The sequence below is a fragment of the Humulus lupulus genome, chromosome 8, assembly GCF_963169125.1.
Source record: "Humulus lupulus chromosome 8, drHumLupu1.1, whole genome shotgun sequence".
NCBI classification, from domain to species: Eukaryota; Viridiplantae; Streptophyta; class Magnoliopsida; order Rosales; family Cannabaceae; genus Humulus; species Humulus lupulus.
The window spans coordinates 3,274,627-3,398,137 of record NC_084800.1 but is presented as its reverse complement, the minus strand read 5'-3'; the positions used below and the strand labels follow the sequence as shown (position 1 = coordinate 3,398,137).

Genomic DNA, 123,511 nt, shown 5'->3' with positions numbered 1-123,511 from the left:
TTATTATAAGTATGAAAAGTAAAGCACGCAGAGTTGAACTTAATCATAATTATATATATATATATTTATATATATATATTTATATATATATATATATATTTATATATATATATATATATATTACATCTCCATGCAGATTCAGCTAAGAGCATCAACGTCATTGTTATTGTGTACGTAAATCCCCCTGGTCAATATTATATCTCAATATTTTTTATAGAGTTTCAAATTAGTGATGTATTGTTAAAATATAATTAATTTTACAAAAAATTTGCTCTAATATGTGTCAAATTTGGTACATTATTTATTTTATTATTATCTTATACTATCAACAAAAAATTTGGTACATTTTTTATTTATTTTTATATCATTTATATTATTTTAGTATTATTTTTATTTATTTGCATTAGATGTTATATTTTTTATTTTATTATTTTATTATTATCTTATACTATCAACAATAAAATATAAAGAAAAATGATGACTTCATTTTTTTTAATATTTTTAATAAATATCAAATTAACATTAATGAAATATTAAATTTTACAATTGTACATTGATACATAATGCTAAAAATTATATTAAATATATAATATATTAACTTTTTGTGTCAAATATAATACACTACTTACATCTCCCACCATAGATAATCTCAAATATTCAACAATTGTTTTGGCAACGTTGCCCACTATTAGCAACGTTGCTATGTATTTTTTTAAGAGAAATAGTTGAAAATTACTTCTTTTTTTAGGTGGTTTTGCACTTTGGCATACTTTTATTAATTTTTTGCAAAATGACATTTCTCTAAAATTTGACCAATTGTCTAAATTTTTCGGCCACCTGTCTAAATTTTCGATTACCTATCTAAATTATGAGAGATCATTTTGCAAAAAATTATTAAAACTAGGCTAGAGTGCAATGACTTTAAAAAATAGATCATTTTACCATAAATTTTTTTTTAAAATTATATTTGTACTAATTTAATAAAATATAACATTTTACATTTTTTCCAATACTGGCAACGTTGCCGCGTTGGAGATGGCCTAAGAAAAAATAACTACATATGATTAGTAAAGACTTGACTTGTAATACATTTTTATATAACAACCAGACTAAAGACTAGTCCATATGACTAATTAATTTAATTTGTTATTAATCAAGTCTACTTGTAATTCTACCACGTGATTCACATCCATATTGTTGTCCTTTGCCAATTCTTCCAAATAGAAGATTATTCCACAGTAAATATTAAATAATAATTTAAGTTATCAAAATCAGACTTCAACTGGGATATAATATTTGTAATTGTATTGTTTTATTAGGATATTATATATAAATTATTTATTAATGTATCTAAATCATTCTCTAATGATCTTTGCAGAGATTTAAAAAAAACTATAAATTAATTCTCTGTAGTGGGAAAACAAGACTGGGTCCCCGTAATAATTCCCAGGATACACATTTAATTATCAAAGCTGCCTATATAGTCTTTAAATTAATTTTATACAAAGAATAATAAACATAGTGCTAATAAAGTATTCTCCATATATATTAATTACTTGTTCAAGTACGTATGTTTATGTATAAACCCTCGTGCTCCTGAGATCCCGTAGAATAACGGTATTCAAACTTGATGTTCTTTCAATTTGTCTTTGATAAATACCCAATATTTTATACTTGTACAGTTAAATACTTTTTTTTTTTTACGGTAAAAATATGCAATATTCAATATATATTAAATATAAATACCTACTTTTTTTTCTTTGCGGCAAAAATACTTAAAAAAGTTGCTAAAACATTACTTTTGTCAGTAATTCTTGTGTTGGAACTGTTAAGTATATTGGTTGAGTGGATTTTTGTAATTCTGTAATCGATTCATTTCATATTTTTTTTTAAAATATTATAAATTAGAAAAACGAATTGTAAAGACATTTTAAATTAATACAAATTTAAAAAATATATATTTTGATAACAAAAATACCTAAATTACAGAATGATACATATCTGTTGAGTCAACACTTAACATCTCCAACATAAGAGGTATTAAAAAAGATAATGTTTTAAAAACCTTATGTATTTTTGCTCCAAAAAAAAATAATTTAACATATATTGAACATTAAATATTTTTACTGTAAAAATAAAATATTAAGTATTTAACTATAACAAGTCTATGCCGCAAATATCCCTTGAAATAATATAACTTTTTTTAACCTAACTCTTGTTTTATCTCTATCAATAAAATGGACTAATTAACACACATAGCAAAGAGAGAGCTGACCTAAGTGAAGGCTTGTGTTCTCTATCACTAATAATAAAATTAATTAATTACTGATTTTTCTTAATTGGAACTATAATAAATTTGTTAATATTAAAACTATATTTGGTAACATTTGTCTAAAAAACAATATTTGGTGGCATCTTTTTAATCCAATTAACGAAAAATGATGACGTACATTTTAAAAATCTTGATTTATTAATTATTTTATTTTAATAACAAATTATATATACAGTGACTAAAAATATATGGAACTTAAGATTTTTTTTTTAAAAAAAATACAAAAGTTGGAAAAAAATTGTAAAAAAGACAAGAGGCATAATCATAATTAAATATTTTTTTATAACTAAAGTTTACAAATTTGTAACTATATATGTGTTATAATTTTATAAACAACTTTTACTAATTAAATAGAAAATTATAATAAATAGCAATAAAACTGTTACGAACGGTAACAAAACTGTTACAAAGTGTCATTTGTATTTTTATAATTTTTGTAAAATTCATTATTTTTTATTTTTTTTTAAATTTACAATTATATGTATAATTTTTCCAATTATATCTCTTCTATATAATAAGTGTGTAGATAACGGAAATTCTTGGTTTTAATAGTTTTTTATCATTTTAATGTTAACTTTAACAGAATATTCTTATACTTAACGGTAGTTTGTAAACACTTAAGCCTAAATAAAATAAAATAAATAATTAAAAAAATTAAAATAAGATATTTTTGAGATATTTTACAATGATAATGATTTACAAATAATAAATAATTAAACAAATTACAATATGATATTTTAAAGATATTTTACAATGATAATTATTTAAAAATAATAAATAATTAAACAAATTAAAATATGATATTTTTGAGATATTTTACAATAATAATTATTTAAAAATAATAAAATCATACATTTTATAACTTATGTAAAATTTAATTAAACTTAAACTCACTTATTAAAATAATATCATATTAAATATATAATATAATTTACTATCAATTAGCAACAAATTACTTTTAAAAAAAAACTAGCAAGAAACTTAAATTTAAAATTAATGTATAATATTTAGTATTACATTAAACATATAATATATAATCTCTTGTTGTACTCCCAAATTAAAAAACTAGAACAAACTTAAACTTAAACAAAAGTAAATAACTTATTTAATTAAAATAAGATATTTATTTGAAATTTATATGACATTAATATAAATTTAATAAAAATAATTAATAAATCTATATCTATATATCTATATCTATATCTATATATATATAAAGGAGAGCTTCAAAGAGATGATGTGGCACTCTAAAATTACTCCAAACTATTTTTTCTATTTTCTCCTTTAATCTAATTTTTTTATTCATTTTTATTAATAAGGAGATGATGTGTCATTCTAAAATTACTCCAAACTTTTTTTTTTATTTTCTCCTTTAATCTAATTTTTTATTTTTTTTATTAATAATTATTTAAACTTTAGTTTTTTAGATATTTAAATAAGATATTTTTTTAATTAAATGCCTAATAAACTAACAAAAAATAAAATAAAACAAAAACTACATTAAACTTTATTTTTGTACATATTTAAATAAAATATTTTTTGAATTAAATACCTAATGAAGTAACCAAAAATAAAATAATAAAAAAAAACTACAAATATATACTAATAAAATAACATACATCTTTGAAGCGGTATATAAAAGATTATCCAAACGAGTAATCAACATTTTGATAAAACACAAGGTCCACGAGTTAATTTTAAAAAATAAAGGGTTCAAATGGGTAATCGGCTAAAATACAAAATTCAAAATGGTGTGAACCCTTAAGTAAAACATAAATTATATATATTACTTTCTTTAAAGAATTTTTAACACTTTGAATAAATACATAGTCCAAAGGTTAATTTTTAAAAATAATGAGTCAAAATAAGTAATCGGCCAAAGTATAGTGTTCAGATAACCAATCTATCTATTCCTATTTTTAACATCTTGACAAAACTTGAGGTCCACAAATTAATTTTTAAAAATAAAGACCTCAACGAGTAATCGGCTAAAATACAATGTTCAAAATGATGTAAACCCTTACAAAAAAACATAAATTATATATAATTTAATTTTTATAAAGAATTTTTAACAGTTTGAATAAATATATGGCCCAAATGTTAATTTATAAAAATAAAGGGTCAAAACGAGTAATCGGTCAAAATACAGTGTTCAAATAATCGATCTATCAAATCCTATATTTAACATTTTAACAAAACACGAGTTCTAAAAGTTAATTTTTAAAAATAAAAGGTTGACACGGGTAATCGCCTAAAATAAATCTTATACAAAACATAAATTTCCATATACATAATTTAGACTTTTTATAAAAAAAAATCACACGAAGCGTATAATAATGATAATAATAAAAAAAAAAAAATGCACACGTACAACAAATTTTTTGAACTTTGTTTTCGGTACTTCAATTATTCAGAATTTTTCAAAAACTTGCAAGAGATTTGATATACAATGGACACCATTATGAAAAAAAAAATTGTATTCAATACGCCCTCATGTGTTCATATAAAGAACATGTTGTACGAGTAGGGTGAAAAAGAATCCATGTCGTAGCATTCTCCTAAAAGTATTTTAAAATATGTATATTTTTTAAAAATTACAAAAGACTGCGCGAAACACGGTTATGTTTTCTAGTATATATATAAATGAGAGCTTCATGGAGATGATGTGTCACTCTAAAATTACTCCAAACTATTTTTTCTATTTTCTCCTTTAATCTAATTTTTTTATTTATTTTTATTAATAAGGAGATGATGTGTCATTCTAAAATTACTCAAAACTATTTTTTCTATTTTCTCCTTTAATCTAAGTTTTTATTTTTTTATTAATAATTATTTAAACTTTAGTTTTTTAGATATTTAAATAAGATATTTTTTTAATTAAATACCTAATAAACTAACAAAAAATAAAATAAAACAAAAACTACATTAAACGTTATTTTTTTTTACATATTTAAATAAGATATTTTTTGAATTAAATACCCAATGAACTAACAAAAAATAAAATAATAAAAAAAAAACTACAAATATATACTACATGATATACTAATAAAATAACATCTTTGAAGCGGTATATAAAAGGTTATCCAAACGAGTAATCAACATTTTGATAAAACACAAGGTCCACGAGTTAATTTTAAAAAATAAAGGGTCCAAACGGGTAATCGGCTAAAATACAAAGTTCAAAATGGTGTGAACCCTTAAGTAAAACATAAATTATATATATTTATATAATTTACTTTCTTTAAAGAATTTTTAACACTTTGAATAAATACATAGTCCAAAGGTTAATTTTTAAAAATAAAGAGTCAAAATAAGTAATCGGCCAAAGTATAGTGCTCAGATAACCAATCTATCTATTTCTATTTTGAACATCTTGACAAAACTTGAGGTCCACAAATTAATTTTAAAAAATAAAGACCTCAACGAGTAATCGGCTAAAATACAATGTTCAAAATGATGTGTACTCTTACAAAAAAACATAAATTATATATAATTTAATTTTTATAAAGAATTTTTAACTTTTTGAATAAATATATGGTCCAAATGTTAATTTATAAAAATAAAGGGTCAAAACGGGTAATCGGCCAAAATACAATGTTCAAATAATTGATCTATCCAATCCTATATTTAACTTTTTAACAAAGCACGAGTTCTAAAAGTTAATTTTTAAAAATAAAATGTTCAAACGGGTAATCGCCTAAAATAAATTTTACACAAAACATAAATTTCCATATATATAATTTAGACTTTTTATAAAAAAAAATCACACAAAGCATATAATAATAAAAAATAAATAAATGCACACGTACAACAAATTTTGTGAACTTTGTTTTCGGTACTTTAATTATTCAGAATTTTTCAAAAACTTGCAAGAGATTTGATATACAATGGACACCATTATGAAAAAAAAAATTGTATTCAATACGCCCTCATGTGTCCATATAAGGAACATGTTGTACGAATAGGGTGAAAAATAATCCATGTCGTAGCATTCTCCTAAAAGTATTTTAAAATATGTATATTTTTTAATAATTATAAAAGAATGCGCGAAGCACGGTTATGTTTTCTAGTTCTATAAATAAAACTAAGCAAATATGCATATTTCACGTTATTTGTATCTAGTGGATATCTATTATATATAAAAAGTGTGTAGATAACGGAAATTTTTTGTTTTAACGGTTTTTAATTTTTTTCAGTTAACTTTAACGGAATATTCTTATATTTAACAGAATATTATTATATTTAACAGTAGATTGTAAACATGAAATAAACATAAATAAATAAATAATTAAACAAATTAAAATAAGATATTTTTGAGATATTTTACAATGATAATTATTTAAAAATAATAAAACCATATATTTTATAACTTAAATAAATTTTAATCAAACTTGATATTATATTAAACATATTATATATATACTATCAAATTAAAAAACTAGAACAAACATAAACTTAAACAAAAATAAATTAATTAAAATAAGATATTTTTAAGATATTTTATGATAATTTAAATAATTAAATCATATTTATTTAAAAATAATAAAGACATGCATATTATTTTTTTTATCTTATAAATTTGTGTGATAGTTTGTTTTTATGAAGTTATTAGAGATTTTTTTCTTTATTAAATTCATCAAAGTACATTGCGAGATATATTAGTTTATGCATATATACTACTGTCTACACTATCACTTTTTCTATTCTTATTTTATTTCTATTATCAATTTATTTTTAAATATTATTCTATTTTATATATATATATATTTATATCAACGTTATGTTTAGATATCATATATGTAAAAATTATTAATATAAATATTTATATATAATGTAGAAATATAATTAATTTGATTATAAAAATATATATTTTCAAAAAAATAATGAACCCATTTTTATTAAAATTATATACAATATTTATAATTTTAAACCTAAATAAATCTGTCTTGGCCGTTATTTTTTACCAAGGATATATATATATATATATATGAATATCCTGATATACTCTAAACAAGAAAATTCTCACTATTGTAGATGGGCATTTCAATATATAACATTAAAGAACCAAAGAGGCTAGAGGCTTGGTTGGACCTTGGACAAATATAATCAATCATGAAAACAACTTGTAATTTGGTGTGCTAAAAATTAAGATTGATTTGACAGAAACAAGAAGATCTATATGATATTAGCAACCTCGTGTGTACTATAAATTAATAAATGTTATCGTTATATTTTCTTATTTTTCTAACCTAATCTTTCAACTATTTATTTGTTCCATATAAACATTACAACATATATATTTATTATAGTACTTGGTCTTAGTCATTCATTCGTAGATTCCATCTCTAATTAGAACGGCTGTTTTCTTCAATAGTGTGTGAACACATTCATGTTGACTCTCCTACCCAGTGTTACTATTTTTCAAACTTTGACTTGATAATATTTGTCATGGTCGATAATTTAATTACATTTTGCTAATTATATACATACTATTTTTGGCTCTATATTTAACTTGTAATGCAATTTGGAGGCATGTATTTGTTTGTGTTATATGGATTTTCATAGAATTATTCTTTTAATTAAAAACAAATGTATTTTTGGAATAATGCCAACTGTTTAAATAATTACATGAACATACCTATCATATTAAGTGTCCATTCTGAATTAAGGGAGAGTAAACTTAGAAAATATTTAAATCAATTCAAGGGATCACTACTACTAATTGGAATAATATTTATCCTATTTCTTTTTTTTTTTAAAATTATATTTCTAGTAGGACTGACAATTCATGTAAATGTATTGTCTTCGTATCGACACGATTATGACACGACTTGATTGAGGTAAAGACGAATATGACACGATTATTAAACGTGTAAAAAAACGTGAATGTGAACACGAACACAACACGATTATTTTAGCATGTCACATGATACGACTCGATAACACGATTAATGTGTTATGATAGACCACAATGTTGACATAATTAATCATACCTACATAAAAAATTATGAAACCTATTATAATTATTCGTGTTATCGTGTTGACACTGTAACGCCCCAAACTCCAGGGACCGTTACGGTGTGCCTTGTAAACAGTGCTAAACTCGCTAATCGAGTCATTTGGCCAAAATCGTGAACTAAGTATGATTAGCAGTTTAGGGATTAAAAACTTTGGATAAGATGTAACGTTTCACTAGAACGTTTACTATATACACTGGGATCCCGAAAATAAAGTTTCAGAGTTTATTACAGAAAATATTTACAATAGGCCGTTCTAAGCGGCAAAACAGGGTTCAACCCTAGTTCCACTTTAAACCTCGGCCGTGGCGGACTAGCAGCTGCATATGTACACATCATCACCTAAGCTCTCCAACTCAAGGATGGTCCAGCTTCCTCTTGCCTTTACCTGCACCACGTAGCACCCGTGAGCCGAAGCCCAGCAAGAAAACCCAATAAAGTATGCTATAATGTCAACAACGATCATAATAACCATTCAGGACTATCAGTCCAAGCAAATAGGTGACAATAGCCAAAAGTCACAATAATGAGCATCGCTCCTTCCAGCCATGTGACGATAGGGTCACCAGGGCTTAACTGGTAAGTGATCCTTTCATAAGATTAGTTAGGACAGGTGCATGGTGAATGGTCACCAACATAACCTTCCTCCCGACTCTAGAGTTGTGCAATGGACAGCGTCCCTTGGCCATGTGACAACAGTCACCGGGGTCATATACCTTGGCCACAAACATCTGGTCATAGACCAGGCAAGCGCTTATAGTTCTCATTGACCTTCCGGTCGGTCCAGCATTAATACCCCATATGAGTCATTCAATGCCAACCTCGATTAGATCTAATCTTTATTTGGCCCGGCGTTCACAACGCACTGCCACCTCTGACCCTTGGGTCGGTAAAGCACGACCAGTGCTCAGCCCGTGGTGAACTTAACTAATAAGTCACAGCTTCACAGACGGATCTGACACTATTGTCGATTCTGACTAATAAGCCAGCGCCATACACAAGTAAGCCATGCCACCAAACACATATCACATGTCCAATATCCATAAACAAGGTATTTAGCATGCTTACTAACAGATACCAGTACAAATAGGACCATGCGCAACCACAGAGGCTCAAGCTCTGAACAATATCATACCCAGTATATAAAGCATGTCCTAATCACATGTTTCTTATGCATCATGTGCAACATATTCAACAATCCAACATGCACCAACAACGACCATGCATGTCACGTTTAATAGCCAACCAACATGCATCAAGAAGAGCCATGCATGTCATACATAATAATCAACCGTCATGCATCTATAATAACCACGCATGTCATGCCCAGTAGACAATCAACATGCATCATAGTAGCCATGCATGTCACATATACACAGGGTGCAGTTTTCTTACCTCCGGTTCGAGTGAGAGTTAGAGTAAGAACGACTCCTGAGAACGATCGATCCTCAATCCTTTGACGGTCACCTAGTCATAACCAAAACAATCTCCAATTAATGAAAATCACCAAAGATAGGGTCTTAACCTAAACCCCACTCTCGGGACCTCGAAACATGCCCACATAGTGAGTAGATTCGATCCCGGGCCTTAAAGATTGAAACCCCAAGTCAAAAACCCTTAAAAACACCCAAAACAGGGTTCTGAAGGAACAGGGTAGCGCTACAGCGTGCCCTTCTAGCGCCCCAGCGCTCAAGACAGAAACACAACCGCCCTACTGAAACCCTGTGTAGCGCTATAGCGCCCTCTGATGGGCGCTGTAGCGCTACCCCCAGACAGCACCACCCCAGAAACTTCCTTCTTCGACTTCCTCAATTCTAACTCGATTCCAATGCTTCCAAATCCCATTTTTGGTGCCAAATGAACCCAAAAACCATCCCCACATGTCCTAAGGACCACAACCCCAAGAACCCTAGCCAAAACTCCAACCAATTCCCAAGTTTCCAACTCAAAAACCAGCAGAAACTTAACATAGAAAACAGAGCAAAACCAAGAGTTCTAGTGGCTAGAAACTCACCTCAATCTTGGCAACACACCCTCTTCAATGGTGGAGCACAACCCTAGCTTGGCTCAGCTTGGCTCCTTGGCTTAATTCCTCAAACTGAGCTTGAAAGTTCAAAGAGAAAAGAGGAAGAGAATCCATCGGGAGAGAAGGAAGAGAAGCTCTGTTTTTTTTCCCCTGAATTTCCACAGCTTTCTAACACTTAAGAGCTGATATATATCTCTTAGGGTAAAAAGACCTAAATACCCTTAGGTCTAAAATAAAACCTTAGCAACCACCAAGGGCAAAACCGTCCTTTCACACCTATTTCATTAATCACAAATAACACCCTCCAATTAACGCTATTCCCAATATTCTCAAACACCAATAAGCCATATCCCATTACCATTTAATTCCCGGTAATGCTCTAATCATTAAATTCACCCCGAGCCTCACCCCGAGCCCCGAACTTATACCTGTTATGACCAGACCGAACTCTCGCATCTCATGATCGTCTCATGTCGACTAGCTCGAACCAATCCACCTTATAATGTGGCTATATTAATTAATCACAATCATGCACCCAAAATATACAATTACGCCCACAGTGGCCAAATTACCAAATTACCCCCATAATTAACATATGAGCCCATATGCATGCATTCACCACCAAATAATAATATAATTTACGTAAACATGCATATAATCATTAAATACTATAATAAATCAATTATGGCTCTCCCAGCCTCCTAATCAAGGTCCTAAACCTTATTAGGAAATTTTGGACATTACAAACACAACACGATTAAAGTAAACGTGAGCACGACACGATTATTATACGTGTCAAATTCTCAAACACGAATACGACACAATTATTAAACGTGTCACACAAACTCATTTATTTTCGTGTCGTGTCATGATCCAAATTGGAACAGTGATTTCCAGCCCTATATATTATATATAGTAAATTAATATAAACCTTTTATTAATCATTTTTGTCATTTTCAAAGTCTATATATATATATATATATATATATATGGTAAATACTATATATCTGATTCTGGGTGCAAGGAAGCGGCCAGACTTGACTTGTTGCTTTATAATTTTTTATTAATACAACTTAAGTTTCAAATTCTTTCAAACATATATAGGCACGTGTTTTTTTTTTCTCTAATTAATAATTTACCTATTTTTCGGGTAGAGTGGAAAATATGAGGGAAGTTCTTTGTTATTTCCTTTAACCCTTGTTTGACCAAATTTGAAGTCTAGCCATGGTCGTACTTTCAGTGATATATGTGATCGAGAGTGTGTGTACGTACGAATATATTAATTGTATATGCATGAGTTTACTTGGTCTTCTAATTAAATCCAATAAAAAGGTGATATTTGCTTTTTAATTATATGTGATGTAACGTTATATAATATACATTTACTAAAGTCATATATATATGTGTGTGTTACGACTTTGGAAATAAATCAAATAAGCTCATAAAAAGCCATAATCATGGTGAAGAGTTGGTGCTGTGAGAAGACTCATCTAAAGAAAGGTGTATGGAGTCCCGAAGAAGATCTAAAGTTGAGATCTTACATTAAGAAATATGGAATTTGGAACTGGAGTGAGATGTCAAAAGCTGCTGGTACGTATATATATATATACATATAGATTATATATATATGCAGATAAAAGACTCAAAATTTTCCTTATGATGATGGCAAAAGATGAAGAAATTATGAACTGGGTGATTAATTATATAATTAATACTTTAAGAACAGTATAGTGAGCTGATACTATATATATATTATACAGGTTTGGTTAGGTCTGGAAAAAGTTGCAGACTCCGCTGGATGAACTACTTAAGGCCAGACATCAAGCATGGAAACTTTAGTCATGAAGAAAAGGAAACCATTGTCACATTGCATGAGACTCTAGGAAACAGGTTAGTATTGTACTGATAAATTCAATATATTAGGATATATATATATATATATAATTTCATGATTTATAAATTGTGTTATTTATGTTTAATCAGATGGTCTGCAATAGCAGCAAAACTACCTGGTAGAACAGACAACGAAGTGAAAAATTACTGGCACACCCACTTGAAGAAACGTTTCTACAAGCAGATGCAAGACTGTTCTAGTACTAGTGCCACTACTAGTACTGTTTTGGGGATGGAATCAGAACCAAATTTAAATGACGAAGCAGGCTCTGATGATCAGAACAAGATTATTAACAATCTTTCTGAATCGGCTACTGATCAACTTTCAGTTCCTCACGAGCCTTTAATATCTTCAAAATTGGAAAGCTCATCACAAGAAAATGAACTAATAATTTCTACACAAGATTTCCCTTCAGCAGTGCTTGTTACCTCAGCGCCTACAAATCATGAATTTGGTAACATTAGACGTGATATTGGCCAGAATGAAGTTATTAATACTGAAAGTAATAACAACGAGATTGCTATCAGTAATAATCAATCTCAAACATTTGAAGAAATTGATCATTGTTTATGGACTGCACAAGTACCTGTCGTAAATAATGGAGGCTTCGAAACCCAGGAAGATCATGCTGATCAAGGAATTTTTATAGATGATCATATGCATCCTAATTATGGTCAATTTATGGGACCAAGTAGTAGTATTTCTGAGACCATGTGGCCAGATGATTTATACGAATTTGAATATGTCTGCAATGATTGGGTGAATTATATGGATAACATATTCTGAAAGTGGTAGCTAGGAGTGTACTATATATAAATATATTTGTATATGTAATCTCATGATGTATGTCAAAAAAAACGTGTATATATGTATACATACGATACTGCTGTAATTTAGAGAATTAATGTTAGTATAAAAGTAATGTTATCAATGTTTTTTTCTTGTTTTGCTTTGTGCTAGTAAAGAATAATGCCAAAACTTAAAAAAGAAATTTGAAGATTGCTTTCATTGAGAGTTGAACTCAAGACCTCCCGCTTACTAAACGGGTGCTCTAACCAACTGAGCTATGAAAGCTTCTTGTTCTACACTTTTCACAAATATTATATAAGCAAACTTAAACCAGACAGTAACCTTCAAACGCCAAATCTCTGTATAAATATACATATAAATGAGGGAGTACAATAATGAATAACTGGATGATAATAATGAATAAAACAGAGCTATTTTTATTTATTAAAATTGATAAAAAGAGTACAAGTTTACATAGTTGAAGTTGTATTGGGTGAATCTTGGAGTTGTTTATGCATTAACTCACCCAATACTTTGGCCCTATAAGGAATCCCCCCACATTTTTGTAAAACATGTTGTTTCAACTCTTCTCTGTTCGAAGGATTGAAGGACAACCCATCTTTCTCCACCTCTTGCATGAATATAGCCCAGCACATATCAGCACCCCTGAGGGGTGGGTAAAATCGGTATAACAGTTCTGTCCTCATCCCCAAACATCTGTTTGGCCACTCTTTCGTTCCTGCTTGTGACTATCACTGTTCCTCCACAGCCTTTCGGAAACCCATGTTCCAAACACTCCCCTTTCTTTAGGTCAGCACTATCATCACTTGAACTCACATGTCCGTACCACTGGTCCAACACGATCAGGTACCTCTTCCTCGCCAATTCTTGGTGAAGAGCGCAAACGAGCCCTTTCAGGTCGTCGTTCTTTAGCATCAGCTCCTTCACCTCTTCTTCGACTCCAAGCGAGGCCAAGATCCGTGTCGCTATCGCTATTTCGGGGCTCTTTCTGTAATCTTCATCCGACGGTCTGGGCATTGTGACCCAAACCCTCAGTAAGAACCTCTTCTTCACCTCTTCGTCGTCGAAAACGATTGCGCAGAGTGACGTTTTCCTGATCCCTTCTGCTCCGACAATGGAGATCGCCTTGAATCCGTCTTCTTCGTCACTTTCTGGCCGGAGAACCAACCTCTTCAGCGTCGCCAAGTGTTCTTCGAACCCATGAATTTTTTTCGGGTAGACTGAGCGATACATAGTGGGAGAGGTTCGTCGCTGGGAAATATCATCTTTCCACGATGAATTTGCGTCCCCGTTGGATAGGGTATTCACTTTCTCGGGTTGAGATAGTGCAGAACGGAGTTCTGCCTTAATTTTGTTTAGCTTACTCCTGATGTTGATGTCGGGAAAGTGAAAGCTGCGTTTTTTCGTGGACATATTCTGGCATTCAGTCAACAAATCGTAAAGTGAAAGAGGTGAGGGTTGTGAGGCAGGTATCTTTCCAATGCACCCATACCGTATAGTGTGGTGGGGGTCGTTTGGGTTGTCACGCATCCTCTCAGAGGCACCCATTGTGCAGGATATGAGTGCGACTGCGGGAAAAGTTCCTCCCAGCCTTGGATTGCCAAACCAGTTGGTGTACATCGGTGGGGGATCCGAAGCATGACAGCAGATGGTTCTGCTGTGATAGTCAGGACAGATTAGACTGCAGGAGGTGGTCCTCTTATGCGGGTAAGAGGGTAGGGTTTGCAGTGCACCTCCGTTGGACGGCCAGATCAGTGTAGTCAGGGCAGATTAGACTGCAAAATGGCTGGCCGTAGTTTCGTGTGAGTTTAGTCAAGTCAGATTAGAATGCGGTATAAAACCCAGTGAAATGTGCATGCAGAAGCGGTAGGATCTTGCACGCAGACTGTGTGTAGTGGCCTCGTTGCCACGAACTGTTGAGATTCAGCCTGGTTCCAACGTGTGGGGTGTGATCCTCGCTATACTTTACCATTGCTCTTTGTTTATTGAATTGTAGGTGTATGTTTTGAGATCAAACACATACGGTGTATTGCCAGGGGGTGTTGGAAACTTCAAACATTAGATGATTGTTTATTTATAACCATTGTGGTAGGTGGTGTTTGAGTACACGTGAATAATGCTACAAAGTTAGGTGAGGATATTATTGAGGAACCCTTTCGAATAAAAAGTTAATTGTCACATGTCTGATTTGTTGAAATATGGTTGATAATAATGCCAAAGAATTGAGTACATAAGAGAAATTTAAAAGAATGTGAAAAAATGGAAAGTTGTTGTATTACTTTTGAATTGTACAGTACAACTATTAGCAATAATATTGCTTTAAAGACATTGAGTTCCAAGTACGGGGTACAATTTTCCCACTACGTACATTCTTTAGAGTGTAAGACCCTCTGCCTAATACTTTAATGATTTGGAAAGGCCCTTCCCAGTTAGGCTCTAGGTTCTTTTTATTGCCTGTAACCTTTCGCAGAACCCAATCTCCTTCTTGAAACGTGCGTAAATGGACCCTTTTGTTGTAGTAGCGTTCTGCTACCTTCTGATAATTTTCCAGTCGCAATTGTGCCATTGTACGTGTTTCTTCTAGAAGGTCTAGGTTGTGCAGTAATTGAATGGTCTTCGTTGTTGGGTCGGATGCGATCTCTGTCCGAAGTGTAGGCAGACCGACTTCTGTTGGGATGATAGCTTCTGTTCCATAAACCATGGCGTAGGGAGATTCCCCCGTGGAGGATCTTTTTGTTGTTCTATAAGCCCATAACACTTTCGGTAATTCTTCTACCCATGCTCCTTTCTTGTCTTCCAAATTCTTCTTAATGTTAGCAAATATGACTTTGTTGGAAGCCTCTGCTTGACCATTGCCCTGTGGGTAAGTGACAGAGGCGAAGCTTAGCTTGATCTTGTACGTGTCGCATAGCTCTTGTACCTTTGCATTTTGGAACGGAGTGCCGTTGTCGACGACTATCTCCCAGGGTATTCCAAATTAACATATAATATGCTTCCAGATGAAGGACATAGTGTCTGTTTTGCTGACCGTGACGTACGCCTCTGCCACAACCCATTTTGTGAAGTAGTCAGTGGCTACAAGAGCATACCGTCTTCCTCCAGCAGCCTTAGGTAGTTCACCTACCACATCCATACCCCATTTTGCAAATGGCCAAGGTGCAACGATGTAGTGTAGGGTTTGAGCAGGTTGATGGATGGTGGGTGCAAATCGTTGGCATTTGTCGCATTTTTTGGCATAATCCCGCGCTTCTGTCATCATGTATGGCCAGTAATACCCTGCTGTAAGTGCCTTGTGTGCCAAGCTCCGTCCCCCTGTGTGATTTCCACATGTCCCCTCATGTATTTCTTCTAACAATTTTTTAGCTTCTGATGGGCGCAAACATCGTAGGTATGGGCCATTGAAGGATTTTCTGTACAACGTCCCATGGATCATGGAATAGCGTTGTGCCCGAAGGCGCAGAAGTTTTGCATCTTTCGGATTAGGTGGGAGCTCGGAGGTGGTCAAGTACTTGATGATCGGGTCTATCCAGCATTCAGGTTCTGATGAGGTGGAATAGACTTCCATATCTTTGCTTGATCGGCTTATGGATATGGAGGACTGGCGTGTGCATCCTCCTGCAGAAGCTAATTTGGCAAGGGCGTCGGCCTTCTAATTTTGCTCCCTGGGTACTAGTATGAGTTCAAACTGGCGAAAATGCGATCGTAAGTCAGTTACCTTTTGTAGAAGGCTAGCCAGATAGGGTGCTTTGGTATCGAAATTTCCAGCCACTTGCTCTATCATAAGCTGCGAATCGCCTTTGACGTTCAGACGTTGGATTCCCATTTCTCGTGTGAGTTCCAAACCATAGATTAGTGCCTCATATTCTGCTTCATTATTCGTTGCGGATTGCTCTAAACAGATAGTTTCTTCGATTTTGAGTCCTGAGGGAGCTTCTAATACTACGCCAATACCAGCCCCTTGGGAATTGGAGCCAAAGGCCTAATCGAGCCCGTTTTCAAAAAGTGGAGGCCCAGCGCCGACAGCTGCAGAATGGAACCGTCCGTACGATTTGCCGTAATTATGCTCGCGGAAAGTGCTGCGTTCATCAAGTTTGACGCTAATAGAAACCCGATGGCGAATTTCTCTAGCTCCCACAGAGCTTGCCTGGTAAAATCTAATGACGGTTCTTGTGCTCGGGAGCTGGCGTACGGTTTTCGATTTAAACAAGAGAACGTACGGACGGTGTTCAATGTGAGTGAGCATCGTGTTGAGTTTAAACCAGCTTGGTTTTCGAAGATGAAGTATGTTCGGGTTCTTCAGCTGGGTAGGTGGGAGAGCTCTGCCAAGCATTTGATTGAAGTTGAGGACAGCGAGTTCTTAAAAGGGTTGAAGAAGTTGAAGTTTCTTAGGCACCTCAGTCTCAGAGGAGTCTCTAGGATTACAGAGATTCCTAATTCGATCTTCAAACTCGAGAATTTGAGGATCTTGAATCTTAATGGCTGTAATGAATTTTAGAAACTCCCTGACGGAATAGGCTCGCTTAAGAAGCTGACTCACCTAGACATGTACGAGTGTTACTTGATTAGCCTTATGCCCAAGGGACTAGCTTCTCTATCCGAACTCAGAGTCCTAAAAGGCTTCGTTATCGGTAAGCAAATACCCGGAGGCCAGTACTGTAAGCTGGAGGATTTGATCGAGTTAGAACATTTGGAGAAGTTGAGTATCCTTGTGGATAAAAATTCACCCACGGCCATGAGAGAGCTCAACTCTTTGGCAAACTTTGGAAAGCTCAAGTCTTTATCAATATCATGGTCAAGAATATATAATTCGGCCAACCCTCAAAGGGGTTTGCGTAGAAGGCTTAGCACTCTCAGCAAAGTGTGGAATTCACATTTTGAAGAGGCTGCAGCTTCGACTATTCCCAAAACAGTGGAGAAATTTAGCCTCCTTTATTTCCCCGTTTCTAATATATTTGAGTGGTTTTCACTTGGGGAACGGCAGAACTTAAGGAAGCTTTGTGTCAGGGGAGGAGAACTTTCTAATTTGAAGGATCAAAAATGTTGCTGGGAGACCGTTGAATATTTGCGTCTCAAGTTTTTGAGTAAACTGAAGATGGATTGGCGAGAAATGAAGCAAGTGTTTCCAAAACTAACTTACATGGAGAAAATCAAGTGTCCTCAACTCAGTTTCTTCCCTTGTGATGAGAATGGAATCTGGAAGAGTGAAGCATCACAACAGGACAATTGATCTTTGTTTATCTATTTCCTTTTTTAAGTTTTATTCTATCTCTCTCTTTTTGTACCATGCTCTGCTTGTAAAAGATCGTTATGAAATACATTGATAATTTAGTATCCTGATTATTGTGCCTCAAAGTCTCTTCTGGATGAACTACTTAAGGCCAGACATCAAGCGTGGAAACTTTAGCCATGAAGAAAAGGAAACCATTGTCACATTGCATGAGACTCTAGGAAACAGGTTAGTACTGTGAGAATGAATTAAAGCAGATTTGTATTTTGTAAAAACTCAGCTCAAAGAGAGGCTGGTGTAATGCATTGAATATATAGTAATTGTTACAAGAGTCTAGCCACTGTGATATCAACAGATGGCAGTACATAATAGGATGACCAATAATAGAATTGGTTATACAATTGCAATGATTACTACACAGAAAACTATGTAACATAATTGGGAATATTCCTGTAATGCCCCGGATTCCCTAATGCGGTTTAACGGCTGGATTAGTAGGCCGGGAGGGCCATAATTGCTTAATTATGCTGTTAAACGTGTTTATGTACGTTTATGAGAATTATATTATAATATAATGTTAATTGTATGCATGTCGGTGATATATGTTGAGACCACATTATGATGTGGGTTTGTTCGAGCTGTTCGACATGAGACGATCGTAGATTATTGATTAGCGGTTTAATCACAGCGGGTTTAAGTGTCGGGACTTGGTTTGAGTCTCGGGGTGGTTTTGATGATTAAAGCGTTACCGGGAGATAAAGGGTAACGGGATGTGAATTATTGGTGTTTGTGATTTTCGAGAATAACGGGAATTGGAGAGCGTTAATTATGATTAACGAGTTAGGAGTAAAGTACCAAAATGCCCTTAGGAGCCTTTAGAAAGTATTAAATGACCTAGGGGTAAAATGGTCATTTCACCCCTAGGATAGATATAACCTTATTTAGCTGAAAAGGTGATGGAAAAACAGAGCATCTTTGAGAGTTCTCCCGTACCTTCTTTTTCTCTCTGTTCTTTGTGGTTTTTGAGCCAACTTTGAGGATTCTAGCTTGGGAAGCAAGCCTTGGGAGTTTGGGAGTGTGTTCCATCATTGAAGAGCTTCATAAGCCAAGCTTTGGGTAAGTTTCTAACCATAGTTTCTCTGGTTTGCTCTGTTTTAGTTTTGTTTTGCAGCTGAGTTTTCTAGGGTGAATTTATGGGTTTTGTTGGGAGTTTTGGCTAGGGTTCCCATGCTTGGGATGTGTTGGGATGGTTTTTGGGTTCACTTGGCATCAAGAATAGGCTTTGGAAGCTTGGGTATTGAGTTAGAATCGAAGGAGATGAAGATGGTCGGTTCAGGGAAGTTTTGGGCTGGAGGTAGCGCTACAGCGCCCACCCTAGGGCGCTATAGCGCTCCTCAGGAGGGTTTCTGGCACTTGGGTGGTTCTGAGTATAGCGCTGTAGCGCTAGGGGTTGAGCGCTGTAGCGCTACCCTGTTCCTTCCAAACCCCGTTTTGAGTGTTTTTAAGGGTTTTTGACTTGGGGTTTCAATCCTTAAGGCCCGGGATCGATTCTACTCACCGTGTGGGCATGTTTCGAGGTCCCGAGGGTGGTGCTTAGGTTAAGACCCTATTATTGTGGATTCTCATTAATGGAGGTTATAATTGGTTGTGATTAGGTAACCGTTAAGGAGTTAAGAGACCGATCGCTCTCAGGGGTCGTCTTTATCATACTTCTCGCTCGAACTTGAGGTAAGAAAACAGTGTATGGACACAGTTGCACCCTGTACAGGTATATGACATGCATGGTTTGATATTGAGGCATGTTGTTTGTTATATGTGAACGTGGATTGCATATCAAATGCTAATGATTGCTAATCACCTGTTTAAGACACTGACTAGTCAGGGACCGACTCTAAAGTCGACGATCACGCATTGAGTGGCTCTATGGCATTAATGCGAGACCGACCTAAGGTCGAAGAAACTTACAAGTGCTTTCCTGGTCTACGACCAGATGACTATAGCCAAGGTATATGACCCCGGTGACCGTTTGTCACGTGGCTAAGGGACGCTGTCCATAGTTTCGGCTTTAGAGTCGTGAGGAAGGTTATGTTGGTGACCAATCACCATGCACCTGTCCTGAACAAACTTATGAATGAAACACTTATCGATTAAGCCCTAGTGACCCTATCGTCACATGGCTAGAGGGAGCGATGCTCATTACTGTGACTTTTGGCTATTGTCACCTATTTGTTGGACTGATAGTCCTGGATGATTATTATGATCGTTGTTGATATTATACCGTATCTTATTATGTTTTCTTGCTGGGCCTTGGCTCATGGGTGCTACGTGGTGCAGGTAAAGGAAAGGAAAAGCTTTGCCAGCCTTGAGTGGAGAGCTTGGGCGATGTGATGTACATACAGGGCCGCTTGACCGCCACGGTCGAGGAGTTCTCAGAGGGACTAGGGGTTTACCCTATTTTTGCCGCTTAGGCTGGCGGAGTTTGTAAAATTGAAACTGTAGCGACTCTTTTGTAATATGAACTACTTGTAAACATTTTAAAAGGCTCATGAGCAGTTTATTTACTTAATGAAATGTACCCTTTCCTTTTACTGGTTTTCCACCTTAACCTGATAATAACACTTAGATCACGTTTTTAGCCAAAGGACTCGGGTAGCGGGTCAAATTTCCGGTTCACCGTTCTCCGTAACTGTTCTGGGGTAGCCAGGGCGTTACAATTCCTATCCTCCTGAGGTGCACCTTTGCAAAAGGTTGCTGGTGTTCTCTGCACTGAGGTGCAGGGGAGCAATTGTGTAGACTTCATTTCTTAACACCACCCCTCAAATGAAGGGGTGAGCTGATTACACCGAGTTTGGATGTGAGAAATTGAAATCTGGAGTGTGACAAAGCCTTGGTCAAGCAGTCTGCAATTTTGATCTGCCGATGGAACATATCTAACTTCAAGTTCTTTTCTCAAAATTTTGTCTCTAACAAAGTGAATATCAAGCTCTATGTGCTTGGTCCGTGCGTGATATACCGGGTTGGATGCAAGTGCACTGGCACTAACATTGTCGCACCAAGTTATTGACGTTCCAGTTAATGGAAATTCCAGCTCTTTGAGTAGTGACTCTATCCAAGTGATTTCTGCAGTGACAAAAGCCAGGGCCCTATATTCCGATTCCATGCTTGATCTTGAAACAACAGCTTGCTTTTTAGAGGACCATGACACAAGAGTATCCCCCAAGTATACACAATATCCTCCAACCGATCGCCTATCATCAATGCAACATGCCCAATCGGCATCTGAAAAACCAATGATTTGAAGTTTGTCACTATAGAAAATATGAAGACCATGCTCAATTGTACCTTTAAGATAACGCAATATTCTCTTCGCTGCTCCCCAGTGAACATTAGTAGGTGCTTTGAGATATTGGCTCAACTTGTTCACAGCAAAACAAATGTCAGGTCTCGTGTTACATAGATACTGTAGTCCTCCAATTAAGCAACGATACACAGTCGGGTTGTCCATTTTTTCTCCATCATTAATTGACATAGTCTTCCCTGTGACAATCAATGTAGGGCATGGTTTGATATTGAGCATGTCATTCTTCTTTAACAGCTCTTCAATATACTTTCTCTGAGTTAGATAGATTCCTGTGTCATCCCGATAGACTTCAATTCCGAGAAAATAGTGGAGATGTCCAAGATCCTTAAGAGCAAACAAGTCATTAAGTTGCTTGATAAATTCTTGAAGTTTTGAGCTGTCATTGCCTGTAACAATAATGTCATCAACATATATGAGAACAATCACAATCAACTTCCCATGTTTGTAATAAAATAAGGACGTATCAGCTCTGGAATTTTTCACTCAATTAATGTATGTTTCAGCCTGTCAAACCAAGCTCTTGGAGCTTGTTTTAGTCCATAGAGAGACTTGAGTAACTTGCACACATGATTGGGTCTTTTGGAGTCTTCAAAACCAGCTGGTTGATGCATATATACATCCTCCTCAAGATGTCCATTCAAGAATGCATTGTTGATGTCCAGCTGACGAACTTGCCAATTGTTTGAGACATCAATTGTGAGAATAATCCGAATTGTAGATGCCTTAACAACTGGACTGAACGTCTCACTAAAATTGAGTCCTGGCCTTTGATGAAACCCCTTTGCGACAAGACGTGCCTTGTATCTTTGGAAAGAACCATATGCATTCTTTTTCACTTTGTAAACCCACTTGCATCCCACAATGTTAAAAGCGTCTGAACAAGGCACCAGAACCCACGTTTTGTTGTTTTTGAGAGCTTCAATTTCAGTATTCATCGCCTCTTTCCAGCCAAGATGATTGAGAGCTTCAGTGATGTTTGATGGTTCCTCTTCTACTGACTTCCACTGAGATTGACTGAGATACACCTTGGGCTTGAAAATACCATGAGTAGGTTGAGCCACAGGTTCAGTACTGATTCTAGCCGCTGGAATTGGTGATGTTTCTGTAGTATGACCATTGTTTGATTTGTTTGTTGGTCCACCTGGCGTATTGGCTTCAGACACAATATCAAAATGATCATGATTAGCACCAGCAGCACTTGAACCCGAGAGAGGAAGAGGACTTACTTGGCTTCCATTCGGTGAGGACAAAGCCGTGCGTGTAGGTGCTGCATCAGGGACAGTTTGGCTTTGAGGAATTCTATCTGTGATAGGTGTCTGGACAGAAGAGTTAGGAGAAAAATGAAGATTAGAAAGTTGTGACCAAGCATAGTTTCGAACAACAGCAGACTGTTCAGGGGAATAATTGTTGAGAAAACCATTTTTGAATGGGAATTCTTGCTCATTGAAAACAACATGTCTGGATATATATACTCTTTCTGTGGAACTCAAGCATTTATAGCCCTTGAATGATTCACTAAAGCCAAGATTTACACATTTAAGAGAGTGAAACTGGAATTTGTGTGATTGATATGGCCTAAGACACGGAAAGCATGCTGCTCCAAAGATTTTAAACATGCTATAATCGGGTTTCTTTCTATGAACAACTTCAAATGGTGACTTATCACAGAGGACAGGTGTTGGAAGTCTATTGATGAGATACACAGATGTTTGGAATGCATCTACCCAATATTTCAGAGGCATGTTTGCTTGAGCAAGCAATGTTAAGCCCATTTCCACTATGTGGCGGTGCTTCCTCTCAGCCCTTCCATTTTGGGCTGAGGTATGTGGACAAGAATGTTGAAACATAATACCATTTTCTTGAATTAAGTGTTCAAATGCTAGATATTCTCCCCCATAGTCGGCCCTAATTGCTTTAATTTTTGTTTCAAACTGATTTTTAGCAAGGTTTTTGAACTGAATAAAAGCATGTAATGCATCAGATTTGTGTTTTAGAGGGTATAGCCAAGTGAATCTGCTATGGTCATCAATAAAATGGATATAAAACTTAAAATTGGTGTTTGATGATATTGGGGCAGGACCCCATATATCGGTATGGACCAGTTCTAACATTTTGGTAGCTCTGCTGTTGGAAATTTTAAAAGGCAATGCATGAGACTTTCCATATTGATAGGCATCACAAAAGTTTGCTTTTGATTCAGAAGAAACATTTACATTGCTAGATTTTAGGACCAACTTAAGCACTCTAAGTGATGGATGCCCTAGGCATCTATGCCATATATCATTCTTGGAAAGTAAAGAAGAACTCGACTGAACAACATTAACAAAATTAACACTAGCATTTGGGTAGAGGAGTGACTGATTTTGTTGTCGAATGGATGATGAAGGTATGAGTTGGTAGAGACCATTCTTAAGTATCCCTCTGAGCAGCAACTTCTTTGTGGCTTTGTCCTTCACAAAACAAAAATTAGAGTCAAACTCAATGAGTATATTATTATCAGTTACAAGTTTAGAGACGCTTATGAGATTCTTTGCTATCTCTGGTACGAGCAAGACATCCTTTAAAACCAAGGATTTAAAGCAATCAGTAGTGGGTATTTGGCTTGAGCCAACGTGGGAGATGGGTATTTGATGACCATCACCTACAATTAATTTTTCCTTACCACCATAGTCCGATTTTTGACTCATGTTGCTTCCATCTGAGGTCACGTGGCAGCTAGCACCATTGTCAGCGTACCAAATATCACTGTCAACGATTTCTGGGGATGCTGTGAATGCCGATGGTGGGTTCTTCGGCTGAGATTGATTAACATGAGGATCTAAGCCCATATAGGTGTCATTGTACCTGTTAAAACATATAGCAGCTAAATGCCCAAATTTCCCACATACTTGACACGTGGGTCGTGAGCTGTTATTGCTATTGAAATTTCTGCCTCTTCCTCGATACCCAGAACCCCGACTGTTGCTGGGAAAGTGTGGTCGACTTTGATTGTGGGTATGAGATGCAAGTGAGCCACAGCCCCTACCAGTGTGTTCGGTTTTGCCTGCCAGATTTGCTGTTGGGGTAGCTGCGATTTTTGGGGTTTCATTCATGATTTGGAGTCTCTCAATCTTACTATCAAAGCTTAGTAGCAGTTCCTGCAATTCTTGCCAAGTGGTACTTGGCCTAGCCTCAATTTGTAAAACAACAGGCAAATAACTAGCATCAAGACCAGAGAGCACATTAGAAATCAAATGAGCTTCAGGGTATGGATCCCCTGCTAAAGTAAGAACATCAGACCAAGCTTTCTTTTGTCTAAGGTAATCAACCATAGATGTGTTACCTTTCCTTGTGGTCTGTATTGCTGTACGTGTATCATCCATTTTTGACTTGGAATGAGCTCCATAGAGATTTTCTAGAGCTTTCCAGAGACCTGCGGCAGTGGTGCATCCCATAACTTCTATTGTTATAGCTTCAGTCATTAAGCTATACAACCAACCCATGAGAAGTTGGTCACTCACAATCCAATGTTCATATTCTGGGTTGAGTTGGACACCAAAACCCACTTGACCATCAGCGGCTTCTGCAGGAACAAACTCAGGAAGGCAGGGCCGTGTGCCGTAGACAAATCCATCGAGTCGGTGGCCCCGTATTATGGTCGACACCATTGTCTTCCAGAGGGAATAGTTGTTTCGGTCAAGCTTGAGAGGAAATGGCTGATTCAAGGTATTGAATGGTTGTGTGAAGTTGGGAATATAGTTGGGCCTTGCTTGTGCAGTGTTGGAGGTGAGGGCAGCAGCTTGGCTAGATCCTGCAGCTGGGTTGTTGCTGGCAGCATTGTTGGCTGCGGTGGGAGTCTGAGGGAGGTCGGTTGACATTAGCGTTGGCCTAGCGTTGCTCTGATACCAAGAATGAATTAAAGCAGATTTGTATTTTGTAAAAACTCAGCTCAAAGAGAGGCTGGTGTAATGCATTGAATATATAGTAATTGTTACAAGAGTCTAGCCACTGTGATATCAACAGATGGCAGTACATACTAGGATGACCAATAATAGAATTGATTATACAATTGCAATGATTACTACACAGAAAACTATGTAACAGAATTGGGAATATTCCTATACTCCTGAGGTGCACGTTTGCAAAAGGTTGCTGGTGTTCTCTGTACTGAGGTGCAGGGGAGCAATTGTGTAGACTTCATTTCTTAACACTGTGTACTAATAAATTCAATATATATATTAGGATATATATATATAATTTCATGATATAGCAGCAAAACTACCTGGTAGAACAGACAACGAAGTGAAAAATTACTGGCACACCCACTTGAAGAAACGTTTCCACAAGCAGATGCAATTTCTACATAAGATTTCGAGATTACTATCAGTAATAATCAATCTCAAACATTTGAAGAAATTGATCTTTGTTTATGGACTGCATTGAGAGTTGTACTCAAGACCTTCCGCTCACTAAGCGGGTGCTCTAACCAACTGAGCTATGAAAGCTTCTTGTTCTATTCTTTTCACAAATATTATATAAGCAAACTTCAACTAAACAGTAGCCTTCAAACGCCAAATCTCTGTATAAATATACATATAAATGATTAGAGGGAGTACAATAGTGAATAACTGGATGATAATAATGAATAAAACAGAGCTATTTTTATTTATTAAAATTGATAAAAAGAGTACAAGAAGAAATTTTTAGGCTTATTGTTTACATAGTTGAATTTGTATTGCGTGAATCTAGGATTTGTTTATGCATTAACTCACCCAATACTTTGGCCCTATAAGGAATCCCCCCACATTTTTCTAAAACTTGTTGTTTCAATTCTTCTCCGTTTGGAGGATTGAAGGAGAGCTCATCTTTCTCCACCTCTTGCTTCTCCACCTCTTGCTTGAATATAGCCCAGCACATATCAGCACCCCTAAGGGGTAAAATCGGTATAACAGTTCTATCCTCATCCCCAAACATCTGTTTGGCCACTCGTTCGTTCCTGCTTGTGACTATCACTGTTCCTCCACAACCTTTCGGAAACCAATGTTCCAAACACTCCCCTTTCTTTAGGTCAGCACTATCATCACTCGAGCTCACATGTCCGTACCACTGGTCCAACACGATCAGGTACCTCTTGCTCGCCAATTCTTGGTGAAGAGCGCAGACGAGCTTATTCAGGTCGTCATTCCTTTGCATCAGCTCCCTCGCCTCTTCTTCGACTCCAAGCGAGGCCAAGATCCGTGTCGCTATCGCTATTTCGGGGCTCTTTCTGTAATCTTCATCCGACGGTCTGGGCATTGTGACCCAAACCCTCGGTAAGAACCTCTTCTTCACCTCTTCGTCGTCGAAAACGATTGCGCAGAGTGACGTTTTCCCGATCCCTTCTGCTCCGACAATGGCGATCGCCTTGAATCCGTCGTCTTCGTCACTTTTTTGCCGGAGAACCAACCTCTTCAGCGTCTCCAAGTGTTCTTCGAACCCATGAATTTTTTTCGGGTCGACTGAGCGATACATAGTGGGAGTGGTTCGTCGCTGGGAAATATCATCTTTCCGCCATGAATTTGCGTCCCCGTTAGATAGAGTATTCACTTTCTCGGGTTGAGGTAGTGCAGAACGGAGTTCTGCCTTAATTTTGTTTAGCTTGCTCTTGATGCTGATGTCGGGAAAGTGAAAGCTGCGTTTTTTGGTGGACATATTCTGGCATTCGGTCAACAAATCGTCGAGGCTGTAAAGCTTTTCCTTGAACGAAGGCTGACCCAATTGTTTCACCGGTTGGGCTGAGTTGGGGTCGAGAAGTTTTTCAAGCAAACTGTGTATTTCTCGGAATTTGGTGAGCATTGGGATTTTGGAACTGTTATTGCTCTCTTTCCCCTCGAGGCCTTTTTTGAGTTTATCCATCAGGTATTTTTCAATATCCCTTTCCATGGCAATAACAACACAAAACACACTTTTTAATACCTCTTCTTTGTCCAGAAATTCACTGAAAGTAGATTCAGTCTAAATAGCAGTAGTAGTAGAGGTGTTCAAGAAAGGCAACTCACTTTTTTTTGCTTATCACTCATCTTGTTTTATCAATTTTTTTTAATAAGGTAGAAATTGTGGCTGTTTGATTGTCACATCTCACTGTATAAAGCTAAACTTTCATTACTTATTCTGCCAGCAAAAAGTTAAAAAAAAATCTGTCCTTTTCCAAAGTCTGTCCCTATGTCATAAAGCCACCTCGGGGCTCATGCCCATCCTCCAATTTCCAGGCAATGAAAGGAGAAAAAACGCTGCAGTCCAAAAGAGAGGAAAATAATAAGTAATTACTATTTATTCGATACAAAAGAATTGTTCAACACATCGGATTAGAACTTTTATAATCAACTTTTCAACCCGTGTGTATTATACCTAAATGCACAAGATATCGATTATATTAACATGTGGACAATGGTTACTAGTTATTGTGGTTGGTGGTAGACTTTGAAGGATTGACTTGGGAAGACTTGGAAAAAAAGTACCTTGTTTTTGTCGGAAGAATGCTCTCGGTTGCCTTTGAATTTGGAAAGTTGGTGGTACAACTTTTTTTAGCTTTCATGTTCATCTTCACAGTGGCTTGAAGCTTTTCCTGCTCTGAGTGATAAACTTTTCCGACAACAACAAAAATATATTCCAAGGTTCTTTTGCATATGTTTCTTTCTCATTTTTTTCGTTCATTCCTTCTGGAATTCTGGTTTGTGCTAATTTACGAAATGTTGATTCCTGGATTGTATCATTTTAATTTAGGTTAATTCCAAATAGTTTTGTTCTATATAGCTTTGCGTCCACTAGGAACATGCTAGGAGACATTGTTTTTTCGCTTCATGTTTTCCAAAATATATATTTCATTTTTAAGATTACGTATGCCTGTTCTCAAATAACATGATCTTTTTTGTTTCCTTCAGTTCAAGAAATTATATGAAAATTTATATATTATGGGAAGTCAAGTAGAAATTTGAATGATCTGATGTCCATTTCTTTGCTCCTCTCATATGTAATCCGCACTAGAAAGAACATGATTTTTTTCTTTTAGATTTTTTCATTTTTATGGTGCTATTAAAATATTAATGAAGACAACTTTGTGCCAGAAAATCAACAATGGGCTTAGCGACAGTGGACAAAGTGAAAGAGGAAATACTTCAGCTGTTGAAGGATGGCGATGTGACAACAATCATTCTTGAAGGGAAACAAGGAGTGGGAAAGACGAGGATGGCAAGAGAGATACTCAATCAAACTGAGAGCATCTACGACTTTCTATGGGTATCTCTAAATAGAAAGTACAGTAAGCAAATTTTACACAAGAAAATTGCCCAAGCGCTGTCTCCTTCCCCTAATGACGAGGACTGGGAAGAAGATGCCGAGGAAGGGAAGCAAGAGAAGCAGAAAACTTTGAAACAGAGACTAACTATAAGGCTTAAGGAAAAAGCTCCTGAAGGGAAGAAATCGTTTCTATTAATTCTGGATGATGTTCCTCCTAAACAGGATGAAGAAGACATTATGACAGAACTTAACACCCTGCAGTCTAAATCTGAGCAAATGTTTAAGGTTCTTATAACTAGGCGAGAGAATGATGATGAGCTTACTGGTACGGACTTGAAGAAAAAGAGCTATAAGGTGTGCCAACTAAAGCCTCTGGAAGGGAAAGACTCCTTGATTTTATTCAAAGAAAATATCAATCATGCTCCGGGGATGGTCATTTCTGATTCAGATCTTACACAAGCTGTTATGCACATCAGCTCAGGTATCCCTGCAGCTATCATCACCATAGCAGAAGCCTTAAACTCTATTAGACAAGATCACTCTGAGATATGTATTCTAAGTGTTTTGAAAGAAGCAGCTTGTGATCAGGAATCAGCTTACCGCTTGACTCATCGTGTATTGAACTATTGGTGTAATATGTTGCCTGACAGCATAATGGTTAACTGCTTTCGGCATAGCATGCAATTTTTCTGCAGACATGGTGGGGTGCATTACAATGAGTTGATCAGCCATTGGATTCTAGAAGGATGTCTTGGAAATGTTGATCAAATTCAAAAAGCGTATGAGCAAGGACACAATGTTTTGATGGAGCTTATAGGTCGTAAAATGCTTACAAAGCAGGAGATTGATGTAGTTGTTATGGAGGGATCAGTTTTGTGCTCAAGTGGTTGCTGCCAATCATGTTGTAATCAGAATACAAGCCTTGGACTGGCTAATGTGTTTGAAGATGAAAAGTGGCAAGGATTTGGGAGGATCACACGGACAGTTGGTACGATCAAATCACTAAGCAGCTGGGAAGAGGTCTCCACTATATTGATGGATGGAAGTCATTTGTATAGCGAAGACACCAAAACATTATTTCAGTCCATGCAGGGACTTGAAGTATTTTCTGTATTTAATCCCTGGTTCAGAAATTTGTCCTGGTTTGACTCCAGCACGAGCAAACTTCTTATGCTTGTGCTCAGAGGTTGTCATTCATTGGAGAATATTGATGACATTGATAAACTTAGAAGCTTATGTGTTCTTGAGATATCTAGTGGTTCCTTGACAAGCATCCATGATGATGTATTTAGCAACATGGATAACCTCCGGAGTATTAACCTCTCCTTCACAAATATCAAATCACTGCCTAAATCTCTTTTCAAGCGAGGAGAACTGCGTTATCTCATCCTTAGAAGGTGTTCTCAATTGGAAAAATTGCAAAGCCTTGAAGCATTAAAAAACCTTGAGGTAATTGATCTTTCTGGTGCCACTTCTTTGACGGAAATCGAAGGCAATAACTTCTCATCATTGAAAAAACTTAACATGCTTAATCTTTCCGAATCCAAAATTAATTGCTTACCTTCTCTTCCCAATGTCGGTGATCTTACTCAGCTCCTATTAAGTGGTTGTTCATACTTGACAACACTTTCTAATCTGGAAACACTGTCTAGGCTTCAAGTTCTTGATCTTTCTGGTGCTAGAAGATTAGAGAAACTTGAAAAGTCGTCGTTAGAAAATATGAAAGAGTTAAAGATACTTAATTTATCTGGAACTGCTATTCGGCAACTCCCAAGCACAAGAAGAATGGAAAACCTCGAAGTATTAGATCTGTCTGGTGCCATTGATTTGGTTGAAATTGAAGATCAATCCCTTAATCATCTAAGGTTCCTTCGAATTCTCAACATCTCAAAAAGCAAACTTAAAGAGTTGCCACAGGTAAATGCTCTCGAGGAACTTGAGGTGCTTAATCTCTCAGGTTGCAGCTCCTTGAAAGTAATAAAAGATGAATCATTTGAGAAATTGTCTCGCCTTCAGATACTTGATCTTTCAGAGACTCAAGTAAAATTTCTTCCAACCCTTTGCAAACCCTGCAACCTCAGTCGCCTCTCACTTAGAAGTTGCACAAACTTGACAATGCTTACATCTCATTTCTTGGAGGGTATGACTCGCCTTGAAATTCTTGATTTATCTGGAACCCAACTTGAAGAATTACCATCCATGTCGCAATTCAGTCAGCTTAGGCAGCTTAAACTAAGAGAATGTTCACCCTTAAAGGATGTTCAATCTCTGGATTCTCTGAAACAGCTTGAGATTCTTGATATCTCTGGAACAGCAGTTGGGTGTTTGCCATCCTTGGAAACTTGTAGCAAGCTCCAACAACTGTTGCTGAAGGATTGTTCACAAATAGAAGGTCTCCTGGGTCTTGGATCATTAAGTCATCTAGAGGTTCTTAATTTATCAGGAACTAATATAAAAGGGTTCCCCTATGAGATCGCTGAGTTGTGCTGTTTAAAACATGTAGATCTGCCAGACTTAAAGGATGTGGATGAAATTGATTGGGGAAGAATAAAACATCTGCCAGAGGAGGTAAACTGGGATGGGTGTGGCATCATGAAGCCTGACAAAATTTCTAGGGAGAGCAACATCATTTCCATGTCTCTGAGTGGAACCAGCTTTTTCAACTTTTTGGAGAAAAACCCAATGTTATTGGAAATGGTTACTAAGAAATTTCATCTCTCTGTTGGTACTCCCAAGAAGCAAAGTAAAGATGGAAATATCAATTCCTTCGAAGGTGAAACTTTCTTCAAAGACGTCTATTTCCATATGAGACATATCCCTAAAGATGCAGACCAGTTTCTGGAGATCTGCGGATCATATTCTTTGCCTGATGGTTTCGAAATCATCCTCAAGCATACTCAATATTTGTCTTTGATTGATAATAACCTTATAAAATGCTTATCAGAACTTGGTGATGCTAATGTGCGGTCAATGATAGGTTGTTGGATAGAAAAATGCTCCCAAATGGAAAGCATTTTTTCTGGAAAAGAGGAAGGCAGCAGAATGTGGAAAAATTTGGAGATACTGTGGATCTCAAATGTTCCAAGCTTGAACCGTCTATACAGTGGGAGTCAGCAAACTATGGGCTTTGAGAACCTAAAGCACTTATATATTAACTGTTGTCCAGAGATAGAACATGTTTTTTACACTTCCCAGCTGCCAGAAAATCTTGAAACTATTCATGTTAAGTTTTGTGACAAGTTGAAAACTTTGTTTGAATGGAAAACAGAAGCAGGGTCATGTGAACTGCAGAAGCCACTAAAGGTGTGGCTATTCGAACTGCCTGAGTTTACGAGCCTTGGGATGCAGTTTCACCCGCTTCAACAACTGATTGTTCGCCATGAGAATTGTCCTAAGTTCAAGCTGGAATCATCCACTTCCGCCAATGGTGATCTGAGTTAAGCTTTTATCATGTAATAATTAGTTATTGAATAAAAATCCTTTTCCACATGTGAATTTCACTATTCTTAAAGAACAGAGCTGCTTTAGCTTTTCATCCTTGTAATTGGGAGATGTTTTTCTCGTCAGTCATCAACCCAAATGTACGAGGTTGATAAACGACATGCCACAAAGCATAGGTCTCTTTTGTCTGCCATTGTGCAACACTGCATCTGATTCATCCTTGTACTAAAATACGTCTGGACATACAAGTACAACAACACCATGCAAACGAAACAACAGATTTTTTTACTAAAATCACATCACCATTGTAACTGGTAAGGTTGTATTTAATATGGTAAATCTAGGAAGACATTGATGTGTATTTTTGGTAAAAATATGTGATCAAAGATTTCACTTTTAACTCTTGTCCCATCGGCAAAGTGTATAGTCGAATTGAACATTTTAAATGGAGTAGGTGAACGATTTCTTTTCTGAAACTAAAGAGGATTATAGTATTGTTACTACAAATCGCATCGCATCGGGACAAACTGATAATCCTCAATAGAAAATAAAATTGGAACGAAATTATCGATCAATTTTTTTGGCTGAGTTGCTGACTATGTCGCTCTCTTTAAGATATTTTGCGGCTCTACCCTAAGTGTGCACGGCAGTCTATCAACCACGGCGTCCCCAGGATAAAACAACCTCTGTATACGATTCCTCTCTGCACCGAAAGACTTCGCTCTCTTTACACCCTCAAGCTCAGAGAAAATTCGATTATAACTATGGTGATTTTTTTTCTTTCTATGTAAAAAATATTTTTCTGATCATCCTTATGTAAAGAAGACGATCGGTATAAAACGGTAAAAAAACGTTTTTCAAACGTGGGGAGGAAATATCGGATCACCTTTTACTACTTCCAAAAATCTATTTTTAAAATTAATTAATAAATAAATAATAAAAAATATTTATTTTATTAAATAATTTTTTTTCACAAAAAATAAAGTACAACACCACATCACCTCAATTCGATCAGGCGACAGTACGTGTGGTGGTCAAGTGTGTGATTCATCACCCATGCGCACAAAACTAGGTAGTCCTTGGGCCACACCCCAATGTATGACACTTACAACTTGTATACACTCCCAAAAAAGTATTTCAATTCTATATGAAACTTTTCTCATACCAGACACATCTATACATTTTCCAATACTAAATAATTCATTTAAAAAAGTTCCACCACAAACACATTATCCACCTTAGGGAAAAGATATATTCTCACGTGAAAAAGAAAAAAATAGAGAATCTAATAATTCTCTATTATTGAAGAGGAGGGGAAAGGACCAAACTTTATTGTGGACATTGACAGTGGACCCAAACGATGCTTCTGCTGTCTTGTTCAAATGATCAATGACTTTCTCAAGTATTTTGGATTAGAGATATGCATTGTGAATCAATTATTTTCTTAAACCCCACCACCAATGAGAGACCAGTTGGGCATATGTTGTGTGGATATTAGTTAGTTAATACAATATTTTTAAATAATGAAACTACACCGCTACATTTAGGCAGTTTTAACTTTCAGTTTAATAAATTTGGAATTATCAATGGTATTTCTAGTCTTAGTTCTTTGAAATTTCATATCAAATTCATTTTGTGTTTAGAACTGTGGACGCTCAATATTCCACGCCCATAAAAGAACCAAGACGTGCGCTAAGGTTCCTTAAAGGCCTAAATGCATGCTTGAGCCACGAGACGCTCGAGCCACAACCCTCTCGCAACAGCCTCGCATGCCTAGGACCGTGCCCCGCGAGATGATCTCGCGCGCCTAGGCTCGCGCCCCAGCAGGCCCTCGGCCTCGTGCAGCCACGCCCAAAGCACCCGTGGCCTCGCGCCCCAACAGGCACTCGGCCTCGCGCAACCACGCCCGAAGATCCCATGGCCTCGCGCCCTGAGCGAACCACACCATCATGTGGCCACGCAAGGGGGGGAGGGCCTCGTGAAGGGAACTCGTGAAAGGAATAGGGGCCGCACCTTTAGGTGGCCGTGCGGAGAAGGCCACACGAAGGAGTAGGAGCCACGCCATCAATAGGCCTTCCAAGGAGGCCCCGCGAAGGAGTAGAAGCCACGCTATGGCCATCAAAGTTTGAGTGGCATGGGAGCCACGCCGCCCGGTGGCCACACAAGGGAGTCGCGCCACCAAGGGGCTCGCGAGGAAGGCGTCTCGCCTCGCACCCTTATACATCTGTCGAGGCCACATGCCTATCACCTATGCTCGTGGGTGACCTCAGGGTGCTTTGGACATCTCATGCCAAGGACCCGAGAGCCTCGCCTCACGTCACGACCATTACATGCACCAAGTGTCCCATTCCCTATACCTTGAGACCCCAATGCTTAGAGGTTCGAGTACGAGTCAAATGGAACATACTTGTACGATCTAGTACTGGGTACGGCCCTTGAGACCCTGTATGTCGAAGTACGGACGCCCGTACCAGTGGGGGAGTGGGAATGCTGGGATAAGAGTTATGGTCCGTACGTCTACAGCCAGGAGTCAGAGTCGACACCACTACCACCTGCGCCACTATGCCTGTCACCACTCCTCAGACATGGGTACTGATGCGTGTCGTATTGCGTACCAAATTTAACAAATATTTTATTTACTCTCAAACCAATTATTTAGTATAACGGCAAATAGAGGTCGAACCCAAGGGAACTATATTCAGTTTATTATTCACAAAAGCTTAACAAAGTTAAATTGGAAAGGGGGGTTTTGGAAAGTAAAAGTAAAAGCAATAATTAAGAAAACAATTGGTAGCAAGAAGAGATTAACAACGAAGAGGGTTAAGAATTATTCTCCACCTCAGACAATCATGCATGAATATCAATAATGAATATTATTCCGATTCCCAATTAAACTATTAACCCTGTAGATAACGCTTAAGCAGTCAATTATCCCAATCTCCCTATCACAATCAATTACGGCTAAGCGCTCAATAATCAATTCTTTTTACCAAACAACAAACCTATTAAGCATATGATTCATTCAATTTGGGAAAAGCATTAACAACAGTGGAGATAGGTTAATCTAGGCAATAAATCAATGAAGCATTTAATTCATTTAACCTAGGTTCTATTCTTCATCACAATCAACAATGTTTTTGACCACATCATCAATTGCAATTTATCACAAACACTTAGAATCCTAAACTATTAGGTGAATAGAAATTCTAAGATGACAGTAAAATAATGCAAGCCCTAATTAGTTGTACACCCTAACAAGGAATCACAATATTTCATACAATAGGCATAGAAGAATAGAAGCAATTTAACATTATGGAAATCAAGAACAATATTCACATCTCAAATCAAACATTCATGTCTGGGTTTTGAATAACCCCTAACCTAAAAGAAACTTAGCCAACAATCATGATTAAAAACATAACCAGAATCAAAGAATAGAAGAGTTTAGAGAAGAAGAAAACTATTGAAAAAGTTGAATGCGATCCTCCTTCTTCTCCTCCGCTCTCTCTGTGTTCCTCTCTCTAAAATCGTGTATATAAACTCTTCTCACGAATATGACCTAATCCCCCTTTTATTTCCCGTCTAAAAATTAAGAAAAATCGAATTTGGATTTGAATTTTAACGCGTGCCGCGGCAGCCATATTTCCTTGCCGCGGCACGAGGCTTCAGATATGCGATATGGGCTTTTCGTGCCGCGGTATGCAACTTTCCTTGCCGCGGCACGAGACTCTCTGTTTCTCTTGTAGCGGCAGGGACTTTTCTCTGTAGCGGCAAGGACCTTTCTGATTTCCCTCGTAGCGGCAGGGACTTTTCCCTGTAGCGGCAAGCTCTCAGATTTCTGTACTTTTGTTCTTTTCTCGATTTTTCTCCTCTTTAACACTTTACTCCAATGGTTAGAATCCTACAAAATCATCATTCAACCAAAAATCATCAAAAATATACAATTATCCTTAAAAATAATAATTTAGATTAAATGAATCAAATTAACAAAACGATTCTAACTATCCCCAAACACACTACTTATGAACACAAAATCTGATAAGTAGAAAGGTAAACTTTATACAAAAATATACTTATCAGGTACGGACAAGTAGTGGAGACATCCTCCTAACGCCTGCCCCTGTACTGGATGCACGACCACAACCTCTGAAACCACTCTCCTGACAGAGTACTTGTGTACCACTTGGTCTCCTGGACCACCATGTACCCAGGGCCATTAGAGCCTACTATAAAATGAACTCTAACTCCACCTGAAGGGGGGTTGGAAAATTTACTGTAGCAAGTGCATGAGAGTGAATGAAATATTGATTTCTCCATTATTGTTCTGCTAGTGTTCTTGAGTTATTACTTAAATTTCTAAGGCTTTCTTATTGATAATCTTTACTTTGCAATTTTTTCCAACTTAACTTAGTTGACGAGTTCTTACCGTCAACAGTTTGGCGTCGTCTGTGGGAACGTCAGTTCCAAGCTATTGTTCTACCATTACTTCTGGCAAGAAGAAATGGCAAGACGTTCAAAGCGACTCAGGGAGCCATGAGAGGTAGAGGTCCACATGAACGGAGTCCAGCTGAAGGCCGCCATGAAGGACGCTCCTCTGCCCAGAGACGTGGAGCCCCCGAGGGACCCTGAGGTTCACGGAGGTGATAGAGAGGCCTCGTCACCAGCTGCTACACCTGGAGAAAGTCCTCCAAGAGCACCATCGGGAAATGCTAATGAGTTCCCTCTCCCAAAACCACCACAGGTACCGAACTCCGGCCGGCAGGACCCGGGCCCCTCTACCCGTAGGCATGATAAGCATCCCCGGGTCCATTCCGTGAGCTCGAGTTCGAAATCTCGATTCTATGAAGAGGAAATACGTGAGCTCCACCGTAAGAACCAAAGGTTGGAGACCACCCTGGAGAACATGCAAGAGGTCCTGAATGGCCTGTTGCAGGGTAAATCGAGCGTGACCTTGCCTAAGAGGAAGGAGAAAGGCCGGGAGGGGGTAGAGACCACCGTACCGGTAGATGATGGGAGAACCCGACACTCTACCAGTAACACCCACCGAGCGAAGCAACGCGAGCATCCTGAACCGCCTAAGCAGGCCATAAACTAGCGCCAAGGACCAACGCTGCCCCTCGCAATGAGGACGAGGTCACCTCTAAAAGAGCACCCTCGGATTTACGGGAGGAGCTCAATAAAAAGAGGGCGGGCAAAGGGACCACGCCCCCTATGGCGCCTTGAGAGGGCAAGGGAAAGGCGGACCTTAGCCCGTTCGTTTTGAGGGACTCTCTAAGCAAGAGGAGGCAGGACCTGGACACGGAAATGAGGAGCCTGCGAAGCAAGATCGTCACTGCATCAGGCGGCCAGGTTTTTGAGGAAGAATTCGACCACGAGTTGCCCTTTGTGATAGAGATTCAGGCCATCCAGCTCCCTGCCAACTTTAAAGAACCCAATATGACCCCCTACGAAGGAAACACGGATCCAAAGTACCACCTAGATGCATTTAACGACCTGATGAAACTGAGAGGGATTGGAAGTGGAGCCAAATGCCACTGCTTCGCCGTCACTTTGAAAGGACCCGCCTACAAATGGTTCAAAAGGTTAAGGCCGGGGTCCATCAGATCCTGGCAGCAATTTTCTGATGAATTCCTCCAACAGCACCATGCCGTGCGGGACTACACAATGCCAGGTACCAGCCTAGCCAACGTGAAGCAAGGGGAGAATGAGAGCCTGAAGAGCTACATTCACCAGTTCAATATGGAGGCCGCGAAAGTGGGGAGCCTAACCCGCCGAGAGTTAAAAATGGCAATTACAGCCGGAGTGCTCCCAGGAAGCAAGTTGTGGGACAACATGTTGAAGAAGGAAGTCACCGACTTAGATGACTTCTACGAGAGAGCGCAGAAGTACATTCGTGTGGAGGATGGCCACGCAAACCTAAAGGCAGGAAAGGAGGAGCCCCACGCGAAGCCCTCAGCTAACGACGGGTCGAATGTAACAAAGAAGAGAAGGGCATACGATGGGTCAAGAGATGACCAGCATAGGAAAACCAAACGGGGGAATGATCATAGGCAAGCAGCTTATACTTACTATACGAACCTCACAGATACCAGGGAGCACATTTACCTCACCAACGAAGATCGAGTTCCTTTCAAAAAGCCCCCACCAATGAGAAAGGACCGGTCCAAAAGGGATCACAGTAGATACTGCCAGTACCACAAGGATACCGGTCACACCACGGCAGAGTGTATCCATTTAAAGGAAGAAATTGAGGAACTCATTCGCAGAGGACATTTGGGCAGGTATGTGCGCAAGGATAACCAAAGGCCAGAAGAAGGAGTGTCCCCATCGCGGGCACGAGAGGTGGCCCCAGAAGTGCAAGGAGAGGTCAGGACCATCTTTGGAGGACCAGGATTCGGAGGCGATTCAAGGAAAGGGCGAGACAGGTATGCCAAGGAGGCCCGACGAAGTCCACCGCCTTGTGTTTTAAGTTTGGAGCAACGCCCCCCGAAGAGCTTCAAGGGAGAGAATGACTCAATAACTTTCACTAAAGAAGATGCGTAGGGGGTGCATTTCCCTCATAATGACCCCCTGGTGCTAACCGCCCAGCTTGCTAACATGAGGGTACATCGGGTCATGGTGGATAACGGGAGCTCTGTGGACATTTTGTATCAACCGACGTTGGAAAAGATGGGATTGAGCCTCCGTCACCTAAAGCCTTGCACTACGACTTTGTATGGGTTTACGGGAGATTCGATGCAACCCCTGGGAATAATCGAATTAGCCCTCACCATGGGGGAGCAACCCAGGAAAACCACCGTAATGGCTAACTTTGTCGTGGTGGATTGCACCTCAGCCTTCAATGCGGTATTAGGGAGACCCTCTCTGAGAGAATTGAAGGCGATAACTTCTGTGTATCACCTAGCTATGAAATTCCCAACCCCTGGGGGAGTAGCATGCGTGAAAGGGGAGCAGAAGGAAGCAAGGGAATGTTATAACATGTCCCTCCGCGCAGCCACCAAACCATCTATACCAATGACAATGGCTGTGTATGAAGGAGCGACCCACATAAGTTAGATCCGCACAAGATCGGACCCACGGGTTACGGAGCCTCTCGAGAAGTGCTACCAGCAAGGCTTCGGCTCTCAGTGCAAAAAGAACCTATGTTTAGTTTGTTCCTCGTTGTTTTAGCTTAAGTAAGTAAGAATCAAATAGGCTACCTAGGTAACCTCTTAATTAGATGTAACCCCCTTTTATTTACAAAGTTGGCTATAAACCGCGTGCTATGAATGAAACTGTTTGCTACTTCATGTGTTATTTTTCTTCGCTGCACGAGCATCAGCCAAAGTGACTGCCGAAATAAATTTCACCAAGCACTTGGGGGGCAGGACAGGAGGCAAAAACACGCAGCCAGCAAGGGGAACCTAAAAAGGGCTCCTAAAAAGGACCCTCTAACGGAGGCTCCTAAAAAGGATCCCTTGCCCCCCTAAAAAGGAGACTCCTAAAAGGGACCCTCTACCAAGAGGATCCTAAAAACAACCCTCCATCAGGAGGACCCAAAAGGGACCATGACCCTAAAAAGGACCCTTTAGCGGGGATCCCAAAGGGACCCCCTATATCAGGGCCTTAAGCGGAGTCCTTACAAGGCATCTCCTGAGATCACAAGGATTAGCTACCCTTGTGAACATCAAGGAGGCCATAGGGACTTACAAAAAAAAAAAATAGTAACGACAATAATAAGTCTAGAGCGGCCACCAAGCCATCTAGCCAATATATGGTAACGACAATAATAAGTCTAGAGTGGCCGCCAAGCCGTCTAGCCAAAAAGGGTCCCAAAAGAGACCCTTGCAAAAATAATACTATGCATAATGACGAGAAGGACGCTTCTCGCAACAAATGATAAGCGCACGCAAAAATATATAAGAGGATAGCTAGGACCCAAGGGGTCAAAATATCCTTATAAAAGTAATCAAAATGCGCCAGAAGAGGTCCCAATGAACCCTTTTAGATGGGCTCCTAAGGACCTCCAGCCTGGTAAATAAGTGAGGGGAACCAACCAAACCCCATCGTACAAGCTCAAAAGGGCCTTAAATGTAGTAAAATAAGAGATAAATAGCAACGCATGTATATATACAATGAAAAAGAAAGTTATGGAGACAGTACAAGAGTCACAAAAGAAAAAATAGTAAGAACGATAATATTACAACGACTCAAGCGAGCATACGTCTACTACGGGCTGGCAGAGGTGATGAAGCAACAACCTCAGGGCCTCCGGCCCCGGGCGCTCCACTCAGCCGCCCGGGTCACGGCATACTCGCCAAAAGAGGAAAAGTCGAAATTGGGGTCCTGCCTCCATACAACAAAGAGGGCGCGCTCTATAGACCTATGCTCAGTAGTCGCCCTCTCCTGCGACGTAGCAACCTCAGCTCTAGCAGCTTCAAGATCGGTCTCTAGGGAGGAGACCCTCGCCTGTGCAGCAGCTGCGGTAGCCTGGGCACCCTGGAGCTCTTTCTCTAGCCTGGTAACCGTGTCCTGCAGCCTCGAGGCCTTGGCAACCACTTTCTTCCTCCTTATTGACGAGTTGGCGAGTTTGGCCTGAACCCTTGACAATTTGTCCTTTGTTTCATTAAGATCTCTCTCAAGCTCATGAGCCCGTGCTACGGGGCGGTCTCTCTCGATGCATGACGCGGAGAGATTGCCAGCTGAGTCGGCAAACCGCATTGCCACAGTATAGGCCTGCGCAAAAAAGTTAACAATGGCAAATAATAAGTGACAAAAGCAAAAGATAGGTACATAAACACCTATACATAATAGGGCCGACGCGAGGTGGAGGAACTCACCCAAGTCATGGTACGCCTCAGGTTCTCCCCAAGGTCCATCTGAGCAACATTCCCAAGGCCATTCCAGTTAGATACAGGGAGGCTCGAGGCAAGTTGGGTGTATCACTACCCATAAGACATCGCCATCCGAGTCACCCAGGGCTCCCCATCCGCACCAGGGGCACTCGGCTGGATGAGGACGGACGACCCGCTCGCCGAAACGGGAGGGGGCGCTGTGAAGGTGGAAAACTGAGGCTCTGGCAGATCAGAGGGAGGCTCCGGAAGGTCGGCGAAAAAAGCCCCTGATGGACCAGGGTCGATAGGAGCTTGAATAAAGGCCTCGTAGCCCTTAGGGTCAGGGCAAACATAACATCCCTGGGCGACATGCTGGCTTCGTGATGGAAAGGCTATGTCCTGATCATAAGAGTTGAAAGGGGGGCATCCCTCGGGGGATGAGGATCGCTGGCGAGGTCCCCCGCGTTCAAGGGGGGCTTCCCCCGGCTCATCCTCAGCCTCACCTTTGTCTGGGAAAGGCTCTGCCAGCGTAGCTATTGTCTTATTTGACCCAGAAATTGGCCACAGGAACTTGGGGTCCGAAACCGGGGACAGCTAATGAAGGTTGAGATTTTCCATGGTGAATAAGAATGCCGCCTTCTTCATGGCGGAGTCAACATTAATGAGGTCATTCACGGCGTCCGCCTCCGACCCAACGACCACAGGAACAATAAATTGCTCTGCATGATCCACGCCATGGACAATACAAACGTAAGTACAAAATGGTAAGTTCTAACAAAAAGAAAAAGGAGGACCAAGGTACTTACTGGGTGTAACGCCCTGGCTACCCCAGAACAGTTACGGTGAACAATGAACCGGAAATTTGACCTGCTACCCGAGTCCTTTGGTTAAAAACGTGATCTAAGTGTTACTATTAGGTTAAGGTGAAAACCAGAAAAAAGAAAGGATACATTTCGTTAAGTAAATAAACTGCTCATGAGCCTTTCATAATGTTTACAAGCTGTTCAAAGTACAAAAGAGTTGCTACTGTTTCAAATTTACAGTCCCCGCCGGCCTAAGCGGCAAAAATAGGGTAAACCCCTAGTCCCTCTGAGAACTCCCTGACCGTGGTGGTCAAGCGGCCCAATATGTACACAACATCGCCCAAGCTCTCCACTCAGGGTTGGGTGAGCCTCTCTTTCCCTTTGCCTGCACCACATATCACCCATGAGCCAAGGCCCAGCAAGAAAACACAATAAAGCATGATATAATATCAACAACAATCATAATAATTGTTCAGGATCAACAGTCCAAGAAGATAGGTGACAATAGCCAAAAGTCACAATAATGGGTACAGCTCCCTCTTGGCCATGTGACGATAGGGTCACCAGGGCTTAGCCGATAGTGGTTCTTCCATAAGTTTGATCAGGACAGGAGCATGGTGATTGGTCACCAGCATAACCTTCCTCCCGACTCTAGAGTCGTAACTATGGACAGCGTCCCCTAGCCATGTGACAAACGGTCACCGAGGTCATATACCTTGGCTATGAACATCTGGTCTTAGACCAGGCAAGTGCTTATAAGTTCTTCGACCTTAGGGTCGGTCCCACATTAATGCCATAGAGCCATTCAATGCATGTTCATCGACTTTAGGGTCGGTCCCTGACTAGTCAGTGCCATAGACAAGTAATCAGCGTTCAATAGAATTTAATATGCAATCCATGTCCACATATATCAACCAACATGCCTCAATATCAAACCATGCATGTCATATACCTATACAGGGCGCAACTGTATTCACACACTGTTTTCTTACCTCTGGTTCGAGTGAGAATTGTTATATGAACGACTTTTGAGAACGATCAACCTTTAAATTCCTTGACGGTCACCTGGTCATAACCAAAATATAGGATTCATCAATAAAAATGATAACTGAGGGTTCCCAAACCGAAACCCAGCCTCTAAGACACCAAGCACTACCCAATCGAGTACTAGGTACAACCCCGAGGCCTAAGGTTTGAATCCCCAAGCTAAAAACATGATTCTGGCCAAAATGACCTTGAGGGCCGCAGCCCTCCCCGGCTGCGCCGCGGCGTGCCCTCCAGACAGAGAGGGCCTTCCCTGCCAAACGCCAAGGGCCGCGGCGCACCACAGCCGCGCCGCGGCACCTAGCTCAGACCAGCCATAAAGGCTGCACGCACCAGAAATTCTCCCCTGTGTTTTTCCTCTCAAACCAGCCCTTCAAACCAACTCAAAACCTCCTCCAAACACCCATTTTAATCTCTAAACACCTCCCATAACTCACCCTCATCAAACCCAAACTTATCATCAATTAAAACCTCTTCAAATCCAATCTTCCAACAAGAATCAAAACTGAAAAAAAACTAAAGAGAAAAGCAGAGCACAACCTAAATTAGTGACTAGAACTCACCTTGAAACCAGCTTTGAACCTTCCTCAATAGCTAAACCAAGTCCACTAACTCAGCCCTTGGATTTCCTAGCTTGAATCCCCACCTAGAGCTCAAGAACACCAAAGAAGAAATTGGAGAGGTGTGGTGTACGGAAAGGAGAAAATCTCTCTGTTTTACTCTGTTTAATCCACAAGCTTCTACAGCCAGCAGCCAACTTAAGTCATATATATCCAAACCTAAATGACCAAAATACCCTTAAGTCATCAAAAGCTTCTCAAACTATTCTAAGGGTAAAATTGGTACTTTCCACTTATCCCGTTAATCATAATTAACGCTTCCCAATTCCCACTAATCTCAATATTCTCAAATACCAATATTTCATATCCCGTTACCCCAAAATCCCCGGTAACGCTCTATCCATTTAAAATCACCCCGAGCCCTGAACTCAAACCAGTTATGACCAAACCGATAAATCATATTTAAAGATCGTCTCATGCCGAGATACTCAAACCAATCCACATTATAATGTGGTCTCACACCATATCATTTACATACAAACAAGTATACAATTATGCCCTCAGCGGGCCAAATTACCAAAACACCCCTGTAAGCAAATGTGGACTCACATGCATGCATTTAACATCATATTATAATATAATTCTCATAAACATGCATAAACACATTTAATAGCATAATTAAACAGTTATGGCCCTCCCGGCCTACTAATCCGGCCATAAAACCATATTAGGGAATCCGGGGTATTACATTGGGGGTGGCGCGAAAGCGCTCGCGGACTGAGAGAGGGCCCTCTACGAAGAAAAATTCTCGTTTCCAAGCCCCCGAATTGGACACTGAGTCATCTATCAATGGGAGCTCGTTATTGGCCTTTTGCAAATAGTAGAAGCCCTTGGACTTGGGAGAGGCCATGAGGTTGTATAGGAAGTGCACCTCTTGCGCCGTAGGAGCACGTTTAGCCAGTTGCTTGAACACCACAAAAAGGCAGCTCAAGGTCAACCAACTGTTGGGTGACAGCTGAAGGGGGGCTAGGTCGAAATAGTTAAGGACCGCTACGAAAAACGGGTGCAAGGGGATGGTGCCACCCGCCTTCAAAATGTGCTCGCTAAGAGCCACGAGGTCGGGCCTGGGGCGGTCGGCCCGGCATGTCTCCAGAGGAGCGTATAAGGCGTATTCTGGGGGAACACGATAGTACTTCACAATTTCTTTCAATTTATTCTCGGACACATGTGACACCAGCTCGGACGCCAGTAAAGGAGCATCGTCCTCTTCATGGACAGATACCTGTCGTCGTGCCCTCGGCATATCTGCAAAACCAAAAGAAAAATGTGAGGAAGGAACAGAACACTTGACCCTCCATTTTTTCTTCCTAGCAAGGGTCTTCCATCGAGGGAGCGATCGCGGGAGTGCTAAGCTAGGAAAAACCGAGACTAGGGGCTGAGGAGAAGCAGAGGCAGCCCCATGACAGTCGTTAGGCGAGGATGGGCTAGAAGGCTCAGGCGGAAGGTGTTCCTCCATAAACTCCAACTCCCTCTGCAACTCTAAGAGGGTCATCCTAAGGCTCGCTACATGGTTATTAAAGTCCAGGGGGACAGGTGCTCCGTCTCCTCTCAACACCGAGTCAATTTCGCTCTCCACCCCCCAAATTTTACGCCTAAGTTCAGCCATGTACTCAAGATGGCGGATACGGGCCTGCCTTAAGGAGTCATAGTCCTGGTAAGGGTTTCCCTCAGGGGACTCTGAGTCAGAGGACAAGTCAATAAACTCAACCCCTGGAGGTATGTCGGACGGGCCGTCACTGTCCATGAGACCTCGTCCCGAAAGCGAAAAGGGGTTCACATATAAATGAGGGGAAGGCTACAAAACACAATGGAGTATGCTTAATATCTCTAGATGCAAACGTCCTAAATGGCCCACTACAGGGTATAAAAAAGAGGGGCACGCCCGTGATCAAACGCACTACAAGCTCAGGCCAAGATATCCCATCCCGAGTAATGCTAATTTGGACCCGATAAATGTAAAAAAAAAAACGGGGAAATATACCTCTAGCAGATAAGATGGAGTGTTGTCAGGGTTGAAAGGAGGTTGAGGGCCAAAAAGCGCCAAAGGGTCGAAAGTACACGTCTGCAAGAATAGACCAAAAGGATGTGTTAGCCTCCAAATTGACATGCCAAAAATTAGCTTATATATAAAAAAAAAAGGTGAATGATGAAAATGAAATGAAAAAATAAAATAAAGGGAACTATGGCAAAAGTGAGGTTGTGGGGATTGAACCCCTTACCTCTTGAAAGAGGAAGGATTCTCCAAACCACTAAGCCAAGGAAGTAAGGTGAAAATAATAGGCCTTGCATGAAGGCCTATTTATAAGGATCAAGGAGAATAGTATACAAGAGCACCTAAAGGTACTCTCCTAGACTGGGGAGCAAGTGTGGATGCTCAATATTCCACGCCCATAAAAGAACCAAGACGTGCGCTAAGGTCCCTTAAAGGCCTAAATGCATGCTTGAGCCACGAGACGCTCGAGCCACAACCCTCTCACAACGGCCTCGCATGCCTAGGACCGTGCCCCGCGAGATGATCTCACGCGCCCAGGCTCGCGCCCCAGCGTCGTGGCCTCGTGCCCCAGCAGGCCCTCGGCCTCGCGCAGCCACGCCCGAAGCACCCGTGGCCTCACGCCCCAGCAGGCCCTCGGCCTCGCGCAGCCACGCCCGAAGCACCCGTGGCCTCGCGCCCCAGCAAGCCCTCGGCCTCGCGCAGCCACGCCCGAAGCACCCGTGGCCTCGCGCCCCAGCAGGCCCTCGGCCACGCGCAGCCACGCCCGAAGCACCCGTGGCCTCGCGCCCCAGCAAGCCCTCGGCCTCGCGCAGCCACGCCCGAAGCACCCGTGGCCTTGCGCCCCAGCAGGCACTCGGCCTCGCGCAGCCACGCCCGAAGCTCCCGTGGCCTTGCGCCCCAGCAGGCACTCGGCCTCGCGCCCTGAGCGAACCACACCATCATGTGGCCACGCGAGGGGGAGAGGGCCTCGTGAAAGGAATAGGGGTCGCGCCTTTAGGTGGCTACGGAGAAGGCCACGCGAAGGAGTAGGAGCCACGCCATCAATAGGCCTTCCAAGGAGGCCTCGCGAAGGAGTAGAAGCCACGCTATGGCCATCAAAGTTTGAGTGGCATGGGAGCCACGCCGCCCGGTGGCCACGCGTCAAGGGAGCCGCGCCACCAAGGGGCTCGCGAGGAAGGCGTCTCGCCTCGCACCCTTATACATCTGTCGAGGCCACATGCCTATCACCTATGCTCGTGGGTGAACTCAGGGTGCTTCGGACATCTCATGCCAAGGACCCGAGAGCCTCGCCTCACGTCACGACCATTACATGCACCAAGTGTCCCATTCCCCATACCTTGAGACCCCAATGATTAGAGGTTCGAGTACGAGTCAAATGGAACATACTTGTACGATCTAGTATTGGGTACGGCCCTTGAGACCCTGTATGTCGAAGTACGGACGCCCGTACCAGTGGGGGAGTGGGAATGCTGGGATAAGAGTTATGGCCCGTACGTCTACGGCCAGGAGTCAGAGTCGACACCACTACCACCTGCGCCACTATGCCTGTCACCACTCCTCAGACATGGGTACGGACAAGTAGTGGAGACATCCTCCTGACGCCTGCCCCTATACTGGATGCACGACCACAACCTCTGAAACCACTCTCCTGACAGAGTACTTGTGTACCACTTGGTCTCCTGGACCACCATGTACCCAGGGCCATTAGAGCCTACTATAAAATGAACTCTAACTCCACCTGAAGGAGGGTTGGAAAATTTACTGTAGCAAGTGCATGAGAGTGAATGAAATATTGATTTCTCCATTATTGTTCTGCTAGTGTTCTTGAGTTATTACTTAAATTTCTAAGGTTTTCTTATTGATAATCTTTACTTTGCAATTTTTTCCAACTTAACTTAGTTGACGAGTTCTTACCGTCAACAAGAACTAAAATAAAATTTAACCTCAATATATATGAATTCATTATTTTAAAATTACAATTAAAGACCCACCAGAGAGAGAGATTATATAAAAAATTTATTAAATATTTTTATTATGTTTTTATTATTGTAAAATTTAAATAAATAATGTTATATATAAAATAATGACATAAATATTGATAGAAGAGAAATATTATTATAATTTTTTATGTAGTCATATTATTTGTACATAAAGTGAGACACTCATATATATAAATAATGTATTTATAATATTTGTTGTTATTTAATATGAATATTTTCTTTTTAAAATATAAATGATAATTATTTTTAATAAAGTTAAGATTATGGATTATATATTATTATAATAATGATATTTTATAATATTTAAATTTATATTAATATAATTATTAAATATTTATTCTATCAAAATTTTATAAAAAATATAATTATATATTATTATAATGATAATATTAATATTATTAAAAAATATTTATTTTAATATAATTAAAAAATATTTATTTATAATATAATTAATAAATCTTTCTTAAGTTTATATTAATATAATTAAAAAATTATTTTTTAATTTCTTTTAAATGAATATTTTATTAAATATTTGTAATATTAATTAAAGTTAATAAAAAAACTATTAAAACAAAGAAAAATAGGGTTAAATACAAATATTTTTTTATATAGATTAGATATATATTTAATAAATTGATTAAATTATATTAGTAGTAATATTTAAACAATGCTACAATTAATTTTGGTATGTTTTGTAAATTAAAGAATTATTATTAGAATTTTCAAATTTAGTATTTAATTAAATATGCATCATAATAAAATGATATATTTTTTTTTTCAAAATTTAATGATTTGGATTTATCATTTTAGCACTTTATCAACATACTCTGACTTGCTACTAGAATTGTTTCATTAATCTCAACCTTTGAATTTAAATATTTTTTTATTCATTCGGATAATATACGAATTAATGAAAGAAAAAAAAACGATGACAATTCAAATTCTTCTGTACTCCTTCGAAAGAACGTTCTTTTGTCGTGTGTGTAAAATTTTATATGACTGGTTTATGGATGGAAAATTATGTTTTGAAAAGTTGTACTGAAATATATAATATAAAATTATGTATTAAAAATGCATTTTTTTAAAATTTGATTGGCTATATGTTTTTTTAATGATAAAATGATAAAATCATGATTTTCAAAGGGAAATTTCAATTTATATGCTTGATAAAAGTTATAATTACAAAAAAATACCAAGTATATTAAAAATTACAAAATAATGCTATATTTTGGCACTTTACCCAAAATGCCCTTTCCACTTCTTCGACCTTGCTCGATGGTGGTTCGATGATACTCGATGTCAGCTCGATGAGACCTTCAAAATCATGATTTTTCATGAAAAATGACTTTGCTCGATGGTGGTTCGATGGTAGTTCGATGGTGGTTCGATCGTGCTCGATACCAGCTCGATGAGACCTTCAAAATCATGATTTTTCATGAAAAAATGACTTTGCTCGATGGTGGTTCGATGGTAGTTCGATAGTGGCTCAATGGTGCTCGATGCCAGCTCGATGAGACCTTCAAAATCATGATTTTTCATGAAAAAATGACTTAGCTCGATGGTGGTTCGATGGTAGTTCGATAGTGGTTCGATGGTGCTTGATGCAATTCTTATAAGAGACATAATTTTCCACTCGGGTGTCCGTTTGGGGTGATTTTTTTTTTATTTTGGGTATTTTTTCAAGATCTACACGTTGGACATGTTAATATGCACATTTTTAAAGTGTAACACTTGTAAAAAATACAAAAGTACAAACATACCTCATGTTTAAGACATCTTTTGGTATATTTTTAAGTTTTAAACTTCCCAAATGTGCATATTAACATGCCAAACGTGTAGATCTTGAAAAAATACCCAAAATAAAAAAAAAATCACCCCAAACGGACATCCGAGTGAAAAATTATGTCTCTTACAAGAATTGCATCGAGCACCATCGAGCACTATTGAGCCACTATCGAGCTATCATCGAACCACCATCGAGCTAAGTCATTTTTTCATGAAAAATCATGATTTTGAAGGTCTCATCGAGCTGGCATCGAGCACCATCGAGCCACTATCGAACTACCATCGAACCACCATCGAGCAAAGTCATTTTTTCATGAAAAATCATGATTTTGAAGGTCTCATCGACCTGGTATCTAGCACCATCGAACCACCATCGAACCACTATCGAGCAAAGTCATTTTTCATGAAAAATCATAATTTTGAAGGTCTCATCGAGCTGGTATCGAGCACCATCGAACCAGGTCGAAGAAATGGAAAGGGCATTTTGGGTAAAGTGCCAAAATATAGTATTATTTTGTAATTTTTAATATGCCTAGTATTTTTTTGTAATTATAACGTTTATCAAGTATATAAATTGAAATTTCCCTTTACAAAATCCAATCAAGATTTTTAAGTGGGTCTCACTATTTTTAAATTCTAAAAACATAAAATTGATTCCAATATTCAGCCAATCAGGCACGGGAATGAAGTCAAGGTCACGGGAGTATTACAAAACCTATTGTTTACTACTTCTACTACTGATTAGTCAAGGTCAACTTTTTATCATAAAAATACCAAGAGATCGACGTCATTTTTGGAACTACATCGTACGTATGAATAATGAATATACAGATACTTAATATAATGATGATGATCAATTAGACTTAATTTTCTTAAGGCCAAGAAAATGGCAGAGCTACCGATCCCCGAGAAGGTGAAGAAGTTATGGGGTGTATGGAATCTCAGGGGAGGTATTCTACTAAGCCTCTTTATCCAAATTTTCTTGATGTTGTTTGCTTCTCGGCGCCAACGATCCAGAAGCTCATTGCTACGGATATTCATCTGGTTGGCCTACTTGCTAGCCGACTGGCTTGCCGCCGTCTGCATCGGACTAATCACCAAAACACAGATTGACTCTTGTAATGGCAAGGCAGATGATCACATTTTGGCCTTCTGGGCATCTTTCCTTCTCATCCATCTCGGTGGCCCAGATACCATTACTTCATTTGCTCTCGAGGATAATGAGTTCTGGGTCAGACACGTGATTGGACTCATTTTACAGGTTTTGGTTGCTGCTTACAGCTTGTTTCTGACTCTTCCGAATAACAAGTTATGGTTCCCAACACTCCTTATCTTCGTGGTTGGAACTATTAAGTTCGGAGAGAGAACTTTCGCTCTGTATTTGGCTAGTTCTGACCATTTTGCGGAGACCATTTTGCCGAAGCCGGAACCTGGACCGGATTACGAAGAGGCTATAGACGTTTACACTCAAAACAGGGCAGTCTCGGTCAGAACCCGTCCAGATCAGAAGAAAACGACGACACCAAATGTTGCAAATTTTCCCAAGGAAGATGAAGTACTCGAGGATGAGAAAGAGTACTCTTTAGATGAAAAGATTACACTCTTGGCAGAAGCACATGACAATTTCAAAAGCTTCAAAGGGCTCATCGTTGGCCTACTTCTAAGCTCCAAAGAACGAGAATCAAGCCGAAAATCTTTTCTCAAACGAAAACCTAAGGAAGCTTTTTTGTTGATAGAGTACGAGCTCAGCTTCATGTACCAAGTTCTCCACACCAAAGTGGTCGTAGTGCGTCGAAAAATCGGGTACATCCTCCGAATTTTAAGTCTTTTTTTCACAGTCGGTGCCTTAATGGTCTTCTTTATCGTGGAGAAACACAAGTTCGGTAGGTTTGATGTCGTTCTATCTTATGCCTTGCTATTTGGAGCCCTTGTTATCGATTTCTTTTCTGTTATTCATCTCATTTTCTCTGAGTGGACTCTTATTGCTCCTGACAAGAACTGGTGGAGAACAAGTGTTGCGAACATAGCCCTGAGAGGAAAAAGGTGGTCTGGGACGGTTTCCCAGTATGATATGATTAAGTATTGTCAAGATGAACGCACAGTACTAGTATCATGTGTCTACAAATTGGCTGTTTATCTTTGCATTATTAGGGGTATTCTAGACCGTGTCAAACTCTGGTTATATTCGACCACAGCAACTGTAGATACTAGTTTGAAGACGTTTATTTTTGAGGAGCTGAGAACAAAAGCTAATACTGCAAACTCTTTGAGGGGTGCCATGGAGGCGTGTTCACAAAGAGGTGATTGGGCTCTCTTGGAGACTTCTAACTACATTAAGCTTAAATGGAGTGTTGGGGAGTTTCAATATGCTGAAAGTCTTCTTTTATGGCATATAGCTACCGAACTCTGTTACAGTGAAAGTCCAAGTCTATGGGAAAATCAGAGTAAAAAACTTTGTAAACTACTTTCAGATTATATGTTTTCTCTTTCGGTCAAGCAAGGGTCTATGCTGGCTCCAGTTTTAGGAAACTGGCACATAGTGTTTCAAGATACTTGTGCGGAAGCCAAGAGATTTTTCCATAAGCACCAATTAGTGAGCCATTCGGAATCTTGTAAGAAAATTATTGACACGAAAACTAATTTAAGGCCTGCTGCTGTGAAAGGGAGCAAAAGCAAGTCTGTATTGTTTGATGCTTCTAAACTTGCGAAAGATCTTCAGAGCTTGGGCACAGGCCAATGGAGGCTAATGAGTCGAGTGTGGGTGGAATTGTTGTCGTACGCTGCCATAAATTGTAGACCAATTGTACATGCTCAGCAGCCTAGTAAAGGTGGTGAGCTTCTCACTTTTACTTGGTTACTTATGAATCATTTGGGTTTGGGAACTCAGTTCTATGAGCAGGAACTGCAAGATGGAACCAAACTGGTGGCAGTAAAGTAAGTTTTACTAATGTGTGACCAAGCAAGGGAATACCCATTTCACTCGAGGGAAAAAGAAGACTAGTAGAATCACAGAAATGATTTAGTCTTCTCTTAATTGCATTTTATGTTAAACAATGTACTTTGGCTATTAATGACAATAAACTCTTTAGTATGACTGGATGTGACTGGTGTGAGAAATTGTTTGTTTATTTAATTTCTTTCTTCCTTTGTGTTCATACCAAGACAAATTTTGGCTGGTAGGGGAAAATACAAGGAAAAGAAGGAAATGATTCCTTTGCCAATAAAATGGTAAAACTAACTTTTCAGACTTTCAGTCATATGGTGACCTAGTTTGTTCTTCTCATATGGGCTAGTTTAATAGAAGACTTTTCTTTTCATAGGTTGAACAATCTAATTTGGCTACTAAAATGACAATAAACTCTTTAGTATGACTGGATGTGACTGGTGTGAGAAATTGTTTGTTTATTTAATTTTTTTCTTCCTTTGTGCTCATTCCAAATTTTTTCAGCTTGGACTAGTTTAATAGAAGACCAAGATTCGTATTGTACCAACTCTGATAAAAAAAGAAACACATGGGTCCATAGGTACAACCACTTGGAATGACTTTATATTAAGAAAAGTAGCAGTTGGCCTTTTCTTTGCTGTAGCTGGTTAGAAAAATATTGGAATTTACTCCCTTTTTTTTTATATAATTTTGTCATTGCCATAAGAATGGTTTATGCTAAAAGATACACTGACCGTGCTAGTTGTTGAGTTGAATACTAGTAGAGTTTTGGCCGTAGTTTTCTCGTTTGATCAGTTACCGTCGTCGTCATGTCGTCGACCACGTCCAAAAGAACCATACCAATATCTTCATTCGAGACTTCTTATGTTTCTTTGGAACTTCTTTCCTACTTGAAATCTTCGCAAATTACTCATTTTCAGATATTCAACGAGGTTATCATCCCAGATTTTCTTCGCCACTTAGCCAAAGCAAAAAACATCTCTCCCCCAACTCTAACGGAAAACGACCCCAGCCAAAACGGCGACCTCCCTCAGGTCGAAGAAGCTTCTTCTTCTAATAATGATGATATCCATGCAATGTTTGAAGATATAAAAACCGACGTTGTTCGCATCCAAGAGATCTGTAGGAGACTGGAGCACTGGGAGAATGAGCTTAACGGCGCCATGAGAGACCTCGTTCTCCAGAGCTTGGACGACGCTTTTAAAGAAAGGACGGGGGAAGTAAAGACCGATTCTCTCCAAGATAAGCTTAGTAGGACTCGAGATACGGTTACCAAGTTGAAAGGTCTGATCTATTCAACTTTGAAGTACGATTTGAATAATTCTAACTTGAGCTTCAGAACGCCCACTTCTATCCACAGTAAGGTGACATGGTCGGTTGAGTTACCAATGGTCGACATTGGTAAAGAAATCGCGGTGAGGTCGACGTTTGAAGAAATCCGAGCCGTCTACGAAGACCTGGACTCGACGAAGAAGCTTTGCTTGCTCTGTTTCTCTGTATTTCCAGAAAATGTGGTGATAAAGAAGAAGGTTCTGGTTCATTGGTGGGTCGGAGAAGGTTTCATAGACTCGTCGGACTGCGGAAAAGACGAGTCCGTTGAGAAATTCGCGAGTGGGTTCTTTAAAGAGTTCATAGCCAAAGGCCTAATCGAGCCCGTTTTCAAAAAGCGGAGGCCCAGCGCCGACAGCTGCAGAATGGAACCGTCCGTACGATTTGCCGTAATTATGCTCGCGGAAAGGGCAGGGTTCATCAAGTTTGACGCTAATAAAAACCCGATAGCGAATTTCTCTAGCTCCCACAGAGCTTGCCTGGTAAAATCCGATGACGGTTCTTGTGTTCGGGAGCTGGCGTACGGTTTTCGTTCTAAACAAGAGAACGTACGGACGGTGTTCAATGTGAGTGAGCATCGTGTTGAGTTTAAACCAGCTTGGTTTTCGAAGATGAAGTATGTTCGGGTGCTTCAGCTGGGGAGGTGGGAGAGCTCTGCCAAGCATTTGATTGAAGTTGAGGACAGCGAGTTCTTAAAAGGGTTGAAGAAGTTGAAGTTTCTTAGGTACCTCAGTCTCAGAGGAGTCTCTAGGATTACAGAGCTTCCTAATTCGATCTCCAAACTCGAGAATTTGAGGATCTTGAATCTTAATGGCTGTAATGAATTTCAGAAACTCCCTGACGGAATAGGCTCGCTTAAGAAGCTGACTCACCTAGACATGTACGAGTGTTACTTGATTAGCCATATGCCCAAGGGACTAGCTTCTCTATCCGAACTCAGAGTCCTAAAAGGCTTCGTTATTGGTAAGCAAATACCCGGAGGCCAGTACTGCAAGCTGGAGGATTTGATCAAGTTGGAACATTTGGAGAAGTTGAGTATCCTTGTGGATAAAAATTCACACACGGTTATGAGAGAGCTCAACTCTTTGGCAAACTTTGGAAAGCTCAAGTCTTTATCAATATCATGGTCAAGAATCTATAATTCGCCCAAACCCCAAAGGAGTACGCTCAGAAGGCTTACCAATCTCAGCAGAGTGCGGACTTCACCGTTTGAAGGGCCTGCAGCTTCGACTATTCCCAAAACAGTGGAGAAATTTGGCCTCCATTATTTCCCCGTTTCTAATATATCTGAGTGGTTTTCACTTGGGGAACGGCAGAACTTAAGGAAGCTTTATGTCAGGGGAGGAGAACTTGCTAATTTGAAGGATCAAAAGTGTTGCTGGGAGACTGTTGAATATTTGCGTCTCAAGTTTTTGAGTAAACTGAAGATGGATTGGCGAGAAATGAAGCAAGTCTTTCCAAAACTAACTTACATGGAGAAAATCAAGTGTCCTCAACTCAGTCTCTTCCCTTGTGATGAGAATGGAATCTGGAAGAGTGAAGCATCACAACAGGACAATTGATCTTTGTTTATCTATTTCCTTTTTTAAGTTTTATTCTATCTCTCTTTTTGTACCATGCTCTGCTTGTAAAAGATCGTTATGAAATACATTGATAATTTAATATCCTGATTATTGTGCCTCAAAGTCTCTTCTGTGGTGCACCTAAGATCCATATTTTAGCACCCACTCTAATGCATGCATCTATAGGCAAGCGTATTTTATTACACTTTCGGAAAGTAATTTCGTTCTAACTTGGAATGCCTTCTATAGTAACTCCATTTTGATTAAAGTGTTTTTTTAGATTGTTATATCATGGGAGATTTTACACTTCAATTTAACATATATCTCTGTCTCTCGCTTCAATTTTATATAGAGTACATTACATTTCATAGTAAGTTTCTATTCGATTTTATTATGTATCCAAAATGTGAATTTGATTGAGCAAGAGTATTCCTGTGAGTAGAGTACTAGGAAGAAAAGATGGAAGGAATTTTGGGATTAGGTTCTATTTGAAGAGGCCTTACTAATGTGTTGTGTAAATTGGTATGGCCCTGGATTTTTCTGATATTAAATGCAGTTTAGTTATTGAAGCAGAGCTTCACATCTAAATGGTGTGCAGTCAGGCAAATACTGGTGGTGGGTGGAGTCATCAAGTAATTGTGACACAGTCATCGTACTTATTTCATCAAATTGGTCACTTTCATATGTTTTCTACGAGGTGCTTGATGTTATGTCTCATTTTAGTAGTTTTAATGTTTTTCTTTATCCCTCGATGCTCCTAGCATAGGCGGATTCGGTTGCTAAGCAGCCTAAGTCAACTAAGATCACTAGTTATTTTCATGTCAGGAACCTGCGAGTTGTTTTAGCTAATTAAAAAAATATATGCTAAAAAATTTGCAAAATGTTAGACAACTGGCCTTATCAAATTCAGAAGTTGCCGTTCGAACTCTTGCTATTGGAGAAGACTCTCGAGACTAGAGGTTTACAGCTGTGTTTCTTTGTGCACTTAAATTATGTTTTAGTTAGTCTGATCTGATGTTAAGTTTGTTGTTTTGTTCATCCTAATTAGTCAAATAACTTTAACTACCCAGTAAACCTAAGGTAATATAGCCAATGAATCAGTCACGTGACACACTCCCTAAACTCCGAGGTACCTACTAATCAAGGACTTGTAGTAAGTGAGCGACTCCACCATGAAAGCCAATCTCGCATCCAAACCGTCGATCTTCAACGGTGTGGATTGGTTGGGTCCAGCGGGGACTCGTGTTCCTTGTGTGGCCCTAGTTGCACGCGACATATTATGAAGTAGAAGTAAACCTAAATAAAAGCTTGGGTAGTTCTCCTCTCCGTGCAACCGATCTTCATTTTTTGGCTCCGAAATTATTTTCGGCTCAAATTTTTTTTAAAATCATATATGTTATAATTATTTAGAGTATTTTCTACAAATTTTAAGAAATTTTGAATAATTTATCTTACCAAAAATAATATTTAAATAAATTACTTTTTAGGCGCATAAAAAAACAATCAATCATTTAACAAACTATTTTAACTTTGTTTTTTCACAAATTATTCAGAATTTCTTAAAAATTTGCAGAATATTCAACATAACAATAATATACACGGTCATAACAAAATTACACCAAAAATTCTTTACGAGCCAAAAACTGGAACGAAAGTGCACTAGTGTGTCCTTTTTTTTGTTAGAGATGCAACTGAGATTTTCCCTAAAAGATTTACTAATTTTTCAAGTAGTGCATGTTTCTTCTTCTTCATTTTTCTTCCATTCGGGGTAAGCAGTCTTTCAAATTAGTGGCATAGAATACAAATTAAATAAAAATGTAAATTTTCTAAGAGCAATGAAGGATTATGTTAAATAGAAAACAACATGATATGACATTATTAAAAATATTAATACATATATTCTTTATTTTTCTAATTAAAAAGTAGTAGCACTTCAAGAGGACACAAACGGTGTATTCAACATTAAAGGTACTTAAATTATCAAAGTAAACAAATCCCTGTTTTTGTCACTACCACATCCTACTAAGCAAGATTTTATTTTCTTCTTAATAATTTTCAAGTACTTTACTCTTTTTAACAGGGTGTGGGAAAGAGAGAAAGAGCCAGAGGAAAGTGAAACAGACTTGAGCCTGACTCGTTACAACGTCTAACGCTTCAAATCAGAGCCCAAAAGCTCAACATCGCAGGAGACAATTGTCACTAGACATGGACCAGCTTCCTTGTTTGATTCTAATAATCAATACTCAGTAGTGATGAAACTGAGAAAGCTGAAACCTACTACTACTACTACTGCACAGACCATTCAATTTTCGTCTCTTGTTGTCGTCCTTGTCTACCATTGGTGAAGTGACACATATTTGAGCTGAGGAGGTAGTGGTGGCCATGGAGTTTTCACCTTCCGAGTTGGTGATTTCACGTTCGAGCACACTCATTGGTGTTCTTGTGCCTGATAACGTGTCTGAATTCGACACGTACCCTTGCATCGCCACCATTTCTTGCATCATATTAAAGCACTTCAACAAATTCTCCTGCATTGCAAACGGCTCTAACATAGTTAGAAACTAATAACAAAGAAAAAGATAACACAAATCAACGGTTTCCTCTATTGCTTTCTTACACTTTTAACGTATTGGCAAGCTAAGAGTGAAGCCTTGAAAGAAGCAAATTGCTGTATGAATAACTCATGAGATGCAGAGAGAAGCGCTGATGCCGCAATTATTGACGGTTTATACTCTAAGAACTTCATATCTTTCAAAAAGACAAAATCAAAATATATTATGAGTTCAAGACTACCTAAAGAGAAGGGGAAAAACAAATACTAATGTGAAAAAGCAGTACCATTTTGGGAGCAGAAGATAATGTCCGAAGCTCTGTCTTTGAGAGCTTGTGTCAATGGAGAGTCATTAATTTCAATAAAGGAGATAAAGAAGGAGAAAAATGAGAAAGGTGTTATGGATCTCATTCGCCAACTCAGAGTATCGAGAATCAAAAGCTCCATTTTGTGAACTGTTTGAGCGTCAAACACAAGACCCTCTTCTCTCTGTTTCATTTCATAGTATGTACAGTGATTAATTGTATGTAAAGTACTCTGAATTTTAAGCTCATGGTGAGTGTTGGACTCTGAGAAATTCAATATTTACTTACATGAATATCAGATACTGAGAATGGCGAGTTCTTCATCTTTGACGCTAGAGAGAGGCAACCGATTACCATTAGTCTCGAAATCCAGGGCTTTCCTTGCTACATAATACGAATGATCTATCATCAGGCACAGGGATTTAAACAAAAAATGGTCTGTTTGATTGCTGGGAAAATATAACTGGTGAGTGAGAGAAAAGAAAAAAACTTAATTACCGGTATTTCTTGCTTGGAGACATACCGATCCATGTAGTTAATAGCAAGGTAGGATATGAAGGGGTCTAAGTTACAGGAAAACTGCGCCTGATAAGTTAAAAAACAAGTTTATCTACCAAACCCTTGTACATTACAAGAAAATAAATGGAAAAATGCAGAGAAAGTAGGCAATAAACAATCTAATTACAAAGCCATTACCTGTGAAATGTGAGAAATGGCTTCACTTCGAAAAGGAGCATAGAAATCTCTGTTTTTCAAGCGAGAAAAAAAGCTTCTTGAAGGCATATGATCAGCTTCTGAGGCAAAGAGATCTGGGATAGTATCAGTATGGTGTTCTTGGGAACTTGTTAACGAGTCTCCAAGATCGAACTCCATTTTCTTCTCTCTCTCTCTTTCTTTCTTTCTTTAGCTTAGCTTTAGCTTAGTTTATGTGAATGTATTCCGTTATCCTCTGCTTATTAATTGTGTTAGATATAGTTGTGGAGCACTGGGGTGGTCAAGGAGAGAAGGCAAAAAAACATATAGTCGAAAAAGTTTGGAGAGAGTAATAATGAGGGAAAAGAGAAGGTTCGCTTTCTGTGCAGAAAAAGAAACTGTGGACTGTGTTGGTCTTCAACTTCAATTCTTTCTTATGACTTCTGTTTTCTTATCAGCTCCATTAACTTTGTATATATATATATGTATAATATATATGCTTTTATATATTTGTATGCATGTTACTTACTATATTTTGTCCTCACACTCCTCAAAAGATGATACTAGATATGAATAATATTCTTAATTAGTACATCTTTCTCAACCCCACAAGACACAAATATAGTCTAGTAATTAATTAAGATGTTGTTACTAACTAAAAACGATATGAGAGTAAATTTGTTTAATAATTATTTTGGCCATACGAATACTTTTTTGTCTCCCTCGAGGTTGGTTCGGGCTGGCCCTTGTTATTGTATTTTGTAATCATGTAAAGCTCTCTGTATCATTACTCCTAAAACATAAAAACAAAAAGCTATACCCTAGCTAGCCATCACCTCAAATTTTCTTTTACTTTTGATATTTTTCTAGAATCTACATGTTCAATGCGTTGCAGAGCTTTGAATAGATTAATATTTAATTATAGGAGAGAAGGACCAATAACAGTATAGGGTGTCCAACACTTTAGGGTCTCTCTTCATCATTTCTAACAAAATTTTATGTGATTAAATACTACCTTAAGTTACAACTAATATTTGTTGTGATTTAAAAGGTAATGTTTTATGATATATTGTCATCAGTTTTTATGTATAATAATCAATTGCCAGTGTTTTAACAAAATGGTTCGAACAGAATTCTAAACTTGATTTCGGTCAAAGATTTTTTAGCTAAAATTACAAATAATTCATCAAACTAAAAATTTAAAAAAAAAAAAAATTATTTTGCCTAACAACTGTGTTGTAATATTCAATTTATCATTGATCAAAATTGAATTTAGGGTTTTATTTGAACTATTTTACAAAATATATTGTCCAAAAAATATACAACGAAACAAAACATAGGGTAAAACAAATATAAACCCTAATCAATTTTATAAGACTATATATTTGTTAAATTTTATCTTCTCGGGTTGGGTGTTTAATTTATATGGTGGAGCATAAAAGTACCACACTCAGTCAGCTTTCTTGAACCATACACGTTAGTTTTTATCCTTAACCTCATGTCAGACACAATTTAATTAACTTTTACGTACTAAGCAACTGCCTCTGACTGAATACTACATATACGTACAAGTTCATAATGATCATGCCTCAGACTAAGAAATAACAAAAAAAAATAGAAAAAGACTTTGTAGTAAGCTGAGTCAACTAATTCTCCAAAGTCCAATTATAGCCCAGGAGGACTGGAGTATACATATACTATTAATATTATGATCCAACTCAAAATTATTTAATATTTTTTTGAAATATGTTCCTTAATTTTAGTGGTGTATATTTGGCATATCAAAGCGTTTCCAAAAGGACATAAATGCTGAATTATTGTTGTAATTACTCTTTAATCTCCAGCGTAGTAAAACATTTTAGATTTGACACAGTAAAGTTGAAAGGAACGCGCCTTTACCGTTACTATGTTTTTGTTCTCAACAATAACCACGTACGATTAACTGCTGTCATAATTATATACATGAGATCTTCGCATATTGAAGCAATTCACAAGCTAAAGCCATGGCTAAAAGAGCGAGAAAAGGTCAAAGCTAGAATGAACTGTTTATTGTAGGGGTGATCGTGGTGCGGGTATTGCGGTTTTTCTTTAAATTTTTGGACTGCACTGCATATACGGTTTGAACAATTTTTCAAACCACAATTCCCACCGCATAGACCTCAAACTGCATAAATCGCACTGCAAAAATACGGTGTGGTGTGGTGCAGTATGAGCAGTTTATACCTATCGCCAAATAATTTAACAATTAAATATTATAATTAAGAAAGATTCATAATAAATCTCATAACCATAAAGTATTTAACAAAATAATTAAATTTACAACAAGCTAATAAATTTTAAGCAAAACAATAAAAATATAACAAAGAAAAAATATAATATAAAAATAAATATTATTTTAATTAAAGATGAATATATTTTAATTAAAGTAGAATATGTGTTAGCATCCTATAAAATATTATATTTTTTTTAGATAATGTGTATATTATATTATATTATATAAATATTTATGTATTAACTTTAAATGTAGTAAAATTGAAAAAAAATAATATATAAAATGATACGTGTGGTTTGAACCGCATTTATAAAATTTAAAACCGCAAACCGCACCGCACCGTGCGGTTTGGCAAAAATACAAACCGCAACCGCACCGTGATGTTTCTAAACCGCAAATTGCGGTGCGGTGTGGTGCGGTATAAGCGGTTTGTGCGGTATGAGCAGTTTTATAAACACCCCTAGTTAATTGCAAAAGTTCATAAAAAAGATCTACACAAATAGACGTGTATAAACTAAGGCAAACTAATTAATTAGTAACAAGCCAAATGCAAGTATATATATAAATATAAAAGAAATAATTAAGTTACTAATAAAACTTCAATGAATTTAAATACTTTGTAATTAGTGTTGGAGTGTAAAAATTGCTAGGTGGCGATTTCTATAATTGGGTACGTACGTACGTAGATCCAATTGTAGAAATTTCGAGTAGATTCTGCTCATTGCCCTTTGATCACGCCTTGGATCGATTCCATTAATCATGCAATGTGTTCTTCCACGTAGAATAAGATAAAATTATTCTTGGGACCTACAAAAAAACTCTCTAATACTTAAATCAGTGAGTTTCCAAGCATCCTTCAAATGATAAATAATGGCATATTTATAATCAAGAATTGGTTTAGGTTGGTAAGATAGATCCCATTTGAATGGTCCACTGAATTTCCCTGTTCCATCTTCCGCTTCTTTTGACACTTTACTGTAAGGGTGCAGTTTTCGACATCTTCCGGACCAAATATTTTGGGCCCAATACAATTAGATCGAAAGCAAGAGTTGTTTAAACTATTTGTATAACAATATTGCTATATATAAGGAATTTTATGATATTTAACACCACTAAACTCACTGCATACTATAATTGGTATAATATTAGATCGAACTTTATATTAAATTAAACCAATAAATATATGTCACATAAAGCAATTTAAGATTCCCCTTAACCATAAAAATAAAGTATAATTAAAATTTAAACAAGCTATTGTAAGGGTAGGTGTGATAGTCAGAATCCTGCAATCCGTAAGGGGAAAGACGGAGTAAAACTGTGCAATCCTACACTGCCCGGGGAATTCAAGTGTGATGATTCTAAGATTGTGTAGGTATAGGATTACACAGTTGAAGAATGCTTAAATAGATTGATAGGTACTACCTATGCCAACAAGATGTATCTTCTTTTCGGTAGTCCATCATTTGAGAACTCCAAAGTTAAGCGTACTTGACTGGAACAATCTAGTGATGCCATAAGGTTTATTGGGCCTAGGCAAAAATATAAAATTTGGGACCCTTTTAATAATAAAGTATTATAAAAGTTAGTATTTTATACAACATTTTTTTAAAATGGGGTCTTTTGGCTAAGGGGTCCTAAGCGTGGGCCCAGCCCGCCTTAACCTAGGATCGGCCCGGCTAGTCCTAGCTAGCTAGCTTTCTTTTCTCTTTTTTTTTTTTCTTCACTTTTTGAAAGCATGCACTGCAGCTGCAATTTTCTTTAACCCATACACAAATAAGAGATTAAGGTGAAGTTAGGGAGAGGCAGTTGTGGTATACATTATCCCTTTGGTCCGAGATAAGCGCCGGTCGAATTTAGCAATAGCGATATCGCTAAATCCATACATATTGCTAACATCAATAACAATATCCACTACTACTGCTGCTGCAGCAGCTAGCTGTCACACACCCTCTTTACTTATTTATTTATTGTATTCATTCATATCACGCTTTGTTTTTTTCTTCTCAACAGATTATACATACATATTCACACACCCACTCCATTCCATATAGTGGACTATATACATAGACTAGGTTTTGAGTGCATGTCCAGCAATAATTTGGATCTTCTATATTTTTTACTAGTGTCTTTATTGTGTCTAAAATTTAAGCAACAAAATAAGTGCCAGCATTACTATACCCACCAATTATAGCTATATCTATATTTAACAATATTTTTCTACTAATTGTCAATAGATTAACACAAGCACGTATAACTTAAGCAATTTTTAGTTGTGACTTGTGAGAGGTCCACCAGTTACATGCCATTTTTTTTTTTTTTATCAAGACTCGAATGAGGGTCAATTTTTTATTGGCTGTTTATGTGATTTTCATGTATCCATAACATTTGGCACGTAGTTTAACATTTTGAAAAGGGATCTTGGAAATGAAAGCGACTTGTCAAAAGCGCCATTTTATTTAATTTTCAAGAAATTGAAAATCTTTCTGTGCCAAATTAATTCAAAGCTACGTACGTTACTGCTGGGGACATTTCGGCCTCTTACCACACGAGATTATTAAGAATATATCTACATGCATGTGACTCACGTTTAGGCACTACATGCCAACACAGACAGATATACTAATAGAGTAAATACTATTCTTTTATTTGCAGTTTGCCGTTACAGTTTTAGTGGTTAATTATATAATTAATGAAGACACAAAATCTATCTTTTTATTTCTGGAGTTGATCCTTCTTGGTCACTTGACTCACCAATCTTCTCCGATCAAGTCTTGGATCTCTAATGGTTACTAAGTTTTATGGGTTTCCTAGAAAAAAGTCACTCCGATATTTAAGTCAAATCGGCCTTTAATGAATCGATCTTATCTAATGCTATTTATGGGAAAAAATCATAATAAAGTATGGGAAAGACTCTTTCCAGCTGTTGAATAATAGAATTTCCGGCCTGAAATACCTTCTTACTGTTTTTTTCTGCAGTGGCCAGTTAGAGGATCCGCCTTTGTTATGTGAACCTCACCATTTTTCACTTATCTGAAGAAAAAAAAAGTTTTTGAATCAAATATTTTGGCCTAACGATAATATATAAATAAATATAATAATTAGTCATTAATCTTAGTTTCTTTCACAGGTTAATTCATAGAAATTTCTGGCATCCCCATGCTGAACCCCACCACTAAATTGTGTCTGTTGATCAGAATGGCTCCTAGAAATTTCTCAATTAACAAAGGCAATGACTGTTCATCGGATTGTGTTCGTTTAAAGGAGCTTTCTTTGAGTAAGTGCCTAGTACACTACACAGTTACTCTCATATCATAAATGAAGACGAAGAAGTACTATCTGAAATGTTTCCCTTTTCCCAATTCATCACCATGTGTGTGATTTTATTAATACTATAGACCCCAGTTGATTAGACGTCAAACTTCAAAACAAAAACAAAATCTTATCTTTGAAAAATCAGATCGTTCTAATATTCTAAATTCCAAGATTATTGAAATAATAAGTACACATGCATGTAGATGCAAGATATATTCAAAATGTAAGACTTTTATTTTGGGTTTACATTACCATTATAATTGTTTTATTAAAATATGAACCGGATAGTTTTTTGCTCTATTAGCCCACAAAGTTAGTGATTTATAGTTAATTGGCATAGAATTTGTGTTATTTGTAACAGGAGTATGAACTTTCTAGTTGACCGAAACATTTAAGGAGGGTTCAATTTTGCCCTAAGGGTGTGTTTGTTTTAAGTAGTTTAGTTGTTTTGGAAAATGTAGAGAGACTTAGGATTGAGGTAATATTAAACTCTTCTATACAAAATGATTCATTTTGTCCTTAAAATACATGCAGGACTCACACAAATTATTAACTTTACCCCTTAAAACTTAAACCAAACATAAGAAGAGATTTAGATTTTCATTCACACATTTACTAAACATAGGAAGAGATTTAGATTTCTATTCACACATTTATTTTTCCTCATACCAAACACGCCCTTAGTTGGTTAGTAATGCACTATTTTTATGAAACAATCAGGTGTGTATTCTTAATTATTATTTAATTTCTAATTGTGTTCTAAACTATACACAATATTGAATCATCTTGCGTTATGAATTTATAACACAAAATTGTTAGCAAAACTTTTCCTCTTGAGTTATTCCTATACTCTTTTTATTACCACATATTTAGTAAACGTGTGCCTTCCTTGTATGGTTATATATGTAATATATATATATATATAGTACGTGTTCACATGGTCCAATATACACACATGTATATATACACGTATACAACCAAAGATTGTGGAATATCGGTACTGACTCTGGTAGATCGATCCGATGATGATGTGTACAAATTTATGTAAAGTGCTAGCTAGCTCTGCGGCTGTACGGACTTGAATTTTGTCTCCATATTTTCGATGTATTAGTGTATGAAATTTAGTGTCCGTGTGAAGAATATTGCTGAAAAAAACCAGGCAAAGATGCCCGCGCAGCTGTGCATGAATCCAAAGAACAATTACCTACTCACAACGCAACTTACAATATATAAAACGGAACTCATAATTACTTATGTCTTCATATGTCGTTAGGATTCAGAAAGATAAGAAGTGTTTGAAATTCAAATATTATGATTGATAGGTGAATAGAAACAACCCGGATTATTGTTTATTCTTTCAAATTTAAATCATCATATAGATTAATATTTATCGACAAATAAATTAAGGGAAATTTAAAAAAATATATTAAAAATACAGAAGACTGAAAAAAAATTATAAAAATACAAAAGAGTATATTTATAAATAAAATTTTTAAATTTGTAATAATATAATTTTTTTATAACCATATATTATAATTTTGTAAACCGACTAAATAAAAAATTATAAACAATATATATATATAAGGAACGACTATAACGCATCTTTTTTTTTTGCAAAACCAGTACATCCTTTTTCTATTTCGACACCTGAATAGTTATAATCCCAAAAAAAATTATATGATGGTGTACATTATAGCTATCTAGAACACCTTACAAATTTTCAAGAAATTATGGTACCGAAACAGGGTCTAAACTGTCTGTTGTACGCGTGTAAAATTTGACAGTTTAAACCCTCTTTTCGGCTTCATAAACTATTCATAATTTTTTGAAATTTTTTGTAGGATATTCTAAATAGCTACAATGTACACCGTCATATAAAAAAAATTAAAATTATATCTATTTAGGTGCCGAAATAGAAAAATAATACACCGATGTTGTACCGTCAGTAGCAGTGTCTGATTTTATTATAGGAAGATTGTAATTAAAATTATGCAGCGTGGGGGCTCTTAATTAATAATTGAATTTGAATGGTCGTCACCGCTAGCTATATATATGTAGCTTTGGTCGTTCCCTACTGATACTAGCTACCCTCTCTTACGTGATACGCAGCTCACCTCTCACTATATATGTATGTGTTAATAAAAGAACAGTGAAATTAATTCTCATTCATACATACATATAGATATTATTCAATAATTTAAAAATATTATAAGTTATTATTAAATTCACGTGTTATAAACAATTGGTGAAGAGGTTTTTGTTCTTTTACACTTATTATTATAAATTAATGTATCGTGGCTTCGAGTATATATATGGCTGGTGTGTTTTTTTCGAAGGCCATTAATATATGGATGAGTCAGATGTGATATATTTCACAATTCACCAATTCACACACAAATAAGGTGAAAATATTAAAAGTGGATTCTTTGTGGGCCATTACATGTCCAATATCAGGAGCTGAAGTCTACGCTCTCGCTTTTTTACGTCCATATATGATTGAGTGTTTCTATTTCGCAGATTAAGCTGTTTAATACGGTGGTTCAATATATTTTACAAACAGCTCAAACTAAATAACCTAACCAAATAGAATAAATCAGTAAAAACACTCAACTCTAATAATTTAACAAAAATTTAAACCACCTATTCTAACAATTAGGCGAATTGGAAAATATTTCAACCCACCCAAATAACTCAAAAAATCAAATAAGTGTTTTTTTATACATATATATTCTTGACGCAATTTTTCGCCAACAGATAATTATATGAATAAACATGATAGATTAGTACTAAATAGTAAACCGTAATATGAAGATAACTTAATTCTAAACTGGCGAATGGGAAGGTTATCACTCATTTCCTTTTAGGTGGTTCGAAGGTTAAAATCTCTCTAATCCACCAGTCAATATTATTGATATCTTTCGAGTATTCCTTACAGAGTGTTTCTTTACAACAAAAACATCAATCCCTTGCAACACCCAAGGTCTTGGTATTTATAGGGAGATGATACCTGGGTGTTGGTTAAGGGGGGCATCCCGTGACTCTCTTACCCATCATGTCATCTCCGTGTCACTGACGATTAATTCCTAAAACCTGACAGTGAGGTGTCGTCTAATCAATAGGTAAGGGAAGATAATGGGCCGCATGGCCCAAGACAGTCGTGGGGTGCCTGAACACGCACGTTTATACTGCATGTCCGAGAATTCAGGAATGGAATAGACATGTGATATCTAATATGTGCACGTTTGCATTGCGTGGTTGACTTCACAAATAGTCGGGGATGTCAGATCTATGCCGCACCTCGAGCTTGATGTAGCGTCAGCTCGTGATATCCATATTGCTGACTCGTTGCCTTCGAGTAGACTGCTAACTCTTTGACTAGCTCGGGCTAAAGAGGTGGAGACTCGTAACAGCAGCTCCGGGTCGACGATTTACACGTGGCGGATTGAATTATGTCATTTTCCAGCTCGCTAATAAATCGTGGATATTTAGGGCATACATATATATTATATAATGAGACTTTATATTTTTAAGCTTGAAATATATATACTATATTTTTAGTTTATTGAATTTAATTATTTCAAAAATAAAAATAAATATTGAAGATCAATTTAAATTGGTTAACCCAATCAAATTGTCAAATTCATTGGACAAATTTTTTTTCTTTTTCTTATTTGGGCGGATTACAATTGGATGTTTGTAACTCAATATTTACATTTAGTTACTTAAAATATGTGATAACTCGACCGACCAACCAATGTATAGCCCAATACCTAATATGTCATTTTATATAGTTAGTTAGACATACTTAATGATATTTATTAAATTAAAATATGTGAAATATAATATTAAATTACACCAACTGGTATGTCGCTTATTTGTGGCGCTGTACACCACTAGTCATGTCCCACCTCCATGTATATGTAAACCTACGTACGGTCATCATATTTGTATTTGTTCTGAGGTTAAAATTTGCAGAAACATATTAATTTCGTTTTGTCCCAGTCCCATGCCATACCATTCCATATGTATTTGCATACATACACAATTCTTTTCTTTATTCAAACTTTTTGTCCCTTTGATATTGAGGATCTTAACTTGGCCTTGCCTGCATATTATTACATCATCTTTCGTACGTTTATAAATGTTTTTGTTCTTGTGAAAGTTACTGATGCCTGGTCAGCCTGCTCATTATCTATTAATCATCAACCTTCATATAATTTTGGGGCTTTATGGTTGTACGTCCAATCCCAAATATATATTGCTAATATACTTCCATTTGTACTATTTAATTTGAGATAATAAACCCTTTTTCCCTCTCTTTGTGGTTTTTACCGAAAGAATTTTTAACTAACATTTATGTGTTCTTATGTATTTTTCTTATCCATTAACAAGTGGTATCTTCTATCTTAAAGGGGGTTTAATATTTTTCATTATAAAATAAGGGGCAAAATTGGCATTTTTGAATATTTTTTATGGGGCTAAAAAAAATTCAAATCTAAATAAGGAAAAAAAGAAGGATAGGTTTGAGTATATATAGTTATAGCTGGCTACGTGTCTGCATGTCTTTATATATTTAGTGTGTGATGATCTTACTAATTACATGTAAACAAACATTTTGGTCAAGATTTAGAATTGCATGAAAATATGTACACATCAATGGATCGATCGATCAATGCGTGCAGTCAGATTGGTAATTAATAAGCTTAGTTCTTGTAATATTGATATAATTATAGAACAAAGACCTGACATTATGATTGAGGATATATATATATATATATATAAAAGGAATATAAATTAATTAACTAATTAAGCATTATTTTTCTTGTCACTTTGTCCGTTTATGGATCCCCAAATTTTTACTTTTGCACTCTAATTCTGTATTGAATATTCAAATGGGGGCCAGAAGAACAATCACCACCTATAAAGCAGTACAGTTAGTAGTTGCTTTTATTAATTGCGAACATGCATCATTAATCATCAACGTGTAACACGCATCACATATGTATATGTACAATCAAATTATATATAGGGTTTATATTTTTTTTTTGTAATATATAGTTTGTTTCATTACATATTTTGACTATGTGTTTTGATAAAAAAAAATTTGGACCATGTGTTTTGTGAAATTGCTCAAATTGACTCTTACACTCAATTTTGATGAAGAAAAAATTAGATATAACAACACAGTTGTTAGGCAAAATGATTTTGGTTTTATTTTAAATTGTTAGTTTGGTGAATTATTTGTAATTTTAGCTCAGAAAACTTTGATCAAAATCGAGTTTAGGGTTCTATTTGAACCATTTTACAAAACACGTGGTCCAAAAAATCATTTGTTAAAACACATGGTCCAAACAGGTAATTGAACAAAACACACAATCCAAAAATGTATAAACCCTTATATATATAGGAGTTTTCTTAGATAGGAGATCACTTTTGCCCCTATCGTAGGAATATTTTCTATTTTCGACATGTGGAGAAATTATAACTCAATTTTTTTTTGCATGATGGTGTACATTATAGTTATAACAGACATCCCGCCAATTTTTTAAAAATTCCGAATAATTTATAGTGTTGAAATCAAAGTTCAAACAGTCAGTTACATGCGTGCCTAATTTTTTTTATACACGTGGAAAACAAACTATTTGAACTCTCATTTCGATACTGAAAATTATTCGTAATTTTCTGAAAAATAATCGGATGCATACTAAAACTATCATCTATGCAGTCATACAAAAAAAAAAACTCGGGTTATAATTTCTTCAAGCTTCGAAAATAGAAAACGCTCCTGTTGGAAAAAAAAAAAAAATACTCCTAAATATCAATTAATTAAACATAGATGCTTGGGGCAACAAATGAACATTTTATTTACATGTGGATTGGAAGAAAAATAAGAAGTACGTAGATTGAACATGGTTAGAATGTGGTTATTAATTAAGTAAATCCAGATATATTTTTTAGCTTGAGAATGTTCCTATTGAATACATCAATCAATATCATGGAAGGATAATCCTCTTTATTTGTTCTTTCTTTATTATTACTTTGGTATGGTAGTGAGTGTCATCGTCTTGATTCTTGGTGGGCATTGGTGCAAGAGAAAGTTCCAACAGATAATTATATATGATCTGGAAATCAATATATGTTTCTGTCAGCCCAACTTAACTTTTTCTTTTTCTTTTTCTTTTCCTTTGTTCAATATTCTCCAATATATTATATACAACCCAAGTCGCTAATCTATAGGTGGGCCAGTTTCAGATCGATGCATATATGAGCCTGTATAACATAGATCACGTTCTTCATGAATCACGATTAATACTGAGAAAAATGGTTTATAACTTAAGAATTAATTTGGACTTGGTTACGATATCTATTGGTAGACCCAAGCCAAATGTTTTTTTCTTTTTTATAACAAGTTTTAAGTAGTAAACATTCATTAAGGGTGTTTTTGGAAAGACACCCTGTATAATTAGAATTAGGTGTAATTCAGAGTAATTATTCGATTTGATGTATTTGTAATTATGTAATTTGAGGTAATTGAGGGGTTCCAATTAAACTCTCTAATTCTCATAGTTCCATAAGAATTTGGTGCAATTATATCGTGTAATTATTAATTTTTTTTTTTTAATTACTAACTGTTTTGTCAAACATGACAATAAGAATTCATAAGTAATATTACCACTTGATATCTAAATACATTTTGTATTTTAAAATATAGTGTAATTACTCAGATATGTATTTACTACCCTAGTTCTTTCTAAACACGCTCTAAAAAGTGAATAATGATAAAGACACACATTTATTTTACACATTCAAAATACACACAACGATGTGTCATTTATCTTAATCCATTCAAAAAAAAAAAATTAGGTGGGACCCATTATTGTTGTGCTTCATTTGAGTTCATACTAAGTTGTAATTACAGGGATTTTTGTAATTGCTAAAAGTGGGCTTAAAGTTTGGAAATAATGAGTATTGTAATGTTATTGCTTTCGTATTTCTCTCTCTTTTTTTTTTCTTCTTCAATAAATTATCGTCATGAGGTATTCGCTTTATAGGGAAAGAAGAAGAAAAAAAAATCACACAATATATAATAAATGCAAACTTTGTTATTTAATGATGGTCATGAGGTTCAAAGACTAATGGGTATTTAAAAAATCATATGCAAATATGTGTCATATGAAAATAGGGAGAACACAAGTCAAGTGGTGTATTTTATTACGAGTGCACAATATGCATGCTTTAACTCATGAATCATTAATTATAGTCTTTGTGAAACAAGTTATTAATGAAATGGGACCTACTCGACTAACTTAATAATAAATTTTATATATATATTACAAAAATGTGGTCATATGTACTATAAAAATCAGTAACATTTAATAGATGTGTCAACTTTAATTTAATTTGTTGACTAGCTAGCTATACATATCTAATTCCATTGTACTCTAGAATTGAAACATGTAATATTAATATAGGCTATAATAATTGAGATAATTTATTTGAGTTTTTAAAAAATTTACAAAATTGTCCTTTCAATTTTTATTTTTTGAAAACCCAAAAAAAAACATTGTCAAAATTAGAATATAACATCATACTATACCTGGATAATATTAAATCTCGAGTAGAAAGTTTGGATTATAACATTGGAAAATTAATATTTTAAAAATTCTGTTAGGTGAGAATAGAATAATAAATAAATTCACACAATTCATTTTTTACTTTTAAATATTTATTTCAATTTATTTTTTATTATAATTTAGTGATAATTATATGTTATATGAGATTTTGAATAGATTATGCAAAAATATGGCTTTGTTTAAAAAAAAAAAGTTAATCTATTGCTTTTTTTTTTTAATTTCACTTTTATGGGTTTAGTTTCCCATATTTTTGTATAAAAATTTGTTTATGTCATAGTTTTACTCTTAATCAAGTTTATTAATTTGGAAGGGTATGTTTATAATTTGATTATTTTTTTTAGCTTATTTGATTTTTTTATATTACTTGTATATAACTATTTTTATATTAAATTTTTTCATAGTTGTTTTGTACAAATTTTTTTTTGTAATATGAATTATGTTTATTATTATTTTTTTTTATTATAAACATTTTTTTTCCTTTTTTTTAGGTTTTACAGTTTTTTTTCAAAGCCTAGGTAAGGTAACTAGTTACTTAATTGATTTTTCAAAGTTATGTAAAAAAAAAATCCTACAGCTAGGTTAAATAACATTTATCTAGAAGGGTAACCAGTTACTTGTTTGATTTTTCACAGTTATATAAAAAATAGTCTTAGATGTTAAATAACATGTATGAGGAGAGGTAACCAGTTACAGTGAGATGAGTAACCTATTGCCATAAAATGGGTAACCAGTTACCATAAGAGTAGTGACGAGTCACTCATATTAGAAATGAAAAGAAACATCACATTTGAAGGGAAAAAAAAAAAGAGTAAGTATGATTTAGTAATTACCATACAGAATCCAGAAATATACACACACATCAAAATGTGAAGGTAACTGATTACCTCCTGAAATATATACACAAAGAACGGGAAAGTAACCAGTTACCATAGATCTGATGATAGAAAAAAAAAAACATATTTGACCACGAACCAACCTCCTCCCTCGCCTCTAACCACCATCAGAACCCTCGTCTTCTGCACGCAAAACCCCGTCACAACCCCAACTATCCCCGTCATTTTACGCATCTCCAAGCACCATGAATCGCACTCAGCCCAGGCGCCACGCTTCTCCCTCGCCTCCGACCACCATCATCACATCCCTCACTTCAGTCTATCCCCATCGTTTTGGATTTAGGGGCCCGCGAATGGAATCGCGCAGAGATGCACGGACTGAGACTATGTTCGTTGATGGTGATGGTGATGAATCGTTTACTTTTTTGCGATATTTTTACACTATATATTATTATGTTTAGATTTTATTTTATTCGAACCCCTATTTATCCCATTTCCACAAAATTCCGAAATGAGGAAATAAAAAAAAAATCCATACCCGATTAGTATATACTGTACATTAACCAAAAGTATTTTTTTTCTTTATAAAAAGTGTATAGTAAAAGCAAAAAAGCAAAAGGCACAAATTATAGTTTTTAAAATTGTTATCTGTATGTAACAATATAAAAAATCCAAAAAAAAATAATACGAACCGTAACATAAATTTTATTTTTTTGGAAAGGTAGTAACATAAATACTTGAAAATAATAAAAAGAAGAAAATGAAATTAATTGAGGATTCTTCCGCCTTTTTAAAATGCAATAAGTTATTTTGCAATGGTCTTATACAATTTTATTTTATTTTTGTTAAAAAAATGACTACATTTTCTTTTTTGTGAGCCGTTGAATAGATTTTTTTTTGGGCCGAATAGGCTATTGCATAGATTATTAGTGGATATATTTGCGAAGGAATTTTTTTGAATGAAAAATTTGATTCTACCTTCTAAGAACTTCTGCGAAATGTAAAAACAAAAAAAAAAAATTCTTTAAGAATTCTACAGGAAAAAAGAGAGTAATTACAAAAATATATATAAATTTGAAAACAATGGAAGAAAAAAACCCACGATATTGTTTTTAAAAAAAACACATAAAATGTTATGTATTTTTAAATAATTATTTAAAAAACGATGGCATTTTTTAGAATAACATAGACAAAACAATATTTTCAAAACAAACTCAAACATTGTGGTATTTTTGAAATGGTAGTATTTTTAACAGTATTAAAATAAACATTTTATAAAAATACTTTTAATAATTCATTATACAAATAACCAAATTGTGAAACTGGCTACTAGATTTTGTGAAACTAATTAGTAATATTATGGAAATTCTTTTACTACGTTTTAAAAAATTGGCTACCAATTAATTTTAAAGAAATGCCTCCTTTTTTTTTTTTGGTTTACGGTTGTCAAATGGCTTATTGGCCTTTTGTGACTCAGGTTATTAATTTGAGTGATTAGTTACATTTTTTTTTAAAATGTTAACATATTTTTTTGAAACTATCCTGAATTCTCTATTAGCTAGCAATGATGATTTATAAGAAAATTTTACATTTCATGTGAGTTTTATATTTTAACTCACATACAACTTTTTATTTGCAAAAATATCTTGTCACATTGTAAAAAAAATATCAAATTTCAAAAATAATATTCCTGAAATGAAAAATTTATGGAATCTCAAATTTTTCATTATTCTGAGGTTCCAAAAATAACATCTTGGTTACTTACGATGCTGATAAGATATCAATTAGTTATTTTTTCATAATATTTTTTTATGGAATTAATGAGTTACAATAAAATATAACAAGTTACCATATAGTTTCTTAGTAAAATTTACTTTTAATAAACTATATAGTAACTTTTTAATGAAAATTTTTAATACATTTTTTGATCACTTATGTAATTTACATATGAGAAATAATAATTTTATATTCATCAAATAGAAGAAAAATTAGAAGTTACTTTCATATTATAATAAAAAAATATACATATTTGGTCTCTTAGCATTAACTTTTGCTAACCAAATTAAAAATATTTGTTATATTTTAGTGTAATTCATTAGTTTCTTAAATAACTTTGAAAGTAACATAAATGTATCTTAAATAATAAGACATCATAATAACTTAAAAATAACTTAACGATATCTTAAAAAAATAGTCTATAAATAAGCTTTGGAGGTAACCAACAAGTATATGAAATAATATGGTTTAAGAATTAAATAATATGAAATAATTTTAGGTTATATGTATATAAATAAAAAATTCCTTTTAAATTTGTTTCAACTTTTTTAGTACACTACTATGCCCAACACTATAAGGGCCCGTTTAGAATAAGGAATTTATATTTTTGAAAAAGTTGAAATGGATAATCGAATAGTTTGGAACTTTTGCATCAGTATGTTTGGTTGTGCACTAGAATCTAATCTATGCTTCTTGAGAAAATCACTTTATGTGTTTGGTTGTTCATAAAAATTTGTGAAGTTTTTATATTTTCATAAAATTAATATAATAATATATTTTATCAAAATAATAAATAATATAATTATAAATAGCAAATGACATTTTAAGTAATTTTTTCTTTAGATTATAATTTATAGGGTGCTCATTTGGTACACATAAATAAAAAAATATTATTTGGTACTAATTTATAAACAATTTTACTTATAAAATATTTTTTTCACGGAACAAAACAAATCCACTAAATGAGTTTGTAATAATATTCAAACACCAATTGAGTTCCACATTTATGTATACATACTTAAAATGACTAATTATGCAATTTGTAATAATACCATATTTTCCAAGAGGATTTTTTTTATTTCTTAAAATAAATTAAAAAAAATCTCATATTTTATACATTTCATTTATTTTAATTATAAATATTATATGGGTAGGTAATTATTTGGTATCCTGTATTTTTCTAAAGTATTGTTTTTGTATTACGTGTTTATAATAATGTTATTATGGTATCATGTATTTTTAAATCGTATATATTTGATATCTTGTATTTTAAAATCGTACATATTTAGTATCATAAACTTAAATTTAATTAATAAAATTTAATCAACTGCTCTTAATATATAAGTTCTAAATTCAAATTAAATTATTTAATTACATATACCTGATGACAGTTTAATCATATTTATCAAATTTAAATTTAAAGTATCAAATATATTTGATTTTAAAACACAGATTACTATATATATATATATATATAGATACTTTAAAAAAAATAGAAATTACTAAATGAGTAAATTCTCATATTATATTAAAGTTAATTTGTATATATCTTCGATGGATCAAATCCTTGGACATTGTATTCCTTTTAATTGGCCTGAACAAGATTGAAATGAACGTGACATAGCAACTTAATTAATTATTTATTTATTATTACTATATTAGAATAATTACTGCTACAAGGCATTGTACTGTATCATCCTATTCCTATGTGCTATTATTATATTTAACAACTAATATGTTACCATCAAACACTAACGGACCCAAAAATTCTGTTTATAGGGGCCAAAGTTAAAAAAAAAAGTATTTAAAAGGAATAAAAATATTAAAATATACATAGAAAAAGTTAGAAGGCATAATTGTCAATATTTACATAAAAATAGCTAAATTATAAAACTTATAAGGCATAGATATCAAATTTTATATAAAAAATCATTAAATTGTAAAAATTAAGTGTGGGCAATAACCCACTCTAGACTCCATCTAGATCAGCCTATGTCATCAAATATAAAATACATATCTTGTAGGAGTGGCGGAACCAGCGACAAAGTACAATGGAGGCAAAAAAAATATTGAATGTTATAAAAAATATTGAGAAATTTCCCTGTAAAAGGAGCTACTAGTGTACCATTTGTGCTTTTAGTATGTCGCCAGTTAGAATTTTAATTGTTTTTATATGATTGTATATATTGTAGTCATAATATACATCACACAAATTTTCAAGAAATTATGAATCATTTAAGGTACCGAAAACAAGTTTCAAACATTTATGTTAACACGCGTGTTTATTTTTTTATACACGAGTGCAACAAAATATTTGAACCTGTAATTTCGACACCATAAATAATTCAAAAATTCCAAAAAAAGAATATATAAATTTAAATAGGAGTATAATTATATTCTAAAAAAATAAGTCATTAGAAATTAAATGTAAATAAATATTAAAAATGAAGAAACACTAAATAAGAACGGTGATATTTTTTTTTATTTTGAACGGTCTTATAATTCAATTTTATAACAACATATAATAAAATATATAATAATATTGATTGATCAAAACTTTTGTTTTTAAATATTTATATATATTTATTTATTTTGTATATAAGTTAAAAAAATATATTATATGTGTATGTTTCAAGAGGGTTCAAATTCTACTTTAAAAAAAATTGTAAAAATTGAGTGCTTGTAGGTATCAACACTTTATACCAGTACATCAAACTTTTTTATTTTATTTTGACAATATAAAAATTTATATTTTTATATACTTGACTTTTTACAAAAAGATGAGTAGAGGAAAAAAAAAAAGGATAAACTCATCTTGACATTACTATTATGCACGTATTATCTCATAATTATATTGACCTTCCACAGCCCCTTTATTCTTGATTCTATATATTATTAAAATTAAAATGTTTACTATATAAATAACAAATAAAAGAAAAACCATAAAACCTTCCGACCCATAATAAGCGAATGAATGATTATATAATAGTAAATGAGAATTCAGAACCTTTATGACTATTGACTAGACTTTGAAAGAAAATTTCATTACCCACTTGTTTGGTCAATTTTATGCTTTCAAAAACTTAAAAATTAATTTCCTTATGCTTTCAAAAACTTAAAAATTAATTTCCAATTCAAAATCAATTTTATGCTTTCAAAAACTTAAAAGTTATGAGAATTACAAAAGGTATGTGATGGGTTATTTGTTTTTTCAAATAATAAAAGCTTAATTTTAATACATATTCCAATTTTGTGTACAATACTAAAAAAAAAATATTTATATATTTATTCAATATATATTTTTCTTTTTTCTTTATTAGTCTACTAGTACTAATGCTACAGTCCACACCATATTCGTAGTAATTTTTTAAGAATGTGTTTAGAAGTAACTGTGTAATTATTATGCCGTTTAATTATATATTCTAACAATTATATTATATTTTAAAATACAAGATTTATTTAGATGTTAAGTGATAATTACTTATAAATTTTTATTTTGATATTTGACAAAACAGTTAATAATTAAATAGTAAAATTATATTATGTAATAATTACTATTTAAAATTGATAGTATTTAGTAATTACATATAATGTGTAACTCAATTTTTATATGATTATAAAAATTGGAGAATATAATTAGAATATGCTAAATTGAATAATTATCCCAAATTACACCTAAACCCAAAAGGGAGTTTCTAATGCACCATAAAGATTTTGAATTTATTCCAAAGTCTAACAATGATTTCACGCAATTGCCTCTTATTTAATTAATTAATATCAATTACTCCTAGAATTTATTTACAACTAAACCTACTCAATGTGAAATTGTATCATTAGAACCAATTAACAAATAATATGGATAATTGCGTCCATTAAATTTAGGGATAATTACATATCCTACGGTAAAATAAAAAAAAATTTGTTTTATACGGTACCTTTAATAAATTACAAAAATACGGCTCTCCCCACCCATAAATTACAAAAATAAGGCTCTTCCCACCCACTTATGTATATATATATATTTACCTTTGTTTTATTTTTTTGTCTTAAATTTTAATAAGAATTTAAGCCTATCAATTAATATAATAATAAAAGTAATAATAATTATAGTTACCATCTTCAATAAAATAAAGTAGATTAGTTTATTTTTATTTAAAATAAATATATTTATTAATATTAAAGTTAATATTTATACAATTACTCAAAAAATAAATAAATATATATACAAATTACAATATGCTGTTAATTAAAATTAATATTAATAACTATATGTTATAATATATGGTTAAAGATAATCACAATATTATTATTCTTTATAAAAATATTATATATCTATATTTTAAATCATAGTTAGTCAAGTCTCAACACTCAATGTTAAACCCAAATCATAATCTAATCCAAGTTTCAAGTTTTGTTACAAAAATATATTTAAAGTTAAAAAATTAGTTTTGTAAATCTTTGTAATAATCATGTTAAATAAATTTATAAATATTTATGTAAATGTGAGTTACAAAAATAAATTTTTTAGTTGTGAAATTAGTTTTGTAAATTGTTGTTACAAAAATGTAAAACTTGTTTTTAAAAAAATATTGTATTTCACAATTATATTTAATAAAATGTTTTATAAATAATGAATATCTTAGATTTATATTTTTAAGTTGTATAGCATAAATATGATGGTTCATGTAATTTTTTGGTACAATATATGTAACAATATGAAAAAGTATAATAATTTTATGTATATTTTGTTTATGATTTCTTAACTATAAAATATTTTCGTAAATATTAGTTACAAAAATATCTTTCTTAGTTGTAAAACTAGACTTGTAAACTATTGTTACAAAAATAAAAATTTTAGTTACGAATTTGTTTGTAAGTTTTATCTACAAAAAAAAAAAAAATCTACAATTCTATAACTGATTTTGTAAATATTATTTACAAACACGTAACAAGTATTTATAAGTTCGTAACATATATTTACTAGTTTGTAAACGTTGATCACAAGAAATTGTATTTTATAGCTTTTATTTATGATTTTGCCACTCCGTATTTACAATTTTGCCATTTCGTGTTTTTATCCAAAAATTCCATATTTTTGTAATGTACCATATTTTTAAGATTTTTTTTAACTTTTAATGCATTTTTGTAGATTTCCCTTACATTTATCCACAGAGGCTCCCAGAGATATAATACCGAAAGCACTTGGTGTCAATGGTTACAAAAAAGACGGTAACTATAATTTTACTGCAGGGCTACAGTAGCAAACGACACGTGTAATTAGAAAATGACAAAACCACTTTATGCTTTTATTTTTTTATAAAAAAAAAATAGAGAGAGAAGTCTGTCGTAAGAAAGAGAATCAAGGTGGACGAACTATTTATAGATAACGATAATACTGTATTCTTCTGTATTTGCTTGAAGATTAATTTTTTTTAATTCTTAATTTGCATTAAAATTTATTTTAATCTTGTTTGGCATTATTTACTACAATTGTTCTGGGAATATTATTATTATTATTATTATTAAACTTTAGTAATAACACAATAAATAATTGTCAAATAGGAAAAGCTGCATAGAACCAGAAGTTGAAAATAATCCAGAAAAATATACAAAAGGGAGCCACTTTTTCTCACCTAATTTAGAAAACATGACTTTAGGATAATTTTTTTTCTTTTTTTTTTATAATAACAAAACAAATCAGATAACATTCAGTTTCATCACACTACAAACAAAAAAAACAATCCAAAAAACTAATTACAGTTGAACAGTTCAATCATCGATCCCTCAACCAAAAAAGTTTATACAAATAAGGCTAGCAGAAAATTATATACCAAACAATCAATCATTAGTCAACGATTCCCATTGACCTTTATTATAACTATCATTCCCTTTTCTTTTTAACTCGTCAAGATGAATAATTGACCTTACTTATCTTTCCATCGAGTCCAAGGCCGGGTCCTCGCAAGTCTTCCCCTTGGGCTTGGGCTTGGGCGGGTACTGCCATACCCGGATACACCGGAACTTGACTTCTGACACCATACAACATCTGCTGCTGCTGCTGGTTCAATCCATCTGGAACCAATCTAGCGCCCGAAAGATCACGTGGATCCAATGACGTGGCAGGCCTCAGACCTCCCACACCACCGTACACCTGTTCCACACCTTGAACCGGGTAATGGTACCCGACTGGAATCTGACCCGTCACAACTGGGTATTGCTGGACCGGAACATAAGGCGCCCGTATTGGAACTGGAATATGTTGGATTGGGACATTTCCGGGTGGCGCCATCGAAGTTGGGACGTAGTAAACGGGCATTTGGTGTATGGGTTGAGCCGAATAACGAGTATCCGTTGTGGGGACGTAATGGAGCGTGGAATTTCCTGTGTATTCACCCGGTTGTGATATGGGTGGCTCGCTCGCTTCCGTGCTGCTCACCATGATCGGAACTTGACTTTCTGATTTGGTCCGCACGGGTGGGAGGTTCGGGATCAAATGGACGGAAGGAACAGACGAAGTGGAGCAAAACGGGGAAGAAACAGTTGGAGCGGGGGATCCAGGATCCGAACCCGAAACGCAGTCGTGCAAAGCGGGTCGAATTTTATACTTGGGATCGCCGCCACGGTTCTGGGGATCTTCTGGATTATCAAGCCCGAATAGATAATCCGGCACTTCGGATACTATTGAAGAAACTTCGGAGCGGCCTCTCTGGAGATCGGTCGACGCGCCACCGCTATTGAGCGCGTCGATGAACCAATTGTCCCGGTTGGTGGAGCCGTGGAGGATCGAAGTAATACTACTGGTCGTCGAATATTCCTCGTCTTTGGAAAAGAGGAAAATCCGGAGGCGCGTGGATTTCGGGTTTTGATTCTGTACCAATCGATCGTACTCGTCCACCATGTTCTCCACGTCCTCGTCGGTCGTCACAGAGATCAGAGCATCCAAATCCTCATTCGGAAGCTGATACTTGACGATCACGTCGCTGGTGCCTTCAGCCAACAAAACCCCCAAAATACGATCAACAAACAGTACAGATAAAATCAAATTACATCAAATTCATCCGATCGGATTTGAATTAGAAATTAATAAATTAAATAGAAACCAGAGAGTTTGGAGAGCTTGGTGAGTAAGCCGGAGAAGTTGGTGGCTCTGTGAACGGCGACAATGCGAGTATCACCGCCGACGTATCGGAGCTGATTGTCGTGTGGTCGAGGGACGATCTTGCCACCGAAACTGCACATGAAGCGCACACGTGTGTGAACGTCGTGAGGCTGGTGATCGGAGCGTGGGGAAGAGGCGACGGAGTCGGTGGCGTAAGAGTCGAGCTCCGAATGGTGGTGAGAGGAGGCCATTTTAAATAACAAAAAAAAAAAAAGAGAGAGAGAGAGAGAGAGAGAGAGAAGAGCGATAATGGTATTAAAGGAATGTTTTGTGAGTTAGATTCGAGTGTACTGTGAAGAAGAGATGAGATTGAGGCTCGCACGCTCACACAAGTCACACACAAACTAAAAGCATCATATTTCTTTTTTCTTGATTTTTAGTTTAACGGTGAAATAAATATGGGACCCACCTTTTAAATTTTTATATATTATTTATTTATGTTTAAATTTGTAAAGTGGAGTATAATATTAGCTAACAAGTGGTTGAGTTGATTTGTTTTGTGTTTTTTGAGTGCTGACTATGACTCCGACTGTGATGTTAGCATGCTCTCATATTATTCCGCAAAATTTACTAAATATTATTATATTTTAACTAGACAAATAAAATTTTATAATTTCATGAAAAATTAATACTTCTTCGTGTATACTTTATATATTTATGTCGTTTTTGGCGTTATTTTTGTATGATTGTATTTATTGTAGTTATTTATACTATCTTACAAATTTATTTTTAGAAAATTATGAATAATTTATTATGTAGAAAATTAAGTTCAAACATATTATTATATGTGTGATTATTTTTTTTAATCGCGTGCAAAACAATTCATTTTTCATCCACCTAAAGATCATGCATATATTGACACAGTTTTGATTCAACAAAATTATTTTGTGTTACCAAACAGGCCCTATATGAATACTCGAAAGAATTGTGCATGCACTCGAGGCAAGAAATAGGTAATAAGTAAATAATACCATAATTATAGTGATATAGTCAATTCAGCCTCACTAGAAAAAGGAGACTAAAATGATGTATATGTTAGGAAATTTTGCCACAAAATCTTAGTTTTTATTTGAAAAATTGGATGGAAAAGTGAAGAAGATGACTAATAATGGTGTTGTTTGGTAACACTTAAAAAAAATAGTTTTTTATTTGATTAATTAAAAATTAGACAATTAAACATAAAATGTGTTTAGTAATTCTATTTTTATTTATTATTTTTAAATTTTTAATTAAAATTTATTAAATTTTGAAAATAAAATTTTTTCACTCTCAAAACTTTTTTAAACAGTTTTCAATTTTTCAATTTTTTTTCTTCTCTTCTTCAAATTAACATCAATAAAAAATAAAAATAAAAGTTATCCAACCCGTTTATTATTTTTTGTTTTTTTTATTAAAAATAGTTACCAAACATATTTTTATTTTTAAAAAATAAATAAACAAAAATAAAATAATATTTCTATTTTTGTGTTTAAAAAATTCAAAAACAAAATTTTTACCAAACAGACCCAATGTTAATTGTTTCAGAAGTTGTGAATTAGGGATCTAAGTGAGAAAATATGGGTTAGGTTAAGGAGTTTAGTTACAAATAAGTCTAAAAAAATATTTAAAAATAAAATCCGCGAAATAAAAGAAAAACTTAAAGGATAAGAACAGAGGGTACTTACCTCCCGTTATAAATCAATGTAAAATCAAAAGTAATTTTAAAAAATCTAGTCTTAACCATATAATGGGTAAGAATCTAATGTAAACCTTAAAAAATATAGCAATAAATTTACATTCTAACTACCAAGTTAGGATAAAATTTGAATAGTAAAATAAACACAGAAAGGAAAAGAATACCGATAAGAGAGTTTTAGTCACCCACGATAACATTTTGTTTTTTATCAATTAGAATTTCAAATAATGGTTCAATACTAACAGTTTGTGTATTCTCATCTATTAAAATATCAACATTTAACTTATATTAAACTTTAGGTGACGAAGACCAAATGTAAAAATTATTTTAGGTACCTGATGAGAGATTCGTATTTGGTCATATACTCATATTCTCCCAACAATATTCTAATTTTGTAGAGCAATATTATTTTCTAAATTAGCAGCACGTTCATGAGTTATATTATTCATTTTTACCCAAATTAACCAATTACCAGGAAAAGTTTGAAGGAAAAAAAATTGAGAAGTTTAATTTAGTGGAAGAATATGTTTGGGGAAATTTGTATGGTAGGAGTTTTAAAAAGAGTCTTATCGGTGGGACTCTCTTGTGTTCTCAATCCGTGAACAGTTTTCGGCGCGATTTTTTATATGATCGTATATATTGTAGTTATTTAGATCTTCTTATAAATTTTCAGAAAATTTCAAATAATTTACCATGCTAAAAACTAGTTTAAAAGCAGGTTGTTGCACGTGTGACTAATTTTTTTATACGCGTAGAAAATAGCATGTTTGAACCTAATTTTCGGCACTGTAAATTATTAAGAATTTTCTGAAAATTTATATGATACTCTAAATAACAATAATATACACTATCATAAAAAAAATAATCACACTTGAAAATTATTCACAAATCAAAAATACAAAATAGTCATGCTGCTGAGACTCTTTTTGAAGCCCCACCAATGCTGTTCAGACTCTTTTTGAAGCCCCGCCCGTGTAATACTCCTATGTTTGGATAAGATTTACAAATAAGACCGCATGATACAGTGTTTGTTTGTTTGTTTACTTAAAGTAATGCACATTATATTATTGTCCTTTTATTATTAGCTTTTTTTACATAGAAAAAATATATAAAAGGTTATACGCATGCATGCATGATCGCAATTAAAAATTATTATTCTTATTTAAATGATATGATTTTTTCGGCTATATATATTTATAGTAAAAGATAAAGCAAAGTCAGCTAGCGCTATAATATAAACAAAAATTGAATATAGACTTACTATAATTTATTTCCACTAGTAGTTTCTTTAATTTCTTAAATAATAATATGGTCGGCAACGGTAACCCTTAACTTTTTTTTAACAAAATTCTAGTTTATTTTTTAATGAAAAAAATTCATAATAAAGTAATAATAATAATATCAACGTCGTTTTTCGTCAACTTAAATAAAAATAGAACTACACACTGAATTAAGTAAACTAATAAAAAAATATACGAGATTTTACGCGGTTCAGTAGCTAAAATCTGACTAGTCTACGAGTCAATATTATTGGGTGGTGGAATTCTCTTAAAGCTTTCAGAAAACAATTTTCGCAGAGTATCATCAGTACCAAATTGTCTTCGTCTACAAATGAAATTCTCCAGTCTATTTATAGACTAGTTTACAAAATATATTCCCTCTTATTTCGGGAAGTTACAATTCTAATTTGAAATAAATACAAATAAATGCATTAATTACATAATATCCTATGATATTCGGATTTATTATCAGATATCAACAAATCCCTAAGAAGTCGAGATTTCCAAACAGCCACCGCGTTCAAACTAGGTTACCGACCTCGAATATATAGTTTACACACTTTCGAGATCGACCAACATCGCGACCTCGTCATTCTGGTTAGCCTCATCCTTAGCCAGTAATATCATCGAGCTTAACCCTGGGAGATCAACCTTTTCGAGCTTGCAATGATGGATCGAATTGCTCTCATATACTTCGGAGAAAATTCATCATTTCGAGCTTGATGCTTAAGCTCGAACCTTCTTAACTGGTACTCGGTCGCCAATAGGAACAAATCAGGAAACATGTTAATTTATACAAGTGTTGAGCCCTTACTTGACATTTTTGAGCTTACACTTTATGAGCCTATATTTCAAGACTCATTTATGACGATTTTGAAATTTGAATGTAACAAATAATAATAATAATAATAATAATAATAATAATAATAATGATGATAATGATGATGATAAATTGTAATACAATCACCAACTTTTATTGTAGATGACTCAACATATAATACACAATTAAATTTGATATAAACTATTACACACTAATTGAAAGAAATCAAACTAAAATAACATATATTTACTTTTAAGTCCGACTATTTAAAGTGTTATTATTTATTTAAGTACATACATACCTAAATAAAATAAAACTTAAATATATGTATGTAGTTAAATAAATAATAGCAATTTAAGTTTATTTAAGTTAAAATCAAATGTTAAATAATAATAAATTATTTCTCATTATTTATTTATTTATTTTGTTCTCATCTTTTTATTTTAGGGAAATAATAATATATACTACTTTTTACATGATTTTTCCATGTTCACTGTAATGACCCAAATTTTCTAATAAGGCTTAGGATCTTGATTAGGAGGCCAAGAGGACCATAATTAATTTATTATGTCATTAAATGATTATATGCATAATTATGTGAGTTATATTATTATATGATGATAAATGCATGCATATGAGTCCACTTTTCATTATAAAGGCATTTTGGTAATTTGGCCCGTTGATGGCATATTTGTTCATGCGTGTTGGTGAATTATGAATGAGGCCACATTATAATGTGGATTTGTTCGAGCTATTCGGCATGAGACGATTTTTGAATGCAAGTTAACAGTTTGGTCATAACAGGGTTATTTCCGGGCTTGGGGTGAGTCTCGGGGTAATTTGATGATTAGTACATTACTGAGAATTATAGGGCAATGGGATATGATTTATTAGTATCTGAGAATATTGGGAATAATGGGAATTGGAGGATGTTAATTATAATTAACGAGATAGAGGGAAAAAGACAATTTTGTCCTTGGTGGCTTAAAAATGAAATAAATAGGCTTGGGGGCATTTAGGTCATTTGAACATAGGATATGTTTAAAATTAGAAAGTTGCAGAAGGAATTGGATAGCAAAATAGAGACTATTTATCTTCTCTCTCCCGATTCTTTCTTCTTCTTCTTTTTGGCTTGAATTTTGAAGTGAGCTTGAGGGTTCAAGTTTGGGAATCAAAGCTTTTGAGCTTAGGGTATTGGTTCAGCCATTGGAAGGGGTTTAATTCAAGTTTGAGGTAAGAATTGTTGGGTTTTATGCCCTTATAAAACCATGTCGGACATGTAGCACGATTTCATATTATCAATAAAAGTAGTAAAAATCATTTAGTTTGACAACTGTGTTGCTTGCTTGTTTTATTACATGATTATTGAAATAATACAAACATTTATAAAATCCTGAACATATGGATAGTTACAATTATAGTGACTAGGTCACAGTGGATTATAGTTATAATTATATGTTCAAAAGAACGAGTCCTAAGATTAGATCAGTGCATTGGATTTTCACTGATTAGGCAATCTACAATATGATCAACTTACACATTCAGGGTGTGATGTCTTGTCCAAGGCATTGGATTTTCACTGATCGGATGTATTTAGTTACATCGGACTAGGACCGATATTGATTATTGATTGATAAATAAGTATCGTTGTTATCAAATCTAATCAATGTCACAACGTTGACCATATATTAAGTCGATCTTAATTCTGAGTGATAATATTCTACTAATTATATTATTTAAATCTTTTGACTTGTTCGTTACCAGCTTACCCTACGGTCTAGCCCATACTTACATCTTAGAGATTTATTAGTGTAATTGAGTGGGAGTATTATTCATAGATACGAAATCTATAACTTCTGTATGGAAGTGAAAAGATGATTTCCTTAATTGCTTTGTTCAAAAGGTTAAATGATTGAGATCTCATTTCTGTGATTAAGTTCACGGAAATATCATTTATAAGGAACTTAGCGGGAGTTAAGGATAAAATACTGATGAGGGGTAAAACGGTAAAACGGTAATTCGCACCCAGCTCGTTAGTAAGTCATCGATAGAGGATTGACTGATTGTAATGGTTATAACAATGGATAACGTATTTATGGTTTTGAAAATACGTTCTATGAATTCAAGAGTTCAATTCCGAGTCTATAGTGGAGTCACGAGGAATTAATAAGGTAGTGAAATTATTCGTAAATAAATTCACGGTAACTTGTTGGAGCTTGATTTCATGGATCCATGGTCCCCGCATCACCTTTGAGTAAATCATCTAGAATGTCTCAATTAATTAATTTAATTATCAATTAGGATTTTTAAAAGTTGACTAGGTCAATTTTGGAAAATTTACAGAGATATGAGATTTAGAGAATAAAAGAGAATCTTTGGGTAAATTTATTAATATTGATAAATTGGTATCAATATAAATAAATAATATTAAATCAAGTTTCAAATTATAATTAGTTAATTTGAATAAGGATTTAATTAATTAATTAAAAATAAATAAATAAAAGGTTTTGAATTTAGGCCCAGTTGGGATTTAAATTCAAAACAAAGAGATTGGGCCCAAGTCCATTTATGGCAGCCCAAGACTTTTATTTTTGTTTATTATTTTTAATTAATTTAAATTTAAATAAATCTCATTAAGTTTCCTATATAAGGAATATGATATCTAGGGTTTTTAGGAGCAAGTCAGTCTCAGTTGATTTGGGTAAGTGAAAACCTAGACACTCTAATCCTTTCTTAGCCACTCTCTCTTCTTCTTCTCTGCAAGATCTCTATCTCATGTGTTGAGAACCAGCCCACACTAGTTCTAGGTTGATCAAAGGCTTGGTGAGGAAGACTGTGTTGCTGATCTTGTTCAATCTCTTGATAATACTCTGCTACAGAAAGGAATCAAGGGTTAGAGAGATTGAAGGATGGAGTTGTTCCAGTTCCACTCCGTAATGTAAGTTTTTACTTTACTTTGTATTTGTATCAATTTCATAGGAGCATGTTCTAGGAATTTGCATGTTTGTTTGATAATATGTAAATTGCATGAAAATAAATAAAGATCCTGCAATAAGTATTTCCTACAAGAATTTCAGTTCAAGTTTATGGATTGTTGCTCTGTTTTTGAGTTAGTTCTTAGCTTGAAGTTTGATTGTGGATTTGGGTATGTGTTGGTGTTTTGATTGTGTTTGGACTTGGGTTTTGATGAGGTTGAGGTGTTGTTGAGGTTTTAGGATTAAATTATAGGTTTGTATGATGTTTGGGTTGATTTTGAAGCTTGGTATTAAAGGGAAATAGCAGAGGAGAAAAACCAGAATTTTCTGGTCTGTCAGCTGGCGCCCCAACGCTAAGCAGAGGAGAGAATGGGGTTCTCTCTGACGTGGGGCAGCACCCCAGCAGCGCCCCAGCGCTAGGTCATTTTCAGCAAGATCTATTTTTAGGGTTCGGGATGACTGTAGGGGCTCGAGGGATGGTTCCACTACCCCGTTTGGGTGGATTGGAAGTCCTGAGAGCACGGGATTGGTTCCGGGAGCAAGGTTTTAGATTATAAACCTTTTATTGATTTATTTTATTAATGAGATTTCATATTTGGTTATGACTAGGTGACCGCTAAGGGACCAAAGGATTGATCATTCTCAAAGGGTCGTTCTTTTATTATTTCACGCTCGAAAAAGAGGTAAGAAAACAGCACCCAATATGTGATGCATGTGATGCATAATATACATGTGATTAGGGCATGACATAAATGTTGAATATGAGATTGATCAGAGCTTAAGTCTTTGTAATTGTGCATGATTATAATTATGCTTGTGATTATTAATTAAGCATGTTGAATGCCCTATATCTGGATATTTGACATATGATGTATGTATGTTTGCATTACCTCATTGAGGAAGCACTGACTTATCAGTCAGAGAACGAAAATGGTGTCAGTATTGATTGTGAAGTTGTGACTTATCAGTCAAGATCGGCAGGAGTACTGAGCACTGGTCGTATGGTATTGGCTTATTAGTCAAGAACGGTATTAGCGTGTTTAACACAAGCCAAAAAGATTAGATCTAATCGACATAAGCATTATCATCATAAGCATGAAATGCTTGACCGACCATAAGTTTGACGAAAACTAAAAGCGTTTGTCTAGTCTAAAGGCTAGTTACATAGAGCCAGGGCTATAAGCTCAGGTGACTGTAACGTCACATGGCTAGGATGGCATGGGACCTCAAAGATAGACTTATCAGTCATCTACACAGAGATAGATTTATCAATCATCTATATAGAGATGGACTTATCAGTCATCTATTTAGAGAATACCTTATTAGTCACCTATCCAGAGTGTGACTCATTAGTCACCTATACAGAGTGTGACTCATTAGCCACCTATTAAGAGTGTGACTCATTAGTCACCTATCTTAGAGAGTGACTTATTAGTCAACTATTCAGAGATGGACTTATTAGTCATCTATACAGAGATAGACTTATGAGTCATCTACATAAGGGTAGACTTATTAGCCATCTATACAGAGAGACTTATTAGTCATCTACCTTAGAGATAGACTTATCAGTCATCTAACAGAGATAGACTCATTAGTCATCTATACAGAGTGTGACTCATTAGTCACCTATACAGGATGCGACTCATTAGTCACCCACACAGAGATTGACTCATTAGTCATCTATTCAGACGCAGGACCCCATAATTATTTATTTGGACTTGCTTTCATGCATGAGTAGGGTTGTTACTACTAGGCATGCCTATTATGATTTAGTAACATGTTATTACCTGTTCATGAGCATATTGAGTTTTCTTGCTGAGCTTCGGCTCACGGGTGCTATGTGGTGCAGGTAAAGGCAAAAGAAAACTGGACCATCCTTGAGTTGTAGAGCTTAGGTGACGATGTGTACATATGCGGCTGCTCGACCACCACGGCCGAGGAATTGAAGAAGAACTAGGGTTAAACCCTAATTTGCCGCTTTGGTCGACTAGTTATAAATATTTTATTGTAATTAACCTTTAAAATATATTTTCGGGATCCCAATGTATATAGTAAACGTTTTAATGAAACGTTATATCTTTGAACAAAATTTTTAACCTTAAATCGTTAATCACATTTAGTTACACAATTATGGCCAAATGGCTCGGTTAGCGAGTTTATCACTGTTTAAAATGCACAATGTAACAGTCATTGGGTAGTAGGGTGTTACATTTACGATATTAATTAAGTTTTTATACTTTTATATATGCAATAATTCATTCATACGGTAATCAACTTTTTCATATTCCATAATTACAGTTATTTAGTCCTCACCTCCATTTCTTTACCCGATCTCCCACAGTCAAATATTTGTACTGGTTTACCAATTATATAGGAACTAGAACATGACAATATTCTTTTAGAGAATATATTTTTTTATTTGTTGACTTCATTTATTTATGCACTTCTATTAAATAAGAAAAAAGAATAAGATAAATTCAATATCCTTCTAGTGGTGTTTTCCTTGCTCACCAAAATAAAGTTAATATATATTTGTGGTGTGGGGGATTTAAAGTAGAAAAGGCAATGGCGCTCTAAACACGTATGTATAATTGAATCAAGTGGGTGGGTGTAGAAATTATATTCTTCCAAAAAAAAAAAACATATAGCTTTGGTTTTATAATATTGTTTGTTGCATCAAGTGGCTGTGTTTGAGAGTCACTATCTTATTACGATATAAAATTTACACATTAAACTTATGTGTTCTTTTAACTATATCATAAGTTTCCCCTTTGTTTGTTGTGTTTCATGTGTTTGGGGTGTGTCATTTAGTTTAATGCTTTGTTTTGCTAGTTTGGTCAGCTGTGTTAGTGGTTACCAAAGAGGTTGCACTTAAAGTTTTCAAGATTGCATATGTTGCAAAATAGGTGGCACTTCATGTTCGAAGGGTTGCAAAAAAAGTTGCACCTCAAGTTCCAAAGGTTGCATATGTTGCAACAGAGCTTGTAGAAGTTGCAAAAAAATGTTGCAGCTTAGGTTGCAAAGGTTGCCAAAGAAGTTGCATAGGTTGCCAAATTATAGCAAGTTAAGCAACTAATACAAACTGCAATACACAAACAACTATATTTTTATGAAATAGATTAGTGTTGCAACGAACAAGTTTGTTAGTTCTTAACTCAGTCATGGCAATCAAGTGCTCACAGTTGTGGCTACAATCCAGGTACGAGCATCGCTCTTTCATGTGGCTCATCAACACGTGATCAAGAATTGGCTAGGCGGTGATGATGATGATGATCATGAACAACAACTGATGGAGTTGAAAAAGATCAGAAATTGCAAATGACTATGTCTCCATGTCGACTTGTGATATATCGGTGACTATAGATATCGTTGGTTCCTAAACAGAGGCATATAGAGCTAGCTTTTAGGTAAACGTAGAAATTTTAGTTGGCTATATATGTTTTACGTGGGTTCAACGACACTACCAAATTTATGACAAGAATACTTCTTTCGGAGAATTCGGAGCACGAAAATAAGTTTTCCTTTTTTTCAATCTTGCTCTTTCTTCTTTTTGTGATATATGTATTTTAATTATATTTTGTAACGCCCTACTTCCTTAGAGTCGTTACTAAGTGAGTTTAGAATGTGCAAATAACTTGCTAATCGAGATTTTAAGACAAAAATGTAGCTAAACCATAAACAAAATTCATACAATTTGAAAATGTAACCATCCATTGAAAATTATAAAGCATTAAACATTTGGGATTCCAAAATACTGTTTTAGAAATATTTACAACTCAAAATATAATTAAATTAGACTAAACGATAAAATTAGGTTTAATACAAACATCTCCCAAAAATACCCCTGGCCGTGGCAGCCAGGCAAGCCAAACATGTACGTGTCGCTTAGCGCTCTCCGCTTCGCGCTCTCCGTACTTGTAACTTCTCAAATTTCCTAATGTGGCTTAGTCCCTGGATTAGGGGGCCTGGAGGCAATAACTGTGTTATTATGTGAATTATATTATCATATAACTATGCTTGCATGTTAGAAATATTAAATATGTGTATGTGAGCCCGTTTCTTATAAGAAGGGTATTTTAGTGATTTGACCCGTTCAGGGTATAAATGCAAATTTGTATTTGTGTGATTGAGACCACATTATTATGTAGATACATTTGGGTTACTCAACGCGAGGCGATCCCGATGAGCAAGTTAGCGAAAAAGTCACAACGGAGTTTTATACCCAGCTCGGGGTGAGCTTGGGGGTATTTTAGTAATTTAGTATATTACCGGGAATTAGTGGGTAATGGGAAATTATTGGTAATCATGTGAGAAAATTGGAATAAACAAGATTTATAGGATATAAGTTGTGAATATCCGGATATGAGGCAAAGGACAAAATTGCCCTTGAGAGCATATGATGAATAGGCTAAGGGCAAGGGGCAATTTAGTCATTTCTGTCCAAGTATAGGACTTGGAGGGCTGGGAACGTATCAGAAGGGTTAGGAAATTCAAAAGGAATTCTCAGCAACTCACTAATTTTCTCTCTATCTCTTGAAGTTTTGGAAGAAGTTTGGGGAAATTGAAGAACAGAGCTTAGGAATTAAGGTATTAAGCTTGGGGAACTAGTGGATTAGCTCAAGAGGATCAACATAGCAGAGGTAGGGTCTTTAATTCAAAATTCATCTATGAAATTTCTGTGGTTTTGATTGAAGTTTAAAGTTTTTTTGCATGTTTGGTAGTTGAGGAAAGAATTTTGGGTTATTGATGGGTTTTTGATCTAGTATTCAGTTGGGTTTGTTGCTGGGAAGGGTTGTGTTAATTATGGAAATTGAGTTGGAAGATTAGGATAGAATTGGGTGGTTTTTAGTTGGGATCGGCTAAGGGAAAAACCCATAAATTCTGGGTTCGAAGGGCTGGGCCGCGGCCTTGTTCTTGGCATGCCGCGGCCCTATGGAGCAAGCAGGAGCCAAGAGGGCTCGGAGGCAGAGGTGGGCCGCGGCGCCTCAGGGGAGCGTCGTGATGCATGTTGGTTTTCCAGGGGGTCGAGCCTCTGACTTAGAGGCAGGCCGCGGCATAGTTCCCTGGGGTCGCGACCCTTAAGGGGATATTTGGCTCTAATGAGGATTTTAGGTCGGGAACTTAACCTCTTGGGCTCGGGGTCGATTCTACTTCCTTGTTGAGTGGAATTCGACGAACCGGAAGCTAGGATTTGGTCTGGAAGCTTTTATTCTCCCACTATTGATGGAATTCCTTATTATGGTTGTGACTAGGTCTACGCTAAGGGCTCAAATCGGGGATCGTACTCAAAGGGCGTCGCTAGTAACTTGCATTCAGATCGAAGGTAAGAAAACTGCACCCGTTATGTGAATGTGTGATTAGAGCTTAGTCAATGTTGAATATAGATATGATTAAGGCTTTGGCTCTGTTAATGAACATGATTATAATTATGTTTGTGAATATCTGATTAGGTACAATGGAATGCGCATAATTATGATTATGCTTATGACTGTTGTTTAATTATATTTTAATTCATTGTAATTATTGTTATGCATGCTATATGAGATATGTGATTGTCTGTTGTGACAGGGAAGCTCGGTTTATAAACCAGAGGGTTATTATGATTTTAAATGGGGATTGACTTATTAGTCGAGGGCATATTGGACTTCAATAGACTCGTCTTATAAGTCGAGGGTCCTAATGCTTCGACTTACAAGTCGGGGGCATGTGAGGCTTGACTTATAAGTCAAGGACTTAAAGGACTCGGTTTATAAGCTGAGATTGGCATTGTGCACATGGAGTGCAAGCCACCATGGTTGGGCCACCCTGGGAGTGCCACATGCGCTTGACTGGCTCGGATGCCAAAAAATTGAAAGGAAGTGTGACACGCACTTGCGTGACCCTATGGTTGCTGATTTGAATAATAACTTCATCAAACTCAGTTATTACTGTTTGACAGAAGTATTACTCTGTGAACTGTTTAATGTGTTTTCTAGCTGAGTCTTTTGGCTCATAGGTACTTTGTGGTGCAGGTAAAGGCAAGGAGAAGCTCAACCAGCCATGAGTCGGAGGGCGATAGCAGTGACATGTACATATGCGGTTCGCTCGACCGCCACGGTCGAGATGCTCAAGGGAACTAGGGTTAAACCCAACTTTTTCCGCCTAGGTCGGCTTATTATGTAACTTGAGTGTTGTAACTAGCTTTTAAACTGTTTTTTTTTTTTTGGATCCCGTGTAAAGAACATGCTTTTAATTTAATGAAAATGCTTATGAGTTGACCAAAAGTTTTAATACCTAAACCTTTAGTGGCTTAATCACACGTTTAGTTCAAATGACTTGTTTAGCAAGTCCAGCACTGATTTTTAAACACACTTGGTGACGGACCCTAATTAACAGGGCGTTACAGTACTCATGGCGGTCGACTTTCCCCTTGCCCTTACCTGCACCATAGAGCACCCGTGAGCCGAAGCCCAGCAAGAAAACTCCGCATAAGCAAATAACATATGCATATCAATCAACCAGCATATAATAAAACCACCAACAGGCTAAACACATACGACCATGCCGTCCCATGTGCTTTACCATGCCCTGGGTTCACGGTCTACACCGTGAGGATATCCCAGGTATCCTATAGGGTCTCACCATGGCAACTTGCATTCCGCGTGCTTAACGCTGCTCCCCGGCCCCATGCCGTACTCAGCCTTGCTGTTCTCGGCCCTCGCCATTCCCAGTCCTCGCCGTTCCTGTCTCTTACCATTCATTCACACATATATGCACAAATAGCATAATTAAACAAATACTTAATCATGTATAAACATAGTCAATGGGGGCTATGCCCTGCAACATAATCATATAGGGTCGTGCCCTGCAACACAAACTACAGGGCCTGCCTTGTTCTATGGGTACAACAGTTTTCTTACCTGTGTCCTGAGCTTTCTAAGCACCGATGTCTCGAGCACCCCTAGTCCGAGCCTCGCTGAAAACCTAGTCACAACGTATCAACATCATCCACCCATCAAGTTCTAATCCATTAAATAACTTTAGATCATAATTCTAGTCTTCGGGACCTTGAATTCTATCAATCCGGATGATAAAATTTATCCCGTGCCCTCCTATCTGAACTGGGAGGAACAAAGGAATCTGGGGCCTTCCTCCTATGCTCACTAAATCCACCACCAGATGCGGGCATCCTCTCTAAACATGTAGCTAGCACAAGCTACGCTCTCATTCCCCTGAACTCTCATAAAATCCAGAATTAAGGAAGTCATATTCATCCACTGCTCTGCCCGCAGTGGGTCTAATCCACCCTCGAAGGTGGGAGGATGCTGTTTCCTGAACCTCCCTGAACCTCTCATACAAAGGTTCCCACTTATTCTCCATAGCAGACTGCATTGGCACTGGCACTGCAACCTGCTGCACTGGCAGCCCAGTAACCTGAGGTGGGGCCTGCTGCCTCAACTGTCGCAACTCTTCCTCTGTTCGCTGCAGTCTTGCTTCCATCTCGGCAAACATCTCTTGCCAATTCTATGGGGCAGGTGGAGGGTCCTGACCCTAGTTGTCATCCTCGGCCCTACTGCTGCGGAGTCTAGCTGATTGCCGAGGCATCTCAACAAATATGCCTGCAACCAACGACACCGCTCATCAGGCATGATAACAACATCCAAGAACCACCTCCCAAACACATTAGCCATCCACAAGCAATAACTCATATAGCATATAACACACAACGGGCCATGCCTTAGCATCATGCATATGTTAACTTATTCATCATGCTCTATATAAGATAAGCAGGCAAACAGGGCATTCAAACACATATTCAAACATATTAGTCAATCATACTAACCAACCCTGAGTCGAGCTTTTCACTGACAGTAAGTGTACATGTTCGGTCAATCTCCAGAACCAATAACCTTGGCTCGCTCTGATACCAAGTTGTAACACCCTACTTCCTTAGAGCCATTACTAAGTGAGTTTAAAAACGTGCACTCAACTCGCTAATTGAGGTTTTAGATCAATTAGTGTAACTAAGCCATAAACAGAGGAAAAAACTTTAGAAATAATTCCATTTTATTGAAAATCATAAAATTTTAACACTTGGGATCCCAAAATAATGTTTAGAAATATTTACAACATATAAACTGAACCAAGTCGACCAAACGACAAAATCTAGGTTCATTTACAAACGTCTCCCAAAATCCACTAGCTGTGGCAACCAGGCTGGCCAAACATGTACACGCCGCTTCATGCCTGCTACACTCATGGTTGGATGGCTTTCTCCTTACCCTTACCTGCACCACAGAGCATCTGTGAGCCGAAGCCCAGCCGTGACTGTTATGTCACATGGCTATGTGTAGATCTCAAGAAAATACCCAAATTCGAAAAAAAATCATCTCAAACGGACACTCGAGTGAAAAGTTATGCATTTTCTATTAATTGTATTGATTTCCATCGAGACCTATCGAGGCAAGTGGTTCTTTTCATGGAAATCATGATTTTTAAGGGCCCATCAAGCTGGGCGTCGAAGTACATCGAAGTCTATCGAGGTATATCTTAAAAATCATGATTTTCATGAAACAAATCATTTGTCTTGATACCATATCGATAAGCCTCGACATACCTTGATACAATTCATAGAAAGTGCATAATTTTTTACTAGGGTGTCCGATTAAGATGATTTTTTTTTTAATTTGGGTATTTTCTTGAGATCTACACATTTAAGATGTGTACACACACATTTGGGAAGTTGAAAGCTTGAAAACACACCAAAGTTCAAATATAATACCTTTATATTTTCAAAGTTGGGTATGTTTTTAAACTTTAAACTTCCCAAATGTGTGTGTACACATCCCAGACATGTAGATCTCAAGAAAATACCCAAATTAAAAAAAATCACATCAAATGAACACCCGAGTGAAAAGTTATGCACTTTTTATTAATTGCAATTATTTGCATCGAGACCTATCGAGGCAGATGTTTTTTGTTCTTGAAAATCATGATTTTTAAAGGCCCATCGAGCTGGGCATCGAGGTCTATCGAAGTTGATCGAGTTTTCTGCAAATTTTTACATTTCAGTTCTAAAAAATTATGAAAAAAATTAAAAAAAAAAACCAAAAAATCATGCACAGATCTATTCGAAATGCACAAATTAGTATCTTAATTGATAAGGGATGGAATGATAGTGTCTAAAGAATAAATGTAACCCGAGAGAGAAGACAGATGGAGGCTAAAAAAATAATAAGGATATTTTTGGAAACCAAATAAATACTAGCATTATTTTGGAATGATGTTAAAACGATATTTTTTTTATATATGCACTTATAATATCTATAAATACCCAAATTTCCCATAGTATATTCCCAACACAATAAATATATATATGTGTATATATATATATTTTATACACCCAAACAACATCAAATACTGTGAGAGAGGAATGGGAATTTTTCTTGAATATATAGAAACGTTGTCAGACTTTGTGTAAAATCAAATACTGATAACCTTCTCTTCTGTAGAGAAGATAGGTCACATTTAATGGGCTGAACTACTATAATCTCATTATTGTATATAAAAAATAAATGTTATTAGAATATGTAAACATATAACAAAAATAATAAAATATAAATTATAAATGAAGACTTTATAAATGTCTCGATCTCGCATTAAAGATGGAAAATATGCCCCCATTGCCACCTAATTTTCCATTTAGGCATGATATCCTCACCTTATTAGGGGGGTGGGTCCCAAGAGGCTCCTTGTGAGAAAAAATTATATTGGTATTTAGCAATTATTGCCAAGTGACCTTTAATTTTCTAATTCAATAAACACCATCTAGGATTGGAACTTGGAAAATATTTTCCCATAGTAATCATTAAAATAAGATATATGAGTAAAAGTGATATATTTTTTTAAATAATTATGTGATCTAGCATATTTTTTATAATTTTTTACAAAATGACTTCCATCTAAAATTCGACTAGTCGTCTAAATTTTTCGATTAGTTCTCTAAAATTTTCGACTGACTGTTTGAATTTTTCAACCAACTGTCTAAATTTTTTACTAGCTGTCTAAATTATAAGATGTCGTTTTGCAAAAAATTATTAAAATTATGTTAGAATATAAAATAATTTTAAAAAATAAATTATTTTGCTGTAAAATTTTTAGGGGTGTTTGGTATGGGGGTTTGGTTTGGTTAGAATAAAAATGTTAAATCTAACTCATGTTTGGTAAATTTATTTTGAATGACTTGAGAGTTTTTAAACTTAATTAACCCCGCTTTTTAAATTTGTTGCGCTAGGAAACCCAATGCTATTTCCGTTTTAGTATTCAAATGCATTGTTTTAGTTTAGTTTAGTTATTTTTAATAGGTTGTGCAACTTGTTGAATAAACCATGATCTGCTGCAATCTGCGTGATAATTATTTCTAGCTGTCTTTTTGCGAAAAGATTTAAAAGAATCATATTATTTCCAAACGCGATCGTGACGTGTACATTTAGTTGCAACTTGCAAACAACTTCATTAGTCTACTTTTTTATTAATTCTCCAACCCAGGGCGGTGGTCGTGATTGAGACCTTTCGTCCACAAAATAAGACCCTCCAATTTCAAATATAATAACAAAAAGAATCGACCTCTCTGCGAATCATATACACCCAAAATATATTTGAATTGAAAACTGAGATATGGTTGCTACTTGCTACTTCAAAATATCGACCCAAAATAGAGTTAACCAATTACTCTCATTTGGTGGACAACATAAAATGCTATATCTATTATCTATACCTTGTATATATTCAGTCCCAGCTGAGCTGAAATTACTGGTAGAATGTGAAAAATAGTCTCGAAAATATAAAATTGTGCATGGTAAAAAATATAAGATTTTATCTCAAAATTATTTAGTAATAAATGATGATCTCACATTCTTTGTATGTGAGATTTTGTTCTTTAACAAGTACTACTCAAATTCGATAAAGGAATATTTATTATAGATTGTAAAACAAAAAACATAAATATATGTGGGAAATTGATCAAATAATGGAGGGCCCATGGTACTTAGTTGTGGGTGTGGGTCTATTATTAGAACTGATCTGTCTTCAAACTCATTTTCTTGTTCTAAGATCGATTGAACAGCAATTCTAAGCCATAAAAATTATAAGGTTGTATATAAATAATAAAAATCAATTGGTAATTGTTTAGTAATAACACGTGTTTTACCATTATTTCAATTGATATGGTTGATCTGGATTGGGGAGCCAATCCAGATCACAGAATAGAATTATTATTGCCCAACTTTCGAAACTGTGGCTTTTGTCTTTGGTATGAGGTGAGCACAATGATTTGTTTGTTTTCACTTTTATTTATTATGAGTCTATCTATCTAGGGTGATAAAACAGATGACCCACTCATCGTGGTCTCTTCTACAGACTACAATTGATCCATTTGTGAACCCTTTTTTTTAATTCACATCACTACTTGGCCAAGTACAGTACTATTCATTTTTCACGTGACATAAACTTCATGTAGCAGTGTGCTTTTAATTTTTTTATTGTTTTCTTTTTACACACATTTTCCATTCTTAGACCATTCCCTATTACATTACTAAAACCTTATTTTTATTTTTTATATATTTTGTTACATAATTTAAATGTTAAAAAATTGGGAACTATTGGAATGCTCTTTTCAAATTAATTATGAACGACCCTGCTTTACTACGAAAATCTCTAATGGATGAACAAACATTATGGCTATCAAATCAATTTTATAGTTATGGTAGTTCATCAAAAGTAAAATAATAGTTATGGTTAATTTAAAACATTATTTTAAATATCAAAAGTAGTGTCCCTTCTTTTTCTTTATTCGTCGAGTCCATAACATTACTACAGCCATTATTAGTATTTTAATTTGAACTTGTTCAACAACTCATCATATATAAGGCATAATATAATATGAGATTTTTTTTTTTAAAAATGCATATTTTTATGTTTTCATAATTTTTTTTTATCATTTTGAATGTTTTTTTTTTTCAAGAATACAATTTTTTTTTACAAAAATTTGACTTTTTATTATAAAACTAATAATTTCTCAAAAATATATTTTACATATACCCAATACCTACTGAAAAATTTAATAATAAAAACATAAAAAAAAGAGTTTTTTTAACAAGAACAGAAAAAATATTATTTTTTTAGAGAACACAGTAATGGATGTAGATTTCACAATATAATATATATAATAAGCTATTGGGAAATTTTAGAATGCACATTCTATTTTTGGGTATATAGTACCTCGATAATTTTTCGGACATAATTTTTTTAGTGTATAGTTTAGTTATTTAAAGAATTTTGTAAATTTTTATGAAATTTTAAATAATTTACAATAGCGAAAATAATGTTAAAATAATATTTTGTTTTTTTATGCGTGTAGAAAATATCTTATTTGAACTTCTTTTTCAGTATTATAAATTATTAATCTTTTAAAAATTTACAGATGCTCTAAATAACTATAATATACAAAATTATAAAAAGAATTAGGCTAAAAATCATCCGAAAACATTAAAGATATCGATATCGAATATTTAACACAATTATTCAAATTTAGTTCAATAATGCAAACAATTAATATTTACGTTTACAATATTAATAATTTTATTATTTTTGTATGTTATTTATAGATTGAAGTATTGATGTAAATTCATTGGTTTTTCAATTTCTTTTAATCTGTTTGAAATTGATATAAAAATTACACATTACTTTTAAGAACAAAGTTTGTGGGGCTGACACAATTGTAATCCATCGGTGTGACCATTTGGGCCGTTTACATGCAATGGACTAAAAGTTAAAAAAAAATATGAAAAATACAGTGGATTACAAAAATACAAATTTTTTTGATAAAAACACATAATGGTAAAAGCGTAAATACAGAGTGACTTTTAAATCGTAAATAAAAGTGATAAAATACAATTTTTTGTGATCAACATTTACAAACTTGTAAATATCAGTTACAAAATTGTAAATATATGTTACATATTTGTAAATACTATTTACAAAAATTAGTTTTAGAATTGTAGTTTTTCGTACATAAAACTTACGAACAAATTCATAACTAATTTTTTATTTTTGTAACAATAGTTTACAAAATTAGATACATAACTAAAAAAGATATTTTTGTAACTAACATTTACAAAAATAATTTATAGTTAAGATATTATAATCAAAATTTACTTAAAAATATTATATTTTTCCATATGTTACAATATTGTACCAAAAAAATTACAGGAACTATCAAATTTATATTATACAACTTAAAAATATAAATTTAAGATATTCATTATTTATAAAACACTTTATTATATATATATTTATATAAAAATGCAGTTAGTGAATTACAATAATTTTGTAAACAAGTTTTATATTTTTGTAACTAACATTTACATAAATATTTATAAATTTATTTAACATGATTGTTACAAAAATTTACAAAACTAATTTTTTAACTTTAAAATATATTTTTGCAACAAAGCTTAAACTTTGACTAGATTAAGATTTTAGTTTAACATTGAGTGTTCAGGTTTGACTAGCTATGATTTTCAAAACAATATAATTTTCTTTTATCACTATCTTTCTTACTACCATTAATATATGTTACAAAAATTTATGAATATATATATATAATAAAATTGAAAGATCATTTATATCAATTTAAATAAAAATAGGATAAACAAATTAATTATAAAATGTAATATTAATGAAGAGAAAAAAAAAAGTGAAAACCCCATATTTAATTATTATTATTAGCATAAAAAAATATGGAAATGAACTAAAATTACTAACGAAAAAAAGACAAAAGAAAAAAAAAACGAAAAGTGTACATAATGGAAAAAGAAAAATGAGATAAATAAGATATTATCATATATATATATATATATGTATAAATATATATATATATTTAATTTAAAGTTTATAAGTGGTCAGTATTATATAAATATATATATCTATTTAGATATAAATAATATATTAGTTTGATAATTGATCAAATAAATTTTAAGGGGAAGAGAAGTATTATACGGGAAGTAAGAATAAATTTTAAAATAAATATGTAATTATTTTAATTTACCGTAAAAAACGATATTTTTTTAACATTACCGTAAATATTGTAATTTTTCTTTTATTCTTGCCTGGCCACTGACATTAAAAGCCCAAGTTTTGTCCTGAAAAGAAACGAGGAAAGAAAGAAAGAAAAGCCCAAATCCTGAAAACTGTTTGGCACTGGAATTTACTCGATCGAAACTAATGCATAAAGTTGCCAAACACTACCATTTTAAGAATCTTGTTTATACCTAGTCATTTTAAGTAAAAAGAAATTCCAATCAACCTATGGCCACAGGATTGTATTCTGCTCATCCAAAATCGCTTGCTTAGAAAATAAGAAGAAGAAATATTGCTTAGAGTTATTAAAGACAAACAATAGAATGTGTTCTCAATTCTTTTATCAAACTTTTGAATGTGTTCTCATTAAAAAATTCGTAATGACAATTACGCAGTTCACACATCACATCAATTAGTGTTAAAAAGGTTGTTGTGATAAGATCCCTGGCATTATTCATTTGTAGCGTGTGATAGATATGATTAACACAAATATTGGTATGAAATAGTGTTTTCATATCAAAATAATATATGAAAATAAGAACAACGAGTAAAATAGCCCTTAAATCAACTATTATTTAGATAAATATCATAGTTTTAAAAAAAATTAATAAATGGTCTAATACAATAAAATAGTATAGTAAAATTCTACATTTACTTTTATCATATTTAACCTTATATAAACCATAATATTCACTTGGGGCTTGATGCAAAATGATAATTTAGGTAATCAACAATATAAAATTGTCATTTCTCTACAATTTTAAAAATGAGGATATTAGTTTTCTCATACTATTATTTTGATTCATTTACTATAATTTCTCATGAAAATACAACACTAAGACGAAATTGATTCTCTACTTCTCCCTTATCATTACATGTAGTTTAACTATAATTTTCACCCTAAGAGATATTTGTATACTAATGAGTTAGGATATTTGTTAGAAGATATAACAAATTTATTATCAAATTTTTCTAAGACATCTCTAATTCATGCTCATAGTTCGACTAATAAAATTACTCATAAATTAGCTGCGCATACACTTAGGGTGAAAGGTGAACTTGCACGATTGAATGATTTTTCATCATTCTTATCTAAAGTATTTCACTCTGATTATTTTCAATGAAATGTTTGATTGTAAAAAAAAAGTTGATTAAAGTTTGGGGTATAAAGATGTATGCATATCAAACTTAATATGCTTAGTTTCAGAAGTTAGAGGCGACCTTTAATTTTGAGTTGAATATGTCCACCAAATATTTTCTTGATTTCGACTGATTGAATATTTTTGCATAAGTTATCGACATCACAAAAAGAAAAGTCCCATACACAAACAATCTGAAAGATTCCCTGCCACTTCACTTTGTCCGCTACAAACGGATTGGTTTATTCTTCGTAGTGCCTTATTATCAATAAACCATAAATAATCACATCAACTAGCTACTTGACCTATTCAAAGTAGTAAGTAATTTTTAGCAAAATTTCTTAATACTCAAAATATTCCACAAATTTAGTAAGAAATTTTTTAAAATATATATATTTTTTTTGTATGTATTTATAATTATTGTAAATTTTTAAAAATTATATTATATTTTAAATTTAATTTTTATAAAAAAAAATTCTTAATTTATTGATTCAATCCAAACATAAAAAATAAAATCTTTTCAATTTTATTTTTTTCTCTTAAAGTTCAAGTCCCAAACAAAACATTTAATTATTCTTATGCCCTTTAATCATTATATAAAATTTACCGAACAGCCCCTTTGTTTTAGGGAATTTATTATATTGTTGCATGGAGTAAGATAATTTATTATACTATATAGGAGTGCGCACCATACACGTTGTGATAAACAATTCAAAGAACGATTTATGAATCTAGTAGGTGTATTAATTATTATTATACTAAACATATCTTTCACTAGAGGTTCCTAATTCTTATTAAAAGTATTACTTTAGTCCTTAATTTTATTTTGTATCACTTAGCTTTCTAAACTTACTAAATATGTATCATATAGCTTTTTTTAATTGAAAAATTATTTACAAAATATGTAGCAAAAAATAATTTATGACTTAGAAAAAAATAATTTATAACTTAGTTAATTTTTTTTTTTTGTAATTAATTGGATCATAAATCAATTTTTATTGCATATTCTGTAAACTATTTTCTAAGTAAAAGAATTCATGCAATAAACATTTAATAAGTTTGGTACGATACAAAATCAAGTTTAAAGAACTAAGCAATATATTTTAGAAAAATTAGGACTACCCATATAAACCCTAAAAAAAAAATACATCAAAACCAATAGGCCTACCAAATTTGGAAAAGCTAGATTTGATTCCCACTTCTTTACTTACCAATATATTTTGAAACATGGTTTCATTTCCACTGAAACTAAAATAAAATAAAAAAAGGGTGGAATGATATAAATGTTGATAAAATAATCAAATATAAAAAAGAAGTAAAACGAACACGTTTTGTACATAACGTGAATCTGAATCAAGAGAACAATAATATACAAGTATAATATTATGAATCTTCTTCAATTGGAACAGAATTCTAAATTCACGGATCTGATCTCTAACAAGTTTACTTGTCACTCACAGCCACATTATATAAGGAATAATAAGTCTACTCTCACTCTCTTCGTGTCCCAGTCCCTCTTTGGCAGCAAAATAAACCAGTGGACGACTGGAAAAAATGGCATAATTCCGGGCCGGAGTAAGTATCGTAATTGTATTTTTCTCTTTTCTTTCATTTAATTCATCTTAGCCTATTCTGCTCAAAATTCCCATTAATGTGATATCATTTTTGAGAAGATAGCGAAAGCGTTGACAATTTATTTGGTTTTTGTTGATTTGTCATATTGAGCTGTTTCTTCCGTGTGAATGCCGCTTTTAGAAATATATAGCTATGTAGCTTTGTTAGCTTAAATTTAATGATGAGAGATTACATAATAGAATACTATGTATATATACTATTAATATTCATTCAATGATTCAAAAAGATTCTCTGGTCTGGGCTACACTTGGCTTTTCAAAAGGTTGGGTCATGTTCAACTTTTAGCCACCGGTCTTTTTTCATCGACCACACCTAAAAAATGATGATTTTTTTTTCTTCTTCTGTTTCTTTGGCTTGGAATTTCTCAACCCACACTTGCTGTTTTTCTTTGCAGCTCACCCTATCCTAAAAAGAGGCACATAAAATTCATCATAATATATATAAATGTTGTATTTGTACTTTTTGGGCATAAAGTACGGCGCTTCTGTTAATATTCAATGAAATAGTTTCACTGCATTTTTTTTAGCTTTCAGATTTCAAAGTGGCTTCAACAGATGTATAATTTTTGTTTTCTTTTTGCTCTATTAATAGTTTGGAGGTTCGTATAAAGTGAAGCAGTGTCCTGTGACTAATATAGCTTGGGAGCAGAAGAGTCATGACAATTGCTGATGAATCTGGGGTTGCTGTGAACGTGAGGCATGAGGTTGGTGTTTGAATTTGAATTTGAATTTGAATTTCTACTGTAAGGTAATGAAATCATTCTCTTAATTTTATATAAACTTGGTCATTTTTGGATGAGCAGGGGAAGAGTATAGCGATTCTAGTTTGTTGGGTTCTGGGATTGGGTTCCCTTGTTTCTTGGAATAGTATGCTCACCATTGCAGACTACTATTATGCATTATTTCCAGTAAGTGTTATGTTCATAGCTAAATTCAACTTTAATGCTCTCTTTATAATATACTATTGTTGAAAATCAATCTCACAGTTTTGACCTCTGAAAAATAGGGCAAAAAACTGCTCTTTGTATCTATTTCAATCTTTTCAAACTTATTTGTTGTTGTCGGCATATTGGGTTCTGTTTTGTTTAGACTGCAGTAAACACATCTGAGTTTATAATGTGGTTTTCTTAGTTTAAAAGGTTGACTTTTACAATAATTTACTTGCAAGGACTACCATCCTTCTCGGGTACTTACCCTTGTTTATCAACCCTTCGCTGTTGGGACAATGGCAATACTAGCATACAATGAGGCCAAAATCAATACCAGAAAGAGGAATTTGTTTGGTTACACCCTCTTCTTCACAAGTACCTTCCTCCTCATAGTTGTAAGTACTCAACTCTTTACTTGGCGCATGTTGGAAAGGAGACCCTTCTCATGGTTTCTATTACAGTGAATTTGAGCTTAGTTTGACTTTTACATAACAGGTTGACTTGGCCACAAGCGGGAGGGGAGGAGTTGGGCCTTATGTAGGAATATGTGTACTCGTTGCTGCCTTTGGGATTGCAGATGCACATGTTCAAGGTGGAATGGTGGGAGACCTGGCTTTCATGCTACCCGAATTCATGCAGGTTATTCTTTGAGTCAAACTACTTGTGCTCCTTAATTGTTTCTGTTTAGCCTTCTTATTTTGATGATCTTAGTGCAGTCATTTTTTGCTGGATTGGCTGGATCAGGTGTTCTGACCTCTGTCTTGAGGTTAGTCACTAAAGCAGCCATGGAAAAAACTGAGCATGGCCTTCGCAAAGGAACTTGTAAGTAAACTCAATTCATGAATATGCGACTCTAAGACAATGACAATGAGATACATGTTATGTTATGTTATGTTATGTTTATTCTGAGTCAAAATCTCAATTCATAAGCCTTTTTAATTTTGCAGTGTTATTTTTAGCAATCGCCAGCTTCTTCGAGTTCCTGTGCATTCTTTTATACGCATTTGTGTTCCCTAAACTGCCAATTGTGAGGTACTTCCGCAAGAAAGCAGCCTCAGAAGGATCAAAAACTGTGGCAGCTGATCTCGCAGCTGCTGGAGATGACCAGGAAGTATGTATTGTTCTATCTATTGCTTCTTTACTGAGTATCTTTCGAATTTTCTCAAACAAATCCTTTAAAACTCATCATAGAGTCCTAATTTATAAACCTGTACAGATTGATCGAGATGAATCCAAATTCTCACAACGTTTGAGCAATAAGCAACTAATCTTACAGAACATCGATTACGCGCTGGACTTGTTCCTAATTTATGTGTTGACTTTGTCCATTTTTCCTGGTTTCTTGTATGAAAATACCGGAACACACAACTTGGGATCATGGTAACAGCTCATGACATTTTATTTTATTTATAATTCTGCTAGTATTATTTATTGAAAATTCAACTTGGTTGGAATTTGGTAATGGTCCAGGTATCCACTTGTACTAGTGGCAATGTACAACTTGTTGGACTTCATATCGAGATACATTCCTCTTGTGAAGTGTTTGAAAATGGAATCGAGGAAGGGAATTTTGATTGCTGTTGTTAGTCGATTCTTGTTCGTTCCTGCGTTTTATTTCACTGCAAAATATGGTGACCAGGGATGGATGATAATGCTCATCTCTTTGTTGGGGTTAACCAATGGTTACCTCACTGTTTGTGTTCTTACTGCAGCACCTAAAGGTTACAAGGTTGGTACTCAAACATTTTTTAGTTTACTACTTGTGTTGGTTGAGTAAGTTTATCTTTTTAGGGTAGGTAACTATTTGTTACTCTGAGTTTTTGCAAAAGTATCATTTTGGTACCCTCTGTTTTCAATAATGCTCATATAGTACCTGTATTTTAAAATCGTACATATTTGGTACCATAAACTCAAATTTAGTTAATAAAATTTTACCAATTTAATCAAACTACTGTCAATTATGTAAGTTCCAAATTTAAACTTAATTACTTAATTACATATAACTAATGACAGTTTGATCATATTGACAAAATTTTATCTATCAAATCTGAATCTAGGGTATCAAATATGTATAATTTTAAAATACAGAGTATCATATGAGCATTATTGAAAACAGAGAGTACCAAAATGATACTTTGCAAAAACATAGGGTACCAAATGAGTAAATTCTCATCTTTATATAATATAAGCACTAAATAATGATTTTTTTTAATTGGGTTTCTTGATTGAATTTTACAGGGACCTGAGCAAAATGCTTTGGGAAATATTCTTGTGGTGTTTCTTCTTGGAGGAATATTTTCAGGTGTTGCGCTTGATTGGTTATGGATCATTGGCAATGGCTCATTCTAAGGAGAGCATAATTAAGTGTTTTCTAGACAAAATTGTACATGATCTAGCATAAACTGGGAAACACTTGGTGGGTAGTAGTAGTCGAAGTTTCAAGTTTTAGTTAAGGCATCTATTGTTTGTGGTATGTTTTTCATTAATCTTACAAGGAATGTAGTGATTTCAATAATTTCAAGCTTGATTACCATAGCTATTTGCGTTAAATGAAATATGAATTGAACCACATAAGTCAAAAATTTGATGCACTTAATACGCTGTAGTTAATTGACCAGTGTACCTTCTTATATGTATTTATATATTTTAAAGGGTAGTAATGACTTGTACAAAAGATTTATTTCGGCTCAAAATAATTCTCTTATGTTCATATTGTTGTTAGAAATATTGTGAGCACCACATCACTAGTCAAATTTATGATCGTCAACAATTATGCTTAATAAATTTACAGTTATATCTTCTTATTAAGGCATCAAGATTAGTTTAAGTGAATACAATTACCTCGTAATCTTGGTTATGAATCCTCATCAGTAGTTATTTTGTGTTATTCCATTCTTTGAACCTACAAACACGTAGAAACAAGAGCAAGACAAGAGTTCTCGGGAAGACTACCTCTCCAATTTTTAGTACACGCATAGTGAAACCCAATAACAATATATGGAAAATAACAAATAAGTTGAGAACCAAGAATAAAGAGATAAGAACCAAAAATTACAAAATGTGAAGACGTCACACCAAGATTCTTATGAAATACACTTTATAATCTAAATAATAAGTCTAGTTGCTAAATCAACAAATAATCTTGATAAGTTCAAAATTTTCCCAAGAACAAAGAATCACACAAAATAACTAACTAAAAAATTCTCTTAATTTAATTAATTGATTCAAATATGCAATACTGGCCATATTTATAGGAAAATTTGTGCACCCCTTACACAAAGTAATAAATGACAATTAAAACCCAAATTAAGATTCACACACGAATTTGACTTGAAACCATAAAACTACAATGAATGTACAACTAAAAACATTGAAACAAGACCTAAAATAATTAATAAGGAAAAATGTGCACCCTTGTGTTGGAAGTTGTTGAAGTTTTCTCAAGGTGTGAATAGACTTAAATAAGATGATTTTATATATTTCAAGACATATGACTTGTATTCTCTTCAAAAATGGTCTTCTAGAATCTTGATAATGTGTATTGAGCTCTCTTGACTTTAGTTTTGGCCTAAACTGCGCACGCATAAAGAAATAGATAATTATACTTGTTGAATTAGCCCATTTAGAATTTCTTTAAACCATTTAGCTATAAGTCTTGTAATGGTCCATTAGTCAAGTTTAGTAGATCATTTGACACTTCTCCTTTCACCTTTGGAGGACCAAGTCTATGATGATTATGAAGAGCACATAAACCCTTGATTTGCATCACATAACTTCACAGCTAGTGTTATTTTATGGGATAATTACATCCGGCACCGTAATTTAAAAAAAAATTCACTTTTTACGGTAAACTAAAATAATTATACATTTTACGGTAAAATTTGTTCTTACGTGCCATATAACACATCTTTTCTCTCAAAATTTATTTGCGCCAAGACCAATCCTCAAACTAATATATTATTCATATATAAATAGTGTCTATATATTTATAAAATAGCTCTAACTAAATAATTTTTGTTTGCTAACTGGCTCTTTATAAACTTTAAAATAAATAATATATATTTATACATATATATATATATATGATAATATCCTACCTATCTTACTCTTTTTTTTTCCATCTTTTACACTACTGTTTTTTTTATGTCTTTTTCTCTTCAGTCATTAGTTCATAGATACTTTTGGTATGATAATAATAATAATAATTACAAATAAATTTATTTTACTTATAAATATTTAAAATATAATTATTAATATTAAATAAATATTATACTTTATTAGTATAATACTTACATAAAATATTATATATTTAATCAATATAATCTATTTTTTTATTAATTGTTACAATTTTAAAAAAAAAATATATATATATATATGTTTCTTGTTCAATGCAATTTAACATTTTTGTATATACTAATTATAATATTCTTTTAGTTACAAACTTAGTTTTATATATTTTTGTTACAAATAGGTTAACTAAATTTACAACTTACTTTTTGAAAATATTAGTCACAAATATAATTTTTTTAGTTATAAAATTAGTTATGTAAACCATTGTTACAAAATAAAAAAAAATTAGCAAGGAATTATTCTATAAATGTTGTCTACAAAAATATAAAACTTGTGTTACAAATCTGTAAAACTTGGTTATATATTTATAAATATTGTTTACAAAAATGTTTTTATGTAATTGGTTTACGCATCTATAAAAGCATGTTACAGGTTTGTAACATGTAAATTCATAGTTGTCGTTGTCTGTAAAAGCTTGTTACATGTTTGTAACATGTAAGTTCTTATTTAGCATTTCTCTATCATATTGTTTAGGGTTGCTCAAGATCCAAACCAATCCAATTACCCCGAATCAATCCAATAATAAAAAATTGGATATTCAATTACAATTGGATTTGATTCAATTTGTAAACTTTTGGATATTCAATCATATTGTTTAAGTTGTTTTATATAACTATTAGGATTTTCGTAACTTTTGGTTACAATATTGTAACAATATGGAAAAGTAAATATTTTCTGTAAACTTTGGTTACAATTTTGTAACTACACAGAAAAGTATTACTATAAACTTTATATAATTTAAATATTTTTACAAGGAAGAGTTACTAATATTATAACAATGAGTTATGAGGTCGTAAAAATAAGTTCCAAATTAATAACAACGAGTTTCCAATTTCGTAACAATTAATTATAAGTTTGTAACAATGAGTTATCAATTTGGTAACAATGAGTTAAGCTTGTAATGATGAATTACCAAATGATTACTAAAATGTTAATTATGATTAGATTAGTTGCTAACAATTTTGTAAACATGAGTTATTAATTATTTTAAAGGGTTATTGAAGTAATCACTAATAATTTTGTGACATGTGTTATAAATATATTGCTCAATTACAAGATTAATTACTATCAATTTTGTAAATTTAGGTTAGTAATACTTTCAAAATTTTATAGGATTTACTATCAACAATTATGTTATTGCTTTTTCATATTTTTGTAACTACTTATTTATAATTTGATTTTCCATTCACTTTGTTATATTTATTTTTTGTTACAACTTATTTCCATTTTAATGATTTTTTTAATTATTATCTTACAAAGTTTTTATTACTTTATATATAAGAAAATATTTATTATCATTAAATGGTTTTTTTTTTAAAATATAACGAATTTCATAAAAAATTATTTAATTAATATATTTAAATTCATATCATTATATATTTACAATTTTTTTTTTATTAATGTTAGTAATTATATTTTATTGAAAATCAAAAATTCATTTCTTTGTTTTTATTTTGTGTAGCAAGCTTGGAGTATATAGCCGATTAATGTAGAATTATTTGTCAACTGAGTTACTTTTTCGGATTAACATCTCCTATGTATACAACTTTCTACCGTATATATGTAAATATTTTCATTAACCGTATTTTTTGAATTTTTTTCCCGTATTAAGGTATAGTTGTAAGTTTCCCTTATTTAATTATTACCAATGTACATAATAGAGTAATGATATGTGTACACTCAAACATTACACACAGATGTGACAGTTTAGCCTAACCAATCACATTTATTAAAATTGAGACCCACTGTTTTAAAAAGCAATGACACGTCACTGTCTGTAATGTTTGAGTGCATATTTTGGGTGTACATATCATTACTCGTACATAATAATAGTATTGGGCTATATGGGTTTGTATTACAAAATTGGTGGACTACTCTAAATTAAGGGAATTTTTCAAAAATATAGTTTTTATACCATCAATGTAAAAAAATATGATAATTATATATTTTTTTAATTCGTATAAGAAAATTTATTAAATAAAAAATTAAAGTATGAAAAACACAATTAGTAGTTAACTAAAATATAGAACTGCCACATTTTTTATCATTGTCATGTTTTTTTTTATTTTAAAATTAATTTTATTTGTTTTTTCCTTCATTTTGTAATTATTTTTTCAGTTATTTTGTTTTTTCCTTACTTATTTTTTCTTCTATTTTTTTCTTTTTCTTTTTTTTTTCTACAAATTTTCTCCTTCATTCTTTTTTTTTTCTTTCCATTTTTCCATTATTATTATTTTTCTTCTTCATTTATCTATTTTTTTTATTTCATTTGTATTGTTTTATTTTTTGTTCATATTTTTTCATTTTTTTCCTTCTATTTTTTCTCTATTTTTGTATTTATTATTTTCTCCTTCTATTTTTTTCTTTTTTCACACATATGAGCTTTTTTTTGTTCATTTTTTTCTACCAATTTTTTCATTCATATTTTTTTTCTTTCCATTATTTTTCTTCTTCTTCTTTTCATTTTTATTCATTTATCTGTTTTTTTTTCCTTCATCATCTCTTTTGTTTTCGTTTTTTTTTCTTCATATTTTTTATTTTTCTTTCCTAAGTTTTTTTCCTTTTTTTTTTCTTCATTTTTTTACTTATTCTTTTCTGATTCTATTTTTTTCCTTTTTTCCACACATATTTTAACATTACATAATTATTTTACTATTTTTTATTTATTATTGTAATTTCTTTTATAGTTTTTTTTCCATTATATGTAAAAAAAATCAAATAATTTTTTTCAGCGTTTTCTTTTTACTGTAGTCCTTATAGGAACACCAAAATTTGGAAAGAAAACTAATAAAAATATGAAAACGTGAATGGGTAACCAATTACTCTGATGGGAACATTCAAATCTAGAAAAAAAAATAAAGAAAATGGGAGAGAAGGGAAAGGGGGTGGATCTGATTTTTTTTTTTTATCTTCAAATTTGTGGTAACTGTTTACCTTCCCGTTCTTTCTGTGTATATATTTGGTAGTACCTGGTTACCTTCACGTTCTTTGTGTGTATATTTATGGGAGTAACTGATTATCTTCATGTTCTAATGTGTGTGCATATTTATGGGTTCTTTATGGTAGCTGATTACCTATGTTATTAAAATCATAGTTATTTCTTCTTCCTTTTTTAATGAAGTGTTCTTCATTTTTTTCCTTCAAATTTGATGTTTCTTTTCATATTTAATATGAGTAACCCGTCACCCCTTTTATGGCAGAAAGTTACTCCTTTCAGGATAACTGGTTACCCCTCCTAGTACATGTTATTTAACCTAGCACTAGAATTTTTTTTTTTTTACATAACTGTTAAAGATCAATAAAGTAACTGATTACCTTATTCAGGATTTGAAAAAAGAAACATACAAACTAAAAAAAGGAAAAAATATTTCTAATAAATAAAAAATCATTTTAAACACATTTCATATTAAAAAAAATTGAAAAACGACCAAAGTAAAATTTAATATAAAATTAGTAATATAAAAATAATATAAAAAAAACAAATAAGGTAAAAAAAATAAAAATCAAATTACAAACATACCCTTCCAAATTAATAAAACTTGACTAAGAGTAAAACTATGGCATAAAACTAACTTTTATACAAAAATATAGGAAAATAAATCCATATAAGTGAAAATTCTTAAAAAAAAAAGTCATAGATTAACTTTATTTTTAAAAAAGCCATATTTTTGCACACTCTATTAAATATCCTATATAAAATGTAATTTCATCCTAATGGGTCATTAGAGTTCAATGGATGGTGTTGTGCGTCTATATGTCTCAAGCTTAGTTATTTAAATTGAGTATTCCTTTAGGATATTACATTAGTGGAAATTACACTACATATGGCTTTTTTTTGCTACTTAATTTTTTTTTTGTTATGGGAACTTACATTGGTTATTTGTTTTTATAGTTTTTTTTTTCAATATTAGAAAGTTTTTTTGTATGATTTTAGGAGAAAATATGAAATTAAGTGATTAAAAAAGTGATAACCTTTTTAAAAATTAAGTTTAGAAAGGTACAAAATATAATTAAGCCATAGTTTTATATATTATCTATAAAAAAATTTATATTTTTAAAAAGTTCCTTATTTTCAATTGCAATGATAGTATGAGCACTCAATGGATGTTCTACTCTATCATTCAAATTATCTTATTAAAACCCAATTTTTTTTTTCTATTTTACCTTAAACTTTTACACTATACCATACATCAACTTCTTTATATTTTCTCTATACATTATTTAAATATTATATTTTTAAATATCTTTATTAATTAAAATAATAGAAAAATAAGATAAGAGAATAAATAAATAATTAATTTAGAAAGAGAAATAACAAAAATGACTAAAATAATAATAAAAAATGTTTGAAGGAGAAGTAAGCATTAGCTACATGTGAAGTTGAAAATATGATGAGCTAAAATAGAGGAGTGGTTTAGCTCATCCAATGGATTGTGTTTTTTTATGATTTTGAGCTAAATTTTATAATTTTAGCTATTATAAGTAACCCATTCTCATTGCTCTAAGACACTATTAGCATTGCATAAAGTAAAAGAATGAGTGTTAATGTAATGCCCTAGACTCCAGGGACCGTTACGGTGCACATTGCAAACAGTGCTAAACTCGCTAATCGAGTCATTTGGCCATAATCGTGTAACTAAGTATGATTAGCGGTTTAGGGATTAAAAATTTCGGTTAAGATGTAACGTTTCATTAGAACGTTTACTGTATACATTGGGATCCCAAAAATATAATTTAAAAGTCTATTACAATAAAATATTTACAACCAGCCGATCTAAGCGGCAAAACAGGGTTTAACCTTAGTTCCTCTTTCAAACCTCGGCCGTGGCGGTCGAGCAGCCGCATATGTACACATCGTCACCTAAGCTTTCCAACTCAAGGATGATCCAGCTTTCTTTTGTCTTTACCTGCATCACATAGCACCCGTGAGCCGAAGCCCAGCAAGAAAACTCAATATGCTCATGAACAGTAATAACATGTCATCAAATCATAAGGCACACGCCTAGCGAATACAGCCATATTCAAGCAGGCAAATGAGTTCACGTAATGATGAATATACAACATCAACCGATGATCATAATAATCATCCAGGGCTTTTAGCCCAAATAGATGAGTGACAGTTGTAATAGTCACTAAGATGGGTTCCGTTCCCATTAGCCATGTGACGATAAGGTCACCGGGCTTTATAGATAAGTGATCATTCACTACCTTAAATAAGGTACGTATTTGATGAATAGTCACCAACATAATCCTACCGAGTGACCATAGAGTCACATCCATGGGATTCCGCTCCCTAGCCATGTGACAAACAGTCACTTAAGCCTTTGGCCCTGGCTTTGAGTAACTAGTCCTAGACTAGTCAAGCGCTTATAATTTTCATCGAACTTAGGGTCGGTCCAGCATTAATACCCCATATGAGTCATTCAATGCTGATGTCGATTAGATCTAATCTTTTATCGGCTCTGCGTTCATGACGCTCATGCCGTTTCTGACTCTTAGGTCAGTAATACGCGACCAGTGCCGAATCTGAATAGTCAGTGCCATACACAAGTAAGCAATGCTACCAAACATATATCATACGTCAAATATCTGAATATATGGCATTCAACATGCTTACTTAACACTTGCTAGCATAATTAGGATCATGCATAAACACAGAGGCTCAAGCTCTGAACAATCTCATATTCAATATTCGTAGCATGCCCTAATCACATGTTTCTCGTGCAACACATGCATCACATTTAATCACTTGACATGCCTCAACAATAACCATGCATGTCACATTTAATCATCCAACATGCATCAAGAATAACCATGCATGTCACATTTAAACATCCAACGTGCATCAAGGATAGCCATGCATGTCATATATATAGGGTGCAATTTTCTTACCTTTGGTCCAAGCACAGGTTACCAATAAACAAGCCATAAACACGATCCCGATTCCAAGCCTTTAGTGATAACCTAGTCACAACCACAAACGGTGATCCAATAAGTTCAAGTTCTAAAACCAATCGTGTGACAGTCATAATCCCATGATCCGTAAGGGGAAAGACCGGTTAAGCTGTGCAATCCCACACCGCCTAGGGAATGTCAAATGTGATGATTCTAAGACTGTGTAGGTATGGGACTACACAGTTGAAGAAGGCTTAAATGGATTGATGGGTACTACCTATATCAGCAAGATGCATCTTCTTTTCTGTAGCCCATCACTTGAGAACTCCAAAGTTAAGTGTGCTTGACCTGGGGTAATCTAGGGATGGGTGACCTCTTGGGAAGTTTTCCTAGGAAGCATGTGAGTGAGGACAAAGCACGCTAAAAAGACTCGTGTTGGTTTGTAGGGCCAGTTGTCATTCCAGAAAGCAGCCATAGTGACGTGGGGCGTCACAAATCCCGGAACTAAGACCTAGCCTCCAAGACATCAAACCCCACTAAACCGGGTAGTAGGAATGATCCCGAGGCCTAAGGTTTGAGTTCCCAAGCTTAAAACATAATTTTGGCCATAAATACCCTCAAGCGCTGCGGCCCCAACTCACTGAGCTGCGGCCCCCAGCCAAAACAGAACCACCAGGGGCAAGTGTCGCAGCGCCCTATACCCAGTGCCGCGACCCTCAAGAGCTCACAAAATCCTTCCACCTGCTTCATTGAGCTTGGGCCGCGGTGCCCAAGAACAGGGTCGCAGCCCAACCTCGGACTAGCCATTTTTCCTCGACTTTAACTTTGTAAAACCTCCCAAAAACATATCCAAACATCTTCAAACTCAAAAATAAAAGTTCCCAAACATCCCCATGATCCAAAACCAACAAAACCCAAGTCTCAAATCTAACAAAAACTCATCAAAACACAAAGTCCAATTCAAGCTTAAAAAACTTTAAAAACTTAAAACTTGAATTACCTCCGATTGAGTTGTTTCCAACTAAATTCTCCGGCTAATAAACTTCTAATCTTTCCTAGGATCGCTATGCCTCGATCATCGCTTGAATCCGAGCCCTAGAACTCAAGTTACCTTCGAAAATGCGATCGGGAGACGAAAATGGAACTTTGAGGGAGAGAGAACCTACTGAACGTTCTTTTTATTTCTTAAAAGGTTGCTTAAGTAGCCTCAAACAAATCCTAACGCTCGGGGTCCCGAAAACAATCTCGGGGGCAAAATAGTCAAAACCTCTAGAATTTTCCTCTAATCTTACTAACTCCCAATTTATCACCAAATATTTATTCCCATTACCCAATAACATGGTAATGCTCTAAATACCTATTGACTCACTCTGAGTCAAGAATAATCCCGCTGTGACTTTCCCACTAGCTTACCTCTTAGGATCGTCTCGTGCTGGGTAACACTGGCATAACCAAATAATAATAAAGCACCACACACATATCACATATATGTCAAATATGCCCGAAATGGCCAGAATATCAATATCACCAAATTTCTTAGAAATGAGTTCACATGCATATTTAATACACATAAACATGCATATAATCATTTAATAACACAATAAACCAATTATGGCCCTCCCTTCCTCCTAATCAAGATCTTAAACATTATTAGAAAATTTAGGGCGTTACAGTTAAAGTAATAATCTTTTATATTTTTGTTTCTATCTCTTATTTTGTTATTTACTATGTGAATTTTAACAATAATATATAATAGTTTTTAAAATATTTAAATATATAAAATATAAAATATTTACTATAAAATATAAAAATACTTGTGAAATATTTACACAAACAAATGCAAAAAAGAAAAAAGAGTGTAAAATAAATTTAATACTCTTGGTATACAAATTAATGTGACAGTGCCAAAATAAAACTCAAAATGTTTGGTAACCAATATCTTTCATTTGAGATGAGGTATGTCGAATCGCAGTGAGTGAAGAGTTATTTGTGAGATTTTGATTCTTAAACTTCCCTCCCTATTTTGGAAATTAAGTCCCTTAATTTATCCCAACCGATATGATGACATTTTACTTCACTTTCGTTTGGTGTCTAATTAATATACAAGTTTGAAGTTTCTTTTTCACTTTTAAGTAAATTAAAATATCTCATTTCTTGGAGTTGTTGCGACGTTACACAATTTTATGGTGTCCATAGGATAGAAGCTACTATTTTGTTGGTGTGAATATTTTTAGTCGGATCCGACTTTGTCTTCGAGTTGGACCTTTTCTCTTATTATTAGTTTGTTATTTTTTTTCTAAAATAAATAATAGTTTATGATGGCAAAGCCCTCAAAAATTAGTTACCTGACTGATCTCACCGAATCTTTTTTTTTTTTTTGGGTCGGATGATATTGCCAAAATGTAGGAAGACTCTTGAAAAAGTATATATAATTTTAATAAATTTTATTTTATCTACTTCCCAATAGTTTAACATGCATGTCTTCGAGAGTGCCAAAAAAATTGATGCAATGATATATTTAATACATTTTACAAAATATATGGTTTTAATGTTGTTGCAAAAAGTGTGTTAAATTTAGAACAAAATATAGCATGAGTCAAATTTGACACATTAATAAATCCTATTTTTTTATTTATCATATTGTCACTAATTATTATAATTTAGTAGTTAGCAATTAATTACCAATTATATATCATTTTTATTTACTTTTTTAATGATAAATTTTTTGGAGTACATAATTTGGATTTAAAAAATAATAAAAAAAATTAATTTTTGTATGTTCTCAATAAATATTAAAAGAGTTATTGATTTTTTTGTGTTAATTTGCATCTTTGTGAATTATAGCACAATTATAAATATTATGCCAAATATAACATTAACACATTTTTTGTGCTAAATTTGACACCAAATTTACATCCTGCATTGGAGATGATCTTATAGTAGGTTATGTGGAGTTGATGATTGTAAATATATTATAAGAATTATGAATCACTAACATGTTGTGAGCTAATAATGCACACTATATATTATAACATGTAATGAATATAAAAAAAAATTATTTTATCACGTTGCTTCAAATTAATTTGCATTGGTTAGTGCAACTTTCATAAAAGGAACCATTTTTAAAGTATAAACAAAAAACTAAATAAAAATAAGCAAAGCCAAATAAAACATATGTGGCTTCAATTAAATATAACCTATGTTTGTCTTGAAATCAACTTATTTTGTTTAATGTAATGCAGCTGCCTCGATGGTGTAAATTGTCAATTTGTAGTAAATTCAAATAAATATTTTATTAGAGGAGAGTAATATTTACATCAACAAAATTATATAATTCTTAAAATATTTTTATATTGTATCATTTTAAATTTTAAATTTTATGTATAAAATTTTAGGTTTATAGTGAGTAGGATTCAATTCTAATTCAAATAAAATCGTAAATTTAGTTCCTATTAAATATATTCTATTTATAAAATTTATAATTTTTAAAAAATGTCATTGTTATTTGAGATTTTCATATAGTTTTAGAGTAAGCTTTTATTTTCGTAATTACATTTTCATAAGTTGATATTTGAGATTGTATTAAATATTTATAACTTTTTAGTTAATTATTTAATTTATCATGCAAAATTCAAATTTATTTTTGAAAAAACATTAATTTAAAATTTTAATAAATGAGATACATAATTTTATTTTATTTTTAATTTTTGTAAAAATATGTAATTAGGTATATTATTTACTTTGAGATGTATATATAAACTATTTTTTCTCTAAACGCTTAACTGAATTCGGATGTTTATATAACATTTTAGAGATTTGTCAATAGAAAGAGTAATGGTATGTGAATCAAAATCATGCACTTATTAAGGTGATAATTTTATTTAACTAATCAAATTTATTTAAGATGAGATTTACTCTTTTAAAAAAACAATGTCACATTAATTAATTGGTCCAATATTTTGGTGCTTAATTTTAATAATCATATCATTATGAGTAATGAAAAAATAAAAAGGAAAAGTGCATAATGTTTTGGAAGACTTTGAAATGAAATGTAGTACAAGAAAGAAGTATATTCCAGTACAAGTAAAGATCCAGTACAAAACGTCGTCTGGGAGTGGGAAGGCATACTCAATAAAAAGCGTGCGTTGAAGTTGAATCTCTGCAATTGCGATAGATGTAGTACATATATCCTCAAAAGTCTATGTACGACACTGTATGAGCTCTTATATTAGTTTAGTTATAAAGATAGATAGATATATGGATATTGTTACTATAAATGCCTGCCATGGTTTTTCAGCTTAATTGATCAGCTCATCGTCGCATTTTCAGAGGCAGGCTCCAGAGTGAAACGTCATTGAGTGCAGCGTTGATGAAGCTTCAACTTTCAACTTCACCTTCATTTCGATCGGAAAAAATTAATGAAAATTAAAACTTCATTAGCGCTGCACTCAATTATGTTTCTATCCTTTTGGGGCACTAATTGTTTTTCTTTAACTCCTACATCCTCAAACTGGTAAGTACTATTTATACTCTCTTTTTTTTCTTCTCAATTTTTTATTTTTGGGTCATTGAATTTGTTTTGCTTATATTCAATTGAATTATTCTGGGAATCTAGTTAGCTAGGTTCAATTTTGTTGGTGAGGGAACGCACGGTTTCTTTACATATTTTAATTATGACTTAACTAACCTATATTTCAATCCCAGATCTACACTATATAAACATTTTTTTTTTATTTATGAAAAACTTTGTGAATAAATTTTCTATTTGACATTTTAAACTGGTGAATAAGTGGAGGCAGCTTGTCGTGATATAGTTTCTGGAAAAAAAAAAAAACTGTCATGGTGTATGGTCAGTTTCGGTTTATATGGTTTGATACTTAGTCGGAAAAGACGGCCTAGAACATATATAATCATGGTTAAATTTTTCTGTGATAAATGATAAGATCTGATGAATACATCTGTGGAAGAATGTTGTTGGGCTGAGAGCCATATATATTGGTTTTTTTTTTTTTTTTTTTAATAAAATTGCAAATTTCAATAAGAAAAATTATAAAAGATCAGCGAACACATCTAGTCCACTAACACGATTAGTTTGGAAACAAAAAATTCTCATTAAGTAGTGAACCATTTACAAACGCCAAATAAATACATGTGAGAAACTAGACAATAGATGCTTACAATCTTGGATTAACATTGGTTTTGTTATTTTAAATTGCTTTACAATGCATATAAATTATCACAAGCAACTTCTGTAATTTTATTTGACATTTATGTATTTATTTATTACTATTATTATTATTATTGAGTGAGAGGCAAAGAAGATAATATATTTATGTAAACTTTTAGTGACTGCCTCCGTGATTACTGCATTAATAATTGACATTATTGTCTGATAAAAAAAGATATATAGCTAATTAATCCCATGCCAAAATGATCTCTGTGAGAGCAAGAGCAAAAAGGAATATTGCACCTAGGTAGATTAGGTAAGCCTTTTTATATATTTATATGTATATTTTGAGCCAGAATAATAATAATAATAATAATAACATATATGGTTGAACATATTAATTTTCGTGGGATGAAAGAAAAAGCTAATCCACCAACTGCAATTATTTGGAGCTCAAATAGTGATATCATCTATTGGAGTAAGGTGTGATTCGTTATATTATTTTACATGTCGTCTCTTGCGCTGTAGTATTAACTCAAATGCAGTTTACAAATTGTATTTTATAAAGTTAAAATTTCACAATTTGTTGAGGAAGGTACAATGTGATTTTTAAAATAAACAAATAAATAAAAGGTAAACTCACACATTTCATTGAAGAGGAAACACATTTCATAGCTTTAGGTAGTACATATTAGTACCGAGAAGGCGAGTAATAACGGCAACAAAAGCCAACAGAACAAGCAAAATAGACATGTATGATAATAGGTTTGGTGTAAGGGTTTTCTTTCATGGGGTTTAGTTGAAAGGAGTTGAGATAATTAAGGAAATCTCAAACAAGTGTTTAAAGAGTTTGAGATTATCCCAAAAATAAACTAAAAATGGGACTTAAGTCAACATAAACTCTTCACTAAAATTCATACAAAACATAAATTTAGCTTCACATTCTTGTTCTCATTCCCAATAACTCAAACCGTCGTATGAAAGCTCATACAAATGAAGATTCCAAGAAACAAACAAAAAGTTCAAAAACGTTAATAACAACAACAACAAAACTTAAACATAAAAAACAATAACAAAACTAAAATAAAGAAATGATTCATCATGGATTAATTGTGCATACTCTTTGGGTGGATAAAGAACTTGTTTGACTAGAAGATTTCATTTATTTTTCCAGGTGGTTTAATTTTATAGGATGTATGACATTATAAATTATTTTCAATGAATAAATTTTATTGCGACAGAAAAAAATTGTGACAGTCAGAATCCCGTGATCTGTAAGGGGAAAAACCGGGTAAGCTGTGCAATCCCACACCGCCTGGGGAAGGTCAAGTGTAATGATTCTAAGACTGTATAGGTATGGGACTACACAGTTGAAGATGACTTAAATAAATTGATGGGTATTACCTATATCAGGAAGGTGCATCTTCTTTTCGGTAGCCCATCACTTGAGAACTCCATGGATGGGTGACCTCTTGGGAAGTTTTCCCAGGAAGTGTGCGAGTGAGGACAAAGCACGCTGGAAAGACTTATCTTGGTTTGTAGGGCCAGTCGTCATTCCAGGAAGCAGGCATCACAAAAATGACATCCCAAACGTGGAGGATATCAACACCACAGTTGCAGCCACTAGAGGAGATAAGTACCGCAAAAGACTTGTGTTGCAAAAACCATGTTGCCACAATTGGGCTATTTTTCAAACTCTAAAATTAAGATTATTAAACTTTTCTACTTTCATTTTAAAC

General features: G+C 34.3%; 10 protein-coding genes and 1 non-coding gene across 15 annotated transcripts; 6 read left to right on the top strand and 5 right to left on the bottom strand.

Annotated features, from left to right (window-relative positions):
- Positions 1 to 11,832: 11,832 nt before the first annotated feature.
- On the top strand, positions 11,833 to 13,143 carry LOC133793440 (transcription factor MYB13-like). The gene is made up of 3 exons (XM_062230802.1): positions 11,833 to 11,965; positions 12,136 to 12,265; positions 12,359 to 13,143. Exons 1-3 carry the CDS (start codon positions 11,833 to 11,835, stop codon positions 13,053 to 13,055), a joined length of 960 nt encoding a protein of 319 aa, XP_062086786.1. The 3' UTR covers positions 13,056 to 13,143.
- Positions 13,144 to 13,269: 126 nt separating this feature from the next.
- TRNAT-AGU (transfer RNA threonine (anticodon AGU)) lies at positions 13,270 to 13,343 on the bottom strand. Its single transcript has one exon. It is a non-coding gene; the product is annotated as a tRNA-Thr (tRNA).
- Positions 13,344 to 13,715: 372 nt separating this feature from the next.
- On the bottom strand, positions 13,716 to 14,627 carry LOC133793665 (probable disease resistance protein At4g19060). Its single transcript, XM_062230965.1, has one exon. The coding sequence runs from the start codon at positions 14,625 to 14,627 to the stop codon at positions 13,716 to 13,718; it is 912 nt and encodes a 303-aa protein (XP_062086949.1).
- A 2,642-nt stretch (positions 14,628 to 17,269) lies between these two features.
- On the top strand, positions 17,270 to 18,435 carry LOC133794189 (disease resistance RPP13-like protein 4). Its single transcript, XM_062231393.1, has one exon. It carries the CDS (start codon positions 17,623 to 17,625, stop codon positions 18,304 to 18,306), a length of 684 nt encoding a protein of 227 aa, XP_062087377.1. The 5' UTR covers positions 17,270 to 17,622; the 3' UTR covers positions 18,307 to 18,435.
- A 7,137-nt stretch (positions 18,436 to 25,572) lies between these two features.
- Positions 25,573 to 27,754, bottom strand: LOC133794186 (probable disease resistance protein At4g19060). Its single transcript, XM_062231392.1, has 2 exons — positions 26,419 to 27,754; positions 25,573 to 26,225 (listed from the first exon to the last, which is right to left on the bottom strand). Exons 1-2 carry the CDS (start codon positions 27,566 to 27,568, stop codon positions 26,197 to 26,199), a joined length of 1,179 nt encoding a protein of 392 aa, XP_062087376.1. The 5' UTR covers positions 27,569 to 27,754; the 3' UTR covers positions 25,573 to 26,196.
- LOC133794185 (putative disease resistance protein At4g19050) lies at positions 27,427 to 32,843 on the top strand. 2 transcript variants are annotated; one of them, XM_062231390.1, is made up of 3 exons: positions 27,453 to 27,544; positions 28,235 to 28,299; positions 28,750 to 32,843. In XM_062231390.1, the coding sequence occupies exon 3, from the start codon at positions 28,760 to 28,762 to the stop codon at positions 32,360 to 32,362; it is 3,603 nt and encodes a 1,200-aa protein (XP_062087374.1). In that variant the 5' UTR covers positions 27,453 to 27,544; positions 28,235 to 28,299; positions 28,750 to 28,759; the 3' UTR covers positions 32,363 to 32,843. The 2 variants fall into 2 exon arrangements, with proteins under 2 accessions (XP_062087375.1, XP_062087374.1); XM_062231391.1 differs by lacking the exon at positions 28,235 to 28,299 and having other exon boundaries at positions 27,427 to 27,544.
- Positions 32,844 to 50,185: 17,342 nt separating this feature from the next.
- On the top strand, positions 50,186 to 52,519 carry LOC133794184 (uncharacterized). The gene has a single exon (XM_062231389.1). It carries the CDS (start codon positions 50,307 to 50,309, stop codon positions 52,356 to 52,358), a length of 2,052 nt encoding a protein of 683 aa, XP_062087373.1. The 5' UTR covers positions 50,186 to 50,306; the 3' UTR covers positions 52,359 to 52,519.
- Positions 52,520 to 52,647: 128 nt separating this feature from the next.
- On the top strand, positions 52,648 to 55,363 carry LOC133794183 (disease resistance RPP13-like protein 4). Its single transcript, XM_062231388.1, has one exon. The coding sequence runs from the start codon at positions 53,174 to 53,176 to the stop codon at positions 55,253 to 55,255; it is 2,082 nt and encodes a 693-aa protein (XP_062087372.1). The 5' UTR covers positions 52,648 to 53,173; the 3' UTR covers positions 55,256 to 55,363.
- Positions 55,364 to 57,125: 1,762 nt separating this feature from the next.
- On the bottom strand, positions 57,126 to 59,248 carry LOC133794182 (putative cyclin-D6-1). Its single transcript, XM_062231386.1, has 6 exons — positions 58,808 to 59,248; positions 58,610 to 58,696; positions 58,400 to 58,495; positions 58,094 to 58,295; positions 57,873 to 58,003; positions 57,126 to 57,783 (listed from the first exon to the last, which is right to left on the bottom strand). Exons 1-6 carry the CDS (start codon positions 58,982 to 58,984, stop codon positions 57,499 to 57,501), a joined length of 978 nt encoding a protein of 325 aa, XP_062087370.1. The 5' UTR covers positions 58,985 to 59,248; the 3' UTR covers positions 57,126 to 57,498.
- A 21,035-nt stretch (positions 59,249 to 80,283) lies between these two features.
- On the bottom strand, positions 80,284 to 82,044 carry LOC133794181 (protein PAL OF QUIRKY). Its single transcript, XM_062231385.1, has 2 exons — positions 81,732 to 82,044; positions 80,284 to 81,618 (listed from the first exon to the last, which is right to left on the bottom strand). The coding sequence occupies exons 1-2, from the start codon at positions 81,979 to 81,981 to the stop codon at positions 80,537 to 80,539; spliced, it is 1,332 nt and encodes a 443-aa protein (XP_062087369.1). The 5' UTR covers positions 81,982 to 82,044; the 3' UTR covers positions 80,284 to 80,536.
- Positions 82,045 to 105,223: 23,179 nt separating this feature from the next.
- LOC133794179 (equilibrative nucleotide transporter 3-like) lies at positions 105,224 to 108,895 on the top strand. 4 transcript variants are annotated; one of them, XM_062231384.1, is made up of 10 exons: positions 105,224 to 105,372; positions 106,024 to 106,135; positions 106,235 to 106,339; positions 106,600 to 106,755; positions 106,856 to 106,999; positions 107,077 to 107,182; positions 107,308 to 107,471; positions 107,577 to 107,740; positions 107,831 to 108,089; positions 108,599 to 108,895. In XM_062231384.1, the coding sequence occupies exons 2-10, from the start codon at positions 106,088 to 106,090 to the stop codon at positions 108,707 to 108,709; spliced, it is 1,257 nt and encodes a 418-aa protein (XP_062087368.1). In that variant the 5' UTR covers positions 105,224 to 105,372; positions 106,024 to 106,087; the 3' UTR covers positions 108,710 to 108,895. The 4 variants fall into 4 exon arrangements, with proteins under 4 accessions (XP_062087368.1, XP_062087367.1, XP_062087365.1 ...); XM_062231383.1 differs by lacking the exon at positions 105,224 to 105,372 and adding an exon at positions 105,592 to 105,694; XM_062231381.1 differs by lacking the exon at positions 105,224 to 105,372 and adding an exon at positions 105,701 to 105,847.
- The last annotated feature ends 14,616 nt before the right edge of the window (positions 108,896 to 123,511 follow it).

What these genes read in the sequence shown, in the direction of transcription:
- LOC133794179 (XM_062231384.1), top strand. Translation starts at nt 106,088, where the DNA reads ATGACAATTGCTGATGAATCTGGGGTTGCTGTGAACGTGAGGCATGAG. An exon ending in TGCTACCCGAATTCATGCAG is followed by an intron (nt 107,000 to 107,076) that starts GTTATTCTTTGA and finishes ATCTTAGTGCAG; the next exon opens with TCATTTTTTGCTGGATTGGC. An exon ending in TGGCCTTCGCAAAGGAACTT is followed by an intron (nt 107,183 to 107,307) that starts GTAAGTAAACTC and finishes TTAATTTTGCAG; the next exon opens with TGTTATTTTTAGCAATCGCC.
- LOC133793440 (XM_062230802.1), top strand. Translation starts at nt 11,833, where the DNA reads ATGGTGAAGAGTTGGTGCTGTGAGAAGACTCATCTAAAGAAAGGTGTA. An exon ending in TGAGATGTCAAAAGCTGCTG is followed by an intron (nt 11,966 to 12,135) that starts GTACGTATATAT and finishes TATATTATACAG; the next exon opens with GTTTGGTTAGGTCTGGAAAA. An exon ending in CATGAGACTCTAGGAAACAG is followed by an intron (nt 12,266 to 12,358) that starts GTTAGTATTGTA and finishes ATGTTTAATCAG; the next exon opens with ATGGTCTGCAATAGCAGCAA.
- LOC133794184 (XM_062231389.1), top strand. Translation starts at nt 50,307, where the DNA reads ATGGCAGAGCTACCGATCCCCGAGAAGGTGAAGAAGTTATGGGGTGTA.
- LOC133794186 (XM_062231392.1), bottom strand. Translation starts at nt 27,568, where the DNA reads ATGGAAAGGGATATTGAAAAATACCTGATGGATAAACTCAAAAAAGGC. An exon ending in TTATAGGGCCAAAGTATTGG is followed by an intron (nt 26,226 to 26,418) that starts GTGAGTTAATGC and finishes ATATTTATACAG; the next exon opens with AGATTTGGCGTTTGAAGGCT.
- LOC133793665 (XM_062230965.1), bottom strand. Translation starts at nt 14,627, where the DNA reads ATGGGTGCCTCTGAGAGGATGCGTGACAACCCAAACGACCCCCACCAC.
- LOC133794182 (XM_062231386.1), bottom strand. Translation starts at nt 58,984, where the DNA reads ATGGAGTTCGATCTTGGAGACTCGTTAACAAGTTCCCAAGAACACCAT. An exon ending in CCATTTCTCACATTTCACAG is followed by an intron (nt 58,697 to 58,807) that starts GTAATGGCTTTG and finishes TTAACTTATCAG; the next exon opens with GCGCAGTTTTCCTGTAACTT. An exon ending in CTTGCCAATACGTTAAAAGT is followed by an intron (nt 57,784 to 57,872) that starts GTAAGAAAGCAA and finishes TTTGCAATGCAG; the next exon opens with GAGAATTTGTTGAAGTGCTT.
- LOC133794181 (XM_062231385.1), bottom strand. Translation starts at nt 81,981, where the DNA reads ATGGCCTCCTCTCACCACCATTCGGAGCTCGACTCTTACGCCACCGAC. An exon ending in CAAGCTCTCCAAACTCTCTG is followed by an intron (nt 81,619 to 81,731) that starts GTTTCTATTTAA and finishes TGTTGGCTGAAG; the next exon opens with GCACCAGCGACGTGATCGTC.
- LOC133794189 (XM_062231393.1), top strand. Translation starts at nt 17,623, where the DNA reads ATGTACGAGTGTTACTTGATTAGCCTTATGCCCAAGGGACTAGCTTCT.
- LOC133794183 (XM_062231388.1), top strand. Translation starts at nt 53,174, where the DNA reads ATGTCGTCGACCACGTCCAAAAGAACCATACCAATATCTTCATTCGAG.
- LOC133794185 (XM_062231391.1), top strand. Translation starts at nt 28,760, where the DNA reads ATGGGCTTAGCGACAGTGGACAAAGTGAAAGAGGAAATACTTCAGCTG.